This window comes from Rhopalosiphum maidis, chromosome 2 (assembly GCF_003676215.2).
Source record: "Rhopalosiphum maidis isolate BTI-1 chromosome 2, ASM367621v3, whole genome shotgun sequence".
Lineage (NCBI taxonomy): Eukaryota > Metazoa > Arthropoda > Insecta > Hemiptera > Aphididae > Rhopalosiphum > Rhopalosiphum maidis.
This window is the reverse complement of record NC_040878.1, coordinates 17,219,422-17,344,893: the sequence shown is the minus strand read 5'-3', so window position 1 is coordinate 17,344,893 and position 125,472 is coordinate 17,219,422. Positions and strand designations below refer to the sequence as shown.

Sequence of the window (125,472 nt, the reverse complement as noted above, 5' to 3'; positions counted from 1 at the left end):
CAATTCAAACTCTTCGGTTTTCTCATAAAAAAAATATAATGTTATAATACAAGATACTCCCATAGTCCTATTTCATATTGATATATGTAAATTTAAAAAAATAACGTGGCTTATATTCCATTATTTAATTAGAGTTTTTTTCTCATATCAATAAACTTAAATAATTATCGTACAGTGATAATTATAAATAAATTGAATTCGAGCAACGATAAATTTTGTCATATTTTCTATAGCTATTTAAGCCACTGCCCACAACTGGTATGCTCCTATAGCGAATAATATTGTAGAAGACGAAAAACGTGAAGGTAAAGACTATAACCGTTGATAACGATAGTGATGATCGAGTAACGAGCTATATTCTAATAACTAAAAAAAAATATAAACGTGTATATTATATGATTCGGACAGATGATCAGGAGGAAAAATCTGAGATGTCATTGAAAATTTAAAAATTCCTAATCAGTACAACAAAATATTATAATATTATAAATTTGTCGAGTTGTTTATACAATTAGACTAGTGTATTTTTATATAGCTAAGTCATTTTCGTTACCATTCCTTTTTAAATTAATATTATTATTATAATGTCCTTCCTAGGTGATAAATGTTTGTTTAGAATTACAACAAATTTTGTATACAGCTCCTTTGTTGGCAGATTTGGATGAAGTCCCACAGAAGCAAGAAACATATCAAAAGAGAGAGTCTCAAATATAATTTAGTGCATCATATACTTTTATTTTAATAAACTATTATTAAATTTGAGCGTCTTGGACTGTTTATTGTGTGCGTAACGTTGATTGCAACATTATTATTATTAATATTATAAACAAAGTTTTCTTCATAAAAATAAAATAAAACTCATAGTTTTTTATATTGTGTAACTACTAAGAACAACTATTTAAAATATTTCTCTCGTGTTGATAAATATACAGTTAAACAGTTTTAAAATATTCATAAACCATATAATTATTATTATACATACTTATTAGTTATTATAAGCCATTTTTGGTTTCGAAACTAATTTCATAAATATCACATATATATTATAGGTATAGTAATAATAATATCATAATACAATTTCCTATAAAATACGCATTTTTTTATTGTTATTATTTTTTAAATAATGTTAGGTATTTTAATCTCTATAAATCACAACCGAGTCCGACACAGTTACTATACCTACTTAAAATTAAAAAAATGGTCAACGATTAGCTAATCAAATAGTTATGTATTTATGATTAATACATATTTATTGTACTGTTTACAGTAAACTTCCCTAATTACGAATGCTTAGCTAACCTCATGATTTAAAAGTCTCTAGCGTCAAATTTAAATATTTTATTTTTAAAAAGAGTCAAAAATCTATTATTTATTTATATATATTTTTTTTTTTTTTATGAAAAATTGTTATCAGCGACTATAGTATATAATGTATATATTATTTTGTAACTCGTTGTAAAATTTAAATATATATAAAATATAAATTTCCCCACCAAGACAAAGCTAATATTCTCTACAATAAATTAAATAATAATAATATGTAAATTTACAGAAATGTTTACTAAAATAAAACTATATATATATTTAATATGCGTCTGCTGTATGTTACCCACCTATATAAGAAAAGAAGACAAATGCTAATATTACGGCGTTCTCTTAAATATATGTCTGCAAACAGTATTAATTAATTTTTTTTAGATTGTGGTATTTGTTTTAGTTATTATTATTTTACATTTCATGTTTATTTAATAATTAAAATGTTTTAAAATAATTATTAATCGTCATCAATCATCGCCAAATTTTTAGTTAATATATTATATTAATATACATTTAATGTATTCTTATCGGAGTTAAATATTTTTATAGTTAACCTAGTCCCTAAAAAACTAAACTTAAAAATATAAAAATATAAAATAAACATACAAACTATTATAATTATCAGGACATATGCAGGTGAAATAAATCACTGTAATATTAATGTAATGCATGTTCCACGACAAATGACGTTAATTGAAAAATAACGTTATTTATAAGTTATTAACGTTATTTACATAGGTAAACATTTATATAAATGTAGGAATCATCGTTATTTTCTAGTGAATAACATTAATAAAATACACGGGTAATTGTTGTTAGAGCAAATACGCACGCGAATCTCAAATAATATTAATTTAAAAATGGTGTAGGTATAAGTAGTATTATTATAATTATTACTTATTTATTTTTACAAGTTGTACTTCCGTAAAATTTACTGTTATACAACTTTTCGGCCCCGCGACATACACAACGTTTATTGCTGCAACCAGTCTTCCAATGACGTCCCACGAGGGACCGCAACAAAACTATTACCAGCTACTTCACTCAGTGCCAACTGTCTATCATCGGCTAATTTGATTACATTATTTATGTCTAGAAAATTTTCTTCGTAAACTTGTTCTATAAGATCATTACTTTTCTTAGTAATCCAAAAATTGTTATTATCACTTAAATTATTCATAAAGATACATTTTATTTTTTCGTTAAAAATTGTACGAACAGTGTGTTTATATAAACACGACGACAGTTATATACATACTAAAGTATAATCAGTTATATTATTTTTTATTAGGTATGATATTGATATTTGGAATACATTTTTATATTTTTTATTCAAATTGAACCTAATTAATGTTGGACTACCACCATTACGTATGTGCTTTATCTGTGCTCGATAAAGTTTTATTAGTTTGCCCACGAATTACAAATTTAAGACGTTTTAGCGGTCACCTCATCATTGCTCGCTGGACAACTATTTTATAGTAAAAATTTCCTATAACCAGCTAATAACGTTATTTATTGTAACATATTATATTTAATAAATATATCATTATACCTATATACGTATTGCACATAATAAATAGTTATTTATCGAACTTCACTATAAAGATATCTAAATTGTAATATTATATAAAAACTGCTACCATAAATAATATTAAGTTATTGTACTTTTACTTATTTGAAAAAGTTCGGATTAATTTATTTTATTGCAGCCTTGCCGAAACGGTAGTGGAAAAATTTTTTCACATTAACAATTCCATCGAATCGTTTCATGTTTAAATAATACTTTATTATATACTTTAGATACCAACAAAAATAATACATATATAGGTACTATAATAATAAATTGATGTCTTGGAAAACAAAAGCCGAATGTGCATAATAATTTATCCGCTCGTGCACGATAAATTTCGTTGCTAAAACACATTATAATATACCGCCCGTTTTGTTTCGAAAACAGTCATATTTAACATAATATAATATTTACAATATATTATGTCTCTGCCGAAAGGCTTGGTATATACGCATTGTACATTTGTACCTATGTATAGTATATTATGCACATTACAACTTACACTGTTATATATTATATTCCGTTTGTATACATCGACGTCAGCATTACACTCGTAATGCTGCGACCGACGGTCGACGAATTATAATATCTTAATAGTATCCACCTCGTGGAAATTTCTTGATATTTTATATCCGTACACGGATCACTATGTTCTATCGCTGTGTTTGTCGGTTTATCGTATACAACGACCACCTTACCCGCAAATCAAATATTTGTCATTATAATAAAGTATGGTTTGAACTCATAATAACAAATGCATAAGTACACGATATTATAGTCGCAGAAAGGGTAAATGGTACGAGACAAATGAACGCGTCGCACAATGGGGTATTTTATAAAAACCTGTACCGTATTTCAACTTAAAAAATGAATTTAAAATTACATTTTAGTTGATATTACGAGTGTATCTTAAGGACTGAGAGAAATTAAAAAAAAATAATACAAATAGAAACTTAAATTACTATGCTTAGTAAACTTCCAAGACAGCAATCCAAACTTTTATAATTTCTTTTAGTGTATGTTATGTTCTATCAAAATACTCGGAAACATTATAAGTTAACTTGCGCCTGTTCGTTAAAATAATTTTGAATCATTATATACATTTACACGAGAAAATGAGAAAATCGTATAATATTTTGGATAATTAAATATTGCATTGTGTTGTATAATATATAATATTTATTATCTTCAGATAGTGAAATCATTTTTTTGTTAATTAATCAAAAACAACAAAAATGATTAAATAAAAATATTACGGAATATACACCACCAGGCTCCTACGTAAGGCGGTTGGCCTAGGATGGCAAGTTAATAAAACCCAGAGTATATAATAAACAATCGTACAAGGAGCGGGTGACCGATATTATAATGAACAAACCAATTAATTTATATGCACCGTCGTGCTACGAGTATATATATATATATATATATTATAATACTCGTCGTATAAAGTACATACACAATACGACTAATTATAATAATAACAATAAAATACGGTCGCCCAAATAAAAGAAACAGTAAAATATTATAATAATTGACAATTTGGCAAGAAACAATAATATTGAACGTGATCGATATCACAGTTATCACGGATAGTATACAAAAACAAAATAACGATACCAAACTGCTGATCTCCGCCGACGGCCGAGTCCCTCGCAGTGTGACCACTAAACTGGCTGCGCTTAATCATTAGACCTGATATCACTCTATTTTAGGTGACAGGTGCCGGGTCATTGACACACAAATTTGTGTGATATTTTTTACGTACTTCATGGATTTGTAATTCGACAAGGGACGAAACGAAAGGTAATGGTGACGTCCCGCACAACGACACAATAATAGTAGCGTAGACGACGTAACGCCCTGGCAATTAATTAATACGCGGTACCAAACATCAACGGCTCACACGACCAAAAACGAGTAAATTGGCCCACGAACCACGCACAACAGCGGCGATATCCCGCGCGGCAAGATATCGAATAGTAATTAAAAGGTCCGCAAATGCTTTCAATAAAACACACGTCAACGACGCCGAATGACGCAAAAATGGTACAAAATGGCCCACAACGAAAAAACACGCACACGCGACAAAGGCGACGTCTCGTACGACGGTCGCTGAAGAACAGATAGTACTTTGCGCGTAGGTGGATATCCACGGTTGTCGTACAGTCAAGAGAGGAGGCGACGACGGTCGAGCTTGCCGAGCTTATTGCATACAAAGGTCGTCGAACTCGGTCTCAAAATATCGCGATAAACGATAATCATATTATATCTCGAACAAAATACTAACAAGACTGTAAATATCTATTTATTGTGTAACTGATACATCATTGTACAATATTACACTGTGGCATGTTAATGAAAATAATAATATAGATAGGTAGTCATTAGGAAATAAATCATCACTGCTTTTTGATTGTTATACGTCATATTTAGGAAATATATTACATCAATTTCACTGAGTACTTTTTACCTATAAGAATAGATTTAAGATAAATTTATAATGTCGAAATATTAAAAACCACTAAAATCCAGTAAAATAGATTGCAATTTTCGTATCATTATATTTTTTTGTATATATATATATATATATACATGGTTAGTCGGATGATACTACTACGTATCCTCGCACTCAATAATTTCCCGTTATTTCAAACTGTTATAAAAATTACGTACCTATTGTACAAACATTAATGATTCTAATGATGCTTAATAAATAAATATATATTGTACATGTACTTGTATGTTGTATTGTCAATAAAATCAAATATTTTTAATACACAATACCAGTGGTGGTAACCAAGGTTTTTTTTACCGAGGGTCATAAAAAAAAATTCTTGGTGGGCCAAGTAATCATTTTACCATTGATTTTGAAAAATCCGACGTTTGGAGTCGATTTTTCTTCATTTTTTTTTGTTTTTTGAAACATAATGAACTGCAAACCATAATATAACTGCAGAATAACAAGAAACAACTAAACAACTGTTATTTGATGAATAATGTTAGGTAATGACCAAGTGCTGGCCGGTTAATAAATTATCGTGGGCCTTAGTTGGTCACCACTACATAATATACTGGAAAATATTTGGTTTAGCGATTATTATTAATTTATTCAGTGAAATCAATAGCCGGCGGAATTGTTAACTAGTGGAATCGACATTTAAAAATGTCCACAACATCAATATTAAAACTGTTGAATCGATATAAAACCATTCTTTACATATACTTTTAACAATGCTGTCATTTTGAATTAATTTTTCAAATGTCCATCTTATCCAGGTTTTTTTAAAAATATTTTTCACTGTATACCGACTGATATTGCAATTCTACGGATTAGATATAAATAAACAATACAAATAACGTATCGTTAAAGCATAAATTTAGCCGATATTTTCTTAACAATAATTGCGAGGAGCATATAAATATATATATAATACTGTATACTGTGTAATCTGTGCCGTTAAAATTATGCTAAATTATTCATTGTCACGTCGGCCGCACTTTCGTGCGTTGCATTTCTTATCGGTTGCTGGTTTACCGTGAGTTTGCGGGGTAAACTGTTGTTAAATAGAATGAATACTTCGTGAATGTTGTCATTATTAATATAGTACGACGGACTATAATAAAGTAAAACATTATAAAATATACAATATTATTAATTGTCACGTTGTAAGTAATTAAAAATAAAATAACGAAAAGTCCGATTTATTGTGTTACAACTTACAACGAGTTTCAAATACCGACTGTGAGGAATGAGAATACACCGGACACATTTTTTATGATCTGAGTTAGAAAAATAAATCGTGAAAATACTCGAAACGATCAACACGGAAGACAATTTAAAAGTGAATAATATTTGAAAAATGAAATTACTTAAATTACGTCACTATTGACAAAAAAAACTATATCGAACTGTAGGCGGAATTACTGTAGACATTTCAAGGGCCGGGAGTTAAAGGTTTCTACATCTTGCTGAATTATAAAGACTCTAAGTAGGTTATTACATCAACAATTAGATTATTCTATAGTAATGTAAAATGAGTATTTTATTTCTTGGTACCCACGCGTGAAATTCAAAAGTAAAAACCGACAAATAATATAATAAAATATACACGGGTTTCTAAACGCACATCACAAGATGTCGAAGTAAATATTGTTATTTTTAGTGTAGTAAATGCTTATAAACCCACCTACAACCCCCCCCCCCACCGTTAAAAGCACGGAATTTTCTTTTCAATTCGAAGTACCGGTCTTGTTGTCGAGGGTCAAAAGGGCGAGGAGTTAACGGCGATGGTCGGTACGCCTATCTGTGTGCCTATCTGTGCGCGGTGCGTTCTTAGAACTCTCTTCGGAGAGAGAAATCAAAACCACGTCACTAATCACGACGACCGGTATTACTATAACTATCCGCAGAGCATATTACTGAAGATCGGGTTAATAATAATATATAAGCAAAAACGCACTAAAAAGACACGATCCTCAGCGATGTGCAAGTATGATCTAATACGTATGATGTTACTATTATACTGTGACAAAAGCTCGTTTTCATAGGTAAATCGTCCCCGAGTAAAATAAGTATATCATTATGTATACATGTAACATAATATACTTTTATCCCTGTCATGTAAGTACTATCAGTATAGTGCATGACAATGGCAAGAGTGGCTGCATTAATCAAGAAAATATCGTACGTATCATAATAAACCGATACGGAGGGGAGAAAAGTATACTATTTATGTTCCGTAATAATAATTTCTGTCTATGCGCACACGCAACAATAGAACATAACGTCATAGCTGTTATTTGAGCGCACTTAATGCACAAGTACTCCCGGTTTTTTTTCTATTATAGTCTGAACATATTGTTTGTATGATAATATATATGTGCATATGTATACATTTTTAATTTTAATTGGGTAGAAACGTACGTTCTAATAATAGACCCTATCGGACTTTCGTGACGTCTCTGATGAGAAATTTTTTCAATTTTTAAAAATAATTTTAATTGCACTTTTTTAATGCATTTTAAAAAAAATGTTTGTTATGAGTGAATTAAATCGTATTTTCGAGGCATTTCTCTTGTTTTTTAGAGCATTTAAAATTAAATCCGTTTCCTAATAATGATAAATTAATTTCATGTTAAATTTTAGATACATCTATAGTTATTATTAAACAAATCATAATAACTGTTAAGACTTGAGCGTCAGGTAAAAGCCATCTTAAATATCAATTGTGGCATAATATTATATTAATAGAATAAAGTTATCAATTTTTTTTTTCATTAATAAAATACATTTACATTAACAAAACTTGTATTTACCATTGCACATAATTAACGATTGACCCAATACAGAAAATGTGTATACAGTTGCTTTTTGTAATAATTATTAACAAAAAAAGCAATTTTAACGCACCTGGAAACGATAACGTTTTGCACAAGTACTTTTTTCTCCACTTAAAAAATCATCCCTCACACTAGACCAACCGAAACGTGAAAAGCGAAATTATCGTCCAACATTGGAATCTGTAAGTCGGCCAAGTAATTGCAATTATATATAATATATATATAGCTATATATTTGTTAGTTTCTCGTTCTCATAACTCTTTTACCCTGCGAGTTCACATAAAACTACCGTAATTTTCTCTCTTTATATTACATACCTGAGTCAAAGTATAAATACTTTGAATTTCCTAAAATCGACTTGGAAAAAAAGTAAGCAAATAAAAATAAATAAATGTAGTATAAATAAACTAAATACATTTAAACTCAATTTTTAGCTGTGCGCAGTGTATACACGAAACTTTTATTTTAAACTCTTTCGTGGAACAATATTTTCAACAAGTTATTAGTTATAACCAGAGTATGGATTCTGACAGGGCATATTTCATATTATGTTGACTAGATAAATAAAATATACTAATATATTCTCGAAAATCAACATGTTACCTTTCTAGATTTGTGTAAATGTTTCAATAACATTTTTAATATTTTTCAATTTCTGTTTTTATTTCTAAATATTATATTTGTATTGGAAGTATTTTTAAAATATATACACAACTACACATAATAGTTCTTGATGAATTTGAATACATACTATTTGTTTTAATATTGTGGAATTTTTTAAAGTTATTAAATCGTATTTTTTAGGACGTTAATGTTAAGGTATTTAATTTCGTATTCTATAGTTATTATTACTTCGATAATTGCTACAATTATCGCGAGCTAGAACTTTTTTTTAAGTCATGTCAATAAATTCTACAATTTTTCAAAGTTATTTTATACGGTCTATAGCAGCCACCAAAAATGGTAGTGGTTTTTTTATTGACAGAGCTTACGGATTCGTGAGCGTATTTCCCGTCAGTACAGGCGAACGAGTCACAAATTATTTCCTCCGGTCAAGCAATTAGCTATCATTTTTTTTTCAGAAGAGGTGTTTTTAGGGGACAGTGCGTAGCATAACCGATTACAAACATATATATTCCAAGGTATATAAAACGTATCTCGGTTCACATATAATATATACATATATACTCGTATTATACATATTATGGGGAAAACGCCGCCGCCGCCGCCGCCGCCGTTGTAATTCGTTTTGCATTTTACTACGTGTGATGCGGAATAATGACTGCCCCGTCTTTTTCCCGTCTGGGATGATAACAATAAATTTAAATAATGGTTGTGGGTTTTATGATTTTTTTTTTCTCTCGTTACCATCTGCGTAGAAAATGATTTTTTTTATACATATTATATATGTATATATATACGCATGTGTATTTAACATTTGCATGAAATTACACGCTGCTCTCCGCACGCTTAAATCATCTCGTGCGCCTATACTTGGCCCATATTGCGTATAATGTACGAAAGGGTTGAATTGAAAATGAAAATTAACTATAAACCAATTAAATCATATCATATTTAAATACCAGACGATTTCGGTTTATAAATCAATTAAAAGCATGACACTCCATAGCTAAAAGAATAATAAAAACACATAATTTTACGCCACAGTTTTTTGACATAAAACTTACTGATTACGATACTTACTCCGGTCGTTAATTCGTTTACCACCAAAATAAAAACCAATTACTAAATCATTGAACCGATAATTAACATGAGGTATCCTCACCAAACAACTATTTTCCGTATTCCACGCCATTGTTTTTCGTGATGTATTGACAAGTGATAACCAGTCTCGATTTTTCGTTTCGAAACGTACTAAATAAGAAAAGCCATGGATAATAGTTATTATTAATCTCGATTTTATTTAGTTTGTATTTTCTCAGAATTCACAACCCGTATCTTATAATATTGTCCGATATTACTTTTATGTGGAATTTAACGTTGTTTAAAGTGAGATTTGATGAATAAATAGCATCCTAGAAAGTTACTGTCCCTGCACTTTACTATCAGCTCTTTCGAATCTCTCGATTTGTTCATGGTTCGGAATCCGTACCAGTACGATTGCGCGCTTGTGCGTCAGTAATTTATAACAAATTCAATTAAATCGTTTCATTACAAACTATAAATATTGTTGTTATAGAATACATAATATTATTATAGTTTATTTATGATCATAACAATCGTATGCGTATGAGCCGAAGGTTCTTCTTTGTAGTTTGAAAGTACCTTTGCGTGTTGTTGTTATATTTACAGTCTTGCGGTAAACGCGGTTTCAATCCCGATTGAATTGTTTTGAAACCAATACTGTAGGTAGAGTAACTGCAATATAGGTAGTGCGCAGTATAGTTTATTATAGAGGCTTTTAAATCGCTTTTTCTTTATTCCGTTTGATATGTAAAGAATTCCAATTAAATTATGGATCTGTGGGTTACGTATCTTATATAGCGTGGGTGATTGAACTTTTAGGCTCATTTATTTTCGTTTGCGAGGCTGTCGTAGACGGTACTGGATAACCGTAATATTATTATATTATGTCAGTATGTATATGCACCTATAATTATTAGTAGTATTGATGCATGTATATATGACTTCTGGAATCAATTATCAATAGGATTAGGTACAAACATAACGTTGATAGAATAAATTAAATTCCAACAACGATTTTTTTCCATGCAAATAATTGCCCGCAGTCAAATTAATAATCTGTTGAATATTTTTTTTAAAAATTGTCTTTGCCATTCCATTTGGGTGATCGATTACCGGTCCATTATCTACTTTAGTGAGGTTTTCGTATTTAAATCATAATTCCAATACGTTAACCATTAGATTAACTCTTAACTTTGTGTTAAGAAGTAAAATTATGATATCCTGCGATTTATTTGAATTATAATCTACTGCAAAGCGTTACATGTTTTACAATTTAATACGTTACAATGTAATATCTGTTGCAGGTTTACTATGGGAATATATTCGATGACTATTATTTTAATCGTATAATCACGCTCATATAACATGGCGCTTTCTAGAGATTTGTTGACAACTCGAAATCTCGACGCATTTGTATTTAAATTGTACGATAACATATAGGTACACAGTATGTGTACATGTTATTTATATATATCCCACATATTGTAAAATGGATTTACTCACAAATTGACTGTAAATCCCAGAGTAACAATGTTTGTTCTTCGTTTATATAGCGACATATTCGCAAAGGTAAATATAGTATACTGTACAAGAATATATATATTTTTTACTTTTTGTGCGTCGTTTTTTAAGAAAATAATTAAACACAAATCGTTGTTCTGCCCATTACACGTCATATCCGAAAGGAGGCCATCCCTCTGGCTATTGACGTTAAGTCTTGATTAATTTATAAAATATTTATACCGAGGTTATGGTTTTTTACTTTATATATATATATATATACATATATCTAGTAATGTTATTACTATTAATATTATTTGTATTCGTATACACGTGGCTTCCACGAATCTCAAATGCTCCTTAGCCAATTTTCCTACTAGATCTTTTCCGCCCCTATTCGTATTATGTTTTATATTCATTGAATAAATAATTTAAGAATACAATTCTATGACAATACCATATGCCAGAGTCTCTCGACTCTATTGTATTCCAACAAATCTTAGACTTGCATAATAACCTTATAAATCGTATGTTTATTTAAGTCCTGCAACAAAGTTAAAATGTCTTGTTTTAGCCATGGCTACATATTATTATATGATATATTAGTAATAATAATTAATATTATCGACTAACGTAATATATTTTAATATTGCGTTATATTATGTATAATTTTTACTATACAATTATGTAATTTAGTTAAACATGAATATTTTTTAATTATTAAGCTTTTTAATTTTATTCGATGGGGGGAGGGGTTCAATGAAGAATCATATACTTTGAATTGATATTACGACTTAATTAACACTCGTGTACTATTTCTGTTATTATAATATGCATAATATCAATTGTTCAATTTTAAACAGTAGGTAACTCCTACATAAATATATTGTGCCTTTAAAGTACCTTATACGGTGTTCAAATAATTTTTACATCGTGGCTATGACACATTATAACACATTTATTATGTCATCAGAATATCTAAGTACCATTCACGTCATACATGTTTATTTTGAAAAATGTACATTAGAAAATAAAATATCGCATGCGTTTCGAGCACACGCTAACGGATGCGCCGTCTACTTATACAATAATATATGCATAAATAGTTTTATACGAAACGTCTTGATGTCGTTTTTAAAATACATTATTTACATTATACGCACAGTAATAGTGTTTTTAATATCACTCAAGATCTTAAAAGTATTTGAACAATAATTATCGAAAAAAATGAACGTTTAAAAACTGTAAAATATTAATTATACATTTACACATTTTATTCGAAACAATAATTTATCTCTTATGAATAGCAAAACTGCTTGAACTAATTTGATACAAATTAAAAGGGTCTTGTTTCTTCAATTTTGCTCTTTTTATTTTAAATGATGTGATTGCTGCTCTAGACGCCACTTATATTATGTAAGTCAGTACAATCGATGAAGTTGTTTTCTTTTGTTACATATTTTTGCGAGTGAATGGTTCAATAATATCACTATTGAATAATTATTCAAAATAAAGTCTTGATTTGTTGTATAAAAAATTTATGCCTGATATAAAATTTGTACATATTTTAATATTAAGGAACCGCTACACCAGTATTTGTTTTCTCTGTCTACCTCCCACAGAATATAGGAACAAAGATACTCCGTATTTCCACGATTACTACTCTCTGGTTCAGTTTAGAGCAAAAGCATTTATATCACCAGATAGATTTTTAATATTCACAATTTTGAATAAGTTATTAATGGTTAAAAATAATCGAAATTATTCTAAATTCATATTTATAAAAAATGTAAATATTAAAAATCTATCAGGTCAATGCACAGAAAATACTCTTCTTTAAAAAATATATGATAGGTGCTTTTGCCCTAAATTGAACCAGAGAGTCATAATCGTGAAAATACGGAGTATCTTTGTTCCTATATTATGTGGGAGATAGGTAGAGAAAACATATGCTGGTGTAGCGGCCTCTTAAAGCACAGATATATTTTAAAAATCAACGCTTATATGGTTGTATAATATTGTTTTATGTGATATGGAAGAATGGCTAACCTTCAGAAATTATGCCAAGAAATATGAGTTAATAAAAAAATAAGTGACTAAGAAGGTCAATTGAGAATTTGATCACTGTCATAATTTTAGCAAAACAAAATTACGTAGGAATACAATATTATGATAAACACAACACGATTTAATCTGCAAAATTTGCTGAAAAACACGCTAAAAATACAAAAACACTGAAATATAAATTAACAAATTCCCACGTAGAATAAACATGTCTTTAATATTTAAAAATAAATTATTTTATAATAACATAAGTATTATTTTTAAATAAATTAAACAAATTATACCTACCTAACAAAGAATTTTCATAACAGCGAAATATTTTCGAAGGGTAAAACAAATGCTCAGTCTTCGTCGTGTCCTCTGGTTAATTTTTAATGGTTAGGTACCTATATTGTAAATAAAAAAAATTGTACCCAGCTCACTAATTTGGGTTGACACGTAAATTTATTGCAAACTAAACAAAATGACTTTTTATAGCAACTTATTATAATTTATTAGTGCCCGCCATGTTCATCTCTATATTATATTGTATCGGTGCGCCAATGCGACAGGTTTGGTACTTATGCAGTTGGTTCGAATCATAAACGGCAATATTACTATATACAGGACGTACCCGAATATCTGTGTATATTATATCCTATTATTTATTTAGATGCTATTCTACTACACCGATTACATACCATTCGTATATTACCATCCCGTACATGAAATAAAACCCGTGCATGAATCCTACCCTATTATTGGTCTATATATTTAGAGCGAAATTCTAAATTATTACAGACTTATTATTAACTTAATATGGTATAAGTAATCTAAATATGACAACACACAATTTGATATTTAATTACATTTCATAGTAGATAATGTAAGCATTTAAACTTATAATTTATATTAGCATTTATAATAAAAAATAGAAATGAGTACCATTATTATATTATACTTTACCGAAAATTCTGAGATTTGTACGAAAAGTAATACCATACCAAATTATAATTACTTAAATGGTTATTATTAATTTAATTAATATACTATAATAGGTGTACATAATTTATGAGTAAATTAAATTAACTACCAACTAAAAAGACGATTATAGAAATATATAAAAAATAAGAATATATCTCTTTCGAAAATAGATAATACCCATCATATTTAAATAATTAATAATAATTTAAAATACTCAGATGTGCATAATTAATGAGTTTTTCCATTATCTAAATTTTTTTTGATTTTTCTGTCAGATAGATCATTAAATTTTACCTTAGTGTATCTATTCAAAAATATTATAATATTGTAGGCAAGTAATTATACCTACAAGTAAATAAAAAAATGAATAATAATATTTAAATTTGTACTTAGTATATCTAATTAAATTAATATACTCGTAAAGATTGAATACAAAAATATTGACATATATCATAAATAAGTATTAGTTAAATTATAACATAATTACAAAACATTATAATGATAGTAATATACTAATATGTGCACTCGCTCGTCATCGTCCAAAATTTTTTATTGGAAAAATGAGTCCGTAGAGTTAAATTGAATGAAGTATAATTTTATATTAAAAAATAAAATAAAAAAGACCACATACAAGTCTAAAACGGGTACAATTTAATATGAATCGAAGTAGTCGAAAACTTCATTAAATTATTATAATATTACTAGATAATAATATAATTTATCAATAAATAATAATAAAATAGGGTTTGGAAACGGGTCCGCGAAATCCTAATGTCTCGGCCGATTAGAATTGATTAACGCAGGTACTCGCTGGCTTGTAACAGACGATGCTGCATACTCGTCGTCTGGGTGATTTTTAGTTAGATCAGAAATTATCTGCGATGGTGGATTCCCCCTGCATACGTTTCTGTACTGATAACATATTTTCTAAAATTGTCTTCAGTTATATTCTAATCTGAAAGAATTGTATAACAAGTACTGTACTTGGAAATGTCAACATTATTTAAATTATTATAAGCCGTGTATATATGTTGGATCCATATAGAGTGAAAAATTTTAATAAATTCGTGTAGCGTATTACATAAATAGTGTCTACACTCTACGGACTACACGTATGAGTCAAGAATATAATCGTATATCTACGTAAATATAATATAGCTTTTAAATCATATTTAATAAATTTTAAATATTGATTGAAATATTTACTATTTAAGCTACTTTATATTTTCCATGCAAACTGTGAAAATATTTGAAAATTCACATTTGTTGTTAATTGTTATAAAAGTCTATGTAAAATAAATAAATTTTAGCCATAAATAAAACAGTTTGATTTCCACACGAAATAAATCATAATAATTGTATTAATAATCGAACAATATATAAATAAGGTTAAATTATCGATTTTAATCAAACATTTAATATAAGTTTAATATAAGTAGGTACCCAAAGTATTTTTTTTTTTTAATTTATTCAACAACAAAAAACATTTTTCCGCAACAATCCTCCGCTCAGAATTATTTTTCGTATACAATGATATAATATCATTGAATTCAAATTTAACACATTTTTACAGATAATAGCTAGTGATCTACCATCTACTCCTTGACAAATGACAATGTATAGTACCTATAGTATTCGTTTATTTATTTTAACAGAATAATAGGCCACACTGAGCATGCTCGAGCAGGACCCCATGAAGACTTATTTAATAAATGTTATTCTTAATATTAATTTTATATTACTCATATTTACATAGATCTTTATATCACTAAAACAAAAAAAACTTTAACTCTATTAAGAACACTATTATTCATATTTTAAAATATTATAGTTGGATTACTATTAAATTATAAATATTTCAAAATATTAGTAAAATAAAGCACTGGAGAGGAAATATTCCCTTCAATCTTCATCCCCCTTAATCCTTAATTATACCCCTGCTATGAAATGTAATTAAATATCAAAATGTGTGTTATCATATACCTATAACATGGTTCCTATACCATATTAAGTTAATAATTTAAATTTTCGCTCCGAATGTATAAACTAATCATACAGCTGGATTCATTCATGAGTTTTATTTCTAATTTAGTTTTTTTTATAATTACCATTCTGTACACCAAGTGGTGGTTTTTTTTTTGTTTTTAATTTTATATCCTGAGACAGAATAATTATTTATTAGCGTTTCGATATATTTCAGAGATCGAATACTTACTGTGCATATCAATATTTTGTTATTTATGATGAATTAAAGTCTAGATATCGTGAGTTTTTACGTACATACTCTTTGCTATTTTATTTAAACTTTAAACTTTATATTAATATCAGCTTATCTATTATTTATATTATAAACTGTATAGGCTATAAAAAAATCTGTCTAAATTAAATTTTCCAATTTATATATATTATGAATATATTTGTATAAAAATATTCTACTTTAACTTACACAATGGGTGGTGTGAAAATAAAAACCTTTTATATCCTTTGATTCCTGAGTCATATTACAACAGTCATGCAATAAATTTCAAAACGTTTATCCATCACCAACAGGCCAGAAGACAGGCTGGCGGAATACTAGAAAAAAATCACAAACCGATCAAATTATTAGCTGTTTATGAATATTTGCTCGTTTTTTATGAAAATGATGAATTTTATAAATTGAATTATCAAAACCATTCAGTAACTTCAGCTGTAATTAAAAAAAATTAATTTAATTTAAATTAAAATCCTAAAACGTGTTTATTGATATATTCGCCTATTCGGTGCTGATCGCCAGTTTAAATTATAAATCAGAAAAATACATGTATAGGTAAGTTAATTACTTTGCTTATCGACTTCAATGTGTTGTTGAACGTGTGAAATAATAATATGATTATAGTTTGATAAGCTTATTTAATATAATTAAACTTTCTAAAATATTGTACTAAAAATTGGTAAAAACAATAAATTTATATTTTAAAGAGTGCTTAAAAATAATAAAAATGTTCCGAACATAATATTTTTATAAAGTCTATATAAAACACTAAAACGCAGTAAAAAGACTCCAACACATAACCGATAAACATATCAAATCTATAATAAATTTTTATGATTTTAAAGTATATATTTTGGTAATAATATTATAATATTAGTTTATTCGATTTAGTCAAATAGAAAATGTCTTTTTATATGTATATAGTGGAAATATTATAAAATTTTATAGATATGGACATCATATATTTTGTTCAGTGATTCAGATAAAAATAATATTTTATATACCACATCAAATGCTTCATGATAACCGGTGCTTTTCATAACTGTGCCGTTAATACTCCGTAAAGGAGGCATAGCACCTATTCTGAGTGTAACATTAATTACATATCACATTTTGTACCTATGTTGGTACATATATTTTACAAAATAAACGTTTGCAAACGCAATATAATTACATATAATATATTATTTAAACTGTTAAAGTCGTATTCTCGAATTATTATTGTACCTACTTGATTATGATATTATTTTGTACACAAATTGTAGACAAACTTTGTGCGAAGTTTTAGATTTATTCATTAAGTTTCATGGGGTTAAACGATTTTATAGTTTGGCTTAATGTTATTACAAAGAAATTTTACATCACAACATTTACTTTGTATGCGCATTTGTCTATCCAAAATGATGTCGTTTAACCCAGTATTAAATAGAAACAGTAATTTGAGTCACGTAAAAGTTCTAAATTATACGTTAAATTCGAATTTATAATTATATTAAATTTGAAACAAATGAAGGCCTAGTTACATAATTGCATTTGAATTATCTTTACGTTATAATATTAAATAAGTATTTAATTTATTACGATAATTATGAATCATACAATGCGGTGGCGAAGCTTAAGTTTTAGTTGATATTGAATAAAATAATACTAATACGCTTGGATTCCTCCCTTTTTATTTTACCTATTCGATAATACATTTTTTCGTATGAGTAATTAATAATTCCATCATTTAAAATGACACAAATTAAATCATCAGTTATGAGGACAAATTATAATATAAAAACAACAATATTAAGAAACACATAGGTACCTATCAGCTATCAGTAATAACGATTTACAGGGGACGATGGCGTGACAACGCGATGGCGATGTCGATAATTAAGAAAATCCGAATAGCGAGACATGTCTCATAGCGAAGATAGTAAGCCCCACTTACATTGAAATCCCCCCTGTACTCGCTTGCCCATAATTAGGAGACGTTGCATCGTAACGTTTCTTTGATATAATATAATATTTGGAATGACCCTTACGGCCGTATTGCGCGCATCTAATCTATTTTAATAATTCTCAAAGACTATAACTGTACAACGAAAAACCAATTTTAACAAATATTAAAACATATATCATTTTTATAATATAAATGACGTTAAAATTTGTAAATATTTTATAAAGCAAAATTATTTGTCCTGTGTTCTAATTTTTTAGTGGGTAGACGTCTCATCGTCTCCTATGACGCTTCGCCACTGATACGATGTATTAATGTAATAATAACAAATACAATTTTCGAAAAAAACATAATTATTTTAATATTATCATCGCTCAATTAAATCGAGAGTACTCTTAAAATCCATACTTAAAAGCTGATACTTCACTGTGCCTAATAGTTTATTATGCATAAAGTTAAATGTTGAACATGATCATTGATCACTGAAGTCTATACGATTATATTCTAATTATATTTTTGATGTACAATAACAAAATATACATCAATTTACATTAGTTTCGCGCGTAATTAGCGTAATAGTTATAATAAGATGCCACACTGTATATTGTATATACTAAATATATTTATTAATTTTTTCAATATTGAATATTTTTAGTTACCAACTATAAATATTATAGTATAATATTTATATTGGCTCTGTAATTATACAAAATTCATAATTATTATCATCAATTCTCGAGAGTTTCAACTTTATGTGTAGTGAACTTGGTATAACCACTATTATCATAGTAATAGGTTTTATAAAAAAAATGTATTACATTTTTAGGTGCAACATAGAGTTAAATCAAAAGATATTTATTAGTGCGATAATAAATATAATTTAGTGTCGTTATAAAACATTGTGCAAGGCATTAAAACTAGTTTGTAATAAAATTACTCGTAAAACAAATTATATAAATTTTTTTAGCATTTTCTTTGCAATTAAATAATGTTATAGTCGTTAATAACGTATGTTATATCATGGAAACTTATTTTACCTAGCTCACAAAACTACCTTTAATAAACATATACTGAGATAATAATAATAGCGAAGCCCTATTATACACAGGATATATGATAATATATGATTATATATGATATATATTTATATATGATTTATAATAATTTCAATTAGTGACAAAAGTTAAATTTTACTTACCACTTAAACTATGACTAGTTTAGTGTTCTCTAAACACAATATTCAAATTATTGGTTTTAACGTGTTTAATTTTTATTAAAATGTAGCGATTAAGTTTGTGTTTACGTGTGTATTTAAATTTACACATTTCGGCGTATTATAAAGGGAAAATTTCTCTGCGATTTACTTATACGAATATACTATATTATTGTGGTCATTATAATGTATTATATTGTTAACTGACCGGTGAAAATAATCAGACATTTTTAAATATATATATACAGAGAGTAAAATAGTGTGATAGTAATTTACCCATTGAATACAAATGAAATATCATAAATTTAAATATATAGACATTTTGTCAATTTTAGTACTTCCGAAATAACATGATGCAATACAAATCGTTTTATGAGTATTAAGTAAAAAAAAAAAAATCGTCAAACGTAATTTTATAATAATAAATGTCATAATATAATAATGCCATTAAATGATTCGACGCGATTTTAATGTAATTAATAATAACAACGAAATCGAGAAAAAAATGCTTTAAAATGTATTCGACGTTTATAACAAAATAATACGCATAAAGCCTTTCACTTCGACACGCCGCGTTATAGTTGGTGAATTTTTTTATTTCGGAAATATTATTGTTGTCGTACCTTATGCGTGAGAAATTACCGGCTCTATACAAAAGTCGACGTATAGCGGCATCATATATCGTCAGCGATCTAAATGATATACCCATTGCATTGTTGTTTCGACCCCAGTCGTGTATTATTTATTTTATAATATAGAGTGGTTTACCAAACGTGCCCACCCTATTTTTTTCTTCGAGAATGAATTTATTAAAATTCTGATTTTTGAATTTTTTTTTAATATATTCAAGGGCCATTGATATGTTCAGTTATTTAGATTTTTGATACCATTAAATAGTATGATATGCACTCGTGTAGTGTTGCTAGCCTATATTTTTTCAAATAATAACTAACTTGTTTTATACTTTTTTTTTAAAATTATGATTTATCTAAACAAAAATTTGAACGAATAAATTCTGGGTTATTAAAACGTATAATTTACTAAAATATATAATATTCCTTAAAAATGGTTCTATTCTCTTAAAGAATACAGTAGATTGGTGTAATATTAAAATAAGTATTTATTGTTCAAAGACGATTTTGACAAACTATAATACAATTTTGATAGATTAATATTACTTTGGTAATTTAATTATTTCAAAATCATTATAGCTTCTACTTCTAAATCCACAACGCTAGAACTTTGAACCTATTATCTTTATTACTTACAAAATGTTATGGAACTCAAAAACCACTTGTTTGAATTTCGATTTAGATACATCAACGATTAAAAAAAAATGTTTTATAATAATTATAGTATATTAATATAAGGTAAAATTATCATTTGAAAAAATAAATTAGTATCGCCACAGGATACTCCTATAATAATACAAAAAATGAGAATGAAATTATAACTCATAAGTGTATATTATATTGTTGTTATATGTGTACCTATGTATAGTTCCAAAAACCGAATTTGAATAATAGTATACAAAGAACTTGGGGCGAGCATGCTTGATGAATCATTCTATATAAGTATACTTGAATACTTGCAAAGTCGCAACTTTTACTTCTGATATCTGGCATATACGAAATCGTTGCCACGCATGCGTACAAGCATAGGTATTATAATATATGAAATCCTTAGATCATATACCAACATTGTATATACGATTTAGATTCAAAGGTATAGACACGTTATTAGCTCCTGACGACGACGGTGTTCGCACAAATGGTGGTTTTAAAGTTGTACTATACGTGATGTGCATGGATGTATAATTGTAAAAGGTATTGCAGTAATATCGACGTGGTGGTAATAATAATACGACATAACCCCGCGAGTAATAATATTCAAACGAATACGCGACCAACTGTGTGATACGTTCACCGAGCTGTGCGGAACATTGCAATAACATAACAAAACATTATACATCATATACGTTTACCTATTCATTTCTCTGAACTATTCATCGTGCACATCAATAAAATCGTAATATACCAACGTTTTATTCAACATTACCCCCACACCTCTTCATCATTATATATTTTCCGAACTAATACAAATTGTAATCTTCCATACTAGCAAGTAACATTTTATGTACTTACAAATAATACAAAAATTAAAAATTTTTAATACAAAACAAAATAATATTCATATATATTATAATATTCCTATAAAAGTCAGTGGGTTTAATAATAATATATTATATATTCAACTCGCTACTAGGGAATATACGTTATTGGTCGGAAAACATCGTCTATATTACCACATTGTTCAAATTATGTATAGTCCATATAGTTAGATTTTATTTATAAAAACGTTTAAAATACATAGGTATTTGTTATTGGTTATTACATTGACATTTTCATTAATTTTGACTATATTTGATCCCATGCCACAACTCATTATGTAAACCATATCATTATTATTTAGTTACATATCTACGTATTATAATATTGTTGTGTATTAGGTATGCAATAGGTATGTAATAATTTCAGTCGTGCTGTAATTACTTTTAACTGAAAGCACTATTAATAAAAACTAGACACAATATACAAATATCATATACACAACAAATACTTTGATTTAAAATGTGTGGTTGGGTTTTTCGGATAAATATAAAGTCCCCTAAATTTTTAGGGAGGGATAATACTTTGGTCAACGTTTACATACTTACGCGTGCATAATACATAGATATACCTACGTTTCGTCCTCGGCCGTCAAGTGAAAAATACAGAAACAAATAACAACGCGGACAGGTTACAGGCTACTAGCTGATACCTATAAAATCTATACATACATGTATATTATTATACGCATATATTTTATAAAAGGCAACCCGCGATTTAAACTTTTCTCGCGCTCGTGCAGCGCAATCCTGTTCCCCGGGGATCATCGACATACGTATATGGTCTACGCGGGATATTATATCACCGCATTGCGTATACCTGCACAGTTCGTAGCACTATGTTAATAAGTTATACATAGTTACGATGTGTCTATGTGTGTTACGTCTCGACCGTCGTATTTTGTACACAATAGAATAGAATATATATATATATACATTTAATTCATAATATTATAATTATAACAGTGCTTACTAAAAATGTTGTGGGGTAGACGACATTTTTACGCGTTCAGGCGTCGATTGTTATTTGTAAGTTTCACTTGTGGTACATTTTAAAGGCCCCGTATTATTGGAATATCGTAGATGCACGTGGTAATAATCACTTTTGAGAGGTACCTAATCGAATCCAGATAACAATAAGTATCACTTCAACCAGCAAATTAAAAACAATAATCATTTTTGCTCATAACTCAATAGTAAACAATATAGTATATCTTTAACGATTCGATAGACTTAGGTCATAAGATGATAAAAACATAAATATGTTTTAATTAACAAAACGTTCAATAATGACATTATTAAAAGCAAACTACAGAATTATTTTAATATCTATGCATATTCCATATATTTTACAAAGAAAAAATGTTTTTGATAATTTAATAAAAACAGAAATAAAACGATTGAGACCATTGAATTATATTAAACTAAATACACAATTATTATACATTACTAACTGTCCCCGTACAATTTGTTGTCCGTAAAAAATATATGATTCAAATCGTGTTCAATTCGTTATTACTCTACGTGGTAATGGACACTGTCAGTATAAAACCATTCATGACTAACGAACAAAACTTCAACAACTTTTCAAAACTTATTTCATCATTAACTGACATTGTGAACATTATCGGCCCACTACCTATCACGTCGTGTTTCCCACCAATGCTATTACTTCCTTTTCGCTTAGCATTCTTTCTGACTTTTTTCTTTTTGCTCGACTATTGAAGGTCGTGACTAAATATCAAATAGCCTATAACCTTCCTCGATAATTGGACTATTAAATACAAAAAATATTTTTTCAAATCCGACTGGTAGTTCTAGAGATTAGCGAATTATAATAAAAAAAAAAAAAAACAAACTCTTCAGCATTATTATATTAATAACATCTGATCCATCGCGCGTTTCCGAGATCTCTAAATGTTTGTGAATACACGATATTATTTGTTTTTCCTTTTGGTGCGTACACAAATAAATCAGAATGTTTTCCAAGGGGTTATAAATATAGGCTGGCCACATACAGTTGTCCATATAGAAAGCATGTATTCTCCAAATCTAACCCACACGATAGCCGCGTTTTTTCTTGTGCTTTATTGGTGGTCATCATTGTAAAAACGAGTTGCACTGAAAACTGCAAAGTTTGAATTCAAGTGGCATATCTGTTGAGATCTATGGAATACGTGGCAACAGTACATCTTCTCTCTTGAATTTTCGATTCAAAATTGTAGCTTCAATGACATTTTTCATCATCTTTTTCTTGTACCGCTACAAAGTCGTGATGGATTAATGTTTCAGAAAAAAACGACAGGCACGTCAATTTGCAATGTAAAAATGTGGGGTTGCGGTGGCATACTTGGAAAATCGAGTGAATTTAAAAATCGCGTTAAGTAATTATTGACAACCTTGCTTTATTGCATCATAGTACCGATAGACTTAAACGTTGTCGTTTCGCCTGATATTCCGTTTTGAATGTTCAAAAATTAATGGCATTGATTTTGTTTTTTGTAGCTGCTATAATATAGCACGTGCACTGAGCCACTGAAAATTTAATTTAGGCAATTTCGAATAATATTTGGGAAAACCATTTGAATCAATTCGTCTTTGGTTTATGTCATTTTCCAAAAGTTTGTTGGCAATATGATACATTGAGCAGATATGTCTATTGCCATCTTCACATTTCTAATATCCGACAATTTATTGTTTTACGAATCGTTCAGTGAATCACTTTGTAATTGAACTATTATTTAAATACTAATAATAAAGTAAATTCAATATTTTCGGAAAAAAATTATATCAATCTACTGTAATACTAAAAGTAAAATAAATGACTAATGGCTATATCATTAAAAAAAAACATATCACTTTGTGATATAGGCTGTAGAAAGTTTCCGCTCAGAATCGTTTTTCGTATAACACATGTACATCATTGAATTAAAATTTAGCACACATGTAATAGTGACCTGCTCGATACCTAATGTACAACAGAGTGATAATCACTTACCACTATTTTGTATTATAACAATACTGACAGTTTTACTCTTCTATACAAATATATTTTTATTAATTTAGTATTTAACTTATTTGTATTTTGACTTTGAGAATACTTTAAAAAAAATATATGTATATATATATTAATATTCGTGAATATTAGTTAATGTGTGTTACTTTATAAATTGTATAATATATTACAAATTTCTTTCTCTTAAATTATAATAATTATGGTTTGTAATAATCATTATTGTTTTATTTTTTATTTATTTTTTTTTTTTGTGATTATTAATATTGGGATAAACTATGATAAACAAGTTTTTTTCTGAATATTTTGTTTGTTCCAAAAAATTGAAATTTTATTTGTTAAAACGAAAACAAATGTTTTCTTAATTATTATAGTAAATAATCAAAATATTTTACTTTTCACACATTTTAGACATTACATGTAGAATGAAGATGATTAACAAAAAATTATTATATATTGCAATTTTACATAAATAATTCTATCGCATTCATTGTGTAAATAATGATCAGTAGTGATATATCATCGATAATGCAATTCGTTAAACATATCGTGTTTAAACAGTTCGGAATAGACTACTAGTAATATATTATATTAAAATCTGTCAACGGTATTGTTTCTTTCGTTTTTCGATCATTTGTAAGGTAATAGCTGACGTTTTCAGTCTTCCGCCTATTCTCCACGTAATTTTCTTCCGTGCGATAAACTATAAAATATGCTAATATATTTGTGTTGTATTTATCTACTGGTGATAAACATTTTATACTATGATGTATGCATTTATAATTTATATATTAAATAATTAATATCATAAGGTACCAAGACGTAAAAGAAGGATAATATCATTAAGCCCTACGAGCGCAAGAACGGAAGAAAATACCAATATAGAACCTATTACACGTTATAGGAACGATGACAAAAAAATCTTGTAAAAGCAAAGCAGAAGAAGAATATCAGTACCTATGCTACAAGTAATAAGTGTAGGAAAAGTGAATGCAAAAACTAATCATACTAGATATTTTAGTTTTTTTCTTTAAAAATATGACGATAAAGAAGTATGGAAACTGGGTGGTATATATTATAACGTCCACGCTCTAACGCGTCACCGGAACATCCTACATTCACGCGAACATAATGTTATAATATATTATATTATACGAGTATATACACGATGCACAGCCGCTATGTTATTCATAATAATAATATGTACACACTACATACTCGAGTGTAACAGAAAAACTACACGTTTTTAGTTTTTTACACTTTTATATTAAAATACGTTGCGATATAGTAAGCCTACACGTTGTACGGAATTAAAATTTCGGTCGGCCTTTTTCAATAGTGTAAATGAAAAGACTTCAGTCCAATTTATTTAATCAGAAATATCTCGTTTAAATACCACCTATGTGTATATTCCGACGACAAATTCAGTTTACACCACATGATTTGTAATAATATATACGTACCGATATGTACTTATATAATATTAGCGACCGTGGAGTATAATATTTGTACGCAAAAAAAAACACTTCAAATTTTAAATTACATTTGCACACATTTTTTTTTATTAATGAAACGCAAATTATATACGAGAAGAGCTTATATACGTTATGTATATAATAATATAACACCTGAATACAAAATATCCTCTTTGTATATTTTCTATTTTGAAACTTTCAACCGACTAACTGGTGTAAAAATCTTCTTCGGATTCTAGAATAGGCGATACACCTAGAAAATATAAGACTTTAAATAGAAAAACAGCAGAGGTAATAATAACATAAACTATAAGTATTGTTCTATTTTATACAGTTTTAGCCGTGTCGCTTGAAACATTAACCATGGAGTGAAAATAATGTACTTATGATACATTTTTTACATAAATTAATAATTAAACTAATTAATTTTGCTTTTATTGTAAATGTTTTCAAACCACAAAAAGGAACAATACTTGTACATAATGTATCACGTACCTCTCGTGTTTTCTTTTTTCAATTTAGCTGGTAATTCATCCTTGATAGATGTTATATGTTTTATAACATAATCGATTAATGCCCTTAAGCTCATTACAACCTGGGCTGGATCGTCGCTTTGAACATTTAACGTGATTTTGTTTCCGACCAAATAGCTCAGTGAATGTAAGACAATGTCTTCCCAGTTCTATTAGCACAAAAAGTTATTAAGAATTAGTGTCGTTTCATAATGGTTATTTTAATGGAAAATCGTTTAACCAGAAAATTGAGACTTGGAAAAGCGATGAAAGTATAATATTATATTGATTATATACAATTGTGTTTCTATTGTTTTTTTGGACAGAAAAATGGTTGAAAATATTAAAGTATCATCTATTATAAATAATTTGGATAATCAAACGATTTAGTTGGTAGTAAGAATAGATACTTTTTTAATTTTATCCTATAAGTAATTAAAAATCATAGAGTAGTGTAGGAGAAATTAAATTAAATATATTAAAGTCAAAATAGTCTCCATATAGCTCTACTCCGAATAATTTTCAAATACATCATTGATTTATTCACTCTTGCAATTACTTATTTATTAATATTATTTTAATTTTGATAATAGCCAAAAATCATCAGATATATAAATACACTATTATTCCACAATACGCAAAAATACTTAGTTAATGAAAAGTGAATAATCAAGTAAATTAAAGGTAAATTTAACGATGGACAAATCAATAATATAAAAACCAGAAAAATAATAATATTAAAATGATGTTGATGAAAATAATTAATTGTGAGTAGGTATGTAATAAATTAATTTATAGTTTCTATATAACGTAATGTAATAATTAAGCTAGAAAAAATAATATTATCGAAAATTAATATATAAAATTATAAAAAAAATAATACCGATATATGAATTGAATTGAAAGATTATACATATTAAGTACAAATTGGGTAATTTCCTAAGAACAAATTTAAATACCTACATAATTATACTATATCTTCATTTTTTACTGAATTATTTTAGAAAAAAAATATTTTTATGAAGTTACCTGATTATCAGTAAAATAAATGACAGTTTCTTTGAATTCTTTGAGCATTTTATCGTTTTTAGAACACAGACCAAGCATTGTGACTAAAAGCCTCGATAAAGAGATCAACTGAGAAAATTTAATTTTTAATTCCTAGAAAAAACACAACTGAAACTAATAAAGTAAAAAAAAAAAAATTGCGTTTTAAAGCAAAGGCACAACAATAATCTATCAACGCACCTGTTTGATAAATTTAATTTCCGACATTTTCTCCGTTAACGTTTCGTGTGTATTGTCTATCAATACGTTCAAACCGGACACAGAATGTATTGTATTTTCTTTGAGTTTATTGAACAAACACTTTTGTATGATTCGATACTGCGAACATAATAAAGAAATTTCTTCCTAGGGAAAAAAACATAAATTGATTGTGGTTAATATCGATTTATTATGTATTCATATATACGTATAATATGTAATGTAAAAATAATGAAATAAAACACTGAAAAATACTGTTGAGTACTTCAAACTTCTATTATTCTAGAACAATCAATATGATATAACATATTGTTTCTTAAATTATCATATTTTAGATTCTGGACGAAGCGATGAATGTATTAAGTTTCAATAGTGTGTGATTTTTTTCGAAAATATGGTTCAATTTTAAACTTTGAGGGTAATTCCGGAAAGCAAATTTGATTTAGTTTTAATAGTCCAGTTTTCGAAAAAAACTATTTTTTTTGTGTAATTCAAAAACGAATAATCATGGATCCTTGAAATTTTCACAAAATATTTTTATACCTAGTTATTTTCTATAGGTGCAAAAAATGATTTTTAAAATATTTTGACTCTTTTAAGTTATTTATAGAATTTTAAATCTTACAATTTTCATCATTCTTTTTTTAAATTTTGGTATACATATTTATACCTATCCCAATTAAGAAACATTGAAAATGCATAATCACAAAATTTCTTTTTTAAGCGATTGAATTCAGAATTTTGAAAATAATAATTTTTAGTAACAATTCATAAAAATGTTCTTTATATATTTAAGATTTATAATACAAGATTCTTCTTAAATTGATCAACCAATATTAAAAACGATTCTAACAAAAAGTAAAATGAATTTATTATAAGCGTTCAAATTTTTACATCATTGCATATTTACCAATAAAAAAACTTTTCCCTAAAACGGTTTTTGATATTTTGTTGTAATTAAAAAAACAAATAACCGTAGATGCTTGTAGAAATTTTCATAAAATAAAATGAAAAAAATTATAATCATGAAAAATCTCGTTACGACTAAATTTCATATTTTTATTTTTATTATTATTTCCGAAATACCTGTACAAATTCTAGTCTTCCTTTAAGCGCTACATGTTCCTCGATCGTTCGATAAAAATCTGCAACGGGCATTTCATTTTTATCACAGCGCACGACGCATTTTTTAGTTTTGTAATATTCTCTATGCCTGATAAAAATAATTTTATTTAAAGTCTTAATGATCTTTATTAAAATCAAACATGAATCATTGATAATACTAATTACTATGCTAAACTTTAAATACCTGAACAAAATTTCTTCGATAATTACATTGGCGTATTCAGGACTCGATGATCGTATTTCATAAGACCGATTTGCGGGTAATGCAGTAACACAAACATACTTCGGGATACCAGTGATTGTTTGGAAACACAATTCCGCAGATGACGATGAATCGGCAAACTCTACTTGAGGCATAATTTAACATTACTATAATTTCCGATAGTTTTTTCTTTATCATAGTAAATATATATAATAGATTTAATTATTGTGTGACGTTTTTTCATACAACGAAAGGCCTTGAATTAAGTAGGATAATTAATAGTTATAACTAACTTATTTCATAAATCAATACGCCTTGTATGATTACACAAAAAACGTGGATGATAAATGATAATAAATGACCCGCGTTCATCATTTGTATTCATATTTATTATTAAAAAAAAAATTATTTTATATTAAAATTCAAAACTTTAAATATCCACGTGGCATACCGATACAGGAAAATTTATTTTTTGGGTTAACAAAATTGTAAACGACAACTTTTTTTCATATATGTATATTTAAACATTATACCATGAAAATAAAATATACCTACAATATTGTATTACGTGGAAAAATATTAAGAACGAGCGTCGTTAAGAATTTTAACAAATTAAAAACATAATTTTATGAATAGATTTATCATAGCTCATAAGTAATTTATATTTTAATGATTATAAACAAAAACGTATGTTTTCTGTTTTTGATGACAGACATGTTTTAAAAAATAATTAACAATAATATTGATAAACATTACTGTCGGAACATTTTACATCAATTAATTATAATATTATTAAATTATATTTTATGATTTGCAATAAACTTATAACACACGAGCATAAGATTATATTCATTGCAAACTGTCAACTGTTTTGTTTGAACACATCTATAGTATAACGAAATGTACCTATTATATTATGTAAAAAAAAATTCTATGTAGATATAAAAAATATCCTACAGCGTGAGTTTTTTTTTAATTATTACACTGACGGTTCATATACACTTATATATATACAGTCCAATTTTCAGTGTATAAGCGATTGAATGACTCAGCTCGGTCTCTAAGTGTTACGAAAAAAGTACACAAATACACAATAATGCTAACAATAGGTTATAACTCTGTAGTCTGTATAGTCTGCTTCCGAACTTGGTATTTTCCAAATATCGTAAGTTCGTTATTTTCTAGGAAAAAAATAAATGTTATAAAGCTTTTTTTTTTTACTTTAAGAAAAAAAATATATATAGTTTGATAATAAAATACTCCATTTTTATTTTCAATATTAATTTGGTGTTCCAAAAATGTTAAATATAAAATACATCAACATACTATAATATGTGTAATACGTAATATTGCGTTCAATAATAAATTAGAATACCAAGAAATTATGACTTAATTCTGAGAGAAATTTTGAAGTTTAAAATGATTAATAAACGCATTCATTAAACATAATGTAATATTATCCAAAGTTTCAAAAAACTTACAAAATACAAACGTCCTAAGAACAGATTATAAATTCAAAAGTGTTAATCAGCTATAATGCATGCGTCTTAAGGTGGTTTTTTCTCGATATTTACATTTCTAAATAGTCCTAACAAAATTAAGTCATGACAATAAAATAATATTAATATTTTCTTAGATAATTTAATTATTTCAAAAAGTTTATGTTTGATACAAGGTTAAATCATTTTTTGACAGGTTATACTTACGACTAAGTGAGTAAATTATTTTAAACAGTTTAACTATAAAATGAGAAATTCGGAGAGCGGTATCGTTTTAATGAGCGTATAATTTATAGTGACATCGAAATATAATATCAACGACGAGAAGTCATAACATAGGTACGTGTAATCGGTTTAATTTATATGTTACGAGTAAATATATAACCGAAAACGTCTTATATAATAACAGCAATTATTATTATTACTATTACCACGTTAAAACCGAACACGCGCGCGCCTCACCTTTAAATAGTATTTTAAGTGCTACTGGACTCTCGTCAACAGATATTTTTGCCGACCAACTAAAATCTAAGTGCTGTGATGTAGAATGGACATCGTAAACCAGTGACATCGGCAACCGCACAGTCTGCTGCACCGAACCCGGTACGTCCGATGTCCTAGAATAGTGTGCACAAACGATACATTCCGTCGACGACACTACGGACTCGGTGTCGTCATTTTCTCTATGCGCCATCACTCTGACCGTTATACTTTCGTCTAAAACACACGCGCGCGTAACAGTTGTATAAAAATTATGATTCTATTTTTAAATCATAAAAAAAAAAAATAATTGTTTAACGTTTATACGTATACAAAAAGGGTTGTCCGCTTTGATAGTTTCGGTCGCGCGCATCCACCAAAAAAAAAATCAACGAATGCACTACACTGAATATAAGATAGCTAGCGCTTGGTGTGGTTGAAAAAAAATATTTAAAACTAGCAACATATTTTACGATTTGCTCAACATTAAAATGTATAATATAATAGCGTGTTACGGTTAAGATTAAGCCAATGTACCGTATACAACATATTATTCATTACATATCGGAGTACTGCAATTTTATCTGACAACCGACTTTTATATTTGAAATATCAAATAGCGATACCCACATTTAAAACTAGGATTATTGAAACTTCTAAGAACTAAGTAAGTTTAAATCAAGTCGTGCAACAAAAATAACGATAAAGAATAAGATACATTGGAATTACATAGATAGGTAAGTATTTTTTTTACGCTTTTAAACATTTTACCACTCTTTTACCATCTGTTGATACATGGCTAACCCCACGAGACTTAAGGAAAGTTTAATGTGGCTTAACTTGTCGAGACTGGTCTAAAAAGGTTGACATTACGATAAAGACTTTAAAAAATATATTTGTCATTAAGTTTAACCATCTATAAGCTTTGTAAAATAAAAAACATCGTATTGATTATTATCGAATACAAAATGTTTTGTTAATAATAACGGCCTAGATTGTCATTATAAATCGCGTATTTAATCTGATTGTTATTGTAAAACGAATTAAACTGACAACTCTGATAAATAAAGAAAAACGCATTTTTAAACAATGTTCTTTAATATTGGGTTAGGTCGGGCTTTATTTTATCTTGATAATATAATCTTCTGAATGTTTTTAATTTATACTATCGATTAAATCGTATGAATTATTTATTTGGTTCTTAAAAAATAGATAGTATACATACTCAAGTCTTTTAAATGTACTACTGTGGGTGAAATGACAAGTGGTGCGACCATTTGGAATGTAATTTGCACTGATGATGTAGCCAGAGATGGTGACACGTCTATTTCAATGTCGTATAGTTTCCCTGATCCCTCTGAACGCAAATTCAAAATACGCGTATTTAATTTCAATAGTGGTAGAGTATCGGTCTCTTGAAATAAAAAACAAAATCATCATTAAAAATACCTAACAAATAATAGATTTTTTATTTTAATACACTATACATAATATAATATAAACATTTTCGAGAGATGTTTTCAAGAAACATAATATGATGAAAACAATTTAAACCTGTTAATTTATATACCTTATGCTACGCATGTTTTAATTGATAGATAGTCGCGTTGTTTTTAAAATACATATTCTCGTACATAAAAAAATTCTTTATTATAAATTATAACATTGTATTATTCAGGAAAAAAGTAATTAAATACTTCAGTTATCAAACGATGATAATATTAATAAATGTACCAATACATTGTTATAACTAAATTGTCCTCCAATATTTAATGATTAACTCAAAAACATATTTTACGATTTGTAGCGTTATAGCCAGTAATATAAAAAGATGATTTATTTTTAACATAATTTGTTTCACGACGTAGTATATACATAATAGTGTCAATAGTGATACTTTTATGTATATTTTTATAACTATAGTCTATTATTGAAAATAATATATATTTGCCCCTCAAATATGCATTATTTTTCTATATAGGTATATTAAATAACATTATTTTTCATATATTTTATAAAAGCCAAAGAATCTGTCAAATACAGAGCACAGTGTGTAGTATGATATTTCATTATTGTATGTATCATGATTAAGTACTGTGTATGTATACAATATATTAATATATATACGTTCCTATGCATGTTTTAATTAATAATTTAATCAAAATTTCAAAACGTATACGCATAGAATTAAAATGTATTTAAATAATATACTTCCCAGTCCTAATTTCATTGACTTTAACTTTAGTGAATAAACTTTTTGAAAGTTAAAAGTTTGAATACAGAATATCTTTCAAGTATACACATATTTTTTTTTTTATTTTAAACTTATTATTAAACATTTAGATATTTAGATGTCTATATAATAATATTTCTGATAATAATGAAAAAAAAAATACTAAATATTTTATAAATTAAAAATTTAAATTCTTGATTGTTTAATTCGTAAAAGTAGTAGGTGATTAATAAATTTATACATCCGCATAATATTTCAAATACGTTAATACATAATAATTAATAAAACATAAAATATGTTGAAAGCGTCATATTATTTACACATTTTTATATGATTACAAACATTCAACTAACATACTCGTACGAGTACACCATATTTATTATTAAATTTATTATTTAACTCTTCAGCTTTATAATATTAGTATAGATTACAATAAATTGGCACTTTATAACCGAAAAAATAATCATCAAAGCAACACAATTAAATAATCATACCATCTTGCAAAGAAATATTTTGAAGGTCCTTTTTTAACTGAACTAGTTGGTTCTTGGTATCTTTATAGTCTTTAATCGGCCTTTCGGGAGCCATAAATATCATGGGTTCGGTGCCCAGGTAACAAAATCTCAAATCACCGGTTTCTGACAATAGAACCAAACATCCCTGTAACGCCTGTTATAAATATAATTCACGTAAACTCGTAAATAAAACAATACATTTCCGATAAAATATCGCGTATGAATAGAGCAACAAACCATACTTTAAACGAAGCTCTTGCAATAATACACGGATGAAAGGACAGCTTGGCCGACCATCGAAGTTTTGTCTGATCGTACACCAAGACACTGTCGGTATCCGATACGATCATACACATAGTCTTTGTGTCGGGGTGTTCGCCTGAAATAAAAAATAGAGCAAAATAAATAAAACAGAAAAAAGTTGTTATAGTAAAGCTGGTAATGTTGTAAAAGTGAAATAGGTCATACGATAATCGTATTCATAATGCATGATTGTAATTTGAAAACAATGTTGTTTATTATTATAGAATTAAGTTGATGCCATCGAACGTTTTATAAATCTTTAATTTTTGAAAATCAATAAAGCTATAGATCTAAAATGGAGAAGTTTTGGAATTAATTAATAATAATAATGATGATGATGATGATAATAATATGTCGGGCGGGATAATTTTAATCTACGAATTGCATATTATATATTATGCATGCACGACTAATATGATTATAGTATGTTAAAGCTATATGCCTTTATGTTTAGGTATACCCAAAATATAAGGGTGAAAACAGCAAGGAGTATACTGAAGCCGTTTCATAAACCACAGCACGCCGTTGCCTTGAAAACAATAGTAGTTCCGTTCGCCCAATACGTGTATTGTAGTCGCAGATGGTGTAATTTCTACAGTCTGAATGTCGTATACGGTTTCGCCCAAGGTGCACGACCAAACAGGCCACTTTTGTTTCAGACTCGGGTCCGCTAGTTCTTGATACCTAAAGAATTTGCATCGTAACGTTATGCTTGACCATTTTAATATTTTACGAATTGTACACAAAATTTTGATTATTCGCAAACATTGTGTTTCGTGTATATTATTAATTTCACATATCAACACATATACAATAATAATATTACTTACCCTATTATTATAACGTTGTACCGTAGGCAAATCGAGTAATAAAAGTGAAGAGAACGTCAGAGTTATGTACAAGAAGATATTATTGCAATATGTCATGGACAAGTGGGGCATTATATATATATATATATTATACATGTTAAAAATACAAATATAGATATCATATTAAAAAAGTCTCATAATAATAACAGTAAAAATATAAATAAAAAAATGTAGACGAAATACAGCGACTGATTATTAGCTTCCAGGTATTTGTACTGGTTTGGTCATCACTCATTGAATGTCTTATAACAACATTTACAACTAGCCCAAAATTGTATTCAATTTTCAAATTTTTTTAAATTACAACTAAAAAATGTAGATAAACGTATTTATGTTTAGAAATTTTATAATTAGAATTTTTAAAAATATGTGATACTATTATTGGTTTTTATATAAAACAGTGGAATTCAAAAATTTACATTAAATATTAGGTACCTATAATATTTTCTTATTGAGTTTTAAATCCTGCGATAAGTTACTATAATACCCTTATTAATTAAACATATACCTAATATACTAATCATTTTATAAATACATACAATTTGAATGAGTATTTTATGTTTCAGAATTATTTACATTCCTAAATAAATGTAATTAAAAACCTTTCATGAATTAAAAACAGAAAATCCAATAGCATGTCTTTTGTATTTATAATACAGCAAATAAGCCTAACATATTCCTCAAAAGGACTGAATGTCTGCGTCTACACAATTATGTATTACTATAATTATTTTTCAATAAAACATATGTTTAATTTAAAAAAATGATTTAATATTGTTATTATAAATAAATAAACTATAAGTATATATATATATATCTCAAAGCATTATCGTTTTGCCTAATAACTAACTGTAGGTAAGATAATTCAAATAACTAAAAATGAATGTAAACTGTGGTTATATAATTAACTGTGCAAATAATTTACGAAACTAAAAGCTAATTGGTCTAATGTGTTTCATATGTTTAAACATAAAACCTATACGATATTCTTGTTATGTTGTATGTAGTAGGTACTCAAACCAGCTATATGTATAAAAAAACCAAAAGTATGCAAATATAATGAGAAAATCACTTGAGAAAATATTTTTAAGACTAAAAATTCAAGACAGTAACACTAACAATTACCCGCTTTTATTATTTATGATTTACCTCGTTTGAAGATATACTCTTTTAAATCGATTATTTATTTACATAGAATATTAAAAAATAATTATAATAATAATTTAAAACTTTCATAATGATTACTTTAAAGTCCATTAGAATAATTGTAAATCGTTAAAACAATTTTAAAAATGTGAAAATATTTACAAAAGTTAGGTGGGTATAACAGGGTCGTCAGGGCCCTTATATTTAAAAGCAGTATTAATAAAAAAATCACTGAATTTCGAGTGAAACAATTTGAAGTAGAGTTTCACAATTTTCTACCCTCAAAAATGAATGGTTAACGCGTTTTATCAATGCGAAACTTACTGGCCACGTTTGCTCACATCTCTACGTAAATTTTTGACATCGTCTTGAAAACCTTTGGAAAATAAATTGGAAAAACCAATATTTTTTTACTACTCCTTTCGGAACCTAAAATTGCAGTCTTTTCAATAGAGTAAACAATAACACAATAAGTAATAACAAAAACGTATGGTACTACGGTATAAAATATTATTATGTTCAGTGGATATTGTCAGGTACCGAACCTAGACAATATATACGATAATATTGTGTGCACTGAAAGCAAAAGTTCGACAAAAGTCAATAATGATCGATGGTTGTTATTATTTTCGTGCGTCCGACGACTGGGCGCATTTTTCTCGTTATGTAAGCCGTAAAAGTACTCACTTGTAACAGACCAAACACAGATCGGCGTTGAGCGTGATAAACGCGTCTACGGATCGGACATACTTGATGGGAAACGGGTGCAGGTAATTGGGCAACGCCGTGCGAAAACCGAACGCCTGTTGCTCGTATACCGTGACGACGCCGTCCAGAGACATTACGCACGCAAAATCCCTGCTGCCCGACCCGCCACCAAAAGGGCCCACGACCATTTGATATGCGCTCCGGTCAAATTTATGTTCGTACATCATTTCCAGTACGTACTGATCGCCTGTCAATAGAAATCGTGTACATAAATAGCACAATATTATATTTTATAAAAATGGAAAATAATAACATGAATTTGGCTACAATAGTGTATTGTTAATTGACACGGTAAAATAATAACAAGATAAATATTATGTTTAAATTCCCTTACTGGTTTAAAAAGAAAAAAAAATCCCATGTAGGTATCTACTTTAATTGTAAAGGTACTCTAAAAATAGAACATTTTACTCAAACCTAGATTTGATTATATAACCATCATTAAAATAAAATAATAAAACAATTATTTTTGGAGAATAACTATGATATAATATATTGAATACAATGTATCCATTTTCTACATTAAATTATAAAAAGATAATAAGATAAAAAGTGATGCAGAAAACATTATGGGTGATGTATATTATTATTTACGTCAAAAATAAAAATAAAGTCTCGTGTATCCTTAAAGACGATAGAAATTAAGACATATTAATATATGAATAAGTGAATTTTTTTTATCGAGACTCTAACATAAATTAAAAAATATATATTATTTTTTTTTAATGTTTTAATGAAAATCATATTTATTCTATTCTTTAAGAGAAACACATTATAAACAAACGCAAGAAATAAATTTGTCAATAAACTAATAAACTTACAATTTAACGGATAATTTTATTAACTTTTAATTTTAAACTGAATGTACTTATTTTAATTCAAATAAGTAAATTTCATAAACTACAAGTTGTTTAGATTTTGATATGCATAACAAAATTAATATTTATAAAAGCTAAATATTGCATTTTAATAATATATTTATATAAAGGAAGTAATTCGTTATTTTAATAGTCTTCTAAGTATAGATACAACTTTTAGTTTCTAGATTTATTATATAAATTAAAATACATTCTGGACAATTATACATTTTTATATTATATATAAAAAATTTTTAAATGCCTATACAAGAAATTAACCTATGTAAATTGTGCCAATAAAGGTAATTTATAATTCAAAATTATAGTTTATTGGATTTTCAATTTCACAATAATTTACGAAGTAAAAACAATATTTATCTTCTACGCAACATAAAATAGCACAATTTATAAAACATAAAAAATGTTTATTTTAAATAAAAGACTAAAACGACATACAAGTTAAACGTAAAATACTTTTTTTAAATGAAATTGAAAATTAAAAAAGAAACATAAATGATCACACAATATTCATATTTTCACTTAACGTTCCGTTTTATTTTCTGATGCAAATACAAAATATGCGTGTTTATATAAAAATGCATTAATGTATGCATTTAAAGTTTAAGTATAATATAAATAGCAATATAGTAAAAATCTTATATTACAATAGTAATTGAAAAATTTTAATTATTTACAGTTACACAACAAAAAAAATTAAAAATACCTACATCCTATGAGAAATTCAAATGTCAAGTCTTTGAATATTATGTTTAAGTTTTTATTATCATATAATTTACAAGTACTACTATCATACAGACATACAGTGACTGAGTACTTACCTTGATCTGTAGATCCAGCTATACAATTCACTCCATATACGACTATTGAAAATGGATGAAGAACTGCAATGTTCTTGTTGGGCGAACAGCTAGCAATAAAATATAGCATAATTACATATTATAGTTATTAATAATAATTATACATATATAAGTAATAATAACTATAGGTAATAAAAATTATGGTTAATTTTTTGTTTAATAATAGTGTATTATTAGGCAAATATATCAAATTATTTCTCTTCACCTAGTGCCTACCCAATATATTGTAAAAAAGGGAATGGACTACTTTTAAAAATAAAGTATAAATCCATAATACTTAACCCAATAACGAAAAAAGGGAAATTAACAGTAACAAATATGAGCCAATATATTATATTGATAGGTGATTTTAAATTCAGTCTCTTGCATTCAAAATATAATTTTTACGCACAAAAGATTACATTTAATAATGTTTTTATTATTATTAATTTTTTTTTAATCGCAAATTGCCTTAGCATTAAAAAATGATTACATTACAAATTAAATATAATTAATTATCATAGAACAATTTTAATTACACTTATAAAAGTTTAAAAACTAATAATAAATCATCAAATCGTATTGAATATGTTGAAAATTAAAATAAGCTGTTCTTGACACTTGGTACTCAATCTCGTTACATTCAATAATACAACCATCAAGCACGACCTCAATCATTAATTTGGCTATGATTCCGAATATATTCACCACATTTTCGTTTACTTTGTTTAAGATTTTTATCATGACCGTTCAATTCCGAAAATCCTTATTCCTAAATAAATAATTTCCCGATGCACAATCCAACATATTTTAATAAATTTTGAGGAGTCTTATACAACGTTATTTTATTAAATCGAACTATATTGGGCAAATAATACAAATTCTTAAAGCACAACCTTTAAAATCAAATAATTACAAAGTAGTGTTTATATTTGAACAGGTCTATGGCGGAATCAATTTCCCACTCGTTTTCAATATTTAGTATCTATTACTTAAATTTACCCAATTGATATTTATATACTCATCAATATATTACTTTCGTGATACAAAGGTTAAGAAAATAACACTCGACATTTTCCGGGAAAACATGGAAACTTATTGAAACCGGACGACAATAAATGGTTCTATACAATAAACGATAATATATTATCTTGATAAAATGTCCAATCTATCAAAGTGATGAGAATTAATAGAACTTTGTTAACGTTTTGAACATTTACAAACAATATATACAATATACATAGCCTACGCTCGATATCCGACAGTGCACTTGAAAGACACTGTAAAAATCTCAGTCCTATTTTATTTTTTATAAAACGACGATATACGCGCACTCATAAACATATTATCACCGTGTGTAGGTATTATAAGTAAGTGCTTACCTGATTAATCTACCAGTGCACACCTGTAACACGGGACTATCCATCTGCACTTCGGTCAACAGATCGGACGGCGAGTACCGCAAGTCGGGCGGCGGGCCGGAGTGCACGCCGTACACCCTGAGGACACCGTCTAAACTTCCCAGGATAATGCTGTCTTCGCCGGCACCGAACAGGTCGTCCACTGCCAATGCGTCGCACCCGAAAGTCTCGTCCCGGCCACACACGGTCGACCAACAGTCGCGGACTTTGAACAGAGACATCCGTCCGACGACAATTACAACAATTTTATATGATTATAAATTATTAATTATGCGATGACGGCGCTTTCGCGGGTTCTTATTATTTCAGTCGAATTATGTTTCTTGACGCTCAGACGTTATTATTCAACGTGTTTCTTGAGACTAAAACGCTGATATAGATACACATGTATAGAAGATGATGTACCGACGACGTTTTTTAGTCTATTGATTTGCTCGCAATACATTATTATCTTCTCCGAGGCTCAGACTTTCGTAGACGATCATCTCGATATTATTACCGCTGGATAAAAATAAATAAATACGATTTATATAAACGAAAAATGTTAATTCGTACCTATACCAGTAGTGTAGCCAAAGGGGGGGGGGCTAAATGGGTTATAACCCCCCCCCCCATTGGCCGTATTTTTACATTTTTTTGAAATATGGAAATAGTCTTACAAATTTTAATTATTTAAAATAGTAAATACGTTAACGGCAAATCAACGTTACCTAGTATGTTATTACTAATAACTTATTAGTATTTAGCTCCCGCCTCCTTAAAAAAAAATCCTGGCAACGCCTCTAACCTATACGAATTTACGGCTTACGATTCGATATCGGATATTGTTACGAGTCTCGTGACTAATTTCGATTATTTTGTTGTAAATTGTAAATACTCTTATAATAATTTATATCGTAACATTTATTATTATACCATTATAGGTATAAAAATGAATAATAGTATAACACAATATTATTATTTTATCGCTTTTATTTTAGTTTTTACATTTCTACTTAAAATGCATTTAAATTGTTGTATCTTAGTTGTATAGTGTGTAATACTTAATATTAATAATTCATATTATACCTAACACATAACGTTGTAAATAATTTCTTTGTTTTAAGGTTTTTAAAACATTCTCCTAGATGAACACTATTTAAATTAATTCGTCATATAATATGAAATGCTAAATCGTTTTCACTTTGACGTTACCTATTAATTTATACAAATTAAAAAAAAAACAAAACAAAACAATAATATTAGTTTATAATTTAAATTTACACTTTTCGTTTGACGTACATTGTACATATATAATTATAAATACATCTGCAGTGGAGGCGAAATGTGCATTGAGACGTGATGAATATTACTGTAAATCAGTGGAGTTGAAATAGTTCAAATAGCAATAGATAAATGGGTTATTTGACGTAGGGTGTAGCTGATACTCCCTCAGAGGATTAAATAACCATCACGAAAATAGAACAACTACAGTATACAGTTCACTGGAGAGGTGAACAAACACTTCTCTAGACCGTTAAGGTTAATAGATAAACGACAAAAGTGTCCCAATCTCAATGACTGTCCAGCGTCCACTTTATTCCTTATATATAGATACGCATCGTCTGTACCGGAGTGAGACAAATCAAATAATTCACAGACTCACAGTCATACTATGCAATCAAATTATCTTTAGATAATAAAATTAAAACTTATTGAAACTTAGTTATTTTAAAAAGGTTCTTACCTACCTATCTAAGTAATAAGTGATGATTATTTTTTTTGAAAAATAATTATAATTTATAGTATATGTATAACATAATATGCTATGTCATATGAACGAGGAAATTTTCACAATAATACTTAAATAATTGCATCACTGACTAATAGAATAAGCAATAGGTATAGATCTTACGACCTTTCTTTGTAATTTGTTTCGTTTTAAATCGTTTTTAAATATCATAATAATTGAATTCATTGACTTATTAATAATTTTCAAATCGGTGAATTAGTTTTAAAAAATAATCAAATTTTCAAAAAAATATAGGTACTTGAAATAAAAATTGAATGCTTCTTAGTTCCAACGGATATTCTTGTGTTAATAATAAAATACTAAGATTTAAAATGTATAGGGAGGACATACATTTGAATAATTGAATCCGCTGTTATTACAACTCGGAAAAACATATGTATTTACTAATTGTTAAAACAGACAAATCTTCAATTTTAATTTTATGAAAGTAAAAATAAAAATAAATTCCTCGCTTCAACCTATAATTATTATTAAATTAACTACTATTAATCCTAAATATTTCATATATTTCAGAATTATATTATACTTGTTAGTAATGGAATAATAATTTAGTTTGTACGTTATTAAGGTATTATAAGTTCTAAATATTATTTATGTTAATAAATTCTCAGATCGGATCAGCCAGAATTATTCTACTAGATCGTAACTGTTTAAAGCTTATATAATATTATATAATAATTTATTTATATGTATTGAAAGTACTGTTAAACAGTTGGGAGAACTTTATGCATTATATATAACATACAATTTATAATAATAATAATACTTCTTTTGACAAACATTATAAACAGCTGAAAATAAATGTCTATGATTACACAAAATATTCCATCATAAATACTAATTAAATGACCATAAACCATATTATTAATTAAGTCACTCCATAATAGACTAAAATAACAATTTTCAAGATCTTATACGACTCGTTACCTAAAAGTTATAATATATTAGTTCATAACCGTGTATGATGAAAACTAATGAAAATGATATATAAATAAATATATCTACGCATGATGTATACTATATAATGCCCTCATTAGTTAATATATTAAGCCATATAAGTTAAAGTAAAAGTTTCATGAAAGAAATTAATATTTTTCATATTGCCATACACTCCTGGTATGGTCGCATGTTAATATAGCAACAGCTGTAAAAGCACAACTGCTTAATCTCTCGGTTTTCTATGCGTAATGACGACCTTTTTTCCTCAAAATCACTCACAAACACACTTATTAAGCCTAAAAATTATTCAATCATATACAAACTAAATAAATATGTTTTTAATTTCAGTTTAAATTAAAATATTATCTAAAATACGTAAGACACAAACCCGTCAAATCATCATAATGAAAGTGTATAACGTATATAACCATCAATATCATGAACTAAATGTATTACTTACATACGTACATTGCTACATATTATGATTATAAAGTCGATATAATTCGACACTTCCAAGGAAAAAGGGCATAAATGACATTTTCGTAATTTTAGAGGAGAGGAATATCACTTACAAGTATAATTCGTGTATCAATCTATTAATTTATCATGTTTCTAGTGTATTCTACTATTACAACTATACAATTTACTGATAATTATGGTAAAAATTAGCTTATTAACGATAATACGGGGCTTACGCCCATTATTTCTCAAGACAATCTCACAACATTGTATCGACGGATACAAGGAAAAAAAGCGTAAACGACATATTTCATAGTCTTTACGCCCGACAATAACTACATACCTGATAATGAATGGCGTTTACGCTAAATATTTGAACATCGAATGTTTTTCGTAAAAAAATCGTATCGATAGAGAATTGTAGCGTTTACACCAAAATTCTATTGACTTGTTTTCGTCCAAAATGTCGTTTACGCTCATTTTCCATGGAACCGTCAAATATTGTACCACATCCAATGTTCCGGCACGTTGTATTTTTATAAACACTTCGATTGTCTTATAGAATAGAATAGAATAATTAAAATAGATTCTATAAAATGTATTTACAAAAAATCCCTTTAAGTAAGTAATAAGTATGGCATAATATCACCGTATATTGATTTCGCGATTGATTAGCAAACCTATTTTAAATTTATATAGTAATAATAATAATAATAATAATAATAATAATATAGACTTTAAGTTATAATGCACAGTAGCAATAAATACTGTAATAATACCGTACTATGATATTATATTATAATATTTATAATCATGCATATAAATAATTACAAAATGAAGTCCATAACTACGTTATTATACTATCATATACGCCAAATAGATATTGCATGTAAATTAATATAAACCTAACCTAGCTCTGACTCATTAAGATAAGTCGTTGCAGTCGCCGTTCCCCGTTAAGATGGTTCTATGAACTGTGAGATGTTAACGTATATTATAATGTTACACTTAATGAATATCAGTTGCACTCTAATAATTTAGACTTATTACAACGGTTAAAAGGATAGTATACAGATACGATAATTAATTACGCATTTTATAACTTATCATATTATTATAATTGTTTTATGACAGACAATCATTGATAATCCGATCGATTAACTATTTATTAGTAACTCAATACACAGAAAAATTCAAATAATATCTGTACATATAATTCGTAACCAGGGGCGTATTTAGAAATATCTTATGGGGGGGGGGCACAAATAAAGAGCTAAAATTGGTTTGAATTAAGTCCCGCAAATACTTTTGAGTTATCGGAGTCCGATTAATATTATTAGGTTGTTCGAGTTATAATGTTTTTAAAATAATAATAATAATTATGGGTAATACAATAATGTTAATAATTAAATAGTGGCTGGTAAAAATTTAAATGATACAGATTTTAAAAAGTCAAATCTCCAAATTTGCTGGTTTATATATTTGTTTGTCTGCTCCCGTAATTTTTTTTTTCTAATTCTTCTTAACATAGACTTTTTGCTTTGTTTTATAATTGTATACATGTTTCAGACTGTATTCCCAGAAGAATGTCCAAAAGAATAAAAATATTTGGATGTCCTGAATGAAAAAAAACATTTAATTTTGAGTGAATTTTACTGTGTAGGTAGTTATGACATTTTATCTATACAGACTCAATTTAAACGCATAAAAGTAGCATAGATTTAATCCAATATCACCATTCAAATTTGCGTACATGGGGCGTAGAGTTGTAAAATATCTCATATAACAAAAAACAAATATAAAATACGCTGAATGGGGGGGGGGCACGGGCTCCATGGGCCCCTACCTTAATACGCCCCTGTTGGTAACTTCATACAAAGTTAGACCAAGAACACCATTTGAAGTATCGCAGGGTATACACTGGTGGACCAACTTTTTCCTGAGCCATATTTATCATGGTCAATGCAGCATCAATTTATGTTGCACTGGTACAATTAAACTGTAAATATACTATAATAATAATTATTAAAAATATTTTATAAATAATATATTGTTTTAATCCTTATTGTACTTGACATTATTTGACAGTTGTAAGATTATAATCAGGATTTCAAATTTCAAAATATATTTATTGATTTTCAAAAAACTGCATGCTTACAGCTAACATTCATTTTTTTTTTTTTATAATTTATTGCTTACTACTTTATTTATATAATTAAAAAACTTATTGTAAACTATGGTATTAGTCATAATAAATTAAGATGATAAAATGGAATGTATGAATTGTATAGATAATGATAATAAAATCAAGATTTAAAGTAACATAAATCATATAATAGGCAATATATAAATACAAATTCTCGCTGATTACAGCTAACCTATTAATTTCAAAGACATTGAATTACAAAGAATGAATAAAGAAACATCCCCTTGTCTTTTAAAACAATAATAATTTCGATAATCTAATAATTCACTACGAGAGACTTCGAAAACCTGTTATTTTAAATGCATATTCCGTAAGCTTTAAAAATAAAAAGTACTTTTACATAATATAGTCCCAAGAAAAAAATTCATCCGCACTTCAAAATTTAATTTAAGTTTTTAGTCGCTTCATATATTAGCGTATAGTCACTGTTTTTATTATATTTCTCTTCGAACCCTTATCGCCGCATATTAATTCAAAATATTATATGCACGTATATGCACGTACGTGCGTCAATTTCTGATCCGGAAACTAATTTGAATATTAAATATTAAAATATGACTATTTACGTTTTTAAATTTAGCTTCGAGTGATTCCATAATCCATATAGTTGTAAAATAAGAATCTAGAACAAAATATCCAAACCAAAATGTCAAAATGTATCCGTTTTTCCGAAAATAAGTACATTACACTTTACTTTCTAATAAAATATAGATATATCATATTATAATACATAAATAACAAAAATTAAATAGAAAAGGCTCTAGGAACTAATCCGGTTTCCGTTTATTAGAAAGTAAAGTGTAATGAACTTATTTTTTTTAACTGATTAGAAATAAGATAAAATTTTCTAAATTTTTAATAGCGCAATTATATTTTTTGCAAATTATTTAATATTTTGTTTTATTGTGTGTATACTGTGTACTGTATAGTGTATATATAAAAACAAATTATTTTACATTTTATTTTATATTATTTGACTATTGAATAATGTGTGGGTGGTATATTTTGTGAATTTGTGATATTATTACTATTAACGTAATTTATGTATTACGATATAATATATTTATATCTTATTAGAAAATAAAGAGTAATGCACTTATTTTCGGAAAAATGGATACATTTGGCCATTTTGACCGATTACCGTAAAATAAGCATTTACTTACATATTTCTTGAAACATCTAAAGATAATTTTTTCTTTTAATTGACAAAATTATTTTCAATAGTAGGCAATTTAATTTTGTATAGTAACATAATAACAACTAACTCACCGTAAAATGTCTTCTATAATTTCCTTTCATGAACTTATAAAAAATAAATGATTAAATATTGAAATATGAATATTGAATAGGTAGTAATAGGTACCTATCAATAAATATAAATTTATTGACGGGAGTTGAATTTTGTATCCTATTTTTAACTTTAACGTAATAACATGTATCTTTTATTAATAATAACTCATTGTAAATGATGACGATTTCTATAGTTATTGAATCGAACACTGATTTTTTTCTCAAATAACCTAGTTTCATTGGAAAAATTCAAAAGACTTAACATTTTTATATAGTGAAGATATTCTTGACGTATAATGGCTAAAACTTCGCGAAAATTAGATTTAGTATTGTATTATTTTCTTTATATCATTGTTTATACTTAAAAAAAAGTTCTACTTTTCTATTACTGATTTTCAAAAAAAACCCCAAAATTTTTTACTGCGTACGTCCCTGAAAAAATTAATAGGTAATACAAATCAATCTTCATTGTATCACTATATTGTTATAGTGTTTCACATCATTATAATATATATATTTTACTATATTAGTACATTATTATACATATAACACATATACCTACAATCTACATATATCCTACTATCGTATTATAAACAGCTAGACACGTGTGTGATGTGTCTACATCTTATATTAGTTATATTCAATGATCATTCTGTATAATATTATTACGAGCCGACGATTCTCATCAAATAGGTATACTATATAGCTGTTCGCTGTTCCCGTGCACTTCGTTGCCCGTACAAAATGCATGTTAAGTTTGATTGCTAACATTTAGCGTGAGGATAAAAACTATTTTTGGTTTTCTGATTTGGTGTATAAACGATATTTCCGACATCAACTTTTTCATAAATGTTCCGCCCAACGTTTCATTTTTTCAATCGGTTAACCAATTAGTATGTATCATTCGTTTAAAATAATCTGTTATTCGAATTATTTGGGCCCATTTCGCAGAAGCATAATAAAATAGAATTTTGTTTTGTTAAATGTTAAAATATTAATTTTATTTGTTTATTCAAATAAAATCGTGAAATCATAACTATGAATAAGACATAATGTTAGTAAAAAAAACCTAATAAATCATATTACACATTTAGTAAAAATATCTAAACATTTGTCAAACATTTTTTAGTTTTATTCAAGATGGAAGTGGTAGATAATCATTAATCGCGTCTAGTTATTTCATAATAGATATTTATCCATTTCCAAATCTGAATTAAACATACATTTTAGGTATTCATATTATAATATTATAATTGTTTAGTTAATTAATTATTATTTACCGCTCTTTTGCAATTTTTAATCTGTCTTCTGACGTTTTGTACTTTTTCCTCATTTTTGGAGCTTGATTACATTTTTTTGGGGACAGTATATCAACCTCAAATTTTGCTGCTGTTTTTTTAATTCTTTGATAAAACAAAAATGTTTGGTTGTGGTAGATATATAGTCCTGTTAAGAACTGCATTTCAACCCTCGAGGTGGTGAATTGCCCTCATTGGTTTGTTTCGTAGTGGTTTTTTTATGTGATCCACATACTGATTATCTAGCCATGTATAGTGCATACTATTGTACACTTTAATAATACATAGATTTTCTTCATATTTTTACCAGACCACACTATTCTTTGGCTCTGCATATTTTTATTGCCTAAGAATATAATCAACAAGTATTTGGATACATTGACAAAGAATAATGCAAGACATGGGAAGTTCCATCGCATGATGACTATTTAGGAAAAATCATTTTTTTTTTTTTAATATTAAAATATATTTTTGAAAAATAGACAATACGTTATGATGATGATTTATGAACAAACTAAATGTAATATTCACATTAAAGTTAACTGTTAAGAAACTCAAGTTCAAGAGATTTCTGATAGATAAATTTTCATATGATTTTTTCACATTCATTTTTGATTTTCTTATAAAATAAGTTTTGATTGCAATACAATTTAAATGAACCAGTCTATGGCATTAAACAAACTAAACCATCTCAAAGGAATATGTCACAATACATATAGGTATATTATGAAAGTCTTATTGTTTTACTGTTTTACAAACTTAAAACATTCCTAAAATAGGTACCTACCGGCTACCTGCTATTGTTATTATTATTGGACTCAGGACTCATAGAATAGGTAATCACTAGAGCCCGGATTTTAATGCACTAAATAATTGAAAAATGCCTTTAATAATGCTCTAAAAAATAGCTAAAAATGCCTTTAAAAAATACATTTAACCAGGAAAATGACCTTAAGAAATGACTTATAAATTTTTATTAAATTATTGTTTTATTGGTAATTTATAATATTTTAATTTTATTAAAAAAAAAAACAACTGAAAATCGAAAAAAAATTGACTTGCGACTATTGACGATAGATTTGACTGTTTGATTGGAGGCTGTATTGTTCATTCTAAACATACCAAAATATGCACTTAAGATTATATTAAATTCTACGTTAAGCTATTTTACCTATAAAATGTTCAGCATTGCATTGAACAATAATATATTGTTTAATATTTTCAAACACCGATAATCTTCTATTGTCCGAAAGAATATTTTTATATGTTGAAAAACTTCTTTCGACGTCCACGGATGTTATAGGAGCATATTTAAAATAACAAATATCGTCTAGTGTTAATTCTCCTGGTATGTTTTTTAGAGCGGTTTCGTTACCTTCTAAAATACTTGAAATCGTTTCCATTAAAGTATAACCATTATTTTTATTTAAAATACAATTTTTGACATTATCTACGATACCAATTACCTCAACTAGAGGTATGCCTGATGCTTCAAGGCGTGTTATACAGCTTGGTATATTTCCATAGTTGGCTTTTATGAATATCAAGTTAGCTTCAATTTCTTTTTCTGCCATTAAATGTTGCGCTTTTTTGATAACTATGGCATCGTTTTCTTCAAATCCATTAATAACTGTTTTAATAAATTGAAAATATTCACAGTATTATACCGACGCTTCTAACCAAGTACCCCAACGTGTCAGTATTGGTTGAGGTGGTAAAAGAATAGTTGGGCCCATACATTTAAACTTTAGAACTCTAGAAGGTGTTTTTAAAAGAATTTTCTTTACATTTGATATCAATGCATCCACTTTAGGAAAATGCTCTCGCATTTCTTTAGCTACCCTGTGTAGACCGTATGCGAGGCATGTGACGTGTTCCATTTCTTAGTACAGAGCTTTTATATTTTTACCAGCTTTAACCATGTATGGAGCTGCGTCGCTGACGAACAATAAAACATTATCGTGTTTTACTCCGTTTGGCCATATTATACCCATAGATCTGTCAATTTAGTAATAGTTCTATTATTAGCTTTTTCCAGCACTTCAGTTTAATAAAAAAGATTTTCCGGGCTCAGATATTTCTAGTGTACCAACTATTACATTGGCAACATATCTACCTTTGACGTCAGAGGTCTCATCAATACTAACCCATATTTTTTTGTTTTCAACGAATTTTCGAATACAATTAACAGTTTCGTTAAAACATTTATCGACATAGTTTTTTCGCAAAGTAGACTCATCTGGCATTTTTTTGTCTGTATGTTTTTCTAAAAAATTACTAAGTAACTTGTTCTTCAGTTTATTGAATGGAAAATTCGCAGATAACATAACCATGCAAAGTTCTTTATTAAAAATGTTTATTTTTATTATTTTCATTGTTTAATACGTCATTTAAGAGTTGTTGAGGTTTTTCATTTTTTTTTTTCATCAATTTTAATCCATTAATATGTTTTTCTCTTGAAATATGTTGCTGAATTGAAATGTTTTTTCAGCCGCAACTTTAATGTTACAAATTTTACAGAGTAAAATAGTCCCATCTGTTGTAAATTCATCTCTACCAAATTCATTTACGTAGCCGCTCAAGCGCGAAGAAGTACTCTTTATTTTAGGCATTGTACGAACGAACGAATTAACACGATAAACAAAATAAACGCGACCACGACGCGACACTAACTAACCGATTATAATAATATTATTTATTATTTGCCAAGTCCAAGCGATTATAAATAAATATAAGATAGACAATATTGTATGTTTAGAACAGTTTATAAATTGTAAGAAAAACCCCGAAAAACACGAGTAATATTTTGAGTTAGCTATATTTAGATTATTAAGTCGTATCAGATTTAATACTGCTAGTATAATATTTAATCTATGGCCGTAAAATGTATAAATACTATATGTTTATATATTATACAAATATGCATTAAAAACGAAAATATGATCGAAAAATGCTAAAATATATTCTAAAAATGAAAAAATATTGAAATATGCAAAAAAAGCAAAATAAAAATTTCACCTTTGAAGTCTCTGTTACATGAATCAAATTATAAACTTAGAAAGCATTGTCTAAGATTAACCAAAAAAAGATGCATTTTGCATTGAAATCCGGGCCCTAGTAATCACTAACGTACTAACATTTTTAAATAATTTTAGGTGCGGATCAAGAGGTGAAAATTTTAGCATGTCTATTTTCGGCAGCATAATGAATAAAAATAAATTAATAAACAATAAATGCATAGTCTTGCGGATTGTGTTACAGGCTACAGCCGTGTTTATTTTTAACGGTCGCCGTCAAAATCCAAGTCTGATCGAAAACTTAAAAACTTGTTTGACGCAGTAAACTATAAAGTATTGTATTTATTTGTATTAAAAGGTGTAGATTATGTAATTATTTTAAATAATTTACTATAGTCTATAACTATAAAATGTTGTTTAAATAATATTATAATAGCCGCGGTTAAGTATTATGATTTCATCGATATTGTGATGTATATGTTTTATTACTTGTACCTATAAGCTAATACATAAAGTACGTTGGTACCTATTTTATTATTGACAACATTTATCGTGTAGACTGTAGGTTGTGATAATTTGTAAAATATAAATTTAGTTGACATAAGATACGATACCCATAAGTTTAATATAGTAGGTACAATAAATAATTGTTGTTCTACCCAGGTGGACTTTGTTAGCTATCATGGAATTTGAGAAATATTTCTGTTCCAATTTTACACGCTGTCTATCATATTATTATATAGGTAGGTATTACGAATAATAATAAATTATGTCAAAAATAACGGTATACGTACACAAGACAGAACACCCATAATATCATATAATATATATTTCTACATATAATATACAAGTCATTAAGCACATATTATTTATTGACAGATTACCGATTACAAATTTGATAAAATTTATAAAATACCCATATTAATAACGATCTTTCGTCGAAACTTTTGATCGGATGGAAATACCAGCTTTTTATAAACCAGTGAAAGGTTTATACAGGCAACCAGCTTTTTAACTCTATAGAAGTAAAACCCGGCCGATTGACAACCCCCTAACGTATACCTATTTTAAATTGTCGTCGAGAGTTAACAGTTACCTAATCTAAAAACTTACTCTATCTTGAACTAGTCAAGTCATCGTTTCACGTTAAAGATAAGGTTAATATTTAATTATTAAATTACTATTAAAATTTAATAGTACTCTGCAGTAACATAGATAAAGATTAAATTATCTAGGTACTCAATTACTTTTTTTTTTTAAATACTAATGACGTATATTATGTTACGCATAGGTATATTGTTAGTATAACTTCTATTTTTATTTAATACCTTAAATAAACATTTCATAAAAAATCCAACATTTATTGTTCCTTTATTTAACACAAGTTGTATTTGTATTTGATACAGGTTAGGTTATCTCTTTAAACACTCATCTCAACTCACTATAAATTATTTGTTTATTTGTATTAAACAAAAAAAAAAAAATTATATAATTAGTTTAACTACAGGATACAGTTGGAGAAGATACCTAAATTATTAAATTGTATAAACCTGATTAAAACTTAACATATTCATATTCATGTTAACCAGAACAATTTAAGTTATCCTAATTAATTATATATAAATAAGTATAAATAAGTTATTGAGTTAATTAGAAAACTAACTTAGTTAAACAATTTTTTTACAAGGTAATTTCTAAAATTGGTTTACTGAGTGAAAAAATGAATAGGTACCATTATTGTTTTAACATACATACGACATACCTACTCTGTTGAAACTAGTAGGCTTGTAAATGTAAGCTGTAAATTCAGATGAAAGTTATTTAAAGTCTATAATAGAATATTTGTGTTAAAATACTAATCTCTCTCTCTCTCTCTCATATACTAAATTCTTAGGCTCTAATTGTAAAATATATGTAATTCATTCTTGCCATAGAAATACTTAGTTACAAAATCAAAAATTTCTATTTCATCTTAATAATATTTAAATACATTGTATTTCTTGTACAAATAAAGCTATCATCTCCACCATTATTAATTGAGCCCAAAACAGTTAAAAGTTAAAATTTAATAGTCTATATATAATAATATAATATTATACACTGTTTGTAAACACTTTATTGTTCATCATTGGCACATCATTAAGAATGTATTACAATTATTCAAGTTTAAGATATAACTATTATTTGGTAGCACTTACCTCACACAAATTGAGACATAAAATTATTTGACCGCCAACACTCGCACATTAGCACATACTAAATAGCAGACATGGTACATTATCAAACTGTGTACTAAACGTTACTAGGCAACAAATAATGACAACAAAAGAGAAACACACTTGATTCTTAATATGTTCCAATAAAATATTATTTTATATTCCATTCTTTTGAATTAGTTTGTTATAATATAAACACCATAGTGTATACATACAACTGTCAATACATGGTTTTATCCACATTTTGAATGTGATATTAGGGTTTTAAATTTAAATAATATTACAAACTCAGAAAACTGAATAAATAAAAAAGAAAAAATAAGTATAAATAATAAACAAACAAACAAATCCTAACAACTAATCAATCAATTTACAATACAATATTATAACAAGTAATGGAAACCTTAATGGTTGGTAAAAATAATTTAAATTTTTTTTTAATTTTTTTTTTTTTCATATTTTAAGCAGGTGCACAAGTTCATGAGTATTCAAAACGAAAATTATGAGCCACTATAAATTTGTCTCCATTATACATTAAAAAAAAAAATTGTACTTGTATCAATTTAACAAGAAGCATACAGTGGGTGGTTTAATTAACAGTCATTGACCCAACAGTATTTTACGTATTCAAAATAAGACTCTACGGTTCTAACACACACACAGTTAAGCTAGTGGTGGAATTAGGAAATTATTAAGACATATTATATAATATAATTTATAAAAAAAATAATATATACACATACATATAAATAGGTATATAACAGTTTGTCAGTTCCTAATAAAGATTAATTTGATGTGCATAATTGTTAAACATTCACACACATATAGAACATTTATACGTGAATATAGTGAATTGACTTAGATTTACACCAAAGGTCTTTACTCTAGACCAAAGTCAATTACTAAAACGATTTTGGTAGTCAACTACCAGTTTCAAATTATTTAGATTAATCTTTAAGAGATCTTTTTTGGCACAAATGTCACGTTTAAAAATGAATTTAACCGCTACAGACTTCTGAATGATCATCCCAAGCATCAATCTGTAAACAAAATAAATTTACATTTTAGTTAACAAAGTTGGTATTTACTACAAGATAAAACTAAAAATGTATTGTATTAAATTATTTATTTTTACATACATATTACTCTGATCAGTTTCTTTAATATAAAATAATTTTATTTAATTCTATTTAATTTGTAGATAATAATATATATTTTTTTAATAATTCAATATTTGTTAAAAACTATAATATGATAATAGTTATTAATTATTATATATTTATGCACAATAAAAACTAAACAAATAAATAATTATCAAATATTTTGATATTTTAAAGTCATATTTTGTAATTTAATGTTATTTATTATTTAGTTTTCACTAATTGAAAAAAAATCATGATTTTATTATTATTTTACATACATTTTTATTCATTTTTAATCTTTATCAACTATTACAATCTGATATTTCTAAGTAAATTTCAATTTAAATAATGTGCATAACACTGTTAAAAATTTAAAATAATTTATTGCTTAAACAACATATTTAACTTAATTTTTTTTTTTTATTTATTTACTATTTAGGCTATAAATTATTATTTTTTTTTCTAAACTATAATTTTAGGTTTCACATTCATTAAGTATCTTTATTAAAAAGTTATTTGTGTATCAGGAAACATTTTTTAAGTTTCAAAAGCAGAGCACGTTTGAGCATTACAATTTTTTAGAATTCTTTATGAATATAGAACAAATTAATTAAAATAATAAATATAATTATAATTCTTGTTATTATTAGTTTTTTATCCACAAAAGTAATATAATTTGAACTGGTTACTTTTAAATAAAAAACTAAAGTAATGTAACAAATTACATTTGATCTTAACCTTTGATAAACGTTAGCACTATATGAATATCAATGGATACTATATTAAGACAAATAAAATTATTTAACAATATGTTTTACAATAATGCCTGTATTGCATTATTACACACACTGGTCTGGAGTAAATATTTATCCAAGGCATATCGTCAAAGGTTAAGAAACAAAAAAGTTATCTAGTTACATTATTTTGTTACTTGTAATTACAAAAAAAAATATTTTATTTTTACCTGTACATGTAACAAAACATTAAAATCAAAATTAAGTAATGTAAATTTGTTAAAAATAATAATAAATAATCAAGAAAGGAAATATTTTACTAAAATTTTTGTAAATTAATATTATTTAAATAATAAAAAAATCTAAAATAAAATTTAATATAACGTACTTGACAGTCTTTGCTACAGTACCATTGATTGCCACATCCAGCACAGACAAACTGTGCTGGTTTTTGCATACAACCTTGACACTGTGGAGCACTAGATGGAGAGTTTGCATTCATAACATCTTGTCCTTCATCAATAACCAGTCTATCAGATGCGTCTTCATCATCTACTTGAGCAGGCTAAAAAAAAAAAAAAAAAAAAAAAATCAAAACAAAATTAATAACACTATTGTTAATACTTTAGAGCAGGTTAATCTTACAGGTATATTTGACGAACAACTTGGCTTTTGTTGAAAAGTTGAAGACATTGACGTACTTTGAACTGGTGTAATAGTTATTTCATTGCGAGATTGCTAAAATAAAAAAAAATTTAATTAGCATATTTAAACATTTTTTTTTTTTACTATTTCCAATTCTTTTGATCCCAACAAAGTGTGTACAAAATAATTAAGAGTTCAGTGTTAGTTATATTTTATTTTTTTTTAATCTTCCCTGTTTCATCTGATGTTATAATTGTTATTGCTATTTTGCTATGGAATATATTGGCAACAATTAGGCCACTAGGCCCAATAACCTAATTAATTTGAATGTTTAACAATATATATAATTGGACACCCGTATGCCTGCAATTGATATGTCTTTATTTGATATTGTGCAAAATAAAAAAAAGGGATGTATTTTATTATTTATCAGTTTTTAACAATGTTAATTTTCATGTAAAGCCGATCTCCAAAATTTGTATTTTAGTAACTTTGTAAAAAATCTTATCAAGATCATAATTAAGAAAAAATATAGTTTATTTCCTATAAATATAAGAAAAACTATTGATAAACCATAGAAAAATATTAAAGAAAAGTCAGCGTATTAGTTTTAACTCGTTCAGTTTTCATTTTAGAAAGCTATGTTTCTATAATTCATCATTATTTTTAAATTAAATATCAAAATATACTTCCATTAAGCACATATGAGTGCATCTCCTAAAACCCAATCTTTATAACCGATTCTGTAATTTTTAAATTACATTTGTATATCATAGTAATTTTAATTTTTACTAAAAAAAAATTTTTTTCATCCAACTTAATCCAAATTAAATATGGATTTTATTTGAATGCTATTGTAAGTATGTAATTGAACTTATAAATAGCTAATAGATATAATTTAAAAAAAAAGGTTTATGTTATTGTAAAGAAATAATTTAATAAGTATTTACTGCATTAGAAGACACAACAGTAGCTGCAGGTGCTTGACGTTTTCCTCTGCTTTGCTTGCAACGTTCTGGTGCAGTTAAAAGTCTTGCTAATGTAGGTGAATAATTGGTTGGAGGGTGTGACATACTAAGTGGTAAATGGTGTGTACCAGCGCCTTTAGTTAAAATTCCTATAATATAAAAGTAATAGTTATCACCAAAAATATATCAAATCAATAGGCAAAGAAAACCAAATAATCAATAATGAATGGTCTTCTTTCTTTTGAAAATAATTGTCAATCTGCTAAGCTTACACTCATTCGGATACTATATTGATAATATCTTGAACTTGAACTTTTTAAATTTTATAAGGACACAATTATTTACCTATTTTATTGTTATTTTCATATTCTTAATCTTACTATAAATATAAGCATATATTTATATTATACAATTAAAAGTTATTTTTTGTTCAGCTTATTACTGATCAATAGTTAAATAATATTCAAAATTAAATCTCTCACAATATTGTGGTTAAAAAAAAAAAAAACTAAATGCTTAAAATCAAGGTATCATATTCAATCACATTGTCATGATATATTTTGAGCTATCAATATTATGATAGGACAAAAATTTCAATCTTAAATATAAATTTGGAGGATTGAATCTTAATGAAGAAAATTACCATGTAATAGAGAAGTTGGCTGTGGTTGCTGTTGCATTTGTTGTTGTTGCTGTTGTTGTTGTTGCTGCTGCTGCATTGGCTGCGAAACTGGATGCAGTGTAACTTCTGGAAAAGCAGGAACATCTTTAAAACGATTATGTTCAGACCCATGTTCCATAACATTGTTTGGAACTCCATGGGTATTTGTGATAGCTGAACAAAACACAATATTTTTTTAAATATTCAAATTTTGATAAAATGTATCATTAAATAGGTAAGGTAATTAACCTATTATATAACTTACTAGTTTTAAAATTCCCATCACTGGCATGGTGAAGTGGATTACCAAAACCCATAGGATTTGGATAACGTAATGGAGCTGAAGATGTGGGTACTGAAAAATCATTGGCAGTCGCCTTCCGACGGCCTCTTTTAGTCACAGCTGTTTCAGGATTCTTTGATCGATGATCAGCAATAATCAGCTTAACATCTAATATAGGACCTTGACGGCCTTCTTTATGATTGTTAGCTGTAGAAGGCTTAGGCAATATAGGTCTTTGAACGCGGTTGGTGCGGTTCACCCTATCTGACAATATCCATTCATTGGGCTGAGCATTAGCTGATGAAGCGACTGGTGTGATACTAGTATTAGGTGATGAAGAGGCATAAATACTCTGTTCGTAACTATTTATTGTAGACTTTTCAAGTTGACTATCGCCACGGTTGTCAATAATATCTAAGATATTCTGTTGAAAAAAATAAATTAGAAATAAATAAAATAAATTAAATTGTATTAAAATACCTTTTCACTTAGTATATGTTCAGGCTGACTTAAATTAATTTGAAACATTTCTGGCAAATTCCAGTCTTTGCTATTGTCTGTTTTCATAGCATCAAGTTCTTTTAGTTTAATCATCAATCGTTCAATAATTTCTTCTTTGAGTTTTTGTAACCTGATAAGGGTCACTAACTCGTCACGTTTAGTCTGTGCTATTTCCGTGATTACCTTTATTTCATTTTGTATTTTTTCTACATTCCTATTTAATTCAACTTCATTTTTACCACTTGACTGTACGATATTCTTGATCAATCGTTCTCGAGTATCGTCTTTTAATAATGGTGTATCTTCATCAGATCGTAACTTTTTAATTTTAGGTAAATCATTATCGCTACTTGCTCCACTTACAACGCTAAGTTCATCGTGACTTGCAGCAGACCTCTTGCGTGCAATTGGTTCATCTATCTGAAAATGACATAATAATTAAGAAAAATTTTCTATACCTTATGAAATTTACATTTAATTAATACCTGCTTAGGTGAAAGTGTATCTGTACTAATTTCACTAGACATATCCTCTTCTTCAAGAACTTTACGATTCACTTTTTCAGATTTTAAATGTTTTTCATCTTCACTAAGTTTAACTTCTCCATTCACTGGATTTGTTTCTTCTTCACTTTTCTTCAATACTTCATTACTAGTTGTAATAATTTCATCCTTGTGATTTTCTTTCCCATTAATAGACTTTTCTATTTCTTGAGTTTTGACATCTTCAGTGACTTCTGGTTCATCAACTTTTGAAGATTCTTTCTTAATAACTACATCTTCATTAGTTTGATCTACAGTTTCATCAATTTCCATAAGCTTGTCATCTTCATCTTTGTCATCATTTGTTTCAGGACTATCATTTTTAGTTGTAGAAGTTTCGTCGTTAATAGTTTCTACAGATTTTTGTTCCTCAGACACTCCATTTTTCACAATTTTATCAGTACTTTTGGACAAGGGTTCAGTCTTGTTTTCTGGATCTTTTTCTTTGTTATCCTTTTTTTTCTCTATTTTTTCTTCATCATCTTCATCGCCATGGTCTTCTTCGTCATTTTCTTCTTCTTCTTCTTCTTTTTTAATTACATGTTCAGAGCTTTCATCAGTTTCTATAGAATTGTCTACAATAGTTCCATTCAACTTTTTATGACTATCACCATTTACTTTTGTAGTGGTTTCCAAATCATCGGTCTTTGTATCTGAAGGACTAGTGTCAACAGACATTTCGCTGTTTTCACAATCATCTGCCGGGATCGGCATGCGGCTAATTTGCATTTCGTCTTCTATGGTGAAATAGCTGGAAAAAAAATACAAATTAAACATTGAAACGCCTTTGCAAAGAAAAACAAAATAATATTGGCTATGACTATAACAACCTTAGGAATCTAAAAAAAAAATTTAATTCTAAGATAAAAAAAGATATTTAATGTCATGTCTCAATCATACAATGACAACAAATGGCATGTAGTTTATTAATCAGTGATCAATTACATATTTCATTATGCAAGTTATGTATTGTTTGTTGCTTATATTAGACTTTCTTATCTAACAAATTATAGCCAACTAACAGCTCAATGACCGTAGTGTGTACACACACACACACACACACAAATTGAATACAAGTACAGTGACTAGGAAGGACCTATGTAACCTGGCAGGGCAGATGACTAAGAAGCATAATAACACAATACCTATGATAATACCCCGGCTGCAAGTCGACCAAACCAAAACGACAAATAAACCGAAGCAGGACGACGGCGTATACGACTCGTTACAGACAGGTCGAAATCCTTCAATGTTTTTGGTCTATCCAAAGGGCCCCTCCTATGAACCGGACGACAGACCCGACACACATTCGAGCAGATCACGACGACAGAGATATGATGTCGCGGTCGGAGTACGAAAAATGGCAGGAAAAAAAAAATGAAATTAAAAGCCCGATTGCGAGTCACACTTTCGAGAAACAGTACCTACTCCACGCACACGGCGAGAGCGTAATGAATTCATCACTGCGGTCCAGTTTCCCATTCGACTCGCACAGTTCGTTTACCTCGGCGGCGGCGGCGTGCGCGCGCGGTTTGTCCTACTTAGACGCCGTCGTCGCCGTTGCAGCAACGACAGCGGCTGCAGTCGTCACGGCCACACGCGCGCGAAAATAAAAGCGACATGCTCAAACGAAAAAAATCACAATAATAGTAATAGTAATAATGATAAATAACAATAACAAAAACACAATAATAATACCAAAAATCTGTTAACATACGTACCACACGCGCACGACACACGGTTATCAAAATTCACGACACATGGTAAGGCGGCCGACGTGGGTAGATAACTGTTAAAGAGACGGTCACACTCGAGAGTCTCACGAAAACTGTAGGACGCGAGACGAACGATTACGCGATTTCCGACACGACGACAACGAACGGATACGGCAAAAACGTCGATCGAGGAAATCGAAAAAAAAAAAAAAATCGCATAAATAACGACCACGGAAACGGCACCCTACGCGGGAGCGGACACGACGACACGAACGATCCGATTGGTCCGAAGGAATCGCGCACACAGCGAACGAAACCGTAGGGACGGCGCGCAGCGGCGGCGGCGGTTCAAGGCTATCGGTGTGCGAGCGGAGGTGACGGACGGCCGCGACCACCGAGAGAGAGACAGGACGAGAGCGCGCGCGCGCGCGCGCGATAGACGGTCGACGGAGCGAGTGAGACGGCGGTGGCCGTGCCGGTGTGACTGAGAGAGCAAAGCGATCGTCGGTGGACCGACGGACGGCCGAGCGAAACGGATACCGCGCGCGCGGCATTCAGGCTTGCAAACGTCGCGGGCCCGCATTACCGTGCCGGCGGAATCATGACAGTTTTCACGGCGGACTTAATGATAATAAAATATTACACTTATATGGGTCGAGGCCTTTGCCGGTTCTTATTCCGCCGCGCAAATTCGGCCACCAGACGATGTTCTCGTCGTCACTGTTTAGATGCGTATAACGTTATACTCTACAACAATACTGGTGTATCAGGTACCTACGATGGAAAATATCCGTTTTTGGGAGGGGCTCGTTCAGTGGCGTAATTGTGGGGGACAAGGCAATTTTTTGAAAGATAAAGGTATATATTTTAACCGGGGGAAGGGGTGTCAGAGTTTTGATAATAATAAATATATTACATTCATTATACATTGCCCTCCCTAGATTTTTTCCCTGTTACGTCACTGGGCTCGTCGGTCGCGCTACCGCGCCCTCCTGTGCGGCAGCGATAGCCGATAGGACTCTGCGAACTGTGAGTTCCGAACGGGAAACGGGAAACAGTGAGGAAAATCAAAAGCGGAGAACACGCCTGAGTAGATGCGTTACAAATGAGTGGCGGTCTCGAGTCGAGTGGAGTTCGTTCGAAGGAAAACGCTTTTCTTCGACCTCTACCCTGCCCGGAGAATTTCGAATAATCCCACACTCGGCACTCCCACGTCATTACTACGACCAGTCATTTCTCGAGGTTTGAGTCACCACTGCCGCGTGATACGCGTGTATACTGTAGCAGCTGCAGCAGAGTCGATTCCGATAGCGCGTACGGCGCGTACAGAACATTATAATAATAATATTATTTATTATACATTTCGTGCGCATCGTTCGCGGCAGCCGCAGACGCGATTTTCAGCGAAATGCCGTTCGGTCGGACGACGCGCCGCGTGTGTGCGCGCGTGCGGTTGCGACGAAGGGCAAAGCAAGGACGTTGCCGCCTTGCCGGGACCGTCGTCGTCCGAGGCAGACGCGCAAAAACATTTTTACCCGACGACGATGACGACGACGACGACGACGCCGCAACCACCGAATAGGCGGAGCGGTCCGCTTGACCTTGAGCGAGACCTGCTGCACTGCGCATATTATTAAAATATATATATTATTGCATACGCGTAAATACCGCATAGGCGCGCATACCACATGCCACGGAGACGTCGTCGGCGGCCACGTTGGTGGTATATTATAATATTTAGTGGGTATATTTGGTGGACGGTGGTGACGGCGGCGGCGGCGGAGGTGATAGTCGGTGGAGGTCTACCAAAAAAAATTTAGTCATCAGTTACGTTTTTTTTTTTAGACTTTATGTATCTATAATATGTTTAGTGAGTTACGTAACATACATAATATAGGTACCGATTATTATACTTGTATATGTCGTTTCATTAAATCGTCCTTTTTCGGACGACACCCGACATCGCAACGATCGGCCAACGAAATGTCTCTATATGACAATAATATTGTCTACGCGTGATATTTGTGTGATATTTCATTATATATAATAGATACAGTCGGAAGTCACACCTGGAGCAGTGCATACCTACCCCCACTGCAATATCATCCCCGGGACAGGATTTCCTGGCGATTTTACCGTTTCTCTTGTACCCTGCTTTCGAAAATATTATACATTGTTATTTCTATAGTGTAGGACGTATTCTCGACCGTTCTGTGTTATATTATAATATTATAATATTATTGTTGAGAAATAAATAATTGTTTTTTTGTTTTCAAGACGAAAACAAAATGAAAAGTGTTGCGTAATGGTTATTTTTATGCTGTCGTCGGCATCCCTCGTTGTGCTTTTTAATATACATATTCCTTACCCACCAACACATGAAATAACAATAATAATTATATTAATTACTTATCAAACGTCTCACAATACACCGCTTTTTTTCAATATGTCGAGTACTTATATATATATATATATATATATATATATATATATAGTTATATACAAGTATTATAATAATATAATAAGCGTGATGCGTGCCTCAGAGGCACTGCCTCTATTATAGGTACATATAGGTATGTAATCTCAAACTACGAGTCGAAAGGAAAATTAGTAGACTATGATAAATAAAATTCCTACAAATAATCTGTACAGTTTAATTTGATCTTTGTCGATTGGCATGTTTACTGTACATTGTAATATTATAATATTATTATTTATTATGTTGTAGTCACTGCCACAAGTAGTCCCTTTTGAATAATTGTCCGCTTTTTACATGTGATACTATCAGCATAGCTGATAGTAAACCGTATTTTTTAACTAATGTTTGACTTTACATATGTCCAAGACAAATATTAAAAACGCATTAATTTAGACTTGAATAATTTATTATATGCATAGCTAATAGTTTATAATCGTATATATATATATAGTTATATTATAGGCCCGCGACAGCGCGTAGCGTTGCTGTTAGTTAGATAAAAGGACTCTATCACCACTATATGTATAACTGTGGATAATTACAAATACTAATCGTTACATTCAGTTCGATAAAAATATACCTATTGACGAGCCACCTCTCATGTCAACTTGTCCGTGCTGTACAAACTAAAAACACGTTAGTATAAAATTGTTGACTGAGTATATTCTTACACGTGCCTCGGTCCGTAAACTTCTGTAGTACACTCTTTATTAGTATATTAAACTGTAGGAATTTTATCTGGCCCGTAGACAAGATATTTAGTTTTATTAATTATTAAGTATTCTTATGGTAAATTAAATGAGATTCTTATTTTTGCCTCTACTTTAGTTAAACAAGTACCTACCTGCTTACATTATAATATTAAATATTGATGATTATCAAAAACTTTTTAAATTTCTTATTTGCCCCTCCTAAAATATTAATTTATGACCTCTGCCATACTATAGTATTATAATACATCCCTTAAGTCATAGGTCATAAAAATATTTTCTAAACATTTTAAATATTTTTATTAAAACTGATTAATTATGTCCTATACATTTAATAATTTATTAATATGTTAGATACGCGTCTACTCAATAGTCTCAATATATTTTATTAGTATAATCAGCTATGTACCTATACATTTGTGTAAATTAAAAATTTTTTCATCAAAAGATAATCTTTAGTCATAAAATGTGTTGCTATGTAGTATGTACGTATTATACTATACCGCAACCACTAACTTTTACTGATGCATCAAATACTACCTACTTTTATTCCAAACAAGTAAGCTTACCGATTTAATTTTTTTAAACTATTGTAATATGATGTTTTGTCCATTTTTCGAATGTACTATGTAACAATATAATAATAATCTTTTATGTAAACAACTATTAAATAACATTGTATAAAAAAAAGTACTAACATCAATTTATATTTATGAACTTAAACTACCCCAAGGCAGTGGCATCGCCACGGAAACAACACTTTCAAGTTTGCACCCAATTATTATTTAGATAAGTTGTATTCTGTATCGTATTATATTACTAGTGTATGCAAAGTACCAATTTCCCTCACTCCTATCTGCAAACGGCTACACATTATAACATTGTATATTAAATGGAATTTATTTAATAGTCAATTATAGATACGATTCATTTTATTTTATTGAAAGTATGGTATTATCAAATAGTAAATTCAAAGTGAATTCTAAATAAAGCAAATTTAAAATAATCATAATAATCGGATGTTTAAAAAATAAAAATCTTATATATCTTTCATAATAATAATAGTGAATAATCATTTACTCTCTTATTCCCTAGTATACCACCATAATTTAGCGACGAATAAGTTTTCTTACACAGTTATTTAATATAACGTATTAAAACTAGAGCTTAACGACTTTAAAAAATGTTGAACATTCAGAATTAAACTCTAATGGTGTAGGTATTTAAAATATTGTATTTTATTAATTATAGATTAATGAGTACACATACCAGTAATGGAACTAGGATTTTGGAGCCCCGATAATGAAAAGGAATTTCTTGGAACCTAAAATGAATACCTATCCATTGCTATATTCAATTATGTATTTGTAAAAAAATACAAAGGGAACGAACTTATTTTTTTATCAATTTAAATGATATTTATTCTAATATTCAAATATAAATAAAGAAATGAACAATAAAAAAAAAATGCAATTTAACACAAAATAAAAAAAAAAATAACAAATATACCCATCCGCCACCGTTGGCTGTATGCTTATAACATTTATACTTTACGTGTTTGTATTTATTTATAAATATCTTTATTACTTGAGAATATATATGCCATATACTCCCCAATACACCCGGGACTTGCGTATTATCCTCGTAAACATAATTTATGAGTTATTTTTTTAACAATAAAGTTGATTTAACTGTATTATTATCAAATAAGAGTATAATTTAATTGAAGTTGCTATTTCTTACAAATAAGTAAGAAGTTTAAATTTAATTTTTTAAATGATTATTCGTATATCCAATACAATGATCATAGTGCATATAAGTATATCAAAACATGGATAAAATTATAAAGTATAAATCGGACTTTATATTATTAAGTCTGATAGTATATAACCAAGGTCACAAACAAAATAAATAATATTGCCAATATTGGTACATTTGTATTTTAGTTTCTATAATAGTTTATATTATTGTATTATTTTATATCTAAATATTTCATTATTCCCGCATTTTCATTACACTATTATACAGAGTAGGAAGCATGAGACATCTGTCCTTTGGACCCGGCCCCCTTTGAAACTTGTAGTGACCTAATGTTTGGCTGTACCATCCACCCCGGTTAATGCACCACTGATACAAACTCTACAATCTACAATTAATTTAATACATTTTACCGATAAATTATATAAGTACCTATTTACTTCAGTAGTTCAGTGTCAACTATTTAAATTATTACTTATTAGGAACCTAAACTTTAATTAAATGCAACTATAAATTGATATAATTTATACAACGAGTTATGGCGCTTTATAATAGTTTATTATACGTCAATATAATAAAACATAATATATAATACGTGGAAACTACAAGTAGGTGTCATTCAGCATCACCCACGCGCGCAATGGGAATTTATAACTTTAAAATGCGTTTTTAATTTAAAAAAACTGTTTTATATTTCAAAAGTTTAAAACACCGTCAATCACGCAGGAATTAATGAAAAATTGAAATTTTGATACATGCAAGTTAATAAGTTCAAGTCTTCACTGTGTAGGTACATCATGATATATATAATATAGTATAAAATGTACATACATAGAAACTTATACTAAATAGATTTATATCATCAGTTATATGATACATAATATCTTGAGCAAGTAAATAAAAGTATTTATTACAATTACATTTTAGAACGAGATTGTTATTATTAAGAATTATCAAAATAGTTCATGCAACTTTAGCATTCTCAAATGTCATCACACATCATCATTAAAATTAATGTACTTTATTTCAAAGATTTGCCCACGTTATTCTTTACAGCATTCGCCACAGTGGAAAATTTTATATTACAGATACTATGTGTACGGATCATTAAAATCACTATAGGGTTTTCAATTTTAACTTGATGGCCTTGCGTGTATAAATCTACAGTGTATAAAATGTATACATTTGTGCCCTAGCTGTAATCTGTGATGGTCTCGCGTTTTTTTTTTTTTGTTTAACAAAATTGGACTTTCGTCTCAGTTTGTTCAAGGTTTTTAAGTCAAAAGGTGCCACATGGTATTTTAACACAAATATACTACAGAAAATTTACTAGTGCGGAAACGCCGTAAGGTTGTGAAATGCCAAAAGACGACGCTCGTCGCTCCGTGCTTGGCCTTCTACGTTTGACCTCGTAAATGATTATTTTTGCATTGCTCTTATAATGCAGCTCAGAGCTCTATACTTGTATGATGCAGTTTCAATTATCGGGTTGCATGCATTTAATTTATTATTTATTGATCATTATTATTTTTATATTAGAATCATCTCTTATATCAACTATTAGGTGAATATAGTAGTCATAAAGTAATATTTCACTGATTGCTAAAATCATTCGTAAAATTTTAAAATAGAATTTTGAGAAAAATAAAATAATTTATAATTATATTTTGTATAGAGAATATGTTTAAAGAAAAATTATACAATTATTGTGCTACGAATTCATAATAAAAACATTATAAAATGAAAACTTTATTAGTAAAAATAGGTATACCATTTATTTTAATTTTGAAAAATACATATTTATAAAAAAAAATAAAATGTCATGAATAATATATGAATATTGTAATAAAGAATAAATAAAGAATAATTGTACGTTAATTAACATTATACCTATAGTGATTGGCCACGTATTAATAAAAATATATTTATTAGTTATTATATATTGTTTTAGATACAGAGTCGTGTTCCATATTTTTTAATATTTTGAAGTAGAGAATATATAAACAATGTAAAATAACTTCCATACTAAGATAGTTACCTAATCCTTAAGTATATAGAGTATTTAAATAGGTAAATAATAAAGATACACTATAAACCATATATACCTAAATAAGATTATCAAAACATTCAAAATTAATTTATTTTGAATATCATAATACATATAATAAGGTAACCTGCAGTACAAAAAACATTAAAGATATACCTAGCTTGGATAGAAACACGAAAAATAAATACAATAGCTAATGGGTACCTACTTATGTAATATTATGTATAGTAAAATATGAATTTACTCGTAATATTACATTTTTAAATACAATTGAACTAATAAAAATTAAAAATTAAGTATATAGGTACTGAAATTTCATTTAGCATAACTTATTAATTTTAGATTATATACAAGATTGACATAATAATATGATATAGATAGGTACTTATATAGGTATATTATAAAAATAAAATTGAGAATATATATTATACAAGTATAGAACAATAACGTTTTGCAATAAAATTGATAAATACACAATATGTCACTGCTAACTGAAGACTGGAGAGTTAGACAGGCCATAACGAACGTACTTATCTGCCTTTAACATATAATTTATTAATGAACAATTTTATTAGTATAATACTGAATGATGAACTATTTCAATGCAGTCGATTAAAATATAAATCAAATAAGCATTAAATAGATACATACAGAATTCGCTGAGTTACATAAATGTGAATAATACTCTTAAAATTGATCATTTAAATAAGTTGGTTAAAATTTGACATCATTGTATATTTTTTATAGAAAAAATATTGTATAAGACTGCTATTTTCAAGGAAAAAACATTTCACAAGGTCCTTCATTCCCCCTTTTGTAAAGTTCTGTAAATCGTCATTTAATAAAAACTATACTTTATTATAAAACATTTTTCTATTGTTTAGATACAATTGTATTATTATAAAACTATTAATATTGAACAATGACGAATAAAATAAATTAAGTACCTATTACAATAAAATGATTTAGGTATTAGTTATAAATCATAATACATTAAATTAAAATCAGCTTCTTGCAGGCAATACTAAATTGATAATTTAGTTTTCCCTAATAACAATCCCTTTAATTATTTTTTGTTTCTCACTTCTAAATTGTCGTGTCCTTGCTCTAGTTACATAGAATAGTCATATTATACATACATACATTTATTATTTATCATAATAAATATGACGATTATACATGCTTTAATAATCTTATGACATTATATTGTAACATTGTCTGTAAAATTATCATTATGTTATTAGTGAATTATTATGACGGTATATACCATTGTAAAGTAAATTATAAGTACCTACTTTAGATTATATTGGAATTGGTTACACGGCTTAAATGCTATTACATTTGTTTTTAACAATTTGAATATTACTAAAAATATTATTTTTTGTAATAAAAATTATCAAAAAAAAAAGAAAATTACTAATACAATTTCAAGAAAAACTACAAATTAAAATAAAAGTTATTAATATAATAAGTAGTAAAGGCAATTAACCAATTGAAACTTATGGTTATTATGGATATCTGAAATTAGAATTATAAATATCAAATTGATCTGAAAAGGCATTTTTTGGTTTTCATGTTTCCTTACATACAAGTTCATGTCGTTTAGTATTTTTTTTCATATGTATTATTATTTATTAATATGTTCGATTTGTTGTAATATAGTTATTCATTTTTAGTATAATTATTACACAGCTATAATTAAACTTGAATGAATTTATTAGATATTAATATATTATGTATAGGTAGCTCTTAGCTATGAAATAATCTTTGATTCGTATTTCGTTAAGTTTGAGGCTTTAAACTAACAGTTAATATATATAACTTAATAATCACTAATCAGTATTTCAATAGTTTAATTGCAATTATTAATGTATTTATTGATTGTCAAGATCGAAATTAACACGCAATCGTGTTTTACCGAAAAAAATATAGATTTTAATATTCTTATACTCCTTGTAATTTTTATCTTCTTACATTTGAAACACAATTAAACAAAAAAACGTATTACAATATTGTTCAGTAACATACCTCTGTAATTTAATAACTTATAATCAGTTAATTTTAAATTTTACCTATATATAAAAAGTTTCAAGACTATTTAAAAATCTTTCATTAAAAATGTTACTATATTTGTTAGTCTTGGTACACCCTATATATATATATAAGTATAAAGTAGGTACGTATACTTGATATTATTACTTATACGCAAATTACGAATGGAAATCAAATCGAACAGGTTTATCTAAAATAATTTATCAATGTCAGTTTAATATATTAAAATAAAGTAATTAATAATAGTTCAATCATACTAAGTATAGGCATTTTGTCAAAATTTAGCATAACACGGGAGATTTACTGAATAGGAACAACGGTTTTAATTTTAATAATTATTTATATGATAGCTGTTTATACGAATATTTAAGTAAGCATTTTTATTTTTTTAACGCAATAATAAATCATTAAATTTGAAATACAATTCAGAAAGGAACCACGTTTGTAGGATGTAGCTGACAGCCGACAGGCGTGTTTCTATTCAAAATGTGTCTACATAATAATAAAAGGATATTGAAAGGTTTTTTTTTGTGATTTTGGAAAATATTAAAAAATCAGAAAAATGTTATTTTTTAAGCTACTATTTTGTCTAGGATTCTGATCTTTAAGGTTTAATTTATTTTTGTTTAAGAATTTATTTTACCTGAAAAACTATTATCAGAAAAAGAAATAAGGTACAAATTAACTGTAAAACCAATTCACATGTTAGTATGTTACATTCCTAACGTCAAAATTTTATTTTGTCTAGTCATCTACTATCCACAGATGATTATAGAGTTTACGGTATTAGAACATTTTATGAATTTCCCTTTGCAGCAATACGCCAGTACGCGTATATGAGTAAGTTAAATAACTTTTAAAATATACGCATCAAACCGTTAAAAAATAAAATACTTGTTTAAAATTGTTATTAAAAAAACCAATTTCATTTTTATTTTATCCATAGTCATAACTTAAATGTTTATAGTAATAACTTATAATATTATATTGTTAGTATTTACGTCAATACATGTTTAGATATTTGTGGTATCAAAATTAATTTAATAATTAAAATATTTTTGTTTCACAGATCACTTTTAGTTGTAAGTTTAATTATTAATTTTTAATCAATACAAAAAGATAACAAAATACCCAAGCCATTTAAACTATTATTGTAATTTGTAATAATAAATGTTTGTTGTATTGTTGAGAATGGGAAACAGAATATACATTTTTTAGTTTTTACCATTTATTGTTATAATTAATTTTCAGTTGACGGATGTAAATATTATATTGTAGATAATTAATGTACACCGTTAAAATAATTGATTGATGTATCAGGAATGATTATATATAATAACCTATTAACATCATAGCATTCTTAAAAAGCACTGAAATAAAAAAATTAATTTAATAAGAGTCTAGTACCTAGTCATAACTCATAAGTATACATTTTATGTACACCAAATTGTTATTTTAATCGTGTAACCTATTAAATTAAAATTATTTCGATATTAGTCAATTATTTTTGAGAAAGTTTATTATTTTACAATATAAAGTATTTTTTTTTTATTAATCCTTCTACTTAATTATTTTGATTGGACATTTTATTTCACTATATCTTTTTTGTTATTTGATAACTTTAATTTGAATTACGTTAAATCTCAATGTGTAAATATAAAAACGTATTCTATATTCTCACATAGGTAAGCAATGAGTTGTAATTATGATACTAAGAGTCTAAATAATTGAATCATAGCCAATGAATTAGTCATAAAATTTAATTTACCCTTGAGTGTATATACAAATTAAGAACATACTGTATAGTCTGTATAGAGTATAATATTCGAAAACATAAGTCTATAATATAGTTACAAACCTCAAAACAAACCTTTATATAGATTTCGGTCTGAAGGACACGAAATACTGTGTTTACATTTTATTGTTATCGTTGTATTTCCTATTCTATGAATGTACATGAATGTATTACAATTTACAAGGGTATAAAACACACTAGTAAAAAGGCTAATAATTCAACTAATATATCATGTAAAAAAGGTAGTAATAACACGTAAGTTAAAAATAATATTACTTATGTTTAATTACCTTTTTACAAATAATAATTTGTATATTTATTATTTTTGTTTACTTCTTATTTCATTTTTTTTATTTTTAATAAAAATCAATATGTTTATGTGTAGTTCTAAATACTAGATCACTAAAATATTGTTACTTATTAAATAACAATAATTTTTAAAAAAATAACGCTTAAGAAAAAAAAATGTTGACAAATGTTTTGCTCAAATCTATAAGCTGAATTACACAATATGACACAACTGATATTTAAAAAGTAACGCATTTATAGGATAAAATAATAAATATTATCATATTCTAAATGTAAAATGCGTTATATTAGTATAGTTCCACTGAAAATAGTATTGATAATCATCATATGATATTTTGTTGAGTACAGTTATGCGTAAGAACTAAAAATTCAATGTTTTCTCTGGAAATGTCATTAAAATCAATGAAGTATGCACCTAACCTAACGTATCTACCCGCATACATGAAATTTGGTAATCATATTCGTAAGATCGTTAAACATGATCAATATTATTCAAACACAGCCTATTATTTAATTCTTCTATACTCAAGAGATTTGTTATAGGTCTTTCCAAATCAAAAGAGAACGTATAATATAAGAGCTAATATTCTAACCTAACTAAATTATTTAATCTAAATTATAATACCTAATGACCGATGAATGATAACTTCGATAAATGTAATTTACAATTATACTCTTACTTATATTATGCTCGTAATGACTAAAAATGTTTACGCGTTGTCTTGGATTTTAAATAGATTCCCATTTTATCAGCTATATAGCTAAAACAGCTTCTGGACCCGTGTGAAACACTCGCGCGACTCGTAATTAATATTATGACACGATAATAATATAAATGCGAATGAAATAGCATTCAACTGTATAGGTACTCGTATTATTGTAAATCCGAGTTTATGTTATTAAAAATGGTAGTAAAATTATAGTCTTATTAAGTATCTACAGACGTACCAAAAGTCAATCGGCTTACCGTTTGGTGAACAGTGGTGGCAATGGTGGCAGCGGTCGGTCGATGGTCGGACGCGAACTGTCGGCGGGTGCGGTGATGACCGCGGTGGTCGCGATATGGTCGACCGGGCCGGTGATGACCGCGCAGGCGGCAGAAGCCATGTCTATGGCCGCGGCCGCGGTAGCGATGGAGGTCGGTGAAGACGACTTATTCTTGGTGGTGGCTGCGGCCACGGCGTGGCCGGCGTTTCGGCTCTCGCGCAACAACAGGTCCAGCGAGTTGCCGATCCGTCGGACACACGTGACGTCATTGCTCTTGGACGCCTGCACCGTATTGGCCACCGAGGCCACCGCCGCTGTGGTGGACGTCGCGGTCGTCTGTTGTTGTTCTTCGTTTAGCATGTACTCGCGTATCTTGTCCTTGATCAGCGACGTGACACACACGCCTCCGTCGCCGATTGCCAGGTCACCAAGTCTCAGCCAACCAGCTGGTTCTGCTGATTCGGAAGAGGACATTGTCTGCGAAAACGAAACGAAAACATCGACCCACCCCCATCGATGTAAGTTAATAATTATTATTTATGTTAGGTATTCACGTATATTATGAGTTATGTTGGGTTATAATAGAATATGGTTTTGTTTTTGTGCATTCATAAATATATAGTATTGCCGGCTTACCGACAAACGCGTATTATTGAAATAGTCCCAAAAATTGAAACTATTCGGGAACATTAAAATAAAACAAATATAATTGGAAATTTCATTCAACGAAGTTGTAAAGTATGTTTTAGGAAAAAAGTGTACTATTAATAATATGTGTGAGTGCTATTATATAGCCCGACGAAGTGCGTCTCCTTGGAATTCATAAGTCATCATATCCACAATAAACTAATTTCATATTTGTTGTACCTGATTTGTATCCATTTAAATGCCAGATACACACCATCCTTCAAAAATGCATAACCTTTTAAAGAGAAAAATAAGTTTTAAATTTGGGTATTGTAATGACGTCGTCCTGGCATCTTCAACGTCAAAAGTCGTGTCATCAATATCTGACCAATTAAATTTTTTTATACAAGATTTTTATTCTCGTATACTCTTAGAAAAAATTAGAAAAATAATAACAAATAAATACAAATCGGGTGCATAAATATTTATTTAGTTCGATGTGGGTAAATAATGATCTTACGGGTATGGGCACCAAAAAGAATCACCTGATGTATTGGTATTCTTTCGAATTCCCCCTCTATTCCCAGGCTTTACTTGAATAAACAACCATGTAGCTTTGTTATAATAATTAATATGTCACAATCAGCAATGACGCAAATAAAAAATATTTTCTAAGTTCAAAATAATAAATCACTGAAGGGTTTTTACTTCAATTTGAATTTTTTAAATTATTATAAAAATAATATTATATTAATTAATAAAGATTATTATTGTATTATAAAAATCTGTATTACTAAAGTATAAAAATTCTTACAATTATAAAAATATTAGTTATTTGTATGCATTATTGAATATTGATACATCAATCGATTTTATATGAACCCAGACAATAAAATATTTTCACGCTCCATATTATAATTTATAACATAATTTGAAGATATCAATAATATTCATTTGTTTTTCAAATAATAAAATATTTACAAAATATATCATAATAAATATTAAATTTCAATGAAACCATTTACTATTACGTACAAATATAGGTAACAAAAACATTTGCACTATATAATAATACGTATTCATTAATTAGGTAAGCTACTTTTGACAATTATTACTTGTGAAAAATAAATTTTAAAATCTAAATATTAAATCCAGTTATTATAAATTCCAAAATATTACATTTCATACAGTTAAAATCTATTATTATTGTTTACTATATACGTAAATTATTGACGTGGTATCAGTTTATTAGTAATAATTTTGTGTCATTAAATTTTTAGATTAGGTAAGGTTTAAAATGTGTATTATAAATTATAAGATAGAATTGCAATTTTAAGTTGACAATTTCACGCTCCTTTAATAAGGTTGAATAAGGTTTGGTTAAATAATGGATACAGCAGATATTATATATTGTCATATTATAAATGCGTGGTTATATTATCTATATGTTTTATAAATTATAATATCGAGTATCGTAATATGTTATTTGTGTTCATGACATGTTCATTTATAAGTTGATTTAAGTTATACATCGAATGTCTAAATCAAATACAGACATTTATAATTTTTTCAATAGAATAGTGTTATGTAAAAAATTAAATTATGACATAAGTGGTTTAATTAAATCTATTTTGATCAGATTTTATCAACTTTTTTTTGTATTGAAACAAAGTTTTGTACCTATTTAAAATCTGTATTACACGTTATACAATAAGTGAAGTAGAAATTAACTTAATAAGAAAAATGTAATTTTTTCAAAATAATAAATTATACATAAACATTAGCCATTTAGCCATATTACTATGAGTTATAAAACATAACTTTGGTATGATATACCTACAATTATTGTATAATAATTCCAGATTACTCAACTATTTACTCAGTGTTATATTTATTGTATCAGAATAAAAAAAACTCAAAAAAATTAAAATTATTTTGAAATATTTTAAAGTTACAGCAAACAATTTCTCCTCATATATAAATTAATAATTACCATGTTATTATTGTGAAACGATACCGAAAAAAGGTATATAAATTTAAATATGTTACAGATATAAAATAAATATTATAAAAATGTACACAAATTTATACTCTAAAATGTTATGAACTTAATTATTTATATCCCAATAAATTTTATTTGATATAATAAATAATAAATGCATTTGTTTACTCTATACTTATTCAACTAAAAAAAAATAAACATTAAATAATCTATGTACCTACTTATTACAGAATTACAGACTAAAACAATTATATACTGCAGAATTCATAAAATAATAAAGGTCAAGTGCTGAATCAGCGTTACATTGTAATCATTACAACAAAGTCGCTTTTCATTGTTTATTTTATTTTGTTATCAAACAAAAAGTATTGAGCATAAGTAATTTGAAAAAATTGATTATAATTTAAGCAAGTACCTAATACAAGAAAAATAAACTATTGACTATATATTAAATAATATAATTTCCAATTTTTCAAATTTGGATTGAGTTGTTTAACTGTTTCACATTTCTAAAATGTAACACATAAATAACATAATACTTATAAATACATCAATATCTAATCAACTGAAAATTGTTTGAACAATCTTAACACATCATGACGAATGTGAACTCTTTTAGTTTTGGATATGGGAGTACTTACTGGTATTTACGGTGAAACTACATTAATGTAAATAAATAAGTGTATATAATATCATAGTTAAAGATTGATAAAACAATTATTATATTAGCTATTATGGTATACTGTTTTAGTATATATAAATTCAAAATTTTTAAGTCCTAGTAAGAAATTAATTTTAAAGGCTCAATTATATTTTTGAGTTTCGTGTGCCACATATCTTTTAAATAGGTTTAATATCTAAATATAAATTGATTTGAATATTAAATAACGAGCAAAACATATAATATAAATATATAGTGGGAGTAAAAATATAATATTTTTGACAGTTTGAGAGACGAAAACTGATTTCAACGTTGAACTACGTCTTATCGTTTGTATCTTTCGAAAGATAATAGAAACTTCATGAATGAAAAAGTTATACAATATTACCTCCACATTGCAGTTGATTTCCAACGATACGGGCGCACTTTGAGGTTTCGTCATCAACATTTTATTAGGTTGTTTCTCCTTCCCTCGGACCTTGTGTTCCCGAGCTCGTTCTTTCCTGGTACGAGTTGGGGTTTTCTGTTGTCCAGCTGCCTTAGATTTTTCTTTTTGTTGTTTTCGAAAGTTTTTTGTCCGTTCCGCGTTAGTCAGCTTCGGCATATTTTTCAATATTTTTATGGACAATATTGTTTGAAAATTAAGCTTTTTCTTCTATATTTTATTTAACTCTTTGTCGAATTAACACTGCAACTGTTCCCATAAGATCAATGGTGATGCAGTGGATTTCTCTGACAATTGAAGCCGGTCATTTTTGCAATTTTACCTAACAACCAACGTTACAGAAATTCGTTGCAGTTTTTTAAATATATATCTATAACTATAAGACATCGAAATAAGACGAAGTTCTACGTCAAAACCTTAGAATTGACCATCAAATAATTTAATTTTTAACTCAAATTTTGAATTTTTATTCCTTTGTGGTATTAAAAATTCTCGATCATTTTTGTGTAATCTAATTTTACTAAAATAGATAATAGATTACAAACACAAATGGTATTCGTTTAACAAAAAAACGGTTACAATTTTTTCTCAGATTTATGATTTCCAATTCAAGAATATTTAAATATATTGGAATTTAAATAGTTCAACTTTAAGAAACAGTATGGAAAGAAAAATACATTTGTAAATTCAATCTCTCAAGTGTTCAGCATTGTTGTACTCGAATACAAAAAGACAAATGGCATGTATTATTTTTCAATGGAAAACTAAAATTAATATTTTCCGTGGGGTTTGAATATTTTAAATGCACTCAACTTTAATAAAGTTGAGTGCAGATAAATTACTTCTTTAAAATCTACAGTTTATAAAGACATTTTATTACTTTTAAAGTATACCAAATATAATATAATAATATACTGTGTTGAAATGTACATAGTTCCTCTTCACGGTTTGATGATAAAAGCTCGTGTAAAACGTCAATATTTAAATAATCATTTTAACCGTTGAACCGTTGAACTATTGTTCAGCCGAAAATAATGATTGATGTCTAAAAGACTAAATTTGCGCATCTGATACTATTATAAACGAATAATTGGTATATAATCATCATTGGCCGGTGCAATTTCCGATTAATAATAACTGTTCACACTATATAGATATTACAATGTATATTTATTTGAAAATATACGCCATTGTTCTATATTCGAGAGATCATAAACAAAATAAATACGTATTTTTATTTTTAAATCTGAATTTTTGGTGTAATAATACAGGATTATCGGTATTTGAATAGCCTGATAGTTTGACGAACCGAAAAATATTGACAACGGTAGTTTATAATTTATAAATTATTATGTAATCGTGCATTATCAACTTCCACTTAGTTCATACATACTATTGGAGGGCCGATATCAATAGTTTTCTTTGTCTAAACCGTTTCTGTCCTTGAAATTTTATGGCGATTAGATGGTCCATATCGCCATATGGAAACTGCCAACTAGGTATAAGCGTATTTTTTTTTATAATAAGCTACTGAAACGATAACAACTAACGTTGGCCGTCACCCATTTATTTTTATCTAAACATAATATATAATTTAGGTACCTACTATAGTTATAGGTAGTATACTTATAATTACATATATAACATAAAAGTTGTTCACAAATATTTTTACAAGTTTACCAAATTATTTATCTATACATAGTTATCTATATATATTTTATACACCCACTTATAGGTGTATATCCAGACTAAATTATTTGACTCTTTTTGTACAGTTAACCAATTATATTTAATAATAAAATTTATTATTTATTACATATATTTAATACGGTCGTATTTATGTTATACTTGATGAAATGTTTTCATAGAGGTCTAAAGATTAGGTGTAGGTATTTACTTTTAAAGGACATTTACATCTTTGAACTATGGAATTCATCATCAAAATATTTTGTCGACTTATCGCTGTTCAAAGGTCATAAACCTACATTCATGTATAGTGTATACATTAATATTGTTACAATTTATTAATAATATAATCATAAATATATATCACATAAGTATATATTTAAAATTTATAATTGTAGAAATTCAAGAACATTTAAGTAAGTACTAACTATCTGTATTTAATAGAAATGAGAAAATAATTCAATTTTTCCATACTTAAAACAGTATACAGTATATACTTTATAAAATATAATCAATATTTTAGCTCAGCAGCTTACATTTACGAGATCATTATTAGTATAAATAAACATATCGTGTCTGCTGAATATAATTTATAGTATATACACATAATTAGTTATCACTTAAGTGCAAGCTATTGTATAAAAATATGATGAATTGTAAGTATACAACATATTATTATTAACGAGTTAATGAAATAATTGATTAAATTTCTAATGAAAAGTTTGTTTCCTCTGTATTTTTTTTTTCAAATGCCTATCGTAATTTTATAAAAAATACAGTGGTAGTCACTCTATAGTTAATATAGTTAGTGTCGAGTGTATCTCGTTATTAAGTAGGTCGACAGGACGACAGTTAGTCATATATTGTATACGAAAATCAATTTTAATTGTAGACGATCTGTCAGCTTACATTTTTAAGTAACTATAAACGATATTTTATTACATAATTTTATATTATCATTAGTAATACGGTTAGGTTAAAAACAAATGGCATATATTATATTTTATAATAATAATTACTTATGGTATTATTGTATAATATAATATGATAAGCTGTTTGCTATTGTTAACTCTTAAGTCAATACTAACAAGCCGTAGCGTGACTAGGTTTATGATATAAATAACTTAAAATTGTAATCTAAATACTTGTACAGAGTAAATTAGTAAATAATAATTACACGTCTACACATTATTATATTAATGAAAAATTTCATCCCTCAACGATTAGTATATTTTTTTTCTCATTACAACAAAGAAACTAAAATCGGTATTTTCGTTTAAAATTTAAAATATTGTCAACATTTGAACTTCAATCACTCATTTAATATTTAGGTAGGTACATTTATGTGGTTTTATACTTAACTTTTTATTTTTAATTTCAGGAAAATTATATTTATAAGAAATCTTGTAGCTACCTATTATATTTTTAATCCTAAGAAATTATAATTAAAAATGTAACGCATTTTAAAATAGTTTATATATTTTCATGATTTTGTCGAGTTTTGTAAAAATTTAAACTTAATTATTATAAAAAAAATGTTTCTATGTACCTATAATCGAAAATTTTTTTATTTCAAAAAGACAATTTAATGATGAATTTTATCTTAATATTTTATATAGAGCTATTGCTCTTCTACTTATAAACAAAAATTTAATCAATTTACCATACATAAATCAAAAATAATTGGTTATTGTTTGTTTTTTTCGATAAATTTTAAAAGAACCTAGTTTTTTATTAAATATCATAAACATAAAATGTACTACCAGAAATCACTTTCAAAGTTGAAAATTAAAGCATTCTTATTGCACTAAGATGACATCTCTTCATCAGACACAAAAAAACAACATATGCACATCATCAATAGGTACATTAATTGCTTCGTTCAGAATTAAAAATATTGAATGTGATTACCAAGTACTGTGATATTAATTTTAATCTAAATTAAATTATATAAATTTTAAAAAACCATATAAAATCACTATAATTTATGTTTCTAACATATATTTATAGGGTATTTAGTTTTTTATATTTCTTTTTATGTGAGATAAAAATAATCAATTTGTTATTTTTTAATGTCAAAGGTACACATTGTGAAGGTCAATGTTTGACAAACATAATCATTACAACAAACCAATAAAAATATAATCATCGTCATTCATATATGAATATATATGAATATAGATATCTATGCATACAATATATATCACGCAAGTACAAAAAAATTGTTTAAATAAATATATTCTTATTTTTATTAAAATTTTTTATTTTGTTAATATTATATACAATTTATATTTATTAAATACTTAATCATATGTATCATGATTTGGATATATTTACAAAATAATGAAACATTAAAACTCATTTTATTTTTAATAAGTAGAATATTTTTTATATATCTGTAATTAAAGTTAAAAAATAATGTATTGTAAGTTTTATAAAACTTTCATTAATCCTAAAATTATATTTAAAATTTCATTTATTCTCAAAATAATCTCGTTTTTTTCCATACATTAGATAATTTACCCAAAACATTATAAAGTAAATGGTGCCAAGTATTGTATTAATAAAATTCCAATGATCTAAGAAAAAATATTCACGTTAAAGCGTCTTCTCTGGGCCGTAACTTCTTTTTCAAGTCACTCATGACATATTAACTTTTATTATAAGATATATGCTTATTATACTTATTTATTATTTTATATACTATATTTTATGTGTTAGAATAAAAAAAATAAAAATATATATATTTAAAATATAACATTAGTTGCAAAAATAACGTCAAGTTAATAAATTAGTTTTATAGTTTTATTTATAAATTAATTTTAATTTATTTACCTACATATTTAAAATTACTTTTTATCTAGTATATTTGTAAATTAAATCAAGGTCGTTAAAATTTAAATAATAATAAAAAATTTTATTTTATTTATTATATTAATTTTTTATGGTTATAATTTTTTAAACACACCAAAAAACTTTAGTAATACAATAGACCAGGTACCTAGATATTTTTATTTATTTATAACTACCAAGTTTAAAATAATAAGCAATAATTGTTAAAGATTATCTATTTTAAAAAACAGAAGTTAATATAAAAATCCGTATAATTTACAATAAAATATGTACCGAAAATGTTTTTAGTATAAAACAAATTAACTCATTAAAAGTAGGTGTACATTTAAAGATAAAATATAGTAGTACTGAATTTCTTATGTAATAAATACAAACAATAATGTATAATACGTATACTACTTATACTAATATACTAATAATCAATATAAGTATTGATTATTGATTAAAAATAAGAATATTTGACTATTTAAGATACTATATAGCTCATTCACCAAACATGGTAGGTACTCCTAAATAATTAAAAAATTAAACAGTTTGGCTTAAACCAAGATAATATTTGTTTAACTATTTTTTTAAAAAAAAAACCTATTAACTGCAATTGACCTTCAACTTAAATGGATTTTGAAGCGTTTAATATAATAAATAAATTTTAAATTAATCTATTAATTTAATATGTTTGTAAGTTAACAAACTATACATAAAATATTTTAAAGTTATATGTGCATGTACAAGAAAATCTGATTTATTAGAAATAAATTAGAACCAAATACTTATTAATTTAGTAACATTTAAAATTAAATATCCTTCGTCAAACTTATTCATATAATACATAAGTTATAAATCAGCAATATTTCTTTGATAAATTTTTAATATTTACAGATGTATAGAAAAACATAGACTGATTGTGCCGGGAAATGATTTAAAACGGTTAATAGATTTTTAACTATAGAAATATAACCTGACATTAATATTATGTACACACTGATACAATATCCTTTAAAATATAAATCTAATTGCGTTTCATAATAAATCATAATATATTTTAATAAGTATTTTTTTAATATCATATAAATTTAAGGAGTTTCATATTTTGAAATACAAAACAAAATTTAAAAATAAGAGGATATTAATATAATATTTTTAAAATATTTTTAAAAACCTATTTTACAAAGAATTTTACTAATCCGAAGACTTTGACTACAATTTATCACTTAAAAATATTTATAAAGTATACTAGATCAAAGATTAATCATACAATATACATCTATTTAAAATTGTATTAATATATTAAAGTTACTTAATTCATTATTTACAAGTATTCATTATTTAATTTACAATCAACCAAGAAAATATATTATTAGAAAAATTTCATTAATATAATATATCATTTTTACAATATTTTTAAAGTATAATTCATCTTTGCTTCTTATTGGTTAATTTTAAAACATTATAAATAGTTTGAGTTTATAAAAAATACGCGGATCTATTATAAACTATTCAATTTCATTTAGTTTAAATAAACCTAAAATATAATTCACGTATCTCAACTCCAAACTAATAATAAGATGTTAAAATATTATAACCTATGAAATATGTACCTAAACCCTAATTATTATTTTTTTAACAATTTTTATTTAGTCTTCAAGAAGATAATTGGTGCCATTGAATAAGTTCGTAATAAATATATTTTTATACAATTTGTACGGAAGATTACTTTTTTATTCAGTCACCTAAATATATACTATGTCTAATCAATTCATTGATCTGGGACACTATTGAGGTAAGAGATTTCAACGAGTTTATTACTTGAGGTCAAAAATAATTTATTTTTTCGTGACACCGTAGCGATCATACGCTTAACACGTGACTAATTATATGTAAGTCACTATTATTTTATAAAATAAGGTGCGCAGCTATATAATATTATGGACTATGGTATTAATGTCATGTATATTTGAGAGGTATTTTGGGTATAATTAGTTAAAAATTTAATGTTTTTTAAAACTTTTAAGCTTAATTTTTTTGTTAATTTCCCAATGCAATTAATAACTCAACTAATAAAATAATCTATTGTAACAGCTGAACATTTTCCAGTTTATTTAAAAAATAAAATACTAAGTTAAAATCATGTTTAAATATATCTGTAATTAATGTAATTGATTAATTTTTTTTTATTTAATCGCACTGTGTACAACAAATTAAAATAAGTATTAATAACGAAATAAATATTCTTTGAAACTACTTCAGTTAATATATTGTAATAAGAAAGGATAGTAAAGGATGTAAATTTAATACAGTATTTAGTCATATTAATTAAAATAAACTTTAAGTACCGGTACAATCACTATACGTAATACATATACGTGTGACTCAACTACCCAAGTACAGTAAATAAAAAATAAAATAAAATATAAGATAACTATATGTTTAGTCAATATATTTCTCTATGCTATAACTTTAAATATTTTGAGTTCAGTGTACATGTTGGTAAACTAATAATTGACAATTATAGCTTAACGTTATTAAAATCGATTAACTTTTTAATTAACTTGCGCATCAACAGTTTTCAATAACCTGCGCCCGCCTTTGAATATATTATATTGCTATGACGGAAAACGATAAATCTATATTACTATATTAATATATTGTGTATAGGTCATAACTAATAACTAATAATACATTAATACTTCAATGAACAAGTCATATTACTCTATTCAATATTGTGTATTACTTCAGAAAACGTTTGACGCTACTACAAGAGCCGATAAACTTCTAATATTATCTGCGACGATCAGTGCCGGTAATGATATGATAACATTATTATTATTATCGAAAACGATATTTTAGTTGCGAGGACGAGTGTGTAGGCGCGCACTGTAGTCGTAGAGTAGGCGTCGGCGTTGGCAGATTAAGAATATCGCCGGAACGTGTTGTTCGTATGCAAACACTCGGTCGGCGAAGCGAGTGGAGAAGCCGTTGTCGGTGTGACGGCCGCCGCGACATCGATCGGAAAGACAAATAATACCATAATATTCTATGATTGTAATTATTATCGGCTTTCGACGCAGTCAATAGCAACTACGACGACGACTTTGCAACTCGCGAGACTACCGATGTATTGACGCACGAGCCGGTACGCGGGGCCGTCATAGTGTAACGAATATTATCAATGTGGCTGATGAAAGCTCTGATATTCGAAGCCGGGCGGCCGCCCTTACGTGTTCGTGACGATAATCTCACGTCTACTGTACATCGTTATCGCCGGCGACACTTGCCACCATCATAATATTAATATGACAATATTATTATTATTATATTATGATGATAACGTAATCGTCTTAAAATATAACGTGCGCAGGATAATATTATTTATAGGTACTCACCCCGTGGGCCTCGAGATCGAGTCGCTCAGAGCTGCAGCGGTGGTAACGTTGCGGGTGATGCGACGTCCGTGAGCGACCGGTGATGATGGTGAAACTCGCGCGTCGACGGACCGGACGTCCCGGCAGGGTCACGGGGAATCAACGAACGGGCGCGTGCGGCTGCCGCGCGCCGGTGGCCGGACGCGACCCTATAAATATATACAACCACTGCTTCGGCAGCGGTGCACACTGTCAAGGACGGCCGTCGACCAATCGCAGCCCGTCCTTTGCTATACGTGCCCTCCGCCCGCTTCGTCGCTTATAACCTTGCGCCGGCGATGGGTAGCGGTGGTGGGTGGCAGTGGCGGCAGTGGCGGTGGTCGATCGATGCGAAGCGGACAGGCGCTGTACGGCCCCGAAGTCTTAGCGAGCGACGCGGAGGCGTCCGACCGTTTTGGTTGGCCCACAGATGTCGCCGCGAGTTGGTTTTTCGGATGAATACCCATCTGTTGTGCTTGCCAGCCCTTCGGACTTCTATGCCGCGATATTCGGGTCACCTCGTTCTTCGCCGTGTCATGGTCGGAGAAAGTACCAGAGCCTTTAAAATTAGAAAAGGCGAATTTTGTATTATTAGTTAAAAGTTTTTTGTTTTGTAATTTTTTCTCTAAAATCCGATTACATTTAAACGGGCTGAACCCATTCAGTGGTCTGCAATATAATAGAATACGCCATTACGGTATATGTGTAATGTGTGTGTACAATGCTGTTAAAACTTATAAGAACATTTGAAATTATATTATTATATCGTATATTCGTAAATCACAGAATCAAAATTAACAATCTGCATAGACGTTAAATAATATTTCAAAATAAATACAGATTACAGTAATTATTTTTAATGTACAACTAATTCATTAACATTTAACACCCAATAAATAAAGTATTTGAATCACGATATTTTTTAAAATTTTGGATATAATATGATATGAACGATATGATAACGCCTGACGCTTGACCCATAAATTGTTAACATTGTTTGTCAAAATAAATCTTAAAAATACCTAATGCAGCTGCTGTACTATAACAATCTGTGTAGGACTGATGCTATGTCTATGTCTACCACATCTTAAGTCACCTGCAGCTGTTAATTTATATACGTCTTATTAGTTAATACATATTTTATTAAAAATATTTTTAAGTTAGCATTCAACTTATAAATAAACATTTATTATTCGTCTATTATCAAAATACGAGTAAAAAAATAGTATAAAATATTATCACATTATTTCAACTTTAATTACATATTCATGATCTGATAAAATCACCATTCTTTGTATTATAGGTTCATGAAACCTAGTATGTGTAATATCTACTATGTGAATAGTGTGTTTATAGAAAATATTACATACCTGCATTATTACGAAAACATAGAAATTATATTTTTTAATTCATTTATCGAAGGTTTCATTTATTTATTTTTTTAATGTTTAGTTATTGTTTTTAAAAGGATATTGTTTGTATTTGTTTTTATACAATTTTAGTAAGAATAAAATGATAAAACATAATTGAACGTAATATATTATTTATTTATGTATATTGAGGTGGCACCTACCTACCAAATAGTGTAATTTTTATTATACGAAGGTTTAATAAGATTCTTACTATTGCATCATCTCTTGATTTCATGATTTTCTAATACAATAATTTATTAAATATAGGTAGACCTATACTGCATGCAACAAATATATTTGCGGTTTGGGAATTTGTTATATAATGTAATTTAGTTTCTTCTAGTGATATAATATATCTAAATAGGTTGAAAAGATTGATTTATAGATTCATTAAGCCAGTATAATGTATTGTAATCACTTGTTCTTATTTCTAATACTCTTTTGTATCTTAAACTCTTTTGAGACAGTTGTATGTATATTGTAGGTATTAGATGATTTAACCTCTATGTAAGTTTAAATTATACTGCGTATGAACTAACTATGCTATAGGTTTGTTAAATTTCAATTTAACGATAAATTATTGTAGACTCAAAAATAAGCTTAAGTATAGGAAGCAGATGGATTAGTCTCTAATTTTTATAGTAATTTACATAATATTATAAATAATTATTTATTATTAATAATATTTTGAGTCAGTGGAATTCTTGCATCCAACGTATCAAATAAATCAAATTTTTAGGTACCCCGCGCCGCCCTTAATGTCAACAATTGAAACATATTTTTCACTCCAATATAATGGTTAACGCTCAACAATATTCACACATGTATCGGCTAACAAAAATCATATATTTTTTATATTTATATATAGAGTTTCCTTTGATCATATAAATACAAATAAAAAAAAAAATGATTTAGACTAGTCGTCAACACGCCATAGGACATAGGTGATAGCATACATCAGAGGTCACCTATAATTGCGGCCCGCAGATAAAGAATAAATAACATATACTATGACAAAATTATATTTGTTATTAAGTGTACTTAGAATTTTGATGGCCCGTGAAAAACAGGGACGGACTGGGAAGTATTCAGTCCAGTATTCTACAACGATAAACCAAATAGTAAGCACATATTAATAAGTAATATAAGTAATATTGTTCAATATTCATCGGGCACCTAACCCAGGAATTGAACCTGCTTACTGCGCAACAGTATACTAACATACCCTTTCCAGTATAGTCCCAATTGTAAAATTTAGATTAAACCGTAATGTTAACAAATTTAATATTCATTGGATTTAAACATTCAGATATATATATAGCTTATAATAAAGAAAAACAGTTAAAATTTATTCGATTATAGTGATGTAATTTAAAGATATTATTAAAGATATATTCTACGAATATTATAAGATGAATAATTTTTATACTAATATATGGTTGAAAATATTTAATTGCATTGATAATAACAAATAAATACTATATTACTGATAATAAAATACACACATACATTAATACATACGATAATGCAAATATTATTAACTATTATGTAATAATTATTCCTATATTTTTTATCGCTCACGTTTAATAATTTATAAAACGGTAGGAGTGAAGTATTTACTACACTACAGTCAAAATCAATTTTAGTAAAAACGTCTTTGTCATTTAAAACCAAATAATTCGAATATCTTAGCAGTTGTTTTAGAACGTATAGTTAAATGAATAACACAATATCTTAATTTTTAATTTTTAAGAATTAACAAATTAAAACTTTAAAGTAATATGTTATATACTTATATACAGGTATGAATTATATGGTTGAGTACGGAAATAAAAAAATAATGTAACATGTGGTAGTTTGAAAAATCTGTGTAGAAACATCAAGCATAGGATAGCGGTTATCAATACAATACCCAAGTTTTTAAAAGAAATATATAATAATAATATGCTGAAAGAGGAATACACATGATAATAACTAGTAAGTACTATGTAGGTAATGAAAATAATCAATATATTTATGACTTTATGAGATAAAAAGTAATAGCCCAGATAGTATAAAATATCAACTAGTATACTATATTAATTTGATAGACAGATTACAATAGCCAACATGCAACCATGATGGTCACTACAGTAGTTTATAATATTATAACTATTATTTTTGTAGAATCTACAATGTAGAAGATAGCAATAATAAAAGACAAAAAAAGTTATTTTCCAGAATAAACATACCCGTTTACTAAAAAAAATGTTTCGAAAAAAAATCAGTATTAACACAACTTACGGATTACATACAAAACCTATAAATCTGTCTAATTCTAGTTATTCTGAATTAGGAACTTACCACTACTTTATTTGACAGTTATAAATAATAACAATAGTCATTCTAAAACATAATGAAACAGTTGATCTTAATCAAAAATGTTACACAACACATAACCAGAACATAAATTGGCCCATTATAATATTATTTCACAACAATCACACAATAATATGTATTTATATTACGTTGTACTCAGATTTGATCTGGGGCCGGGCTCAATAGACGTCATTTTCATCAAATGCACACAAGTAGAATGCCTAAACAATATTATTTATACGATGCCTTTGTTTGTCTTTATTCCTTTCAATACGTCTCTTCAAATGTAATCATCAATATTGGCTATTCTCACATAAATATTGAACTATAATTTAATATAATATATATATATATTAGTATTAGGTACATACAAGAGGAGTTTAGTCGATATGCATTGTATCTATTATTTTAGAATTATTCATCACGTTTTATATCATGTGGTTATGTAGGTATAAATTAATAAATTAAAAATATATAAAATAATATAAGTAAGTAATTAACACAATAACAGCTAAAGTTATAATTATAAAAATAATCGATATAATATTTAGATTTATAATTTATACAATATTCAGCATAGACACTCAAACGTCGCAAGCCCCGAATCCTGGTTAAGAAGACGCCACGCTCTCATATGCTGTCTCTATCTTACAAACGTACAACATGGCAAATTTTCATTCAGTAGAACTAATTTTGTTTGTTTAGCTTTATTATTATAGTGAAATGACCTATTATATAACTTAAAGATTAGGATATTATCTGTGTTCTTTCCTCAGATTTTACGATATTTTAATTTTTAAGCGAATTATGAGTATGTCCAATATTAATATATAAAAATGCTCATAATAAATTCACTTCACAATTAATGTACTTACCTATTGTAAAAAACCGACGAGAGAACATAGATAATATTCTTACCTTTAAATGTTATAATATATTATTATATTTTCATGTTGTACGTTTGTAAGACGGAGACAACGCAGCGAGTGTGGTGTCTTTTTAATGGTCATTATGTCACGTCACACGTCCGCCAAATGCATCAAATAATATTATAAAGCGAAACGGAAAAACTTCTGAACATAAAAAAGGAGTTGTATATAGGCAACCTATCGACAGCACTTCGTTTCGCACGTTGCAATACTTGCGATTAATATTATATAATTAAGTATTTAAAAATAAAACATAATAATAATTCCAATGGTTATAAATTTATAATATTATAATAATTAAATTCGTATCGATTAGATGCGTAAGTACGATGTGAGGGGTGATACCCTAAAAACTTTTTTTTTACCGTAATAATTCTTTTTTAGTTTTAATATTTTTCATTTTGGTATAAAAATTAATTAGGACATGTCCTGTAAACCAAGATCACGTGTATTTTACTATAGATAAACACATAATATCTTGTGATATTAGTATCTTAATTTTTCTGTTAGAGATTAGTGAACTCTGTTTATTTATTATGATAAACATGTTGTTGTACAAATGAGTAAAAAAATAAATATGAATTTTTATGAATCCTATGTGCTATAAATGTTTGTTTTTTACTCTTTGTGAGTTATAAGTTTGTGATAAATATGAAATATATATCATTCCCCACAAAATGGTTATTTGAAGTAGAAGGTTAGTGGCAGGAACTGGTTATGAACCTGGAATGCTGCACACCACCACCAGAATGCGTGACATGTATTGTTTATTAAAAGAGACAAAACACAGTCTTGATAATACATTTTACGTACATTTGCTCATATATTATCTACAATTTCAAAACTACCAACAACAATAATAATAGTAAAAAAATATATCTATTTAACTACAAAAAATGAACTTTTTAAAAATGGTAATCCATAGTTTAATATTACTAAATGAAAGGCTTCGTGTTTACTTATAATAATTTGATCTATTATGATCGTATATGCGCAACATTCTAGGTAAGAAAGTCCTAACCAAAATGTATGTATGGAATTTGTTTCATCCTTACATTTATACAACAATATAAAATAAATACTCGCTGAAAATGTTATAAGTTCTAATCCTAAAGTATGTGTGTAATGTGTTTGAAAGCTGTACCTTAAGTATATGTGTCTTACTTAAGATACAAGTATATGTGTCTTACCGCGGTATTTGTTCTCATATATTATACTTTCCCGCATTATTCATAAACATTAAAACGTAAGTATATTTTACGATAATATGTAGTATAAATTAATAATAATTCAACTTGCAAGATATTTACGTAATACACGCTATAAAACAATTTGTCATCTTTAAAAATCAGTAACACAAAACAAATTTTAATTTAAATAGGTAAAATGTTCCATAGATAAATTTGTTTTTTATACAGTAATAATTTTTAAAAAATTATAAAAAAAGTTACTGTCACGAACAAATGTAGGGTGAGAAACGCTGCTATGGCCTATATATATATGTAAATTAAGTTGATCCTAAGTTCACTTAGGTTGATCAAGAAAAGAGATGTATAAGTATCTAACTACATTCGCTTAAAATAAATCTATTAAATTATTATTAATATGAATATTATGTATAAAAATTAAAAAGGAACTATTTAGTATTTAAATAGAGTCTGTACATTTTAAGTTGCATTGTGGTTCTCTGGTATGATGTATTATATTCACATATAATATGTAAAATAAGAACTAATGACGATAATAGGGTTTTTTTTGGTAAACTGAGAAGTAAAATTTTTTTTTTTTTTTAATGCTACACTGCATATTACATTAGATTGTAGTTATAGTATTCTATTATAAAAATATATATTGTATTATAGTTGTATAGAGCACAATAAACATAACGTATATATTACGTACAATTACATTTTATACATTATATTTCGTAGTCCGGGCGTGTAAAGAATGTTTAAATGTTTAAAAACCTCTACAATTTATTGTAATGATTGAAATGGATTTGTAATAACTAAAACTTATAATATACATGAACGAACACATTGTTCATGTCTACTCGTATAGACGTATCGTCTATCCGAGTAGAAGTCAATGTCACGTTCAAGGTTGTATGCTCTATTTTTAGTATTTTGGACAGTGTTGTTACATATGATAGAATTGTTTACATAATATTAAGTCAAGGGTCAAAAAAATTTGACAATGTGCACTGTAAATTATTATAAAATTTGATCAACACACAACTCTAGTCGACATATTATTAAAACTTGAAGTTGATTTTTGTATCACAAAATTTTGGCCCATTACGATTTACGACATTTAAATACCTATTTAAAACACAGGTTTTAAAGTTTAAAAAAAGTAAATAACAATGAATTTAATATATTTTAAAGTAAGTAAAAAATAAAAACAATTAATTATGTTTATCAGTTATCTCAAATCATTGAGTCATACTTAATAAATTAAAAATATATTTATACTTAATACATAATATATTATGTACACCATTTTTGTTTGATGTACTGACATGCCTATATAAATTGCATTGAAATTATCATTATACATTATTGTTTAATATTAAAATATTATAGCTACCTATTTGTTAGTATTGTTATTGAATTATTTAGAAAATTATGTTTATAAACCATAAAATATAAATATGTTTAAACCCTAATTAAGTCTTATCACTCTTAACAAATAGACATGTGTACTAAGTTACTCCGATATATTTTTATTTAACGTGGTTAAAATAAAAATAATCTGTAGTGACATGACTTTTTTTTTCCTGGAAATTTAAATGTAATTATTTTTATCTATATTTTACAGTCTTACACTAACATCAGCTTAAAGTTATAAAAAAATTGTATTTCCTTAGATACATATACACAAATTAAGATTAAAATATACTCGTTCATACAACTTCTGAAGTAAGTAGAAAAAATTACTCACGGAGGCATTTGAAATTCAACTACCTCTAGTCTATATTCATAACAATCTGTGAATAAGGCTAGTGAACTGAGTAGCTTATCAGCAGCAACCATAAATATATACATTCTTGGTGCGAGAACTCAAAATAATTTTCATTAAAAATATTTTGATATTATTATTGGTACAAATATTATTTATATTTCTACTTTGTGACACTACGTTTGCTATACCATCTGATTTCCAATGTAATCGACAGAACTATTTTTGAAGTATTTCGTCCGTGAGTTTGTATTATACGTCATAATATTAAAATATATAACGCAACGCGACGAAATTCAAAATTGAATTTTATCCAACTAAAATTGGATTTTAGAATGCTGTGTCGGGTTTTAGTGAAATGTATATCATTCGTGTATCTGCAAAGTTGATCAAATATGAGAATTTGAATTCTGGTATTATGAAACCAGCCGCCCATTTCCCAAAGGATTATGAGCTGAGAGCGTCATGTAAAAATGAGATGCACGATATCGCACATTAGTTATCTATAATATTATTATTAACGGGATTATTGTAGATTTCAACAATTCTATTTTTTTATATTTAAATAAACCATAGTATCATACTCATACGCTGTTGCCTCTTTATGACAGATTTTTAGAATATATTTTATTTTTATAAAATTATAATAATATGTTTATATATTGTGTTTAGTGTATATAATATAATATTATGCAGGTTTGTAAAATCTAAATAATACATTATACATTTGTAGGATGTGTAACATACATAAACTTACATAAGTAGAGCTAGGATTTATATGCAATAAAAACTGTAAGACATGCATTTTATTTAACAAAATATGCGAAAACTTAAAAATTAATAATTTTTTATTTCTACATTTAATATTAAATATTTTTATACAAACATAAAAAACGAATTAGTAATTATTTATTATTGCATTGAATAATACATGTAGCAATGATAATCTAATGCTATTTACTATTTTGAAATACGAACAATCGGTGATTGGAATGAAGAATGGATTTATATTGACTAACTACTCAAATTATATAAATATAATATGTAGATTGTAGGTACATCCTACACAGCAACTTACATTGTAATGAAAAACAAAATTAATAATGAGTATAGGTAAATAATCCTATCGGCGGTCCAACCAAGATGAGATTAGATACTATATTTACGAAAATACAACGGATAACCCAATAGGCAATAATTATAATTACAGACATTCGTTAAATAAATATCACTTGAAATTCATAAAATTCTCAAAAATCTAAATAAGTTATTATATTGAAAATATGAAAAATTATGCAAAAAAATTGTTATATTTCATTGAGAATTAACCAAATCGTGGACATATATTTTGATAACCGATGAATTTGAACTAAAATAAAAACATACAAATGCATAGAAATCCTATTCTAAGTATGAAGCTATACGAGTATATAAATAAGAATGTACCTATAATTCGGTTTCCAATTGAAGGGAAATACAGTGGATAACTCATCAATAGAAATTGAGTTGGAAAATAAAATATAATGTTGGTAAGCTTAGTAATCAAAATAGTTTTCGATATTCTCAAGAAGGTTACTATTATTATTATATTATTCATGCCAGAATAATATAGTGTATTGTCATATATAATAGAGAATACGGGTACAACACAATGACAAAATTAAAATTAATTAAATTCATTCTAATATCAGTTAAATTTATAATGTATAAATAAAAAAAAAAATGCTCATGGATAGCGCAAACATAAAATTTATTATGAATAAAACTAGACTACTTTTTAGTTATAACTTATATTATGGAAAATAAGATTGAGGGTACCTACTAAGTACAAGGATACGTGAGCGCCTGGAAAAAATATCGGTAGACAATGTCAATGGAGTATCCATGTTTTGGAGTACCGTATACAAGTAGATGTAGATTAATGGGGGACAATAATAGACAATAATAAAAAAATGAGTACGATGGAGACATTTTGTAGTAACTATTATCATATTATTAAGTTCAATCAAAGAGAAAAAATAGACAAAATTGGCTAATATTTTCAGTCACCGTCTTCACAAATTACACTTTTCATTCTGGATAACTTTTCAATAGTTAAATTAAAAATTCTAAATACAATAACTCTAAATTATTTAACTTCTACATTTTTTAAGTTATCTGCTGGTAATTATAAGAGTGGATTCTGCGTATCTTATTAGAATTAGAATTTTATTATGTATTGATACGCATGTACTATACAAAATTATATGTATGTTATTGTTACAAGTACCCGGAAGTTATACATTGTTTAAAAATCAAGAAAAATTGAAACCATTTATGAACTCGAAATTCGAACTATATATCTATTTTAAAACGTTAAGACTTTGATACAACATATAATCAATTACAAATTAAATTATTTTGAAATCGGTTTTCTAATATAAATTAATTTTACGTTAATATTTATTCTTTACGTAAAACACGTAGTATCCTGTATTGAATCACTAATAATATATTATTGTATAATACAGCTAATCTATTGTATAAAACATTTAGGCAATAAAACTAATATATGTATATTATATATATATGTTAAAGGATGTTAGTATAATATTAATAAAATTATAAAATAATAATAAAATATTATTTGTACGTTTTGTAGTAATATATTATACGAAAAATCATATAAATTTCATTCATTTTATTTCATCAATAAATAAATAAAAAAATTTTTTACTAAAAAATACATGTATCTATAAGTTACACGCAACAAAGTTAACTATTAAATGCAAGTAAAAGAGTAAATTGAAATTTCACGAAAGAAATAAATGTATTATAAACGTTTTTATTATCAAACCTTATGCATACAATTTATTATTTTATCTTCAATTTATATCATTAAAGACCATTTTGTCACGACACTGTAATATTTTTAATAGACTTTTTAATTATTTTTTTCGATGGCCAAATTTAGTGCATTTTTATTACTTATCTGTCAGGTCAACATTAATTTCAAGCTTACAAACAATTAAGTCTATAAAAACAGTGAATAATTTAATAATTCAAACTTGATATGCATTTTGTAATGAATTATATAATATGCAATAACATATATATTATAAAAATAATGATTTAATATGGATATTACAAGAATATTACTAGGTAGTAGGTATAATATAGCACTATAAAATCTAATAATTAAAATGTAAAAGGCTATATTGATATATCGAATACTAAATCATTACAAATAGCTATAACTATATAAATATCTCCCTTTACTCTGTTGTTATGATATAATGTAGCGTAAAGGTAAATAATAATTAGTCATATACTCATATTAATAATATATAATATTAAAATAAATACTTATAAGTTAACACAAAATATAACAAACATATCTACAAACTAATTATTTAATGTATTATTAATAATATTTATGAATATCTCGGTGTGTATAGACACCAACCTGATATTTAGATTTTAGAAATTATATCTATCACTATAATTAATTATTTTTATATTTTTTTACTTTCTGTTAAATCTATATTTTTTCTAATAATTATTACTTTGTAATTTAAAATGTATACATGTATATATAATGCTAGTGGTTACTATTCAAACACTATAAAGACAACATTATTATAAATATTTTTAAAATTATTTTTACATGATTAACTGTTTATGAATTCTATTTCATATTTATTTCAGTTAGCTTTAACTACCACAACAAGTTATAACTGTTTTCTATACTAATTTTATTGATATTCAAATATTCAAAATATTTTCTTGTAAATAGTTTTAATGAGGCTAACACATACCTATCAAATATAGCAAATCATAAGTACTTATACTATAGGTTGTTATAGTAGGTTGCTTATAAGTTTACAACTAAATAAAAAATTATTTCCCAAATTAGGTATGATTTTAAATTTTGAGCGGAGCGATGAATGTACTAATTTTATAATAATATATGTTTTTTTATGTCTAAAAACATTAGTATTATTATTCTAGTAGAAAAAAAAAGCCAAAATTGAAAATACTCGGTGCTTTTTAAAATTAAGAGGAAATATAAATTCAATAATTTGTTAAAACTGTTATTATAAAATTATTATTAAAGTAATTTTTATTTTTTGGTACCTAATCCTAATTATCAAAAAGTTTGATAGTCTTTGCTCAGAATTAATTTTCATCGTATACAATGATGTATCATTGAATTAAAATTTAACATATCCATAATTACATTCATTACAGTGTCTTTTGATTTGACTTCTATATAGTATATAACAGATCGGTTAGTTACCTTCATCCATTTAAAATGTTGCTACTTTATTTAATTTAGAATAGTATATTATGTATAATTTTAATAAAATGTTCTCTATCTTTAATTAAAATCTTACTATTTTAACGTTTATCATTACTAATTCAATATAACACATATGCAATTTAAACTATAATATATAGTGTAGGTTGATCTGTATATCTATCTATGTTTATGAGATAATGTTTTACTACTTTTTTTAATAAATAATAGTTTATTCGCTCATCGTTCGATAAAATATAAATATAAAATTATTGTGTTTTCATTCATATTTTAATTAACTGCATACGAGTATATTGTGTAAAAAATAAAACAAGTAATACAGTAATATAGTTAAACTAATACGCTGATTAAATTAACTAAAAATAGTGTTAAGCCGAAGAAAACCAAATATAATGTAATTGAAATAATGTTGTTATAGGTAATTTTTTTCCTAATGAAACCTACTAAGGTTTTCAAACTAAATACATACATTTTTATTTACTCAGTGGAAAAACTACAAATTTTTTTGTAAAGAATTATAACTTACAAGAAATATAAAATGTTATTTTATTGTAATATATTATATAGTTCTATAAAAATATATCAAAATAATTAGAATAAAGACGAGGAGGTATAATTCAAATATGTATAATTAATTTCTTTATTATTTAATTTAACAACCTAATAAGCAATAAAAAAATTACAAAATATTTTCAAATACCGAATATTAAATATATATCAATTTTTCTGGGAATATAAATTGATTAATCAGTAATTACTATTATTGATGTATTTTTATACATCATACAATTATTAATTAGTTTATTTTATTAAATAAAAAATTTCAAATATTTCGAAAATCATGTTAAAATAAGTAGTTCTTATCACTTGTTAAAAATTAAAGCGCCACTGGCTTATAGAATGAATAGATCCAGCAATTAAAATGCGAAAAAAAAAATAAGTTGTAGATGTCAATTATTAAATTTTACATGAATTGTAAATTTTATATAGTATTTATAATAGAATCTAACTAAGCAAAATATTATTATATATACTTTGTATTTCTATTAGTGCCTTAGGATAATATCTCACAATTGATTTTGAATTAAAATTATAATAATTCTACAAATGGATTAGAATTGAAGGTCTTCATTGTTCTATTGTTTAGTAGGTACTTTTATAAAAAAGTATTGTAGACTCATTTAGTAATTTATTGTCAGGGTCAATGAATGAAGTCCTCATTATGACTTCTTAGTCGTAAATACCAAATTTAAAAAAGATGTTTTAATCTTTTGCGTATAAGATAAAATAATAATTTTCTTATTTTAAGTTAAGTATTTCATATGCTATTGATTATCATATTAACATTGATTATTTATAATATTAAATTCTATGTGAATTATTTTTTAGCTGAAAAATGTATCTTGTTTAAAATTGTATATCCTATAAACGGGTGCACAAACTGATCTTACTTATTTTAATGATAATAATTTATTAGTGTTGGTAAAAACAATAATAATAATATTAATTATACTAATAAATCATTTAAATAAAAATTGTATTTCTCTAAAAACAGTTTTTGTTAAGGTCTTTAATATAAATTTGAAAAAAAAATAAGAGTTGTAACTTAAAAATTGTTTATAAATAAGATAATTTTGCAGCTGATTTAACACTAATATTTTTTTGATATAAATTATTACACTAATTAATTATTTTTTAATAATCAGATAAATACGAAGAATAAATTATTTTTTTGTTCAACTAGTTGATAAAGTTCCTTGTATGTATATTATATATTTCACGTATAAGAACTCATTTTAAATAATTAGTGACAAAATGCACACAAGTACACAACCCAACATCTAAGTAATTTTAATTACTCAATATTTATTTATGTATATAAAATAATTATATAATGTTAATTCGTATGATATATTTAATATATTCATTGTTTTATTATTCTAATTTAAAAAAAAATAAATCGAAACATTTTGTGTGATATTTGAAAATTCTATCCTCTAGGACGGGAAATTCCGTAAACTTAAATTTATCTTTCTATCTTTTGAATGGAATTTATCACAGACCTTTTAATTAGGTACCGGTTAATTTATAGGAATTACTCTTTTAATGGAAGTATAAAATCTCAAAATTGCTCACATTTTAATATCCAAAATATAATTTTTTTAATGGCTAACTTTCTATAAATATTTTATTAAAGTATAAAAGTAATAATGTTATAATAATATTATATAATGTACTTAAAAAAAAAAATGGCATTTGATTGGGGTTCAAGAGCAGATACGAAAACAATGTCTACGTTGAATATTAATCCCCAGTCTTGTTTTATTATTAAGTACCTTATGAAGTTATGCATGTATTAAATTAAAATTATATTTTATATAAAGGGATTTCAATGACTCATGATAATTAGTTTTGTGTTCATTCAATATTAGGCTAATAGAAATTGGCATTCAATTTTACCATCAAATTAAAATCCAATTATAATAAAAGCACTTACCTACATTTTGTTAAAAAATCAAAATATTTGAGAATAGAATTCTATTAGTTAAAAATGTGTGTAATTTACTACGCTCTTACATAAATTCATACTACTACCACGATAAATATTTTATATTTTAATGATTAATAAAAAAAATCCATTTCGTACTTGAATACATTTTGAGGATATTAATAAACTAGTTTGTCATGAAATTATCATGATACTATTTATAAATAATTATATTTTAACTTCACATTTTGGGCCCCACTTTTTCCATCAATAGTTATTAAATAATATAAAAAATGAAATCCTTTCCAGTAGAAAAATAAAAATAATTTTTAATATCTAAGTAGTAAATTATTAATATAATATATACAGTTTAATTTAAAAGTACTACATGGTTAATAAAATCAAAATGGTTAAAATTACAATTACAATACTATTATTATATAGGTAATGTATATGCACACCGTGTGTCCTGAACTCCAGACTTTCTATCAATAGTTTACTGTAGACTTCAGTTGAGTAACGCACAAATGCAACATCAAGATACAACAGAAACGGAATACTTACTAGTTACTACATCATAACATATATGTGCTATAAGATCATTACCTATTATTGAACACAAACACACCAAATAACTGTGATAAGCAAACAGGTTTTTAATGTAGCTTATATAAGTTATTTACATTTGATGACCCAACAAATATCCTTATATAATGTAAACATATAATGTAGAAGAAACGAAATTTAAAAACATAGCTAAATAAAATATTTGTGGGAATGATAATAATTTATATTAACTATTGAAAAATAATGTATACCGATATTTTAAAAATGTCAGTAAAAAAATGTTAATTGTACCTTTAGGCATATTGTATGTCGGAATACGTAATGTTCATAGTGCGTGCTCGTCGTGTACCACGGTGGAGTTAATATTATATAATATAAAACAAAAGAGGCGCGCGATTTTGTAATGGCGCAACTAGTGTCTGCAGAGTGCAGACGTGAACGAGGAAAGTTACGAGAAAAGTCATCGCGAGTAAAACTAGAATAAAAAAAAACAATATTAAAACGTATCCCGTATTCCCGTGGACGCATGGGATCGCATTTCGGCTACAGAGGGACCGAGATTGAGTGGGACGAGAAGATATGCCATACAATAATAATTATTAATTCAGGATTTGAGACTTGTAGCAATAATCCTTACAAATTACAATTTTGTTGAATTTTGATGTAGTACAACTTAATGGAAATTCATACACATCATAAATTCTTTAAAAAAGGGTATAATAATTTGTATATTATACTTTGATCATATTAAGGATTTTTTTTTCTGTTAACGCATCGATTAACTACTCAATTAATGGTTAAAGTATATTTTAGGTTTATACAGTTTAGGTGTATATTATTATTATTTAGTCTTACTGAACATAATTTTCAAAAATTAAATTATTTAAATTGGCTGGTTAAAAGATTAATTATGAAATCAATCCTCGAATGTAAAAATGTTTAATAAAGTTTAATAAGTTTGACTATAAATAATAAATAACTTAATTGAATTGAATTAATTTAATGATAGGTATTGGTAATATAATCAGTATGTAGTATGTATAATATTATTAATAATAATATTTATGATTAATATACATGATTATTGATTTTATCAGAATAATGCCACTAAGTTTTATGTATTTTATTAATAATTATTGATCTTTGTAATAACTGTCGTGAAATAGTCAATAATTTATTTAAACTTGTATTTATCTAAACATTTTGCATTTTACATTAACAGGGACTAACTGCATAATATCATAAACAATTAACACTTAACCACACATTTGAACTTTTGCACATATTTTAGTGCAAAATAAGAGTCAAACCCTATGGTTATAGTTACACTTAGTGTTTTCCTATGATATCTGCAGAAAACTCGCCGCCGAGCATCACTCTCACTGTGTCGGCCGGGTTCGCGCATAATGGCAATGACACAGTGGCGGCCGTGAACCCCGTCCAGGCGGCGGCGACAGCGTCGTTTGTTTAGTGTGCCGGAGATGAAAGACCTGCGCGCCAAATCAGCGTTCGGTCAGCCCGCCTTGTCTACGCGGGATCATGCGGCACGCGATACACTTGGCAACGTCGCCTGGCCGCCGCCGCCGCCGCCGCCGCCCGTTGATACAAAATACATTATATACACAACAATACGATCTCGCGCAGTATTTTTCGACAATCTCTCCCCGCAACCCGTCCCTCAACAGTTCGCCGACACCCCAACGCCGCCGCAACAGTTTCCTCCGGCCCACGCGCTAGACAACTGCGTCGTCTCGTCTATAGCTCGCTTCCTCTCTCTCTCGTTCTCACTCCGTCTTTCTCACTCACTTTCTCTCTCTCTCGTTCTCACTCCGTCTTTCTCGCTCACTTCCTCACTCTTTCTCACCCGCGTCTCTATCGTCCCTACCGCTACCCGCTCTCACTCACGCTATCCCACTCCCCTGCCCACCGGTTGACGTTCACTCGTTCACTCACTTCCTCTTTCTCGCTCTCTAAATCATTATAGCGCGCACGTCACGACAATCCGGACGCGTATAATATATTTAGTGTGTACAGGTACCACCGTATACGTATATAATTTATAATAATATACATTGTTGACGCATAGGTACAAAACTTTTGACGACTTTGGACCAACGATTATACTTACTTATAACAATAACAACAACAACAACAGCAATAATACGAGTAATAATATGAAAAAAAAAATAAAATAATAGGTAATAGCAATAACGACCGTGGTGTACGGCGACAGAGCGCGTCTCGCGACCACGACTCTTTTAGTATTTTATATCACACACCGGAGACTTGCACGATCGGAAAGGATTATGTCCGTCCCCCGTTTGCACACAATTTGAATCGTAATGACTAATATTATTGTAATATACTGATGTACAGTGGCCCATGATAGAAATGTGTTACAACAAATGCGCTATAGCACTATATATATGCGTACAAACATATACTAAATTTACTCGGCTATTGATCACTGCTGGATTTCTATTTTCCTGTAAAATCCATATTACTAGTCGGCAAAAAATAAAATTGCCAACACCCACCGTCCGGTGCTCACCACTCCCGTTATACATTATTACTTTAATACGCGTTGTCGAATCAGATTTCCGACTAGGTACTCAACCACAATGTCTTTGAACTCATCTGCAGTCATCGTATCGTCAGTGGTATTTTTTTTTTGTAAATTTATTTATCATCGTTTTTTCTAAAACGGTCAAGGTACCAGTACTAATAATCACTCATGTTCGAAAAAAAGGGTTACCCGTGTAATTAGTATTAAATCATCTAAATGACAATTGCTTATTAATTTAAAAAATATATACCTATAATATATAACATAGATATATATTATATACGTTTATTTAATACTTACATCAATAATTTCATAAAAGTAATCTACTTCGAGTAAATTAAAAATTAAAATATGTTCATAAATAACATTGGTTTATTTTATTTATTTATTAATATTTAATATCAACGGCGAAAGACAGCAATATTACATTTTAGAATTGTATGCACTTTAAGTCTAGAAAAAGACGACATTATTTTATAAGTTAATCAACTTATTTATTATAATATGGTAAATTAAAGTTATTATTTATCGATCCTGGATCTCACAAATATGAAATATATGTATGAATAAACGAATAGATATGTTAGATATTACTAATAATTTCTTAAAAATATAAAACAAAAACAATACAATACAATACAAATATCAATACAGGTTAAGTCTTTTTATTTAGAATACGTGTTGAAAAATGATTGTTTTTTTAATACATTTTACATTTCTATTATGTTTTACTAAATGCAATTATGTTCGTAATAATAATAGTTATGACAGCTATGGCACAAATTGAAAACAGTCTATACTTTAACGTTATAGGTACAGGTCTTTTCACGGTCTTTTATCGCAAGCAAAGTTAAGTTGGTTTTAATGTTTGATCGCCAAACTAGGTCGTACAATGGTTGATTGTCCAATATCCTAAACTTTACCTAAACCTAGTGTTTGTTCAACTAAAACCATCAACAGAATAGATATTAAATATCCTTTTAAGATATTTAACGATGTTGATAGTTTAAATTAAAGTTTATTGGTACAAAAAAAAAAACAATACAGGGATTTTGACGTTGTTTATTTGTCTTCATTAATTTCTAGTCAATATATTATGTGAAATATATCAATAACAATAATGTCTCTGGTCGAATACAAATTATCGTCAATATTATACTAATATAAGCAAGTAACTTAATATGCAACTGCAGTAGACCAGTTTATACTAGAGGTTTAGTATGTATGTCGTTTGTGTAATATGGTTTGTGTAATATGTTGGTATATTTTTACCCACTGTAATTATTTTAACATAATATTTTAATATATTTCTTATGTTATGCGTTATGTATGAACTTTTATGTTTCATAATCAGTTCATTGAAAAATATTATGTTCATAAAAAATAATTATAAGACAATCCTTAAAGTAAATTTATATTATTTTTTTATTTTTATTTTTATAGATAAGATATTCAAAGCTTGAGCTAAACATAATAATAATAATAATTTATAATACATATTTTGGCTTACTAAGTGCGATGACTACATTAATTTAAGTTATAATAGGATAGTGACTAAATGAGGAGAGGCTAATTTTCTATAAATAGTCTCATATAAGTATTTTTATACAAAATGATGATACAGAGATATAAATAAATTAAACACACGGTTATTTCAATAAAAAATAATTCTTGAACTTTAAGAGATGATGGTGTGAAGGCACGGGTTAAACTTAAGCAATCTATTAGTAACTTATTGTACATTTAATTTATATACAAAGGTATTGAAACTGATTAAGGGGTAAAATAAAAAGTTTAAAAAAAATAATACTTATTTGAACAAGGACCACCCTAGTGTGTACACGCTCGCTGATAAAGATAAAGTTAAATCTTCTAATAAAAAAATTAAAATATTTATTCAAATTAAATCTGTTTATTAGAAAAAAATATTTTACTAAGGACGATTTAAAATAAATTAATCTAGATAAGGTAATCTAATAACTGGCATAATACCTAAAAATTATAAGCCTCATAATATGGTCAATATAGAAATTGAGCACAATAGTTTTCTAGATACCTACGATTATTGTATAAATAATTTTTGTATAGACAGTTTCAACTCTGTTAATTTCATTAATTTAAAAATCTGTAAATTGTATCCATTTGGAATAAACATAAAATTTATTACTGTGGAGACTAAATTAAATTAAAATTATATACCTGAGTATTATAATCATTTTTGGCTTCAACTATTCTATAGTCTATATTCTATAAGAATATTTGTCATCATTACAATTGTCCACTAAGTCTCTCTAAATAAATATTTCTGCAGTTCTTCACCACTAACGTTTCTAGATCCTTTTCAACGACTTAACCACACCCAATTATCTTTTCTGGTCAAAAACTGATGTATTATTATAATGGTATAAATACGGTATACTGTATATACCATTGATTATAATAAATACTAGTATAATTATAATCAATGCGTATAATTAGCTTAAAATAGTTATCAATATTTTGAAAATGACATTGTCATCGACGGTTATGTCGATATGTAGACATTTTAAGCTATTTCACTGTTTCAATGCTACGTCACCCAGAAAAAAATACTCATTATTTTAAGAGCAATACATTTATTTCTATCAGAAGTAGCAGATTCTATAATGCAAAAGAAAAATACATTATAAACTATTACTCCTTATATTTTATGATATTCTATTATATATATATATATATATATGTATGTATGTATATTAAATAATTTTTGCTTATTGCGCATTGATGTAGATTGTAAATACATTTTAGTAATAATGTATTTCATGAAATTGCTAAAGCTTTTTATTACCTAGGAAACCAATTTTCAGAATTTTTACTTCTAAATACTAAATAGTCTCCAAAAAATCCTTTTTTCTAGTAAACAATAATAAATGTGTTATGATCTTGTTTATGTAGGTAATCATTATTAATTATAAAATGTAAATAAATTATACTGTAATTTGATTATAAAATTTAAAAATAATTACATTATAATATTATAGTATTTTACACAGACATTATTATATTAATAAGTAAGAGTAAGTATATTATATAATATAACGCGTGATTTTTATAGTTAATACTTTATTGTCATTTTTCATAATTTTACTTATTAAATGGATTTCTATCGTTTTAACGGAATACGCGTTTAGATATGTCATTACAATTGATATGTTTTCTAAATGCGATAAGCGGTAACGAAGTATAATTTTAATGCTCATAAAAAATATGTAAAACTTGAATTTTAAATAAAAAATAATTTTAACGTACATAGGACATGACAATTTTTTTAAATTTAACTTGATTTTTCGATGTACAATTACAAAAAAAATAGTCAATTTACCCTACTTAAACACATTTTTTAAATAGAAAATAAATGTAATATACATAATAATTATATTAACTTTTATCCGGAATAAAGAAATTTGATATTAGTTTTACAATGTATTTTCTTCATTGTGTGTTTATTTTATTTTTGTTTAAAAAACTACCTAAAGGAAAATTCTTAGTGTATATAACATTATAAAGTGATTCGTTTTTTTTTATATTATTTGATGTCATTGCAAAATAATATTGTTTGCAATTTTTTTCATTATTGTTTTTAAGTTTTTAATTTTTTAAATGACAACATATTAAACAATTTACATTAAAATTAAATTTAAATAATAATTTGTATATTTTGTTAAAGTTGTTATTTTCAGAAAATATGTAATAAATGTTAGTTTAACCGGTAAAATGGCATATAAAATCCGTATACACTTATACGTTCTACCGTGTCTAGACTAATACATTATTCTTTTGATTATGAATTATAATATTTTAAAAAATCTTGGTTCTATAAGAAATACAAAAAAATCATCAAAACAATAAACTAATATTTAAAACAATATACGTTAACACGGTTAACGAGTTTTCGGTTCGTTATAGGTACAGCATATTAAAAATTTAAAACATTATTTGATTATTGTTTTAAAAAAAAATCCATATTATATATTAATCTAATCATAAACACTTTCATTTAGACTATTTTCCAACTAATCGTACATAGTATTGTTACTTATAATGAAGTGATTAATATTATTGCAATTAAATAACATAAATACATAATATATAATATTTTATTTTGTACATGCATGGGTTTTATAAGTGCGTCATGCGTATGCATTAAATATTATATTTATGAGGTCTTTTAACAATTTGTTTGTTATTCTAAGAATTTATTGTTCCATATCTCTCCCTATTTCTTAAATTTTTAATACTGGTTTTGATATTTGATTTTTCGTAAATAATATATAATCGTTGTTATATTCAAAATGTCATATTGAATAGTTAACGTTCAATACTGTATTCCAAGAACATAAATTTAAAATACCTATATATATATATAATATAATAACATGCATATTGAATATTAGTTATTATTATTTATTTTGGTTTATTTACTATAGTTTCCAATACAGCATTTAAATATAATATATCTAAATAATATACGTATTATACAGTAATAATAACGATTGAGTTGAAAATTCAGCCACGTTCATATTCAATTTTAAATTAAAAAAAAATCCTACTTTGACAAGGTCTTCTCTAAACTATCGTGGAATTATATTTAAGTTGCTCTATGTTAATATTTAATTCTTTATAAACAAAATTTTAAAATTATTATGTTATATTAAACAGATATCATACATTATTTCATCTGAGAAACTTACATGTTTCATATTCCTAGTAAAAGACATCAGAAAACTACGCAATTGATATTCTTAACTGCGCAGTACACATTTAAACTACGCAGTTTGAAATCTATTGTGACCTTTATGGCTTTATGTAAAATACAAACAATTCAATTTTTGTTGACAAACAAAATGAATTTAAAGATTCTAAAATAAATGTATTTGGAAGATTATTAAATGTGATTTGGATTTACTTGGTAAATCTACTAAATAATATACTCTTATAAACACAACAAATCATACTTTAATTTTGAAATGTATATTATTTTCTAACGCTTCTTGCTTTATTTTTTAATAAAAATAAAATATATTGAATTAATTAGTATATGGTTAGGTAATGAATACATTCTAATCACATATTAACACAAAATATCTTGCAAAACTATATTTTTAAACGTCTGACTGGATTGCTTATCTTTAAAAAATAAGTTTATTAAAATTGTAATGAATTACTTTATCATTATGACAATATCCTGTTATAATATTTTTATCAGTTTTCCATATTATTAGTAATTTCCGGAAATATACAATGACTTCCTTGCAAACAATCTCATAAATCTAATCAAGTTTCAAATTAATATAAATATTTTATGATAAATTATCGTTTCTACTTAAAATATATAGATAAAAAAATTAAAAATGTTTGAATATTATAAAAAATATCATCTATTACCTTATAAGTAAATAAATGTATTATAAATATATATTTGTTTATTTTTTAACGAAAATAATATTTAGATACCTACTAGTCTACCTTAACTTTTAAATAAAGTTTGTACAATATAGTATGCACCTACGTTATAATATGTATTATGTGTACACAAAATGTTTTGTTATTTTGTTTATTAAAATAATATTAAAAATGTATATAACGTATCATAAAAAGTAAATGTATTCAATATTTAAAATAAATAAAATAACTTCTGGTTTGAATTCATAACCCCCTACCATTGGTCAAACTTATAAAAGTTTTGTTGACACTTACTGAATGTTTTTTCATTTAATTTTAGAACATCACTACACTATTTCCGTTTCAAATACTTTTTGAAAAACTATCGTGGTTGATACGTTCTATTGATGAGATTATTGATTAAAAAATTAGGTCGTTGTCGATAAGGTTTAAATGGTATTTATTGTACCTATTATCGTTTTTTACTTTATATACGGAGATGTGGTGATGTAATGTATGTAACTTGTCATTTAAAACTTATAAAAGAATATCCCATGTGGCTATGTCCCCACGTATCCATGTTCATAAGACATAACTCATATATGGTCAAAATATTTTAAGAACATATACATTTTATGTTTATAACTATTTGATCTAATATTATAATGTAGATATCTAAAATTAGTTACAAAATACAAATATTACAATGAGTTTCTAATTATTATCAGATGACGAATCAATGAAAAGTTATCTAAGCCAACTACCAAGGGACTATTTGAATAATATAGCCAATCGAAACTTGACTTAATACTTTTATTTTTTATACTAGTTTACTCCTATAGATTTCCCCAACGGTTATATTTTGTGAAAATTTACTGAAATTAAATGAAAATTTCAATGTAAAATAAAACCCATAAAAATCACTCTTGCTGTATAGTAGAAGTATCGACTATACCTAGCCTGCTAGCCATTCATCATTAATGATATATTAAATAAATCATATGTTGTACTTTTGTATCTATGTATTTACGAAAATCGATTCTGAGTGTAGACAGACCGTAACGATATTTTAATATATTATTACGATATATATTTATATCGCTGTTAGTAATTTTTTTTTCTAGTTGTAAACGGTAGGTTGAAAATGTTGAATTAATCTGCGAAAAATAAATCGCACAAGTATATTATTAAAATATTAACTATATATTATTATTTATATTACTATCTGTTATTTACTTTTAAGCCACTACCAACATTCCATAAAACGATGTAAATAGGTTAATGATACATATAAAAATGATTTAATATGAATGTGAATATTTTAAAATTTTCATAGTGTGTAGGAAGTATTAACATGCAAAAATTTCAAGTTTTTATGAATAATAGTCTTTGATTTACAACAAAATATATCTATCTAATTATATCAACATTTGGATTCCGATAGTTCGTAAAAATAAAAAAATGTATTCGATGATTTGCTTAACTTTTTTTTAATCCCACTAAAAAAAAAATGGAGAATTTTTCATTACCTACATTTTCAATCTTTAGGTGTTAAAATTAAAAATTGTACATATTTTTAACGAATAATTTGCAATTTTTTGTGATTTTGAAGTATTTCGTCAGTATTTAAGATCTAAATATATTTTAATAAATATTAATAATTTTCGAAATATATATACCCAACGAGTATTTTACTATTAATTGAATCACTCTGTGTAGTGTATACTGTTATAATATGATCGCACGAATGATATTATTATATTGAGTTTATATGATATACTCGGTTTAATGGTTATATTATATTCTATACGCAGTGTTGCAGTATATCGGTTCAGCAAAATCTTTACCACAACAATATTATAATTTATGGATAGCGCACGTCAATATATTCATTACGGATATTGATGTTTTGATAACGTTATGCAAACAATTCATGGTTAAATTGTTAAATGTACTCACATAATATTATTAATCGATGATGGGGGGGCTATTAATAAAGAATACTTGATAATATAGCCAGATAATATCCCGAACGCATCAGGTATTTGTGTTTTCATTAATTGTGTATGCTGAAATGTTTGCCGTGATTCTAAGGATATCTGGATAGTGAATATACGTGAATCTGTTTTGAGATTGTTAACAAAAAAGTAATCGTATAAAAACGATAACGTTTAATGACTACGAATTCTGTCTGTATGTAGAAAAATAAATCTCTAGAAACAGTGGATCAGTATAAAGTGAAAATAAACCCAAATGGGACAAGCGATAGATAAATATATACGGTGTAATAAACATAAAGCATACGAGTATCATTGTAAAGTTGTTATTCTTTAGTGGCGTTACAATATTTTTTTTGTTATTTTGTCTTCATAGTTTAAATTTTGATAAAGTTTGGTTGATTTTTTATTAATTGTTCGTTATATTATTATGTATATTATAATATACTTTAATAATAATAAGTAATAAGTATACAAAAAACATGTCACTTCTACATAATGTAATCAGACTTTTCACGAAATGAAAAACATCAATTAATTTATTTTATCTTGATACAAATTTCAATTTTAAAAAAGGTAGACAAATGTATACCACTCTACTATAATATGTTAGATGTCGAGTGGGTCACTATTATGGATGTGTTAAATTTGAATTCTAGATACTTATATATCGTAGTATTTGAAATATAATTCTGAGCAGAGAAGGTTATATCACTAGTATATTTCATGGCATGTATTTTTTTTTATCTATAGCTATTAAAGTCGTTTATTTATTTTTTTAGTAGGTATCAGCCATCCATACTATAGAGATAAAGTTACAGGCCATCTGCTATGTGAGTGGCATTATGATCGCTTGGGTACTCCCCATTTTGGTAGGATTTGGGAAGCCGCTGTGAAGTTGGCGAAATCGTTGCTTCTATGTACTATGACTACTTAGATTTGGCATTAGAAGAATTCTCTACTGTGATATATAGAGTAGAAGCTGTGCTGAATTCACGCCTACTTGTCTCCGTTTCGTCTGACTCCAATGATTTGAAGTGTCTGACCCCTAAACATTTTCTGATCGATAGACCGTTGTTATCGGTACCAGGACTCATAAGAAGCTCATCCAGCAGTTGTTCCACTTCTTTTTGCGACGTTGATTGCAAGAGTAATTGAACACTTTTCAAGCTCGTGGAAAGTGTATCAAGTCGGGAGGCAAACTGGAAGTAGGTACTATGGTCATAGTCAACACTATCAACGTTTCGCCCCTCTCCTGGCCTTTAGGTTAAGTTGTAGAAGTGTACCGGAGTTCAGACCAGATAGTTTGTTTGGCTAAAGTCCTCACTAGTCAAGGAGTACTTACTAGACCAGCAGTGAAGCTGGTGCTTTCACCTACTGATCTGTAGTTAAAATCATTAACAAGTTCATTTCTAGTTCACACCTTGTAGGTATTGTGCTATGATTATACTCATTTATAAATGTATAATGCCATAAAATCTGCTAATATAGATCTCGTCGAATGTTCGGCTTCCGGGATCTTAGCGAGAGATGTTATTTGTTAGTGTTATAGATATAAAATTCGTTAAACAAGCAATATTTGTATTATATATATATATATATATATATATATATATATATTGTAAAACAATGTCGGTATAGTTCAAGTTAAAACTTTAACTTTGTGATTATTAACGATTGTTTCTATTGTTATAAGACTCAGCTCATGCTCAAAAACATATTTATTTGTTTATGTTTATTTAATGTTGTATATTATTATTAATTGATTTATTAAAAAAAAAAATAATGTACGACACTTTGTAAGACACATTTGTCGCCTTGTGAACTACTTTGTCTAACTGCTCTATTCACCTGCTTAATGGACCACCTTTCAGCTTTGAAGATCGAACCCGCTTTGCAAAAAGAACTGATACTTGCAAGAAAGAGTATGTACGATCCTTTTGTCCAATTTAAAACTACCGCCGGTTTTGGGGCATTTCGAGTCGCATCGAGTTATTGATAGTGATCAGTTTATATATGGGTTATCCGATCCTTTAATTGTATGTAACGCTCCGGTTCTCACCTACACCAACGTGGTTTTATTTAGCTCTGAAAACCATCAGCAGCTCAGCCTAGAAACAGGCAGATCAACCCAGACTACTCCGTGCAGCATTAACGAGGTTTAGTTCTTCAAATCGGTGTTTCCCGTCTTTTCCCCCCTCATCATAATTTATAAGCATACGCGTATATGAGTTTTTTTTAAATTATTTCAATGTTAAATTATATGAAGTGTGGAACTATTATTTTTGCTATAATCTAAGTGCTTTTTATTATTCATTAGGTTTTGGAGAACCGCAAAATATTTTATGTGTAATTATATAGTTTCAAATAATTTTAATGGTACGGATAATATAAATACCTAACTAGTGATTATAAAAGGTTTGGTGAATTCATGAGTGGGTTAAAATTAAACTAGATTGATTTTTCTAGAAAAATATTGAGTATGAAAATTAATAGGGCATGTAGTATGTAGGTATCTAATTATGTAAATATTAATTTCAAAATAACTGTTAAGGGCTGAATGTAAACTAATGCGAGACATTTTAATATTCCATTATTTATATCATGTATTTTAATAGAAAATTAGGTTAATTTATTTTTGTATAATAAAAATTAACAACTTAACAAACAGCAATAAAAAATAATTATTGTATTAGAACCATACTGTAAAATACTTAATACTAATGTGAAGATAAAAATTGAACATTTTTTTTAAGACATAATTTATTTATTACATTATCAATGAATTCAGTTTGTTTATCTTGAAATTTTTCTCTGTCAACACTCATTATAGCCTCAAGTCTTTTATCACTTATTGTTGACCTTAACAATGTCTTAATTCTGCGCTAAGTACTGGATGACCTTTCTGCAGTGCAAGTTATTAGTAGTAATGTATATTATATAATGTTTGATTTCAAGAAAATATTCCCATTATTTTTATAATTTATGAGTCATAAATTATAAATTATAACTTATGTTATATTGTTAAGGTAAATTTTTGATTTGATGAATTACCAATAACCACAATATTAAATTAAACCATTAGATTTTAAATTTTGTATTTTATTATGATTTTCAATATCTTGAAGTAATCAAGTATTTTCAGTAAAATAACTATGAATTTATTATTTTTTTAGACAGGTTGTTGTGGTAATAAACTTATAGCACTGAGGTCTAAGACAATCACGAACACGAACAATTTAGCAACATAGTGGTATTTATAATTTTATAAAATATAGTCATAAAAACAGAAAAACATAGTACTTAATACAATTTAAAAATATTTTTACCAAGATATTTTAACCAAAGATATTATTTCGAAGATATTAGTAATATGTTATAACACTATAAATAGTGTTGGTACTTCTGAACAATTTTCAATAATTATTTTTATTTTTATTTTTATATCATGATCGTCGTATTTTTTACGGCGTGGTGAACTTAATGCTCTCAATAACCGTTTTTCCAATCGAACCTGATATAGTGATATCACGTAATTATTCTATTTGTTAATTAAATAGCATAAAATATAAATACCTCTTGTAATACTTGTTCTTGTTTTAAGAAGCGTATGAATTTCCACATTGAAACGTGGTTTGCTCCAAGTCCTACATTAAAAGCATGATGCCATCCTTCTGCCGAATTAATCGTACAAGAGAATGCCATTGATTATACAGGTGAATTTTTAATTCAATATTAAAAATATAAAATAGGCAAAATTTAGATATTAATTTATTATTAAAATTAAAATTTATTGACGTATAACATTATCTATGTCCTATATTTCCTGCTCGTGTGTGTTCATATTAATTCTATAGTAAAATATTATATGTAATATTACAGGTGTGCTTATAGAATTTGAATTTAATATGAGAAAAGTGTAACTTTACTTTCAATGACCAAAATTCAAAATGAGCAAGAGAATATCATCGGTTCTAAAGGTAATGATTTCATTCAAAATAAATAAAAATCTATATAAACTATAAAAAGTTTTTACTCGTATAAAATGTCAAAATGATATTAATAATACTTGTTAAAGCAAAAAATTAATATAGGTAATTACTTTTATTTTTGTCACATGAACAAATACAATATAAATATGAAGAGCACATCAAATTTATTTATCTCCATTTTTTATAGCAGGAATGAATAGGTATAGAGTCACCACCCAGTGAAAGCAAACATGTACTTTAATAAAATAAATGTTTAGCACTGACGAAGAAGATGTACTTAAATTTACGTGTGAAATATTGAAAAATAAATATCAGCATAATTAATGAGACAAATTATGCATATTATAACTTATAACATTTAGAAGATAAAAAAGTGAATTATATATTAACTAAAAATCATATTATTAAGCAAACCAAACATTAGGTATACACAGAGTATTTTGGTTCTTAGATTAGTGTAATATATTTATATATGTGAGAATATTAGTTAAACAATTACAACACCATCAATATAAATACACCTATAAAATTAAATATATATATTATAATTATTATGTACATTTATTATTTATCATAATTAAGTTTTATACCTTCGTAACTGTTGTTATTTTTCGTATACTTTCATCAGCTATAATTTTACAAGCGTATTTTAACATAGATACCATAGTAAAATCTTAATAAACAAAAATATAATTTTTTTCGCATAGTACCTATTTTTTAAAATCACGATATTTTCTTACAAATTTATGGTTTTTGTCAAAGTTGTTAATGTCCAGAAAGATAAAATAATATAAACTGCAGTTATATATCTAATGGTGGTTAAAATGATTTGCATCACGTTAATTTATAATCGTGGTAATTGGTTTGAACTCCTGATATCTGATAGAGCCCTTCGTCACGATGAAGTAGTTTGCAATGTATTCCATGAATAGCATCTGGTATTGCTCTTCATTAAGATTCAAACTTTTGGATCTATTATATTACATTATTTACCACTCACTAATTTCTATAGTATTTTTTGCCACGTTGAGTTTATTTTGTTAATTAATTCACGTCCATGCTCGTCAATTCGTCATGACCTCTTTCATTTCATACAGTTTTATAATTCTGCAGATTTTTTAATTTAAACTAATTACTTTACACATGTATTATTTTATACAATATTATGTACAATCAATTTATTTTATTTTTTCAACTATTTCTCACTTTTTTGTATATTTTAGAAAATAATTTATTTTTGATGATATCATAAAAAATCATTTATTATCAATAAACAAAATATTTAACAACTTAATTACTAAATTAAATATAAAAGAACTAAAGAATTTTTATAAAATGTTCTCTGAGAAAGATACAATTTAAGGACAATCCAATAGGAAGTTTCTATCAAAACGGAAGTCGGGTGTAATAAATGTATTAGTGGCCGGATCGTTAAAAATAAAGGTGACTACGAAGGACGACGATTTTGATTAAATCTAATTTTGTACAAAGAATAAAAATAAATTCTTGGGAGGTTAACGTTGAAAAACAAGGGAAGCATGGTACCTTTATTAGACTTATTTATGGCCCTTACTCAGTTAGTGTCTGGCAAACGAAAAGTGCGATGCCTATTAAGTTCACCAGAACTTTCTAAACCTATTTTCTTTATTTTTATTAATATTTTAAATATTCCATGTCTTACGTATCAAGTTTATATATTCAATATTGTTTGTATAAAACTGTATGCATGTAAGTCAATTAGATATGATGGAATGAAATTAAAGATTTAAAACATATTATATATAATATGGACAATGGACGTGGCAATACATGCTCAACCATACGTTAAACAAATTACCACAACCCATAGTAATATTAATATATCACAAACACTAAATATTAAAATCTATACAAATGAATGATAGACTTTAATAAATCTTTTAAATAACAAAGAATATAATCAAATGTATTTTGAAATTAAAATAACAAATTTAATTATTAATATTTAAAAACAACGATAATTAATTTTGCAATGTACCTATATTATTGACAATTGTTTATTTGTAATACATTGCTTATATTATATTAAATACAATTATAAGTCAAATTACAGTTTACTAAAAACTATAATATCGATCATTACGTTAAAAAACCAATTTAGTTATAGCCATACAACGCTTTCATTTATAAATCATTCCAATTTAACATATATTTTAGATAATAACGACAGATTCTTGGAGTTGTTCCATAACATCCGACTGTAAAATCTCTTATTTCTTCCAGAAAATTGTTTTTGTTATAAATAAAGAAAGAGAACATGCAATTCAATTTCCAGGCAAATTCAGAGTAATGTTTCAATAAGGCATACTGCCATAGAAATAACTTAGGTTTTTTAATAGATCTATGACACACAGAGGAGTTTTTGTAAACAATATTATTACTATGAGCTGAATCAGTCAAGAATGTTGAACTATTGAGGTCATTCATATATTTTTAATGAATACTAATTTATAAAAAAAAAATATATAGCATTTTTCTAATAGAAAATAAAAGGTATTATAAAAATGTTCATTACTGTGAATTTAAATACTTACTCAGCTATGTAATATTCCTTTAACCCAGCATTAATTTTCTTAAATCAATAACTTCCTTGCTTTGTTTTCAATACTAAAATATTCACTTTCTAGTCTAGTAAACCTTCTTGGAACTATTCTCATACTTATAGTCAGCCTACGACCTATTTTATAAAATTTCTTATTAAAATTTTATGAAATTATTATCATGGCTCTTGTTGTACTATATAATACGTACATTAATAATGCTATAAAAAATCGACAATTTGTTATTCATCCTCTATAAAAACTATGCGGTTATACAATGGCATAATTGTGGTGGAAGGAGAAAAATACCATTTTACTCCTCTAGATATACCAAAACTAGAAATCTTTAAATCTTATAAAATAAAGAAAAAACGCAATACATTTATTTCATTTGTCTTATGTTGTATAATATGCTGATAAATTTTCAACGTTATCGCATTATCTGAGTTTCATGAATAACCCAATTATATTATTTCATATATTATGATTATAAGATATCATCTTATTATTTTTTTTAAGCAAGTTATAGCACCTTTATTTTAATAAATATTTATATTATTAATATTATTTAACGATGCGGGTAAGTAATTGGATAAGTTCTAAGACATGTGCAAAAAATAAACAATTAAGTTATGTTTTTGATTTTAGTGAATTTTATTCTTCACTTTTTACTTAGTTATGCCATTACGTACACACTACGTACATATGCAATATTTTATCATAAGCTTTTTGACTAAAATATATGTATATATATATATATGTATGTATGTATGTACTCATAACCTACCTATATTATTTATATCATTATTAGTGTTATTATAAATATTTTTTTTATAAATTTACACTTCACTTGAAATATTGAAATGTTTTCTGTTAAGTCATTTGGATATATATATATATTGTATCTACTATAAATTATAAATAATCAGAAAACTATGTAATATGATCTAAGTAAAGTGCATTGATGAATTATTCATAATAATGTATTGAATTATCGTCTCTAAATAGAAAAAAGTAAACAAAAAAATATATTTTACTTAACATATTTAATACGTGAACACCAAATAAATGTAATAACTTTTATAAATTAATTAAACCCACTAATATTTTAGTATTTTAATTTGCGTCATCCTATTAACCTAATAGTTGAAATAAATAATATATATGTTTGGTGAAATTACACAATTATGACATATTTACATAGTTTTATTTGCGAACTGTTTCATTGTGTGTAAATTACTATTTTGTATTTGCACACTACTAATATATAATTGAAAATATTTAAATTTAGTAATAATTGATGAGATCTGTCATGTCAGTTCCACAATTACACAAAGGTGATTAGAAATTTATAATTTTGTTGTTTTTGAGTAAAAGTGGTTAGGTTATGTTAGATTAAAAACAAAATGTTGATTCAAGAAATACAATTACACTATATCTATTAAGTCCAACCAACAAAGTAAACAATAATATAGTGAAATCTGGAGATCAGCCATTGCAAAGTCTCGTACAGTTTTACTTTTATAATAGGTATTAAAATGACTCGAGAACTCCGATATGCATTCGCCTTTATCGTAATAGATAGTATTGTGCGTGTAACAAATCATAACATGTTTACGGATTCAAATTATTATAGTCAAAAAATTATTTAAACCATTTTATGACAGATTTCACTTTGCAACTACATTTAAATTACCTACTTTACTATCCATACCTATCCCACCAGATAACTCTCAATGCTCAATGAAGATTTAAATGGAATTGGTACAAAGACATCTTTAAAAAACTAAGCCAAATCCAAGTTTATTTTATAAATAAAATATGTTCATGCCTAGGTTTCTACTGTCAGGAAATACCGTATTTCCTTTACTTGCTGGTCATTGCCTCATTGGACATTGTTATTTTTCAATTAAAATGTCAGCGCATTTATTTTTGTACAAATTTAAAAAATGTACCTACATATTTTGTTTAAATAAATACTTTAATACAAGACATAAATCATTTTTTAAATTTACATTAATGTGATTTGAAATAATAACACATCCAACACAGTGAAATTTTACTCGTAGTGAAAAACTATAATTTTTTTTTCAGTTATTGATAAATAATATTTCATATTCCGATAAGCTATAAAGCTTGAAAATGTGTTACAAGGTTTCTTAAAAGTTATTATCATTGTTATTTTTTTTTAAAAAAATGGACATAACTTTTTGATAGACTTTTAGACAAAATTATAATTTGAATAATGAATAACGATGGTATACATTTTGTTTTAGTTAAAAAATATTTTTCTTAACAACTTTAAACTTTTACGTATACAATGAATTTTACTGTTAGCAACAACATTTTAAAAATATGAAGATTAATTTTAATATAATATTATCTATATATACATTATACAATGAATCCATTCATAGTGTTTTACATTAAATCGAAGTATACTTAAAAAATAATAAAAATATAGTAATATGGTGTAAATGATTACAATATTAAAATATTAATAATTTTAAGAATATAACCAATGTTTTTGCCAATCTAAATCAACCTACTGTAATATTTACAATAAAATTCTAGAATCATTTTCAGCATTGATATCTTAATGAATTTAATACATACATCCATTACACTGACTCATTCGACACTTACAATTTATAAACTGTATAGCACACCGATATTTTGTACCTATTTGTACTTATTTTATACCTTTTGTTTTTTTATAAAAATATTAAAAACATGAAATATTTAAAAAAAAAAACAAATAAAATCTATTTTATTCGGAGCACTAAAAGTTTATCTTTATTGACTTTAACGACATTAAAAATGATAAAGGTGACTTATTTACATTGTACATACCTATGTAAATTATACTCAAATAATATGAAATTATATAGCTAAAATATTATAACTTTTTATAAACTTAAATTTAAAAAAATGTAGGACAAAAATTGTTAATATTATATGATGAGTAAATAATTTAAGAAATATACTCATGTCAGCAAATTATCAAAAAATTATACTTAAAAAAAAGTTATCACGTCTTAAATTAATTTATTAAAAAAATATTGATATTCAAAAAAAATTAACTACTTCTTGACTTAGATAAGTCTTTTTACCATCAAGATTGTTCTTATAATCAGACTCACAAGTTGGCTATTTTTAATTTATCCAAAAAAATTTAAATCAAATTAAATTTTTTTTTTTTATTTTCAGTTCTGAAAAATATACATAAAAGAAAATCAAATTATACATGAAGCGCTAGGGTCTCTGAATGATAAATGAAAAAATGAAAAATATTAATTAGAACAAAAGTTATTCCAAAAGTCAGTTTTATCTGTTACACTTTGTATATGTATTTAAATTTAAAAATAAAACAATTTATGCAATTATGAGGTATGATAAGTAGCTGCTATGGTATATAATTATATATTATATTTTAAATGGCATGAGTTATGTGAATGGCGTGATGAGAATGATGTTTTATACCATTTTAGTAATATATCATTAATTTTAATTATTTATTAATTAGTTAAATCAATTGCATTAAGTAGGATTCAAATTTCGTTTTAATTGGTGAAGACGGTGATCGCTGATCAAAAATAGAAAAGGAAGCCATGTATTTTAATATCAAAGCGTTATTGATAGAGAATTATTTTGAATGATAACTTTGTGATACTTAGTTTTGTTTTGCAGTGGAATATTTATGTTATAAAAATATTACTTACCAGTAATACAGTTGGTATTTTTCCTGGATGAATAGAGAAAGACACTTGAACTAATTTATTTATTTTGATTTTTAAAGAGTTTCTTAACAAGATATAGATTAGGTTGATAAGTTCTTGCAGAAAGAATTAGCATAATAACTATAATAATATTATGTTAATGAATAAAATATTATATTATACCTATTTAACTATTATCAGTTGCTTATCACTAAGGTACAATAATTAAGTATAGTTACATAATTTTTAAGCATAAACCCTTAAAAAACCTATGGAATCCAAATATAAGGTCTACGGCACAATCATCCAACATACGGCCAATACAAGAGCTGCACCTGCACGTTATTACTATACAGTTAATGGTAAATGCTCTATGCCCTATGCTCTGTCCTATAGGACCTATGGTATTTTAGTGATTTATCTCTCAGAATATGCATCAACTATTATAGAACTCATTACAAATACTTTTACTCTCAATTATTATTATACAGGAATCTACTTATATATATATAAAAAAAAAAATGTATACCCTACAAGAAAACTCCGAACACCTTAAATGTAAGTGATCACGTGACCTATAAATTAAATTATTATAAATTCTTATCTATTCTATTTCTGAGGGTTTTATAAATTGGTATCTTACCTAAAAAAATGTTATTCGTGATGATTGTTATCCCCGTATTTTCACAACACATTTACTTGTTATATATTTCCGTATATTGTATTTATTCTAAATTATCTTTTCAATAAAACAAAAATGATTATTGAGATAATTTATTTTTTATGACACTATAATTGATAGTCAAAATAAGTTAAATATATTTATTGACAATTCGTGTAGTTGGAGAATAATTTATTATAGTTTTATTCTGATGACAATAAACGTCATACAGATTTTTAATAGTAACAAAAATGTACTAAATAACTATTAATAATAATATATTAACATTAATTATTCACTTAAAATTGAAAATTGTATCTAATAATTTTTAGTTTGATATACAAACAAGCTATACTTACATAAAATAAAATATGTTTTGAACTGTAGCGTATCTTTGCACTATTTTTGATTCAAGATATTTTATGCGATAATAATAATATATAGCTGATTACACCGTTTACATGGATAATTGCTTTATCTCAATTAGGTGTTTATTTACTTCTTGATCGTTTCATAAAGATATTTTGAAAGTCGATCAATTCAAAAATCAAATAATACAAAATTACATGCTTCATCTAAGAACAGGAATATAGAGTACAAGGTAAAAGTTAATTTACCAAATATGCTCATCTCCATTTTTTCTTTTAATAATAAATTTACACAAATTCTGATTTTTGGAATTTGTGGATATACTTAAGGACTACATTTTGAATTATTTAAGTTTTTATATTATTTAAGGTTTAAGGAGTGTCCTGGACGATCAAACTTATTTTTTCCCAATTAATAACCAATTGTTTTTGCTGTACATTTTTAATCAAATGATATTTTTTAGAATTTTGATGTAGTTATCTAAATTAAAAGTTGATCAAATAGTTTCTGAGGTATCAAAATATATACACCAGGAATCATATAGTATTTAAAGATGATTTACATAAATAAAAAAAAGTGTAATATTAAATGTTGTATTTATATTATACTTTAACTATTAGTTTTAATTAATTATAATATATTGATATATTAATATTAATCACTAGGTAAATTATAAAAACATCATAAATTCATATATCTTCCAAAGTTCCAAATATTTTATCACGATCCTATTATCTTTGGTACACAAAATTAAATAGCTTAAAAACTACTCATTTAATAATAATAATATCGACTTCTATATATCAAAGGTTATACAATATCCATCTGCTTATCACCTGAACAACTTATATGAAAAAAAGGTGATTATCATTTGAAAAGAAAAATATTGTATAGCCATAAAGCCACAGCGTACTCCTTAAATAGTATAAAAAAAAATCTTAGTATTTGAAGGGTTCTTAGTAAGTACTTAATAATTTCAAAAATCAGAATTTAAAAAAATCTATTATTAAATGGAAAATGAGGGTGATCATAATTGGTAAACATTTTTGTATAATATGTGAGTGTGTATATTTTAATATTTTAATTTTACTTATATATTAGATACACTTATTTGATCTATATTATTATAATATAGAGATTATCCATTTAAGTGTAATCAAAGTTGAATTTCTGTGACACAAAATAATATTATAATGATACGAATATCATTATGATTTACTATGTATTATAATATTATTGTAGGTACATTTTTTTGTGCAACGCATCGTTGTCATTTATGTATAAATTTATAAAACATTTTAATAGAGAGAGTATACCACATGATATTTTAAAGGCCGGCTATGACGACAACGACCTTGTTTGGGCGTCTGACAACATTGTTCGCCGAGCAACAAAAAAAATTACATGACCCCCACCATTAGTAAAAAGTAATCGACCCGTTTGAAGTTTATAAAAAAATTATGCTAATGAATCTAAAACAAAATTCAACAGTGATGAAAATGTTTTGAAAAAAATTGTACATGACATAAAAAAAAAATCATGAGCATGCTGTAAATAATAATTAAACACTTGTTTTTATTTTAATATATTATATATTTCCCACCCCATAAAAATTACCCTGTACAATTATTTTTTATTTTATCTTAAAATAATGATCAACAATTCAAAATGTTTATTTATTGCTCAAATAATAAAAGTTAATTTTGATAAGTTTACAGAAATTGCACTTATTACTACTATAAGTATAGTGTAGCGTGGAGACCGTTTAAGTACTACTTATAACAAATAACGGTGTTTATATGAATGACCTCAATCATAAAAATTTTCGAGAAAAGAAGCAACAGCAGTAATCAACGGATTACGAATTGGAAACTGCTGCAGTAGGTATTCGTTGACACACATAAATACATTGGTACATTGCTCCATAACTATACCGCGGTGTAAGTGCCTACTTATTTACTTACGTATATACCCACGGTATAGCCTTAACAACATAAGCACATAATGACAGACCTCCGAACGTTCTATGGACTATGATTGAACACGAACGCGTACCCAGATATCCAGTAATATAATTTAGTAGTATAGATGTATACACCAGTACAATGCAATTAATTGTATACATAAAAAAAAATGTAATAATAAGTTAATTAATTAATATTACCAAAACTGTCTTCCTCCCGTTCAAGGCATGTCCATCATCTATTACTCGCCGATTTTAGACGATTATTTTATAATTTTATATACAATTGTTTTTAAACTTTTCTGCTATAAAGCGTCCTGTCCGCGTATTTTAATATTATAGTACTTATAGACACATAAATGCCGTTATAAATAATAGTCGTAAAGTTTTAAGGATAATAATCAATCATCTGTTCCTCCGTCATCAGTATTTATTATGTAGGTACAGTGAGGATTGCCTTAAACACCTACACCGAAATATACCAGAAATATAATTATTAATTTTTTTTTTTTTTAAGTATTTCGGTGCGATGCTACAGTACAATGCATTTTTAATACGCTACAGTAACAACTCATAAGCATGAACGCACATTGTCCGCAGCGGTACCCGAGTGGCCGACTGTAGTTTTAATTAAAGGGAACGTATACATTATTTTGTACGCACCCGCTCACTTTTCGTGCGGCAATAAATAAAAACCAAGTCCCAAATCGCTTTCGACGTGCTATGTGTGAAAGCTTTGAACATTCGTCGTCTCTCTAGAGACTATAGAGTTCATTGCCGTTTAACGGTCACATGCAGGAAACCGCGCATAGTATCGCGGTATAATGTGTACAGCCACTACAACATAATATGACATTATCACGTCGTAACTGTGTAATTTTTTGTGCGCATTATTTGTATTAATAATAATTGTTAATGAATAATGATATATGTATATTAATGTAATTGTGATGCATTGTCACGTTATTGTAATGTGTTTTGACGTGCGCGCGGTAGGTATACCTGCGTACGCGGGTCTCGAATGTCGGTGTTATTAATTAGTGGTCGCTGGAACGGTCGTGTCGCTGTATACGGTATAGAGAAACACGGCTCTGAGAATAACTTTGGAGATGTGTTTAATTTAATACTTATTACATGAAATGCGTTATACGGTGACGACGCACGAAGGTTTGGGTGTACACCGCGGAACAGCGCCGCGTGCGATCGTTCACTCGTTCCCGTCTATTAGAAGCTTAATATGTATCTATAACGCGGGTCAACAACCTGCGAGCGGATTTTGTTTTTTAATCGCAAAAAAGATAAATGCGTATGTTTAAACGCAAATTATCGAACAAGAGCCGTATATGATACAATAATGTACACTAGATAAGAATATTTATGGGAAAACGAATCGGTCTAAAGTTATAGGTATTACGTTTGTATATATATCACGTATTTATTTGTATTCGTTTGTATACATAGCTAGATATTATGTTACTATTCGTGTTTTTTCTTTATTATTGTTATTATTATTATTTTTATTTTCTACCATAATAAATAGATATTATCCATTGTTTCGCGGAGCTTATCAGGTTCATTCACTTTGTCATCATTATTTCCACTAATAGTGAAACGTTTAAATGTTTTCTATACATATGATTAATAAATTAATACTACTGACTACTGTTAAACTGAATAACTATAGTTAATAGAATAGATTAGTTAATGAGAATTGGATCGAAAATAAAAACTTCATATTTCAATTAGTTTAAATAAATTGTAAAAGATTTTTTTTTTTTTTGGTCATATTTTTAAAATGAAATGATAAATTAATTATTGATACATTTATGGTAATTAAAAGCACTATAAGTGATGTTAAATATTTTATTTTTTATTCGTTGATGGAATTGTTTTTCAAATTGTTCATATAGTTATATGCAAAAAACTGAAAAAACAGCGGAGAAATTCGGTAAGCATAATAATAGCCAACTGTCGGTTATTTGATAAACATAATATTATCCCTTTAAAATATTAATACCAATTTGGGGTGTCGGTCAGGGTCGGCTCGGAATAGCTTATTTTTGTATTTTTCCTCTTGAATTCTTTATAAATGTATATTTATGTGTATGTATGTACATATATTATACAGTGATACGATAGGTGATTGCAAATGCATAAAATCGTAATTAAAATAATCTGACCTCACCGTATTTACTGCAAGTGCGTATATATAGTATCTGCCCACTATGTCGTTCCAGTGATATTAATTTATTCCATTGGTTAATGTGGTTAATACCTAGCAACAGTGAACAAAAGAGGGTTATGTCAGTCTAATAATGTAGACATGCAAATAAAATACTGTTGACATGTTATACCTTTACCGATAATCCAAATACAAGACGTT

The 125,472-nt window shown here is 27.0% G+C and overlaps 2 protein-coding genes across 5 annotated transcripts; both read right to left on the bottom strand.

The window, feature by feature from the left end:
* Positions 1 to 26,598: 26,598 nt before the first annotated feature.
* On the bottom strand, positions 26,599 to 53,831 carry LOC113551170 (protein PTHB1). Of its 2 annotated transcripts, XM_026953248.1 has the most exons (15): positions 53,787 to 53,831; positions 40,549 to 41,088; positions 39,149 to 39,237; positions 37,372 to 37,639; positions 35,130 to 35,353; positions 34,609 to 34,745; positions 34,346 to 34,520; positions 32,844 to 33,032; positions 31,601 to 31,855; positions 29,622 to 29,781; positions 29,399 to 29,525; positions 28,295 to 28,459; positions 28,076 to 28,207; positions 27,030 to 27,216; positions 26,599 to 26,787 (listed from the first exon to the last, which is right to left on the bottom strand). In XM_026953248.1, the coding sequence occupies exons 2-15, from the start codon at positions 40,806 to 40,808 to the stop codon at positions 26,741 to 26,743; spliced, it is 2,415 nt and encodes an 804-aa protein (XP_026809049.1). In that variant the 5' UTR covers positions 40,809 to 41,088; positions 53,787 to 53,831; the 3' UTR covers positions 26,599 to 26,740. The 2 variants fall into 2 exon arrangements, with proteins under 2 accessions (XP_026809049.1, XP_026809050.1); XM_026953249.1 differs by lacking the exons at positions 26,599 to 26,787; positions 27,030 to 27,216 and having other exon boundaries at positions 28,110 to 28,228.
* A 107-nt stretch (positions 53,832 to 53,938) lies between these two features.
* On the bottom strand, positions 53,939 to 84,932 carry LOC113551168 (probable serine/threonine-protein kinase kinX). Of its 3 annotated transcripts, none has more exons than XM_026953246.1 (11): positions 84,790 to 84,909; positions 76,811 to 77,189; positions 73,113 to 73,609; positions 59,224 to 60,031; positions 58,718 to 59,158; positions 58,220 to 58,661; positions 57,937 to 58,041; positions 57,276 to 57,442; positions 56,326 to 56,418; positions 56,069 to 56,245; positions 53,939 to 54,844 (listed from the first exon to the last, which is right to left on the bottom strand). In XM_026953246.1, the coding sequence occupies exons 2-11, from the start codon at positions 77,024 to 77,026 to the stop codon at positions 54,803 to 54,805; spliced, it is 2,988 nt and encodes a 995-aa protein (XP_026809047.1). In that variant the 5' UTR covers positions 77,027 to 77,189; positions 84,790 to 84,909; the 3' UTR covers positions 53,939 to 54,802. The 3 variants fall into 3 exon arrangements, with proteins under 3 accessions (XP_026809047.1, XP_026809046.1, XP_026809048.1); XM_026953245.1 differs by having other exon boundaries at positions 57,937 to 58,128; positions 84,790 to 84,908; XM_026953247.1 differs by lacking the exon at positions 76,811 to 77,189 and having other exon boundaries at positions 57,937 to 58,128; positions 84,790 to 84,932.
* Between the last annotated feature and the right edge of the window lie 40,540 nt (positions 84,933 to 125,472).

Bases quoted from the DNA above. Each gene is read 5' to 3' on its own strand.
- LOC113551170 (XM_026953248.1), bottom strand. From the start codon at position 40,808: ATGTCTCTGTTCAAAGTCCGCGACTGTTGGTCGACCGTGTGTGGCCGG. The intron at 35,354-37,371 runs GTGAGTACTTTT...CAAATTCTTTAG, and splicing joins CTGTGTTTGGTCTGTTACAA to GTATCAAGAACTAGCGGACC. The intron at 29,526-29,621 runs GTATTTAAAGTT...TATTTTTATCAG, and splicing joins ATCGAAGAAATTTTGTTCAG to GCATAGAGAATATTACAAAA.
- LOC113551168 (XM_026953245.1), bottom strand. From the start codon at position 77,026: ATGCCGAAGCTGACTAACGCGGAACGGACAAAAAACTTTCGAAAACAA. The intron at 60,032-73,112 runs GTAAGCCGATTG...TTTTTTTTCCAG, and splicing joins CCACCACTGTTCACCAAACG to CTATTTCACCATAGAAGACG. The intron at 54,845-56,068 runs GTACGTTATATT...TTTTGTTTACAG, and splicing joins ACTGTAGCAAAGACTGTCAA to ATTGATGCTTGGGATGATCA.